The following is a 126,129-nucleotide window of genomic DNA, read 5'->3' as shown; positions in this document are numbered from 1 at the left end:
TTGTACCAAAGCGCTCTCTTATCTGCCGCTTGAGAATGCCCTGTTCCCTGCACCCTCACTCGGGGTGGGTATTAACCCTTATAAAATCTTCACCAATTTGATAGAAAAATAGTATGATGTCAATATTGTTTAAACTTGCATTTCTTTGGTTATTATTGATGGACATCTTCATATGCTTATTGATTCTTTGTGAAATTTCTATTCATTTGATATTGGTATGTTTACCTTTATTATCAACATGTCATTTTATTACGAATATTATTTTTGTCAAGAAACACTGCAAATGGGCTTTCCAAATGCTTTGCTTTCTAATTTTGTTTGTGGTGCTTTTTGACATACATAAATTCTTAATTCTGCTATCAATTTGTTCCTCTGTTGCCAGCTTCTTCTGCCTGTGGCTCACTCTCCCATTTCTGCCAGGTGGCCCTTCTAAAGCACACGGATGGTGTCGCTCTGCAGCTTGAGCATTTGTAGTGGCTCCTCATTCACTTTAAAAGCCAAACTCCTTAGCATAACACACAAAGGCTGTCATGTGATTTCCCCCACTGGCTCTTCTGGGCTCACCTGCTGGTCTTCTCAGGTGCCCTACATTCCATTGCCACACAGCTACTTGGCATTCCCTGAACCCATGTTCGGGGTCTCTGGGCCTCTCCATGCTGTTCCCTCTGCCTAGCTGCCCATGCCTTACCCCTCCAGCTCCCTCTTTGCCTTGCTAACTCCGTTTGGACCCTAAGCATCACTACTTGAAAACAGTCCCTGACCCCTTAGTCTGCGCTCCTAAAGCAACGTGAGCCTACCTCTGGCCAGCATTTGCTACAGCGAATTGGAATTTCCTGTTTATGTGTGTCTCCCCCGCTACCTGGATATTCAAGGCAGGCGCTGTGGTTTGTTCATTTTTGCAGCCAGAACGTCTAGCACGACGCCTTCACATAGCAAGTGCTCACTAAATGTTGAGCATTGAGCTCGGCACGGATGAATAATGGATTCAGTGGCAGATGTTACTTGAGGTAAATGCAGGGCCGGGTTGGATCTGTGCTTCTGAGAAGTGAAGAAATCCTAGGAGACTTGGGTTATAAGAGAAGCCAGGTGCTCCACTGCTGTGCTTTCCAAAACATCAGAATCACTTGAAGTAGCTTTTAAAAAATGCATCATCTCAGGCTCTGCCTTAGATCCATTGAATCAGACTCATGGGGATAATGCTCGGCATACGACTGTGTGTGTGTGTGTGTGTGTGTGTGTGTGTGTGTGAGAGAGAGAGAGAGAGAGAGAGAGAGAGAGAGTCCTAAAGTGTTTCTGATGACCAGCCAGGTTAAAAAGCTGCTGCTGAAGTAGTCCAGCAGATAAATCAGAGCCCCTATTTCAAATCATGTGACCTTTGCGGTAGATAGATGGAGCTTTATTCAAACACCAGCTTTGACATCTACTGGCCGTGTGACCTCAGGGCAGTTGCATGACTTTTCAGGCCCTCATTAGCCTCACTTAAACATGAGGACAATATTATATGCCCCTTACAAGGGTGTTGGGAGGATTAAGAACTGCCTGTCTCCTAGCTCCGTGCCTAGCACAGAGTAAGCATGAAATAGAACATTCATTTCCTTCCCCCCACCCTCAGCCTCAGTTTCTTCACCTATTGTTTGGCTGCTAATACCTGAATGTTTGCCTTCCACATTCCCGCACCGAACTCCAGAAGGTACAGGACCAGTACTTGGGCGATGCAGGGGGCAGAGGAAGCCCCTTCTCTCACCACATGCTCTCTCCCAGCACAGCAGAGAATGTATAGCAACCAACTGGAATGATTCTGATGCTTTTCAGACCCAGTTGTCTTTTAGTTGCATCCAAAGATCGACACAGTTTTCTTCCTGTGGTTCCACCCAAAGGCCAGTGGCTTTTCACCTCCAAGGTGAAGGCGATTGTCAGAAAAGAGAGTAGTCATTGCCTGCTCCCCTTCCCGCACCCTGGGTTCCTCATCCCATGCCTCAGGGTTGGAAAGACAAGACTGAATGTGAGGTCAAAATAGCTCATCTACAGCCACCTCGATTAAGATGCCCCTGGTTCCCACTCCCAATGCCTACACACTCTCTCCTCGCCAGCCCGGGGCCCGGCAGCCGAGGCAGAGAAAATGCCTTCAGTCCCTCAGGCCTGACAGAGTTCAAATTACCGAGTCAGCATGAAAAGTCCCACTCTAAATGGACTGAAATTGGATTCTATTAAAAACCGCACTCACTGAGGCCCTTGGCTATTAATATTTGCTCCAACATGGAGGAGCGGGAGGAGGCAGAGGTTCCTGCAAAAGGTTGGAGATTGCAGCTGTTCCGTGGAATTGCTTTTCTGGAAGCGAGCCTACATTTGAAAGCAAGATGTGCCCTGTTTTTAACAGTTCACAGAATATTAGGGCTGGAAGGAGTCCTGAAGCTCTCTCGTCTTATAGATGAGGGATCAAGTCCAGAGAAGGCAAGTGACTGATTCAAGGTCACACGGCTAGTCAGTAACAAAACCAGAACTGGAACGCATCTCAGTTTTCTGACAATGAGCTTAATACTCTTTCCACTGAACCTACTTACACTTATAAAACACCTCTTTCTCTCTCTCTCTTTTTTTAATGTAATGCTGTAAAATTATTCTCTTCTAAAGAAATGGTAACCTCAAAATAAAAGGCCAAAGTAAGAGGCAAAAAAGCATTTATTTGAGATTTTTTTAAAAAGGAAAAAAAAGAATAGCTACTCAAAAAGCACTGATTCAGGAAGAAACCCTAACTCAGATTTGGGCAGAAACCCAAATCCAAACTCCTCATCTTAGGAGACAAAAGCAAGAGGTATTTATGAAAAAGGAACAATTCTATCGCTTGAAGGAAGGCATTTCTACTGGTGCAGATAAGCTTACAGAGTGACGCTAATTCAAAACAATGTTTTAATTTTCAGTCCAGTAGTCATCAGCCCAGTAGTCATATCTGCTTCTTGTTATCCTTGCAAACAGTTCTTTGGGACACAATGTTGTCTTAGGCCCAGTGCAAAGGTTCCTTTGCTGCTTTAACATCCAAAGATTTGAGGCATAAGACGTGCAAGAAGGGTCCTCTGGGATGGCAGCTCCGACTCCATTTTAAAGTGGCTCCGTGTATCTAATAGAAAGAAGGGACATAGTGCTCATTCATTCATTCCTTCACTCCATCTTTATTATTCCAGTCACTTCGGTATGGGCGGTTCAGTGGTTAACAAGGTATTTTCTCTGCTTGACAAGCTGACAGTCTACATCAGGCATGTCAAACTCAAAGGCTTACACGGGCCAAATAAACAAGATTTAAGTTTCTGTGGGCCGCAAAAAAAACAAAAGCTTCAATTTTCATAGAAACGTAGCTTTATTTCAATAGAGACATGCTGAATACAAAGGGCTGAAATAAATGAGTAATCGTTAACATAAAATAATAGAACATTTTAATAAAAATTAATATTTTTTCTTGAACATTAACTTACCAGACACTGAATAACTGCACAAATTAATAAGCATAACGCAAATAAACCTATTTTTCTTGTTCTCCAAAGCAAAATATTTCCTGTTGCGGACAGCAACCAAGTCAGTCCAACACTAATGATGTGGCCATCGGCTGCTAGTAATAGTGGAGAGAAATGGTGCGCCTGCGTGTAAGGCGCGTAAGGGAAATGAATGCAACACGATTATAGTAATCAGTCATTAGCAAATGTTGTAGTTTGTTATTAATAATTATGTAGAACAGGATATTGTAAAAATTAAGTTACAAAATATTTATTAAAATGTTTCTTACATACCGTTATAATGGCTGGGCCGCAAAAATATTCGTTGTGGGCCGCATGCTGCCAGCGGGCGGTGAGTTTGACATGCTTGCTCTACAGGGAAGAAAGAATAGAAAATAGGCAACTTCAAATCTGTCTAATAAAAACACCAAGGGCACCATAAAAGTAGCATCTGCAGCCGTTCTGGAGGATCGGGGAAGACTTTCCCGAGAGAGTGCTGACTGGCGGAACAGAAGTGTGAGAGACGAGTCAACTTCAGTCCAGGGCCAATGGCTGGGGTCTGCCTCTCCTTTTCCAGGTTGTAATGTGAAAAGATTTGACAGCTTGAGATCAAGTGCTGTCTTTTCTTATCTTTTCCCTGGTTGTTCACGCCTGAGCTCAGCCAATGTCATTTGTACTACCCTGTGGACCCAAAGGCTGAGAAGTCACAGAAGACTCTGGAGGTTACATCTGATTAAATCCCCTCGGAATAGAACAGGGACAGTGGCTACATGCATTATCTCTGAGTGCGATCAGACTCTCCAAGACTTGTGATTTCCTTTATAAGCAAAAATTCCAGACCAGGTTTTACAAATATAGTCACAATGCCATAAGCAGCCCGAATATCCCCTATTGTTTTATGTTCCTTTGTTTTCTCTAATTTCAGCTTTTTTATTCTAAAACTAGTGCCACGGTACACAGATTCATGCACATTGAAAGGAAATTAATTAGAAGGAGGCCTGTGGGGGGGACTAGGCGAGAAGGGCCAGACACACCCTGGAGCCAACCTCACATGGTCCCAACCCAGCCGGCCACACCTGGGGCAGCGCCATGGCTCGAAGGGTGTCTGCGGAGTGAGCAGGGTCCCTCTAGCAGGTGGGGTCCCTCGGCCTGACCTGCGGGCATCAGGCCGAAACTGGCTCTCCAATATCCCCTGAGGGGTCCCGGATTGTGAGAGGGTGGTTCTTAGGTGACGCACGCACCCTGGAATCGGTGTCCCTCCTCTCTGGTTCTGGGGTGCATCATCCAAGAACCGCTGCTGCCAAGTCACCGCAGGTCGGCAGCTCCTGCGTTGAGCGTCTGCCCCCTAATAGTCAGTGCGCATCATACCTACCAGACGGTTAGACGGTTGGATGGTCCGATGCGGGTGCTGTCTTTTCAATAAACTGTGCTGGGACAACTGGATAGCCAGATGAGAAAAAATGAAGTTGAACCACTACTTCACACCATATACAAAAGTTTACTCAAAACGGATTAAAGACCTAAATGTAAGAGCTAGAACTGTAAGACTCTTAGAGTGTAGGTGTAAACCTTTGTGATCTTGGTAAGTGATGGTTACCTGGATATGTTACCAAAAGCATAAGCAACAAAAGAAAAAAAAATAGATAATCTGGACTTTTTCTCTATTAAAATGGAAAACTTTTGTATTTCAAAGGACACCAACAAACAAAAAAGCAAATGACAGCCCACAGAATGGGAGAAAATTTTGCAATCACATATCTGATAAGATATTTATATCGAGAACATATAAAGACCTATCATAACTCACTAATAAAAGACATATAAATTGACCACAAAATAAGAGCCGAAGCATGGAGGCATTGAACAGACTGACATACCTCAATGTGGGATTGGAGGGACGAGAAGAGATAAACCAAAGAACTCATATACTTATATGCATGGCCCATGGACACAGGCAATAGGATAGTGAAGACTTTGGGTGGGGGGGGGGGGGGGGTAAAAGGGCTGGGAGGGGGGGCAATATGGGAGACATATGTAATACTATCAACAATAAAAATATAAATATTAAAAATAAAATTTAAAAAGACAAATGACCCACTTTAGAAATGGACAGACTCTGAATAGACATTTTTCCAAAGAAGATATGCAAATGGTCACTAAACACATTAACAGATGCCCAACATCATTAGCCACTAAAGAAATGCAAATCAAAACCACAATGAGATGCTACTTCACACCCACTAAGGATGGCTGTCATCAAAAACACAAAAAATGCCTGACAGTTTTCATGACTCAGTGGTTGAACAATGACATATGAACCAGGAGGTCACAGTTTCATTCCTGGTCATGCCCAGGTTGCAGGCTCGATCCCCAATGTGTTTTTGTGGGGGTGCAGGAGGCAGCTGATCAGTGATTCTCTCTCATCATTGATGCTTCTGTTTCTCTCTCCCTCTCCCTTCCTCTCTGAAATCAATAAAAATATATTTTAAAAACAAAGCACAAATAACAAGTGTTGGTGATGATATAGAGAAATTGAAACCCTCATACACTCCTGGTGGTAGTGTTCATGCAATATGATGAAGCTGCTGTGCAGAGCAGTCTGGCAGTTCCTCAAATGGTTAGACATGCAGTTATCTTATGGCCCATCTGATTAAGAATGACACACTATAAAATGCACAGATCTCAAGTGTCCATTGGTAAGTCCTAAAAATGAACACATTCCTGCAACCAACATAACAATCATAACATAGAGCATCGCCCTCACCCTATAAAGTTCTCTCATGCCCTTTCCAGCCAATCTCCTCTGTGAAACTCTAGAGGTAACTATTATTCTGATTTCTAGCTCCATGGAATAGTATTGCAAAACCAAAATTCATATAAATGGGATAATCTAGTATTGTGACATTGTTTTTTTTTTTTTATCTCAATGCACAATTGTATCTCTATTAAATTTACTCCTACTGATTTCAGTCTTTCCATACAGCTTGTTGTGAGCGTTTTCATCTTGATTCCATATCCGCTAATTCCCCCACCTTCATGCCGTCTATACATTTGATAACTCTTTGTGTCCTTAATCCAACATAACACAAGAACAAAAATGGAGTCCAGCAGCGCTTAAGTAGAAACCTCCCTTCCAGGCTTAGGAGGTGAGAAACATGGTGGAAGCGCAGGTCAAAAGGAGGTGGGCGTGGGCATGGGGAGAAAACCCATGTTGCTGGAGAGGCCTGAGTTCTGCCTGGAGTGGTTGGAAGAGGGAGCTGGTGACAGGCTGTCCTAGTGGGATGTGTACTGGGGAGAAGGCAGGGCTGCAGGGGAAAGGCCAAGAGTCACATGCATAGGAATGAGCACCGAGGGAGAGGGAGGGGAAGAGCTCCCCTGGGAAGAACCAAGGGCCACTCAGTCACAAGCAGTAACATGAGGTAAGTAATATTATTCCCATTTTTACACGGGCAAACTGAAGCTCAGAGACTGCGTTGAACACCCAGTTGGATGATTCCCTACTTTTCTCTCTTCTCTGAGATCCTTCCACCCGCCCATCAAGGTGTGCTGTGGCTGGCATGGTGGTACCCAGCATACACCACCACTCCTTGGGCCAGGGTGGAAACCTGACCCTGTGCACAAGGCTGGTGTCCGTTTCTCAGGAAAGTAGATTTGGATCTAGAGACACTTGTCCTCACTGGTAGGCCCTTCCCCAAGGTGGGACTGTAATACGGAGTGCGGTCATGGGTGCCGGGAAGGCCAGCCGAGAAAAGGGAAAGGACAGATGTGCTGAGTGAAGCAGGAGCAGAGAACTTCGCAACTTCTGAGAAGAGGAAAAGAGGCCACACCTCGGTCCACCGAGGCTCCTGGGTCTTCTGAGAATGTCTCCTATTCCTCCACTTACATACTCGTACTCTATTTTGATTAAGATAAATCGAGTGGCTTCCAATGATTGGTAACCAAAGGGGTTTGACTCAGAGACGTTAAGTAACTTACCTGATGCCACGTGGCTCCAGAGGGTGGAGCTGGAGCGGCAAAGCCCACACATTATTTAACTGCCCAACTGCTCAGACTGTGTCTTCTTCCCTGGCCGGCAGGCAGATGTAAGGCAAGGCCTACCAGATCACTCCTCCTCAGAGTCCCTTCTTTCACACCCAATACACGTTCCCAAGGAAGCCCCAGGGCAGCCTCCATTGAAAAAATAAGTTACTTAATGATGAGAATGTCTAGGAAAGGCAGCACCATTTTGGTGGGTGGGAGGGGGCACCAGGGGGCAAGTTCTTATCTTTACCGAGTCCTGGGTCTTTGCAGGAGCAGGTGGAGCCATGGAGCCATCTCCTTTCTTTTTTTTTTTTTTTTTTTTTTTTTCCGCTTAAAGTATTACAAAGGGTATTACATAAGTGTCCTTCCCCCCCCCCCCCACCCCCTTGACAAGCCCCTGCCCTCCCTTAGCCATCTCCTTTCTTCCATGAGACCCGGCTAAGCAGATGGCTCAGGCGAGGAGGGGAGAGGCCAGGAAGGAATGGGGACAGGTCACCGTTTGGAGAGGGGACTTTGTCCAGGAGGCCTCGGGCCCATGTCCCTCAGGAGAACGGCATTTAGATTTGCCCCAAATGTGCAATCAAGCCAGGTGAAGCCCGAAGAAAAGTGGGTCAAGCCTTCTCCGGGCAGATACATTAGAGGTAGCTGCTCCCTCGGAGCCACTTGAAGTCTGCAGCTCCTGGAGCTCCGTTTATTGACTCTGTTTATTTTTCTAATTTGTCAAGTACTGTCTGCGAGCAGTGAGCTTGCCTCCTAAGTGCTCAGCTCCTACCCGGCCTTGCAGGCGTCGCCAATTTGATTAGCATACTCTGCACTCCATCTTTTGAGTCATTAATGAAAACCCTGATGAATACTGGGCATAAGTCAGATCCCTGGGAGACTTCTCCTCCGCTGCTACCTCTTCTTGCCAAGCTAACAACCTAGCAGGGATGACCTTTCTGTTCAGGCCATTTTGGCCCATTGTTCAAGAATGTCTGTCCCCTCTTTTCATCCATTTATTTATTCAATCACTCAGTCACTCATTGTGCTAGGGCTAGAGGTTTACCACAATTCCTGGCAAATGCAAAATCACGGAAAATGCTTTATGAATGCAAGTTATTATAACCGTGAGGTGTTGTGGGGAAGCAAAGATGCAGAGGACAGACCCCAGCCCTCAACAGTAAGTATAGGGATAAGAATAATAGCTTCGCCCAGCTGTTGTGGCTCAGTGGTTGAACATCGACCTATGAATCAGGTCACAGTTCAATTCCCTGTCAGGGCACATGCCCAGGTTGTAGGCTCTATCCCCAGTATATGTTTCTATATCTCTCTCCCTTTCCCTTCCTCTCTGAAATCAATAAAAAAAAATATTTTTTTAAAAAGATAATAGCTTCCATTTGCCAGGACTGGACTAAGTAGTATGCAGATATTGTTCAGCCTGTGGTGGAGATTAGCCACCCGAGGGAGGCAGCTCTTGCTAATGATTAAGAGTAAGAATTCTTATGTTTTTAGATTTGCCTTCTTGCAAACTGCTGGTGGGGATAAACTTACCTTCTAGGATTGTTATAAGGGTTTACATTATTAAATAAGTTGATATAGAAAAGGCACTTGGAGCATTTCTTAGCACATAATGAGCATTCAGTAAATGCTAGCTATTACTATTATTTCATGCAATAAATGCAACTACCCAATATGAGGTATTATTATCCATGTTTTCCAAGCAAGAAAGCAGAGGGTTAGGAGGGTAAGTAATTTGCCCAAAGTATGTCAGCCAATAATGGAACCAGGGTCCAAGACCAAGTCTGTTTGATACCAAATCCCATTTGCTTTATTATCATAACTTCAAAAGGAAGAAAACATGCATAAATACCATTTTATAAGATAGAAAAGCAAATGAGACTGTAAAGTGCAGTATATTTTCACCACACAGAGTAGATTCTCAACAAATTCTACCAAATGATGATGATGATGACAAAATTATAAGCACCATACTGAAGTTTTAGGGGGAAAAAAGTGTTTTAGGGTACCAGAGGAAAGAGAGATCATTTCTGAGCAGGGGACTAGTTGGAGACTTTCAAGGAGAAAGTACCATTTGAGTAGGCCTTAGTAGATGAGTGTGAGTTGGACTAAGGGAGAAAAGAATGTGAACCCTAAGAAGAAATCTGTCGAAATGGGCTTCCTGTGGCTAACTGGGCCCAAGTTCAAAACCAGAGTCTAGTGGCCATGCTGATAGAGGCTCTCACACACTCTGCATTTCAGGAAAAGCCATACACTGAGCTCTCAACCTCCTATAGTTTGCTCCTTCCATCTGAGTAAATTATAAGGGAGTTCCTGGTTTTGTCATTTCACCAGTGGACTGACACCTGCCCTGTCCAATCAGAATTCACAATTACATCTTCATTTGCATCTAAACTGACCAGTCAGAACTGCTGTATCAAGACCAATTAGAACGCACAATACTGACTAATCAGAACTGCACAATTCGAACCAATCAGAACGGTACAAACTTGGAAACCACAATTCCATAAAATTGAACCAAGCAGGAACCTGGGTGTGAAATTTCTCTATAAAAGGTGGCCTCCCCTTTGTCTCCGTGGAAGGCACTTTTTGTTTCCACCAAGGTTGCGTTTCCCTGGTTTGCACACTGCTGGTGGGGATGAAGTTTCTCCTTTTTCTGCATCTCTGGGAATTTTTGTCAACAAAAGAAAAAGACTCTCTTTATAGAGGAAACTGCATGAGCAAAGGCATGAAGATGGGAATGTTTAGGGTGTGTTTGAAAAAAAAAAAAAAGGCAACAAGAAGTTCCATTTAGATAGTATGTGATGAATTTAAGGAAATAGTTGGGAATGAATGAGAAAGTATTGGTAAATGAAGTCTTGCCCAAAGCACTGGCTGACATAGAGAGATTTCTCATACTCCAAGAGTCTCGTAAAAACACCAGGAAAACACCGTCGTAGGGCTTTGGGGCTGAGGACGGGGATTTCTTTAATATTCAGGCGAGAGTAATTGCCAGCACTGCGCAATGGGGCTTAAGTTTGAGGTAGGGGCAAAGCAGGGCTGACGTTCAACCGATACATGGGTGTAAATATGAGTTGTTAAAATACTAAAGTGTTTGAACCTTGAGGACATTATGCTAAGCTACATAAGCCAGTCACAAAAGGACAAATACTGTATGCTTCCATTCATATGAAGTATCTAAAGTAGTCAACATTACAGCAACAGAAAGTAGAAAGGTTGTTGCCAAAGACTGAAGGGAGAAAGAAGTGGGAATTATTGCTTAGTGGGTATAGAGTTTCAGTTTTGCAAGATGGAAAAGTCTGAGATCAATTGCACAACAATGCAAATATACTTCGCACTACTGAACTAAGCTCCTAGAAATTGTTAAGATGGTGAATTTAACATTATGTGCTTTTTACAATAAAGAAAAAGTAACACCCCCCCCCCCCCCCCAAAAAAAAAGAAACACATTAAAGTGCTTTCCATTCGCTGGCAAATGGCACTGCCCTGGGCCACCCGAGGCCCCTTCTCCTGGACCCTGGACTCCCTGACATCCTGCTATAAAAGGATTAAAGTCTGGCACTATTTTGAAAATCACCCCTGGGGCTTGGGGACTTGGCTGGAAGAAGCCTTTGCACAGCATTTTTCTTAAGATGGAAAAACACAACAATTGTATCAATGAAGGGGGGAGGCGGGCAGAGAGGTGGCTGAAGAGTGTTGGAAAAGCAAACAGACCCAACCACTGCACTCTGGCCTCATATTCCTCAGGCAGGATCCCTGCGAGAGAGGAAGCATTGCGGGAACTCTTTCTGCTGAGTCACTGGGCTCCATCCTGCCCCCCATGAGACTGCTATGTGGAGTCTGGAGGTACCGACCCTGAGAGTCCCTTTCTGGCCCCCGGGGACCACAAGAGTCCATCCATATCAGGACATCGGGCACTGCCACCACCTAGGCACACACTGGGCTGTCCACTGTGTGGACACCGGGTTTTCCTGCTGCCCTCAGCATCGGATTGCCCTAATCTCTCCACTAGCTTGGCAATGCTGTGGAAAGTGCCAGAAAAAACAACCCTAAAGAGTGGGTTCTTGGCAGCTTTGGCTCAGTCATTTCTCTTCCTACTGAGCCAGTGGAGAGCTGGATAGCTCCTTGCCCAGCGCCTGATTCACCGTCTGTGAGGCGGTCCGGCTCCCTCCAAGTGACAGGAGGGAAGGGGAGGCGGAAGCTTGGGGCCTGCTGTCCCTTCTGCTGCCACTTTCCTCCTCCTGCCCTGAGCAGTGGCCCCGCTCACCCCTGCATTTCTGCCTGATGATTCCACTCCCCATAATCACCTCCCTCCTACCCCCATCCAGCTGGTAATTGGCATGGCCCTGGGCCACCCAAGGCCCCTTCTCCTGGACCCTGGACTCCTTGAAGTCAGGGCCTCCCTTCCCTCCCACGTAGAGAAAACTTAGAAGACACCCGAAGCCTTTTCCAAGGGGTCTCCCCGGGCAGGGGAGAGGAGAGCCCAAGAAGGGCAGGGAGGGCCTGAACAAGAAGGGGGGTGGATGTAGGGGATGGGTTGTGACGATTAAAATGGTCTTTATTGGCATGTCAGCCCTCCACATGCAGCGAGCGGCCACCCGTCCCCAGCAGGTTCCTGAAGAAACATATGTGTCCATCTTGGCCATTTGAATGCCCCCCACAACAGCACGTGCTCTCTGTTCTGCCCTCGCTAGCCTGGTGCTCACCCTGGAGTCTGCCGAGGGCTGGAATGACGCCACACCTGTCTGTGTGGAACCCACTTTTCCTCCCCTACCTCGGTGCCTCTCTCCACAGCGCTCCCAGGTCTCAGGTTGCCTGTGTTCACTTGGGAATTTGTTTCAGCCTCTCTTGGGCATCACCAATGTTGGCCTGGCCACCCCGTAGCCTGGTGACGCTGTGATGGCCCTTTAGTCAGCTTGCCATGGCTGAAAGGGGCCTCCCCTCCATGCAGAGAACCCTTAGCCACACTTCATCAATTCATATTTACATGGATAACAACACCTACGTTTTATAAAACGTCTCAAGTGCCAGGCAGGTGTTTGTATGCGTTACTCACTTAATCCTCACAATTCATGAGGTCTAGGCTACTGCTCGCCCTGATCGACAGGCCCAGGAAACTGGAGCATAAACATCTGGTAACGTACCCAAAGCCACATATAAGGACCAGAGCCCAGATTCCCACCCAGGCCATGAAACGCCAGAGCGCGGGCATTTCCCAAAAAATCATGCCGGGAGGCCACCAGAGTACACAGGACTGGTACCCAGTCCTTACCTGGAACAGGCGGTGATGAGATGGACAGAGAAGCTCATGAGGAGGGAGATACATGAAAGAGGGAGGGGAAAGAACGCAGAAAGGGAACTGGAGCCAACGGCCACGGAGGGACTGGGACTCTCTCTCCGTGTTCTACAGGAGCCGGCTCTGACGAGTGGCATGGTGTGGGTGCGAGTGAGGAGAAGAGGAATCAAAGCAAGTGGAAAGAGAGTAAGTGAGCAGAGGCACCTAGAGGTGAGGAATGGGAGACAGATACAGAAGGTCAAGGAAGCACAATGGGCCCTGGCTGGGTAGCTCAGTTGATTAGAGCGTCATCCTGATAAGCCAAGGTAGTGGGTTGGATCCCTGGTCAGGGTAGATACAGCAAACAACCAATGAGTGCACGAGTGAGTGGGACAACCAATCAACCTTTCTCTCTCCCTCTTGCTGAAAAACAATTTTAGAATTAAAGAAGCACCATGGGTGGTGGAAGCAGAGAGCTGGCATCACCCTGGAGGTGCTGACCCATGTCTGGATCCCTGACTCAGTGCTGACCAGGCAGTCGCCAACTTTGGCTCTAAGACCTGAGAGCAATCAGTTCATCATGGCCGGCTTCTTCTTGACCAAGGTTCCCCAAGGCATGAGATGCCAGTCGCTTCTCAACAGGGTGCCCCAGCTTCTGGGGAAGAGAGGGCCGGGGAGGCCAGGAGGGAAACCAGACACTAGCTTCACCACCAGGGCCAGAGCATGCCTGGCAATGCCGTCCCCTGGCCCCGCAGGCTGCCAGGACAGGCCCAGGCCGGGCAAGGAAAGGGAGGGAGGCCACCCCAAGGCCCTGGGGACACCTTGTCAACAGGCCAGTGTTCTTTGGCAACACTCCAGACCCGACAGCAACAGTGAGACAAAGGATTTCCTTCCTCCTCTGGCGTGTCACCAACTCCCTCGGGCTCTTCCAGGAGCCACGGGTCTGTCGTCATAAAGATCCTCGTCAAACTTTTTCATCCACCCTGCCAGCAGGAAAGGGGGAAGGAAGCAAGATGGAAAAGACATGTCAGCGTCTGTCCTGTGGCTGTGGTCTTCCCAGCAGGCTAGACTTCCTTACTGAGCAGAGTGGGGTCAGGGCCACAGCCTGGGGCAAGGCCGTCCAAGACCCTTCCTGCCCTGTGGTGTTCTCCCACCGTCTGAGGGCTGGTAGAATGGGGAGAGACCTCGTTGCTCATTGTACCGGTAGAACCTGGGGCCCAGGGAGGGGAAGTGATTGCCCGAGATCACACAGTAAGTTACTGGCAGCAGAGGTGCCAGAGACTTCGGTCTCCAGTGAGCAAACCTACCATCTCATTGCTACATGCACCACGCTGACTCCTGAGGACGAGGACGCTTCCAGAATGGCAGTTTTCAGTGGAAGGGGCAGGTTCACAAGAGAGAAGGGGCAGACAGACCACAAGGGTCTTGCGCTGTGTGACTTAGTAGAGCTGTGGTTGCGGGCCCTGTGCCCTGTGCATGTTGTCGGGGTTAAGAGTGCCGGCTCTGGGCTCGAACAAATATGGACCTGGATTTTGTGTGACCCTGGATAGGTGACTAAATTCTCTAAGCCTCAGGTTCTTCTTGTGAAAAATGAAGATGAAAAGAATCCCTCCCAGGATTTGGGAGAGGATTAAGTAAAATAATCCATGTAAAGCACTTAGAACATTTGAAAACTGGCCCTGAGCGGGTCTGCCTAGGGTTCTTGACTTCGTGTAGAAAAGATTTCACAACCCGAGTCCAGGTGACTCTGAGGGAACATTTATTAAAGCTGGGGACAGTGAAACAAGGAAGAGCTTAGACCAGAAGAAGCAACAGCAGGGAGCCTAGGCTGAGCTGCCTTAGCTCCCTGGGAAGTCAGAGAAAAGGGGGCCTTGGAGACGGGTTAGCCCAGGTGAGTGGCTGCTGCCCATTGCTCACTGGTTGCACGTCTCATGGGGTCCCTTAGAGTTTAGGACAGTGATTCCCAAAGTGGGCGCTACCGCCCCCCGGTGGGCGCTGCAGCGATCCAGGGGGGGCGGTGATGGCCACAGGTGCATTTGGGGGCGATGAGTAACTGCTATTAAAATTTGAAAAAAATTAATTTCCAGGGGCTGAGTAATATTTTTTCTGGAAAGGGGGCGGTAGGCCAAATAAGTTTGGGAACCACTGGTTTAGGAGATGCATGCCCCTGGCGGGGGGGGGGGGGGGGGGGGGGGGGCGCGGAGTTGGGGAAGACGGAAGACGAAGGGAAAGGGAATGTGCAGGCTGCTCCCCAGAGGGAGAGCATGAGCTGGACTTTTTGCCTTGAGGCTTTTCTCTCTTGCAGGTGGGAATCTTCAGGGCCGCCACAGGAGGGTTTCAGCAGAATATTCATCAGTTTTCCAGGTGTGCTCTTCCATGGTTGTGGCCTCTACTGATTGGTCAGTGCCTGGGCAGAGGGTCATCAGTCACTGCAGCTGGTCCTGGCCTTGTCCACCTGGTTTTGCTGCTTTTCTGGGCCTGGAGCTGAAATACAACTGGGGCCTAGATGTCATCTCTATGGAGGTGACCTCTGCATCTGCGGTAAATGCCAGCGTGTAGAGCTACCTGTCTCAGTTCCCCTGTTCCCCTTGCCTTGGCTGACTGGCCTGTCTATGCCGGCTCTGGGCTCAAACAAGTGTGGACTGGAATTTTTCGTGACCCTGGATAGGTGAGTCAACTTCTCTAAGCCTCAGGTTCCTCTTCTGTAAAATGAAGATAAAAAGGATACCTCCTAGGGTTTGGGAGAGGATTAAGTAAAATAATCCACATAAAGCACTTACACATTTGAAAATTGGCACTGAATAAGCTCTTGATCTATGTTGGCTCTGGTTTTTATCTACAGCAGTTATCTGATTTAATTCTCACATCTTTCTTTTAAAAAAGGGAGGATGTAGGCTCAGAAAGGCAAGTTACTTGCTCAAATTTATCTATCCATTCAGATTCCTTAAGCTCATGCCAAGAGCCAGACACCGTTCTAGACGTGGGATACAGCAGTGAGCAACGCCAGCAAAAGTCCCTGCCTTCTTGGCGCAAAATGTGGCCGACAGCCACCATTTCCGGGCTGGGCAGGGCTGGGGGTCGCATTTTGTGCCATGGGGTCTTGGCAGTGTTGGCTGCAATTTGGTGGGGTGTCACTCTGGGACACTAGTGTCCCGGCGCACGGAAATTAATTAGAAGAAATATTTTAATATCGCTATTCCCCCTTTCTCTATAATAGAAGTGTCAACCAAATTCACGATCAACAATGACAGATAGAAACACACGCGTGCAATTGGCGCCGAGAGCTTTATATGTATCACGCATGCGAGAGTCAACTTAGCCTTTTATAGATATAGATAAACTTGCTTAATTAGACCTGCTTTCTGATGTAGCTAAACTTTTCCAGCCCAGTGAAGCACCTCAACTTTCAGGTAATTGACAGCAACACAGCAGTAAATATCAACATGAAGCACATTATTATAGATCATGCAAGGAGAAAAAAGGGTAAAATATTTAACTGCAGCAGTGTTTGACTATATTCTGCGCAGTGAGAAAACCTGAAGTCATTTTCAAGGTCCACCACTTCTTACTTCTTTTCAGTTGGATCAAGTTTCCAAGCTTTCTAAATCTCCATTTTCTGGCTAATGGAAAGAAAATAGGATTCCACCGAGTCTCCTATCTACCTACTCCAGGACTTCTGTGAGGATCCAATGAGATGAGGCACGGGGAAACGCTTCACAAATATTTGGTTGAACTATAAAATGTTTGCACCTGGCTATATAGCAAGTTGGGTTCCTGGGCTGAAGAAACTCCAAGGAGGCTAGTCGCTAGGGAGAGGAAGCTGGGCATTGCTACATGACGTCATTACCCGGTGCCCACAGCAACTATTTCCAGGCTGGGCTGGGCTGTGGGCCACATTTTGTGCCATGGGGTCTTGTCAGCATCGGCTGTGATTTGGTGGGGTGTTGCTCTGGGGTGTTGGCGGGGCCTGTGTCCCATGTGGGGGAAGCCAAGTGTTGGTTTGTTGGTGCCAGGTTCCTGGTGCCGTTTATTTTTAAATAGCCTGTGCGCATCATGGCAGCTCCTGCATTGAGTGTCTTGCCTGGTGGTCAGTATTCATCATAGCTACTGGTCAGAGGGAAGGATGGACACTTAGCCTTTTATGTATGTAGATAGCACAAAGACCCACAGCTATTTTACCTTTATCCACCTCTTCTAAGGAGCACCTGAGAAGCTCCTTCATTCCTGGCGAGGGGGAAACTGGGTCTCTTTAATATCCTCCATCTGCTGCAGTAGCAGCAAGGTCCAAATGGGCAGGTGCGGGAGTGGTGGGCCCAGAGGCCTGGAGATCTGGTCCTGACTTCGGGTCACTCTCGGGAACCTCCGAGGAGCTTCATGGGCTTCCACCCCAGCTCCCTACCTCTGAGGACATTGCTGGGAGGATCAAAGAGAACCGCTTGGAAGGGCTGGCTCCCATTGCAGGTAATTGCCAGGTAAACACACAGGCCCTGGGCCTTCAGCCTTCGTGATGTAATGGGCCTGCGCTGGCAGAGCGAGGAGATGGCTCACTGTGGGGCGGGGCAGGCACTCTTCCAGGCCATGATGGTCCGCAAAGTGAGTTGCCTTTGCCAAAGTGAAATGGCTCCCTCGTGACTTGAAAAGAGAACTGTCTTCTACTATTTCATAAAGCATTTCAGTTACCTGGGCTGACATTCCTCTTCTCTCTCCATGAAACCTCTGCGGCAGAGTTACCATACTTCTGGGAAAACAGCGCGTATTTCAAAGAGGATGGGAACTCATATGGAAGGCGCGGTGGGTGCAGAAGAGGCTGCTGCATAGCTACGTGGGGACTCAGGATTTTACCCGAGAGGACCCTGTGCCCAGGTTCCAGTCCTGGTCATTTCCTGATCTCACCCATCAGCTGAGCGACCTTGAGCAAGTCAGTGATGACTCTGGCCCTCACATTTAAAAAACTATTTTTTAATTGATTTTGAGAGAAAGGAAAGGAAAGGGTGGGGGGAGAGAGAGAGAGAGAGAGAGAGAGAGAGAGAGACATCAATGTGAGAGCAGAAACATCGATCACCTGCTACTTGCACGTCCCCTACCAGGGATCGAGCCTACAACCTGGGCACATGCCCTGAGCAGGAATCAAACCAGCAACCTTTTGGTGCCAGCCACACCGACCAGGGCTGGCCCTCAGATTTCTCACATATAAAATGGAGAGGTAATTGTAAAGTTCACTTTCAGCTCCAAAATTCTGTGACTCTAAGAGGAAGAGCTTGTAAATGATACAGCCAGAGGCTCAGAAAGACTGGGGGGATGCATTTGTAATGTCTGGGATGGCTCACAATTGGGCTCAATGATCCATCTTTGTTTTAGGCCCAGAAACCCCTTCTGAACATGATTGCTGCAGGCCAGACTGAGGCCTAGACAGGGATTTCACATAGAAAGCAAAATAGCCCTAACCAGTTTGGCTCAGTGGATGGAGCATCGGCCTGCGGACTGAGGGGTCCCAGGTTCAATTCCGGTCAAGGGCATGTACCTTGGTTTCGGGCACATCCCCAGTGGGGGGTGTGCAGGAGGCAGCTGGTCAATGTTTCTAACTCTCTATCCCTCTCCCTTTCTCTCTGTAAAAAATCAATAAAATATATTTTTTAAAAAATAAAGCAAAATAACAACAACAAAAAACCCCAAAACACCCCCCACACACACACACACATTAAGGGGGTGGGGGAGGGGGGGCTAGGGGTTGTCATTTTCGCTTGGAGCTTGGAGGCCCAGAAGAAAAACACACAAGGTTAAGGCTAAGGACACACACACACTCAGCCCCTGACTTTTAATATCAGAAGATCACTCTCATAAGCTCCATCAACAACTTAGTAACCCACTTGGTGCCAACTACGCCTTCTCACTTAATGGCATGCCTAGAGCACTGCAATTTAAAACCCTGGCAACCAGGTCCTATGCCATTAAAAACACACCAACACACAGGCCTTCCTTGAGCCCCTAATATTTTGTTAGCGTTTGCCCCTGCTGTTCTGCCACCCCCCAACCCCCAACACAAGGCTCTTCACCAAACAGCACAGTCCCCTGTTCCTGAATGCCTGCTCATCACTCTCCAGCCTCCGCCAAGAGGCCCAAGGTCAGGTTCCATTCACATCCACAGTCTTGCTGACTCCCACCCGAGTTTCCAGGTCACTGTGCTCCCACTGTTCCCCATCTAACCGCAGTGTGTGAATGTGTTTTTGTTCTTGATGGCATACTCTTATGCTCCACCAGCTTAGAGACCAAGTATGTCTGTTCAGCTTCGTTGCCTCCGCACCTGCCTCTTAGTGGGTGATTAATAAATATTCATGGCAATAAGAAGAGCAAGAAGGTAGGGAAGGAGGGGAGGAGAAAGGGCAGGCAGGAGGAAACAGCATCCCCACCCACTCTTTCTGAGCCTCTGGCTGTATCATTCCCGCCTTCATCTTCATATGGAAAACCTGTCATTCCACTTGGGCAATTGCACGAATAGTTTTACTTAGAGAATAAGCTCAGTGAACTTTGAAACATTTAAAAAAATCCGTGGTGAAGGGCGCAGGAAGATGTCTAGATATCTTCAGTATTGACTTTGCGTTTTTCAGACAAGTCCCACTGAGGGTAGGAAGCAGGTCTATTTCAGTCTCTACTGTAGACCCAGCCCCCAGGACAGTGCCCAGCACACAGATAGCAGGTTCCAAACAATGTCTGAGCGAATGAATGAGTAAATATCAGAGGGCGACAGGTGAACACCAGCCTCATTACACCCACTTCTCTAGCACCTCCTAAATCCATCCAGAGACCCAGCCCCCATTCCTACCCCCCCGCCCCCCCCCCCACCCCCCCCACCCCCCCCCCCCCGAACACACAACTTTTAGGCGCTAGCTCCTTTGATTCCTGGCCCAGTAAAGACTTCACTTCTGGCCGAAATTGGTTTGGCTCAGTGGATAGAGCATCGGCCTGCGGACTGAAAGGTCCCAGGTTCGATTCCGGTCAAGGGCATGTACCTGGGTTGCGGGCACATCCCCAGTAGGAGGTGTGCAGGAGGCAGCTGATCAATGTTTCTCTCTCATCGATGTTTCTAACTCTCTATCTCTATTTAAAAAAAAAAAAAAAAGACTTCACTTCTGGAAAAAGACTCCTCTCCTTTGTCAGCTGTTTCAGACGGCCCTTGAAGGAAAAATAAGTCTGGCTTCAAGTTTTCCCAACACCTACTTATAGTCCCTCACACATGTATACTATCTTGTCTTCCAATGGCCAGCTAATTCTCTCAAAGGTAACCTTCTCTCCACCCCACCCCGATGACCCCATCCCAACGACCTCCTCCCCCACTAAGCTTCCAGGGCCTATGGGAGCAAGCTGCTGACTGTGAGGTTTCCACAATGCACTCCTTAATGGAATAAATCTGCCTAAATTTCACTCTTAAACCCCAAAGATTAATGTTATCTTATTAGCAACACAAAATGGAAAAGACTGAGCTCTTTCAGTTTAATCTGCTTAGTTGCCGAGGCTGCAGGGAGCTTCTCCAAGGAATGTGCTTGGCTTTTGTTAGAGGAAGGGGGGAAAGTCCAACATATTATTTGGCATAAATCTGCCGATCTAATTTAGATTGTGAAAACCCAACTGATTAAGCCCTGGGCCTGACTGCCCCCCCCCCCCATGGAGTCTACAAATATCATTGTTATTAGGAAATCTCATACCATAAAACTCACTATTGAAAATTTTATTCTCTCTCTCTCTCTCTCTCTCTCTCTCTCTCTGACGTGCACACACACACACACACACACAGAGCTGCTCTTTATTCTCATCAGCACCATCTGGTGGTGATTCAAATCCTAGTACTTTAAAAATATTGATACCAGAGTGCCTGTGTATGTATGCATACAAGTTGTATCTATCTTGTTTATCTATTGTATTCAAAAATAAAACCCAGAAATTAAAAAAAAAACAGATTCATTAAAAATTACCATAATAAAACCATTAAATGTTTATTAAACATTTTAATGAAAAATAACTGTATGTTCCAAAACAAAAAATATATATGAAAAAAGAGTGTCATTATTTTACATTGCACATCCCTTTAATGTCTGGCTTAATAAAAGACAGCCAAATTCTCATATCTGTTTCTGACTCAGTCTGTTTCAATATCTTGTTTTTGGTTGAAACTTATGTAGAATATCTGGCCTCGAGGGGTCCCTCGAGCTATAAAAGAAGCTGCGTGGCCACCTCCTCTCCCAGTGCCCCCGGATCTGTCTCTTGCTTCTCTAGTGTTTGGACAACAGACCCAGGGAAATCCCTTCTTCCAGCCTCCTACCACCTTCCAACCTCTTTTCCAGTCACCACGTTGGGAACCACCTTAGTCATGCTCAGCATCTGAGACCAGCCAACACCATTTTTTAACTTAACTCATTGTTGAACAACCGTGAGCTCCCAAATTCATCAGGATTATTCCTCTGACGTGGAGGCTGCTGCCAAGCGCCTGGTGAACCTGCCTCTGCGGGCCTCCAATGGCGCCCTCTCGCTGGCTTCTGTTTCAACCACCCGGATGTGGCCCTGGAGGACCTGGGCCACCTCTTCCTCTAGTTGACAAAGAAGAAGCATTAAGGAGCCCAGGGTCTCTTAAAGATGCAAGCATCTCCCCTGTGCCACCCTGGCTTCGACTGCACATGTGCCTATATCTCCCCTTTCTCCCCCCAACAATCCATACCTGATGGGGGAGAGAGGGTGTTAACCCCCTAGAGAAACAACGCTGTGTGAAGCTCTAGCTGCCTGGTGACGTTTCCCAGGTGACCGTGCTTACAGTGTCTGACTTTCTTTTGCTCTTTCCTTTATTCATATTAACTAGCCAATCATGACGATAACAATATCATTTGCTCCGAGATGGGGGTCAAAAAATATCCCCATACCCAGAGCCCAACCCCTAAACCCTCACCCCACCTGTTATTTTCCATGGCTCAGTGTCCTTTCCTAGAAAGTCTCCCAAGAGACACTGGTTTCCTCACCACAGAGCACACTAGGCTAGCATTTATCTTTTCTCTTTCTGTCCCAGTTATCACCTAACCCTAACACTTATGAAAAAGAAAAGACTTCAGGAAAAAAGCATCCTATGAGGCGAGAAATGCAAGATAAGCAAACTGGCAGAGGGTAAAAATCCCCTTGCATGGGCTGCTTGCAATACTTGGAATTCCCATAACCATGACCGCCCAGTGACTGTTTCCATCTTAGTCATCTTTCAGGTCTCAACATAGACCCCTTCCTTTCTTCCTTCCTTCCTTCCTTCCTTCCTTCCTTCCTTCCTTCCTTCCTTCCTTCCTTCTTTCTTTCCCTCTTTTCTTTCTCTTTCTTCTTTCTTTCAATTTATCTTCATCTAGATCGATAGATAGAGATAGAGATAGAGATGGTGCTAGAAAGATGAGTCACCAGCAGAATATAGATATAGGTACATAGATACATACACATAGACAGTCTCTGGCGTCTTAATTGTCTGTTGCCTTACCTGATTTTCCCCCACTAGATGGTCAACTACAAAAAGGCAGTAATTTTCAATCTCAATCACTCTCGGGGGTTTTAAACATGGGGGGATGGTTTACGGATTCTGTGTGTGTGTGTGTGTGCATTCTTCTTTAAGCGGGTGCCTCTAAATGGGGCATGCCTCTCCATTCGCCACAGTCCCCTCCCCCGCCCCCCGTTGTTATAAGAATGCATCACCCATTGACCTGCCTGGCCCTGAATGAATTGGAATTTGTCAGCCACACTGCATTCCCAACCGGAGTAGGCCCTCCATAGGTAATTATCAGGGGAATGGTTCTGTTCCTTCAGGCTGGGTAAAGCTTCTTGAGCTGCATGGGAGTCCATGCTTCTTGAACTGGCCACCCTTCACTAACCAGGGCCCCAGGACTGCCTTTATTTGCAGGAATCCCTTTGTGCTTGGTCAACTGCTCCAGTGCATCCCGGCACAGGAGGTCTCACCAGGGAGTCTGTGACCTCGAGGGCAGAATTCAAGTCTCTCTTCCTTTCTTCTTTTTCCCTCTTTCTCTTGCCTAATTCTCCCTTGCCTTCTCCTACCTTAATTCAACTCCTTAATTAGGTTACACTCAGCTTAGACACCTGGGTAAGTAGCAGAGTGTCTGCTCATAATGAAGTTGTCTGGCTGGTGTGCTCAGGAGGTCACGGTTGATTCCCAGTCAGGGCACATGCCTGGGTTTCAGGCTCAATCCCCAGGAGGGGGCGTGCAGGAGGCAGCTGGTGGATGTTTCTCTCTCCCTCACCCTCTCCCTCTCCCTTCCTCTCTCTGAAATCAATTTTAAGAAGAGAGAGAGATCAGCTCTTTCAAGCCGGAGGCCTCTGCTCCTGGAAGATCAATTGGGTCTTATGGGAAATAAGAAAGTGCAGTCTAATGGAAGGGGAAGGGAAGGGGGCGGGGACATTGCAGTAGGAGTTTGGGAAGGGAGGCTGGGATCTGACCAGGTTGGGCCCTCCAGGCCAGGCTAAAGAATGTGTATCTGCCCTGACTGGTTTGGCTCAGTGGATAGAGCATCGGCCTGCAGACTGAAGGGTCCCCGGTTCGATTCCGGTCAAGGGCATGTACCTTGGTTGCGGGCACATCCCCAGTAGGGAGTGTGCAGGAGGCAGCTGATCGATGTTTCTCTCTCATCGATGTTTCTGACTCTCTATCCCTCTCCCTTACTCTCTGTAAAAAATCAATAAAATATATTTATAAAAAAAATAAAAAATAAAAAAAGAATGTGTATCTTTTCTACAGAAACTGGAGTGGCATGATCTGACCTGTGTTCCATGGGCCCATTTTCTAGGGCTAATCTATCCCAACCCTTCCCTTTCCCCCCTTATCACAGAGATGTCTCCAGTGCCTGCCACTGAGACTGCGTAAGGACCCCTCCTGATTGGCTGGCTGCAGTGTGACCATGTGTGGGGGGTGGGGGGGAGGGTAGAGCCACAGAGGCCCACCCTCACCACCACCCCACTTTCCTACGCCAAAACACATTCTCCAACTTGAGCTGGTCGGACTAGATTGGGTGGGGACCCGAGAGGATTAGCACATCAGTCCTAGTCTTAAAGAGGCACATTCCATAGTCTAGTAAACAGGGTGTGGGCACGTAGGCCCCGCCCCGCTCGGAGGAGAGTGAGCCTGTGTTGCCCTCTAGGAGACCTCCCTGGTACTTCCTCTCTTAGTACGTCCTCTGCCTGTGCCCTCACTAGATTCTGCTTGCATTCTGCAGGTGACTGCCCAGCACTGGCGAGGAAGAGATGAGGAAAGGGGGAAGGGGGAGAGCCCATTAGGACTGGAAGCTGGACTGGCCCGGGCCCCAGTTCTACCTTCTAAGAGCGGGGCTTCTGAACTCACTATATTGCTCAGGGCAGGGGCAGCCTCGAAGCCAGTGGCCTGGGCTTCTGGAACATCTGCAGAGGAACCTGGCATCATTGGAAAGTATCCAAACTACTGTATTCATCATTGTTTGGCTCAACTAACAGTAACATGCATTCATTCTTTCAAAAAAAAAAAAGCCTTAAGAATTCCAAAAGCAAAAAGCATTTTTAGATCATCCATCATACCTTTCCATAAAGATAGCAATGACGGGCTTTCTACCTTTTTCTTATGCCTATCAAGTGTATATTTTTTTAAAGGTGGAAAGAAAAGGAAATATGTTTTCTGCATATAATTAGGATAAAATTGTTTTTGAAATTTTTGTATCCTGCCTTTTAACTTATGAACATTTCCTTATTTCCTTAATTATTCTTGAACAATCTAATTCTTCAGTCTGCAGTCCAACGCTCTATCCACTGAGCCAAACCAGTTAGGGCTTGAACAATCTAATTCTAATGGCTACATAACACCATAGTAGATGGTTGTATCACAAAACCAGAAATAGGAACCCAGCATGAGGCATCACAGGCCGTCACCTTAAAAAAGGAGACAGATGTGTGGCTGGGTATGAGAGGGCATCATCTCCTGTCTTTGTGCCTTTGTGCCCCTCCATCCCTTAGGACTCAGCTCGGGTGCTGTAGCCTCCAGGCAGCCTGTGGGTCCCCAGCTCAGGCTGATGCCAGTCCATGACGTCCCCCCTAGATCCCCCATAGCACCAACCACATTATATTAAACAGATTTCTGTATATTTCAATCTCTCCCATCAGACCATGGGGTCTCTGAGACCTGGGCCCCATCTGAACAAGCTGTGAATCTCCAGTGTCCAGCGGGTGTGTGGCACATAGGAGACAATAAATGCCTTGCAGAGAAGTGAAGTGTAAACCTCCTGTGGGTAGGCATTTAGAAGGTTCCTAATTTGTGAAGAGCTTTCATGCTCTCACTTTCTCAGATTCTATGTTGACTGAGGGGAGAGGGTGGAAGAAGACCCCAAAATTTCGTTTGGTTCCTTGGTATTCACTTGAACCCTCCTGTAAGTAATGTTGGGATGGCCTGTAAATGAATCTTTGTTAGTATCTGACATCCTCATGACACAAGTGCAAATCCCAGCCCTGCTATTGGATAGTGTGGCCTTGGGCATGTTCCTTGACTCTGATCCTCGTTTTCCTCATATAACATGGAGATAATAATGAGATCTACTCTTAAGGATGCTGAGATGTTGTGAGATGATGTAGATCGAGTCCTAGTACATCAGAGCTAGTTTTTATTACTAAATGGCATTTCTGGGCTTATGTTATAAAATGAGTGCTGCATGGCCATACTGCTTTCCAGAAACATGGAACAACTTACACACAGGCATACGGCATGTGGCACGCTCCACGGCATCTTCTTCAGCAGGGAGTTTGGTCAATTTTTCATCTCTGCCCAATCTGCTTTACAAAGGTTACGTGGGCCCTGGACCTACCTTGAAATTCAGCAAAAGGTCCTCTTTCTCCTCATAGTCTAAGCATGCGGCACTGTCACCCCTCCCCGGGTGCAGAGGAAAGGTATGGAGTGAAATGAAAGGTCACGGCATGAGGGTGTCAATACTGAAGTTCAGAAGCCATTTTTCCACGTGCAGCTAAATGATGAAAAGGGGGACTAAAGAGGCGAAGAATGGCCCCAAACAAAATTCTTCCTGTCTGTTTTCACCCACATCCCACCCAACCCTCAGTCAAAGTTAGAGCACAACGGCTGTGCTATGATCAGCTTGCTGCAGAAGTGGCCCAGAGAGGTTAAGCATCTTGCCCAAGGTCACACAGCTCATAAGGGCCATTAAGACTATCAAGACCACAAGGAATCCATGACTCAGAGCCCACAGATCTTGTCTATAAGTGTCAAACTCCATCTGTGTTTGTCCTCTTAACCCCATTCACAACTTCACCAGCAATATCAGGGTGGAGAATGAGAGACAACACACACTTGCTAAGAGCTCTGAAAGCCAAAACCCATGACCTGTGCCAAAGTCAGTTACGAGAAGAGACTCAATCACCTGGACAGACGTCACTCAGGGCCATGCTTCAGAAAGGCCCCTGTGGTCCAGCTGGGGGTGCTAGGACCTTCGGGGGCAGGGAGGGGGGCTCTTCTTCCACCTCTTTCCTGCGCCATATCCATTTCTCTCTGGTTATTTTTTCCCTACATGTGGAAATTCCCAGAAACAGCCAGTTACTTGGACATCTTTTTTAATTACAAAGAAAAGAGGGGCAAGGACAAATTTATAAAGCACCACAGTAAACCAGAAGTCATTGCTATACCAGTTTTATTCAAGTTTGTGTGTGCTCTGGTGGTGAGACCAGGCTGAGACCAGCATTGCACTGTAATATGATAAGAGGTTTAGCCATTGAACCAAGCCTGCTTGGCATCCTTAGTCAACAATTTACAGTACCTGGAAAACAAACAGCCAAAGGAAAGAACCTGAAAAGTTCCCTTCAGGACTTTTCTATTTTTAATATTGTTGACGAATTAACAATAACTTAAATCCCAAAGCAAATGGGAACTCAAGGACACAGGGTCAGGACACATGGACAGGACACAGAGCAGAGAAGACCTAGGAACGAAAATTGGTAGCTAGTTACAAAGGAGCAAAAGGAACACATGTGCAACCTTTCACCTTACCCAGACTCAAAGGCTCGAACGGGGAGGCAAATCCCAAAGAAAGCGAGATAAAACCCATCTCCAGCTCCTTTCCTTCCTCCTCTGAAGACAGACACAGTGTCAACTAAAGGTTCGTGTAGGCAAGTGTGCATGTGTGTGCATGTGTGCAGGGTGGGTGATGAAAAAAATCAGAGAAAGTTGACAAGTTCATCAACTCCCTTCTTTGCAACAACTGGGTACCAAGGGCACATGGCTCTCAATGCAACAAAAGGCAAGAGCCTGACTTCAAGTTCCCAATGAGGAGCTGCCTTAAGGCTTCCACACTCAAAAGACTAGGAGGGAGGGGGGTGGAAGCTGTGGCTAAGAGCAGTCATGGGGCCACTGGGGCTGGCAACACAGGAGTGAGGCCCACAGGCCTTCGGTGGTGCGGGGAGAAGGGCTACGGGATTGATGTGTTCAACCCTTGCGTGGAACAAACCCCCGAAAAATGGTGGAGAGAGCAGCCAGGAGCAGAGAGGAAGTCGGCTGAGCTGGGAGGTTGCAGGTCCTGCTGGGTGAGCCCAGGGACGAAGGCAGATGGATTAGCCACAGGACATGCTCCCCCTTGGAAACAGAGCCATCTCAAGGCTTGGGGGACCTACACTAGGCCCACCTTATCCCAGGGCTTCTCAACAGTGGCCTAAAATGTGCTCAGAGGAAAATGAAGGACAACTTTGGAGCCAAGCGGTTCAGTAATGTTGCTTCCTAGCTGTGTGACCTTGTTGACATTATAGAGTTATCTGAGCCTCAGTTTCCACATCCTCAGATGGGGGTCATACCTTCCCTCCCAGGATTATTGTGAGTCAAAATAATAATAATGGTAATAATAATACCTCTAGGACACCGCCTCCCACATAGAGGAAACGTGTGGTTTCTGATTCCTTGTTAGCCATGCAGAGACCAGGCTAAGTCTATGCTTCACTCTGACAGTGACGGAGAAAAGAGCCGCAGCCAGCATGGCCCTGGCACTGGAGGTAGAGATAAATGATGAGAGTGAAACAAAGATGAGAGAACAATAACAGCAGTGAAAAGGAGGAAATGGCTGACATGAGGAAGGCTCGCGGGGACCCAGGCACAGTGCGCTGAACACGCTCCAGGCATGCAAGGGAGTGAGGACGCCTCCAGCCACCTCAGTCCTTTCTGAAATCTGGGAGAGAGAATGAGTCCGATTTATTCACATCTCCGGGAGTTCCGGGATGTCCCAAAGAGACGTTAGGTGAGAATCAAAACGGCCCTCTCTACTGTAATCGCCTACCTTGCCCCTAAAACACACACACATACCTCTAAGTGGCCTCAGGGTTTGGGGGAGGCTGAAAGGAAGCTGGAGAACTTCAAGGAAAAGTCACCCCCAATTGTAGGTCCAAAGATGAAATCTGCCCTAAGATGACAGTCAGCATATTCCTATTTAGACACAAACACTACCAGAAAACTCGTCACACGGGATGTAGAGCAAGGGCAACCAGGAAAAACAGAACAAATCCTAACACCAACTTCCCATTCTGCCCGAGTGGCTCCACAGACCCAGTGAGGTACTCCCGTTGGATGGAAAATTTAAGGGGGCACCCACGACTCAGTTATCAAGATAAATCGTATTTCAGTGCAGTATTTTAAAAAATTAAAATTAATGGGAAAAACAATCCACGTTGAGCACAATATCAGAATTTTAAATAAAGCCAGGATCTGTCCATGCAGGAGCATAGGGATGTGGGCAACATATTCCCTCTGAAACTGAAACTTGGTCTTACCCTCCAGCAAGTGCAGGCAAGTGACAATATCCCCCCCCCACACACACACACACGCGCACATACACACCCCGGACTCTCCATCAATCACAGCTGACCTCTGGGCTCAGAATTCCTGGATGTCAGCCTCATGTGTGATCGTAGAAAAGCGCTGGAATGTACTCCAGTGTCTTGTCCTCAAACACCTGTCTAGTTGTCAGGCCCATGCCTGCCAATCGGTCTCGTAAAACTAGGTTGTGGGTGTTCGCAGGGAGGGTCAGACCAGTCAGGAGGGAAGATGGGTCAGGAGAAAGGTGGGTGTTTCCAAGAGAAACAAAGAGAGACATGGAAAAGCTCCTGGCTCTGAGAACCCACTGGGCCCTTCTCTATTCATTCTCTCTCTCTCTCTCTTTTTAAGAGAGAGAGAGAGAGAGAGAGAGAGAGAAGAAACATTGATTGGTTGCCTCCTATAACGCACCCCATCCGATTGAACCCACAACCTGGGTATGTGCCCTGACCGGGAATCAAACCCTGCCACCTTTCGGTATTTGCAGCAATGCTCCAACCAACTGAACCACACCAGCCAGGGCTCATTCTCGGAGTTCTAGCTGCAGTTGTGAGCTCGAGACCTAAAGCAAGGCTCTGGGCAGGGAATGCAGGGAAGCACAGACAGTGAGAATCAGGGTGGACCAGTCCTACTGGCTCCAGATTAAGGAGGGAGCCCAGCCTTTGGAAGAACAAATGCCAGGGCTCCCTCAGAAGCCCAGAGGCCAGGCTGCTTCCAGGGCCCAAGCCTGGAAATGGACAAAGGCGGGTGTGCGGCCTGTCACATCTTCCTAGGACAAATGGAAAACACTCAGTCAACAGTCTGAGCAGTCTAGGCTAGGAGGGGCTCACCTGGCCCGCACAGCCAACCCGAGGCCCAGGGCTGGGTCAGGTTAATTAGGCACCGGAGCCCTGTTAATTAGCCTCCATCAGCCAGGACTCCAATTTCTGCCGCCCACCTTCCAACACAGGTGCCTGAGTTGGTGAGCTCCCAGGCAGCCAGGCCAGGAACAAGCCGGGGACTGAGGAAGCAGCAGTGGGTTGTCCTCTGGGACGTGGATTTTTATTCATTTGAATTGCTGATCTAAGAAAACAATGATTCGTCTGAAGGAAGAGCGGGGCATTTGGGAACGTGTGACTACAACTGTAGCTTCACAGGACATCATCCTCAGGCCTGAAGCCATGGAGCGAGGCTGGTGGTCTAGCAGGTGGAAGCATATGAAATTGCTTATTACCATATGTATATATATATATTTTTTACCTACAATCACTTCCCCTCTCCCCCAACACGTTTATAATTTTCTCCAAAGAGAAGCAATCCAGCAAGGTGAGACTTAGCGCTGGACTGGGGCTCCAGGACCACACATTTTAAAGTTAGAAGTGCTTGCCAGGACCGGTTTGGCTCAGTGGATAGAGCGTCGGCCTGCGGACTGAAAGGTCCCGGGTTCGATTCCGGTCAAGGGCATGTACCTGGGTTGCGGGCACATCCCCCGTGGGAGATGTGCAGGAGGCAGCTGGTCGATGTTTCTCTCCCATCGATGTTTCTAACTATCTATCTCTCTCCCTTCCTCTCTGTAAAAAATCAATAAAATATATTAAAAAAAAAAAAAAGTTAGAAGGGCTTCGTGCTTCGGTAGGGGCAGCACTGTCCTCAGCTCACGGCTGGGCTGAGGCCCACGGACAGGAAGAGACATCTGTAACCTCACGCACCTAGTGTATGGGCAGCTCAGATCTCCGCATTCCTGCAGCTCCCCTGGCCTCCCTCACTTCCCATCACAACCACCATGAGCTGCAGGCTGCACCCAGGGGTGCAGTCTCTGACAGAGGCCTCGGGAAAAGCCCGGCCTCCCCCGCCCCCCAAAAACTTGGCACCTGCTTCTTCCCTCAGTCCTTCAAGAGGCAATAATGCATAACCCATGGACACCGCCTGGGGGTGGGGGGGGCAGGGACGGGTACGGGGTGAAGGCAGTCAATGGGGAAAAAAGGGGACATCTGCATACTTTCAACAATAAAGATAATTTTTTAAAAAAATGGCAATGGAGTGTTTCTGACCTGCCTGAGGATGCTACACACCTGAGTCAAAGGCTTAATGAACGGAAAAGGTCCCGTTCTGCGCTGAGGGGCCTGCCAGAAGTGAACCATTCACAGCCATCCAGTCTTCAGTACCCACTGCCCTGTGCGTTAACAGCAAGCTTGAAGAGTTAGGGGTGCTCAGGAGGTGTCTCCCTCCTTGCAGGGGAGGGAGGGGGGCCCAATGTGGGGGCTGTGGAGCAAGAGTGTTGACAAGAAGTCAGGCCTTGCCCCGCTGGCCGGCCTAGCTCAGTGGTTGAGCATCAACTTATGAACCAGGAGGTCACGGTTCGATTCCCGATTGGGGCACATGCCCGGATTTTGAGCTCAATCCCCAGTGTGTGGTGTGCAGGGGGCAGCCAATCAATGATTCTCTCTCATCACTGATGTTTCTATCTCTCTTGCCCTCTCCCTTCCTCTCTGAAATCAATAAAAAAAAAAATCAGGCCTCGCTGCCCTCGGGTGCCCCACCACGTTCCTGAGCAATCGTGGTCTGAGGGAAAAGGGCTGTGTGAGGAAGCCCATACCATGACACATGCCCCACAGGCCAGCTGACCCTGTCCCGAAGGTTCTTCCAGGATTTGGCCTGATTCCAGTCTCTGAACAAATAAGACTCTGGGAGGGACATCAAGAAATCAGAGACCCCAAGCTGTCATTCCGATGCTGCCCCCAGCCACTTCCTCCTCTGGGAGACACTAGTGGTGGAGACGATCAGCCAGGCACGGTAAGTGGGGGAATTTGGAAGGAGGCTTGTAAACATCAGGTGCTACATAAATGCAGGAGAAGAGCACGGGCCTGACCATGGGCCCCGTTAGTCACACAAAGCCAACCTCCAATCACTCCTCTTCCAGAAGACAAAGGAGGAGATGGCAGGCGAGTCCCTAGAAGGAAAGGGTGAGAACCAACCACACTGCCAACCTCAGCAGTCCGTCCTCACTGACCTGCTGATACTGTGCTCACTGCCCTTGGGAGGGAAGCAGGGGACGGCGGCCTTTGCAGGAAGGAAATCTGAGAGTGAAGAGACAAGCCCGAGGTCAGACGGCAGAAGCAGAGTGAGGAACAGAGCCAACGTGTTCAGGTCTCAGAGCCTGGTGCCCGACTCAAAAATCCACCCAAGCAGCTTTTTTCATTTCTCTTCACTTGAACCTTTGTCTTCAAGCATTTCCCCTTCTCTACCAGCAAGGGCATCACATGTAGAAGGAAAGTGATGTCATTTTGTACTAGGTCAGGAGGAAAGGTTAGCATTATTCCGAGTCATGCAAATATAAGTTAGCACCATCATCATTGACAACCAAACCCTCAGGATACTAAAGGGTGGGAAGTTAAGAGCATACACCAACGTCTCTCAGAAATAAGATATGAGGATATCTAGGACATCTACTCAGCCCCAGCAGTGGCCTGGATGCCCCAGGCAGTACATGAAGGATAATCTGTTTAGCATCAGTGGAAGGAGCCAGCAGATCTAAGGATAAGGGGCAGAGAACAGGGTCTGCTTCCTATCAGCATCGTCCATGCAGTGAGCACCGGCCAAGAGTAAGGGGAAGTCTCCGAGGAGAGAGAAAAGGGGGAAGGGAGGCTATTGCTGTCGCAGAGGAAGCCTGGTCCCCAGGTTCAAGGCCTGAGCCTGACCATGACCACAGAGGCCAGGGAACCTGAACAGACAGAAAGGACCTCAAACCTGCTACCCTATAGGATCCTTATCCCAGGGGCCCATCAGAGAGAGACGGTAACTCCTTCATCATCATGGAAACTCACGGAAGCGTTTTCAGAATAACCCCGCTGCTGCCTCTGGCAGTTACAGTGTTTCCCTCAGCAGAGACCCAGCCTTCTGGCTCCCTCCTGGATGGAGGAGTAAGAGCGATGTTCAGCTGTCACTCAGTGGCAAGTGACCGTCACTCAGTTTATGCTATGTCGGTTACACTTCCAAGAAAGATGGCTACCACCTAACAAAATGGCAAAAGGTAGAACATGAGCAAAGGAAACATCCCTGCCTCACACCACAGAGCACCACCCAGAGTCAGCATGGTTTGGATCACGCTGCAGGCTGCACCCCCTCTCCCACCGAGAGCCGCTTAGTGGCTTACAGATGTGTTAGTGGCTGAGACTGGAGCTATGCAGAGTCCAGGGAAGTGCACAGAACAGACCACCTGTGTCCCTCTCCCACCAGGAATGAAGAGGAGTCCTGGCTGGACTCACAGTTTATCCCTCCTAGCTAAGGAGTGGGGAATCAGGCAAAAATAATCTCCTACATGTAGGCTTCACTAAACAAAGACAAAGAGAGGATGAGATGCAACAACAAACCCGGGCCACAAAACCAATAGTGCCTCCCCAGCCAAGACTAGGTGGGGCCCTTGAACCAAAGTGCCAGTGGGCTCATAAAACAAGGAACGATTTGAAAGCCATCCCCATGGCAGGATGTCTGTCACAGGTGCAGAGAGAGAGCAGTGACCATATCTATCACTTGGACCTGCTTCACCGCTCTCCCCGTTCTGACATTCAGGCAGCAAGAGCAAGGAGCCTGCAGGCTGGCCACCAACATCTCCAGAGGAACGTTCCACGATAAAAGGCGGTGGAGCAACACACAGAGTCTTGAGGGGGGAGGAGCAGGACCTAAGGACTCTACTCCCAATCACGCTGTTTTCCCCACTCAGAGACAACTGTTCCCACAGGCGCAGGAGGCCTCACTGATGCAGGAGGCCTCAGAGTGAGGGGAGTAGTGAAGATGCGCAAGAGAAAGCTCCAGAAGAAGCTCAACATTCAAGTCAAGGAATCAAATTCCAGAAAAGTCAGGGTTGGCCACTGTTGTCCTTCCTACCTGGCTCCAGAGTCCAGCATTGGGGCCATCTGTGCACAGAGACAAGAGCCTTGGCCAGTGGCCAGTGCCGGGACTTGGAGGTTACTGTACATCGGTGGCTCACGGAGCACCTTACAATTATCGCCGCCGCACTCATCCATTCACGGAAGGTACTACCAAGGGCTCTGTTTTACTTCACGGGCATTTCAGAATGGATGGCCTGGCTGAGAAGGAACACCCTTGCCCAGTTCCAACCCCCAGTGTCCAGGATTCCCCACCCCCACCCCATATGCTATTCTGGTGCAATGCAGAGACATCTACCAACCAAATACGGAACCCAAAGTCCACTATCTCCAGGGACTGGAGGAAAGCTCAGACAACAAAAGGGACAAACGGAGGAACTTGGTCTCTGGCATCCCAAGAAATTGGTCATGGGATGAGCTTATATTTGTATCGGAACCTGGCCTGACCATGTCTGGACCCCAGGGAGGAGATGGGTGCCAAAAGGAACAAGGGCGGACAGACTCCGTTACCCTCTTTACTGCAGCTAACTGTATTTTCCCTAACACCCTCCCCGCCCCCAGTTCTCACTGAGGCAGCTCCCCTACCACGGGCAGGCTCAAATAAATAGGTGGGCACCTGGAAGTGCAGGGAGGTAGTGCCGGGTCCATCCGTCCCCCAGCTGGCATGGAAGGGCTTAGGACACAGAAAAACTCACATCAAACAAGATTCTGATTCATGGGTGTTGGGGAAGAATGTGGAAGAGAAATAAAATCCATCACAGAACATCCAATACTGATGCTTGGGAAGGCTGAACTCAGGGCTAACAGAGGGCCCCCAGGACAGGCCCTGGGCATACCCAGGGGCCTGAGGAGAGGGAGCAGCAGACAGATTTGGCTGAGTGACGCCGCAGGGTCACCCTAAAGGTGAGGAAGACTGTGGAGGGTGGGGGACATGCATGTACCCCCCTCCCCTACAGCCAGAGCTGATAGCCACAGCCCCTCCAGTGGACACAGGTAAAAGGCCCTGCAGGGCCAGGGACCCTCTGAAGTGGCTCTGCTTCCATCCCTTCCGTCTTCAAAGTGCATTATCAGTGCAAGAAGTGGGACTGGATCTCAGGGGTCCAACTCTGAGAAAGGGCTGTGCCAGCCAGCTCCCCCATCTCCTCCTGCGTCCCCCTCGCCCACCCTGAGCCTTTCCATGCTAAGACCAGAACTCGTGCTGGATCTCATAAGGGGCAGGCCTGTGTGCGCTCAGTTCAGCTCTACACAGTGGCACAGTGCTGTCCTGACTCTGGCCCTCTGCGTCCAGGTCCAACAGCGTCCGCTCGGTGGGGGGCAGCGGCCCCGCCTGGAACGGGAGCAGGGCTGGGAGCCCAGGCCGCTCCTCCAAAGTGCTGCTGCTGCTAGCAAGGCAGGAGTCCAGGTTGCTGGGTGTCTCTGTGCTGGAGCTGTTGGCCGGGGAGGCGCTACGGGCGTGGCTGGGGGACACAAACCACCAGGGGTCCAGCCGTTGCCGGTTGGCAGAAGGACGCGGCCGAGGCAGGAACTCCAGGGTCTTGGGTCTCTCCAAGGTAGAGTCCTGCTGTGTGTTCCAGCGCCTCGGGGTTGGGGGGAAAACTACATTGGGGTCAGGGAGACGGGGGAATTCACCTGGGTCTCGGCTGGGGCTGGGGGTTTTCAACATTCCTGGTCAAAAAGACAAAGGGAGAGGCATCAGATGAGGGCCCCTTGTTTCTGGGCCAGGTACACTCTGCTCCATCCCCACCTTGCCAAGGCCCTACTCACATGGGATAACACAAACAACAAGTAGTTAATGAGCACCTACTATGTGCCATGCAGTGTGTTGGGAGGCACCGGAAAATACAACAGTGAACTAGAAGACCATGGTCACTATATCTGACAACAATAATGGGACATATGGGGGTTATATCTATAATAAAATGACTTAAGGCAGATACTGGCAAACTACAACTCACAGGCCAGCCATCTGTTTGTAAATACAGTGGGGCCTTGACTTACGAGTTTAATTCGTTCCATGACGGAGCTCGTGACTCAAATTACTCGTATGTCAAATCAACAGTGAACGAGTGAGACACGTGATGCTGGGCTGATGTTGTGGCGTTCACTGTGATGTTCGCTGCGCCAACTAGTGGTGGGGTATCTGAAGCTGGCTCGTAACCCGAATTTTAGCTCGCAATTCAAAGCAAAAAATCGGCCGAGAGACAGCTCGTATCTCGAAAAACTCGTTAGTCGGGACACTCGTAAGTCAAGGCCCCACTGTAAAGTTTTATTGGAACAGAGCCACACCTACTGCCTGCTCACCTACTGCCTGCTCTCCCACTGCAGCAGCAGAGGTGAGCAGTTACAACAGAAACTGTATGTCCCACCAAGCCTAAAATACTGACCATCTGGCCCTTTACCAAAAATGTTTGCTGACCCATGACTTAAGGAAATGTCTGTTCATTCCCAGTTCATCCATTTAATAAACATGTGATGAGGACAAAGCTAGGCATCAAAAATCTAAAAAAAGGGAGTAATATAGGGAGAGGTCACATATTTATGTTTAACAAAAAAATCTTACCCTAACCGGTTTGGCTCAGTAGATAGAGCGTCAGCCTGCGGACTCAAGGGTCCCAGGTTCGATTCCCGGTCAAGGGCATGTACCTTGGTTGCGGGCACATCCCCAGTGGGGAGTGTGCAGGAGGCAGCTGATGGATGTCTCTCTCTCATCGATGTTTCTAACTCTCTATCCCTCTCCCTTCCTCTCTGTAAATAATCAATAAAATATATTTTAAAACAATAATAAAAAAATAAAGGATGAGTTCCTTTATAAAAAAAAAATCTAAAGAGGGGAGAGACAGCTGAATGGGCAGATACAATGATCGTTTACAGGCAAATCCCCTTGAAAAGTACTGCATCGCGTCTCCTACTGGATTAGAGGCGGCTTCCACGTCAGACCCAGGTCTTCTAGGGAGGAAGGGCTAGTGATGGGAAAGACCCAGGAAGGGTGCAGGCATGCCCAGGTGTCACCGGTGTCAGATGGAGAAGGCAGGCCTCTGCGCAAGCACAGCAATTTACCTGGACACACCTCCACTTCCGAAGAGTCAGGCATGAGTCAGGGGTGAGTGGTGAAGGCAGGAGGCCTGGGCGGAGGCTTGCCTGATGAGTGTGCCTGTCCTAATGCTATAATGAGGCGAGAGCACAGCTACGCGGCAAGAAACACCCGTCCTAGGTCAGGGCAGGCTCCTGCCGGTAACTGCAATCTCTTCTGCAGGGAACAAGCAGAGCTAGACTCCCGCCCTCCTGTGCCCTGATGCTGGCCCTCTGCATCCAGGCCCAGAGCACTGCCCTGTGCTCTCCCAGGCCCAGGGCCCCAGCGTCCACAGGAGCCCAAATCCCGGCTCTGGTCCTTCCTAGAACCTGCCTCTCTTGCTCCTCAGGGAAGACCCCCTGCGGCACAGGACAGATCAGCCATCTGGATTGGCTGAGTCAGAGGAGGAATGGAGTTCACTCTAACATCCCTACCCTTGGGGAAGGCACAAAGGCAGGAAAGAGAGGAGAGGAGGGGGCAGGACTCACCTGCTCCAGGGCTGGGGCTCAGCCCGTTGCTGGAGGGGCTCCTGCTGGCCAGGAGAGCCGCTGGCTTGAGGGCCCCCTCAGAAGGGGTCCGACGGTGACCACTGGGCTGTGTGGGGGCTGTGAGGGTGACGTGGGTGGGAGTCAGAGATTGGTTAGGGTCCCGTTTGAAGCGCTCCACTCGGATGTTGACCAAGGGGTTGTGGGTGCAAGGGGTCGGGGGTGGGGCCTCCACTGGGCTGACAGGCATCTCATACACCACGATCTCATCGCTGTCCGAACGCAGCAGGGAGCGTGTGGAGTTGCACTCGGAGATGGAGGAGAGAGACAGCAGTGTGAGGGAGGCAGAGGAGTCTCCTAGCAACAGCACGGGCTCTTCCTTCTTGAAGAGCTTCCGGGATGGGGGGCTGGTGCTCCGTCGAGGACGACTGGCCCTCTGAAAAAGTCCCTCGCGCCTCTTCTTCTCCTCCCGGGCTGGTGGCTCAGGCTCCTCTGGGAGAGGCAGCTGGCACTTGCCAGCTTCCAGCAGGTCAAACCCTAGGCCTGTGGCTGCGAGAACAGCCCCACAGCCAAGCAGAGCCACCTCACAGCGGCGGTGGTGGGCGCCGCCCCTCTTGAGGCTGTTGGTTGGCGTCAGCTGAGGGGTACTGGTGGCTGAGTTGACTGGGGTGGGCTCCTCGTGAGCTGTGTCACTGGGGGGGCCATCCCCATCCTCTCCACGAGGGAATGGGATACAGAGGTAGGACTGGTTGGGTGAATGCTGTAGACGACTTTCCCCACTCCCTGGGCCTTCGCTGTCCTCATCCTCTGTGAAGTTGAGAGTAGACGGGAAATAGAAAATGCGTTATTACAAAGAGTTAAGATAAAATGCTTATGTAAATAAAGCAGTTTTAAATAGAAATTTTGGAGAAATGTTAATGAAAGTACGTAATGAAACGAGGGCCAGCTAAGTTAGTATGGCCAAGTAATTGGCCTGGGTTTAGGACCTATGTATAGAGGCCACCAATTTATTTAAATAGCTCTGGTTTATTATGTTATGTTTTTGAAGAAAACCAGAATTGCTTCACAAAATAAATGAATAGCCATGAATATAATATGCTGTTTACATAGAAGTCTTTACAAATTTTATACATCTATGAATGCTCATATTTGAGTTTGAGTTTGTCATCAATTAAATTGTAGTTATATTTGAGACACACTGTAACAGAATCTATAAATAAAAGGCATCAGAAAAAAAAAAAAAGAGAGAACCTGGCTGGAGAACCTGGACAGAACCTAGCTAGAGAGAACCTGGCTGTAGAACCTGGCAAGAGAACCCAACTATGCTGATCAACTGAAAAAAAAAAAATGGGAATGCAGCAGCAACAGTAAGATTCTGGTCCTTCTCCCCCACCCAGGCCTCCTGGCTCAGTGTCAGGGATGCAGAGGTCATATAGTCAGCTGGGCGAGATGGGGGACTGGGCATTGAACCAACAGGGCTTTAGCCCTCCACACTCAACTGTGACCAGCGAGAAATCACTCTCCATTCCAGAGCCTGTGTCCCTACTTGCAGAAGCAGATCTGCCAATTTCCTACTTCTTTCCTAGGGACCCTCAACACAAGAAGAGCAGCGAGTTTCCTAGAACAATGGATAGACAGAAACATCCCTAATTTTTTTGCACTTTGGAATTGCAAGGGACCTTGGGTTTCTAGAATGACAGCCTAGAGATTTGTCTTAAGACTGGACTCTTGCAAAGGATTAGAATCCCCTCCATGGGTGAAGGCCAACCTACTCTATAGACTGACCTATGACCTTGGGAATCTACAGAGATAAATAAGAGGATGACTCTCTGAGAGAGAGCCTGAAGAAGACCTTACCCATTCAGTAACCTCCCTTAAGAGGAAGACTGCGGCAGCCTCTACCACCATCTCTTGTTTTATGGACATCCTACACTGAAATATGAGGAAACAGACCCAGAAAAGGGAAATGCCTGATTTAAGGCCTCACCCTTCTGCACTGCCTTAAGGAGACCCTGACTGGCCCCTTGGGACAGAAGGCCAAGGGCAGCCTCCATGGCAGCAGTAGTGATTTGGGAAGATTCAATGAAAGGGAATAGGGCAAACGAAGAGGGACGAGGATGGGGGGCCATGATTTGAGTAAAAGAGGGGACGACCCCATAAAGTAATACTGAGGACCCTACACAGCCCTAGAAGCTTGGCAAGAATTCCCTGGGGGAACAGGGAGAGAGTCTAGACAAGGGCAATGCTTACCCATCTCCGTAAGGCTGGTGAACCCCGGCAGGGCCGGGCTGCTCCGAGGGCCCTTCCCCAGGTTGGGGGCACTGGACGACCACTGTTTGTATCCATCTACCAGGGACTTGAGGCTACAGAAGAGGAAAGGAGGAAACTATTAATACTGGTTACTGCCCTTACTCCACCCTCAGTTCCATGGGCCTGTGTAAATGTGTCTCCCTTCATGACACCAGAGCCCGATAGAGCCTTGGGGAACAGGCAACAAACCTTACTGAGCCCACCTGCTTCATTAACAAAAGCACACATGCTGCAGGGAGAGAAAAGCAGGGGCGTGACCCACCCCCTTCACATGCTGCTAAGGGCTGTGGGAGGATCTGATGGGCAGGCCGGGAAGAGCACAGAAGAAATAAGGACTGCCCAGCACCAGCCAGGATCTACCCTGAGCCCATCTTAAGGGAGAGGCCATCCATCCACAGACACTGAATACAACACACGGGTGACATCAGAAACACTGCAATGCCATGCCAGCCAGGCCCTGGGCAGAGGAGCGGGCAGAGACGGCCAGGTGGCTCCACTCACATCATTTCTCAATTCCTCCTTCCAAGCTTATGGCATGCTCAGGCAACTGTCAAAGCCATTCACTTCCCCAAATCAAAACCCAACCAACACAGCTGCACCAACCCAGTGCACTTTGGGACAGACCTATGTGGGGAGGACGTAACGCTGTATGCGAGCCCTCGGTTTGTCTGGGACTGGAGAGCAAAAGGACAGGAGCTCGCTTTCATCCCTGGAATCAGATCACACTAGCAAGCCAGCAACTCCAGACACAGACTGATAGGTGTGTGTGTGTGTGTGTGTGTGTGTGTGTGTCGGGGGTGGTGGAGGGGGGCGGGGGGAGGAGTCAGGGGCCCAGAAGCACTGGCCTTTCCCTTGAGGACAATGAGAGGAAGGATAGGAATCTGTGCTGTGGTTGCCCTAGAGATACCAGGATTAGAACCTGAGGTGGCTCTCATTTTGGGGCTAGAAAGCCATTCAATGGAAGCCCACTCTTCCCAGCTTCTCTTGAGGGACAGAGAAGAACCAAGTTTTTCCATGACTTCAGATCTGTTTCAAGTGCCATCACAAATACTAATGAACTAGAATACATTCTAGCCACCAGTGGTGTGAACCAAAATACACCACAAGAGATAAGCAAGCTGCTAGAACCGCTAGCCTGGGACTTCTGCCCGCTAACCTTAGAACAACACTGCCTCCAGCTCTGGGTCCAAGGAAATCCAGGTTAGCCTAGTCAGAGCCAGCGCTGAAGACCAAAGGGTACATACTACGGTCTCCCTAAAACTAAGGGTACCAGGAGAACCCCAATAACCAGAGTGATCAGGGAAGTGAAGAACAAGGTAAAGTCAGACCAACACAGGAATTTTCCCAAGGTGCACGATGGTACTGCTTAAAAAAATAAATAAATAAAAGGTCAGCACAGCTTGGCAATACGAGGCTGGATTCTATGAGGTGCACTGTGAGAACAAGGAAATGGAAGGAGGGTTATTGCTAATACATTTGAAAGGGTGACGATGAGACTCACCCCAAGTGGAAATGTGGAGATTCTGATGGGGTACTTAACCCGTTAGCTTTCTCACGTCTCTGAGGGGATCTTCAATGAACACAGAGAATCAGTAGTGGGTCGAGCAGGTATATCCAGCTCAGCCTCTCCCAGAGGAGACCCCTCAAGGCTGGACTCGAGCTACGTCACCAGCCACCCTCCCTTTGTCCGGTCAGCAAAGCCCACACCATAAAAGGATCTTATGAAGATGGTCCAGCTTGAGCTGCTACACATCAGGACCGCCCAGTCCCTGGGACAAAGGTCCCTGGGCAGCCACAGCATCATTCTACGGGGCCTGCAAACTCCCCTACAAATGTGGACTATTATATTTTTAAAATATAGAGATGCAGATTCACTTAACATTACTAAATTCAATAGAGCTTTATGTCTATATATTTTCTTTAGCTGACAGGGACCAAATTTAGAAATACTGTCATATAGAGGCTCTCAAAAGTTGCTGACATTAAAGAGGTTTTTTTTATTCGAGACTGGGTAGAATCTATTTTATTTCTTAAATAGGAATTGAGAATCATGAAAAATGAAGTCACATATTTTGAACTGCTTCAAAAGTCTTGAGAGCAGCCCTGGCCGGGTGGTTCAGCTGGTCAGATCATGCTCACCATACGCCAAGGTTACAGGTTCAACCTCCAGTCGGGGCATATATAGGAATCAACCACTGAATGCATAAGTAGAAAAACAAATCAATGCTTCTCTCTCTCTTTCTCTCCCCTCCCGCTCTAAAAAAAAAACAAAACCAAAAAACTATCCAGGTGGCTCAATTTGTTGGAGCATCATCCCATACACCAAAAAAGTTGCAGATTCGATTCCTGGTCAGGACACATACCTTGGTTGCAGGCTCGATCCCTAGTTGGGGCATGTAAGGGAGGCAACTGATCAATGTTTCTCTCTACATCAGTGGTTCTCAACCTGTGGTTCGCCTAAATACATCCTGCATATCATATTTACATTACGATTCATAACAGTAGCAAAATTACAGTTATGAAGTAGCAACAAAAATAATTTTATGGTTGCGGGTCACCACAACATGAGGAACTGTATTAAAGGGTTGCGGCATTAGGAAGGTTGAGAACCACTGCTCTACATCAATGTAACTCCCCACCCCCCCTTTCCTCTCTCTCAAAAATCAATGAAGGCATATCCTCGAATGAGGATTGGGAAAAAAAAATCTTTAAAAAGAAAGTTTTGTGGGCAAATGTATGTAAGGAGGAAGAAAATCCCAAAGTTAACATTTTATACTGCAAAGTAAACTTAATTTATTAGCAAGACAAAAAAAAAAATCTTTAAATGAAGCCAAACCACAGAAACAACTGGGATCCTTAGCCAACCTGGTAAGTCCTATCTGTAATCACACTGTCGGAAATATCATGGGATTCAGAGTGACTGAGTTTATTCTCTCCAGCCCAGGGCACAGAGGACAGACCAAGGGCTCCTGCTCCTGTAGAACTTAGTGCAGCAGAGCAACGTGTCATCCCTAGGGGGTCCACACAGCTTAGGTAGTTTGCCCTAAATTTTCTATCCCAGGGTAGCTAGCAATCTCCAAAGCCTGGCTTCAAATAGTCAATCAATTATGAACCAAAGTATTTTCACTTTCAGCTCAGATCTGACATAGCGAGCTAGATTTTGGACACGAAATCTTTGTGTTTAGAGGAACACGAAGGCCAATTATAGGTTGAGGGCACCTAGAAGTATGCTATTCAACCTTAGGAGCTCTCCGGAAAGCCACTAGAAAGGGTGAGGCAGGTTGCTGCTTATACTCACACTAGGAAAAGTAAAAACAAAACAAAACATGGTTCTAGATTCTAACACCAAGAATAAGAAGTATAAACCTTTGTGTTTGTTCTTCCCGTATGAAATAGAATTGCATTAAAGCATGGGAGAAGCATAGCAAATTTTACACCTGCTTACGATGAGCCAGATAATCTTCTCTGCACTTCACAAAGATCAGCTTATTTACTCCTCCATCAACTCCATGAGACGGGTATGGATAAAATCCCCATTTTATAGATAAGAAAACATAAGGTTCCACAGCTAGGCATGGCGGAGCCAGGATTCGAACCCAGGGAGCTCAGAGGCAGCATCCAAGCTCTTCACTAGTGTACTACAAATGCCTGGCCTCTGAAGGACAAGAACCGGGAGAATGTGAGTCCTAGGCCACAAGCCCACAGAGCACACACAAGCACATCTAAGGCACCAAGGCGTGCTTTGTGCTTTGTCCAGAGGGGGCGCTCACACCCATCAGAGTGGCTATGGGGTGGGGCCTAAAAGAAGTTCTAGTGGCCCTGAGTTCTACCTAACTGCTCTACCAGGACTGGATTATTCTGCCTGCCCCAGCTTCGGGATGAGTCTCCAGTCAAGAGGGGCCCCTAATCCATCTTCCTTCTTTCCTCTGAGCAGATGTGTTGGGGAAGAGCCAGGTTTAATTACAATATTCTAGCAGAACTCTGTCCACCTGGCTCAGCCTCAGGGTACTCACTACTCTGAGTAGCACTGCTCTGGCGGTCGATGAACTGTCACTCATGGTCTACCTCCTGCCCACTACCTCTTCTTCACTTACGTCTCGTCCATGCTCTGTGGCTGCTTCTGCACTACCACAATAAAACTGAGCCGTTACCATAGACATCACACGGCCCACAAAGCCTAAAATATTTATTATCTGGCCCTTTATGGAAAACATATGCCAGCCCCTATCATAGGTGGTTCCAGGGAAAAAGGAAATTGGCAAACTCTGTTGTAAAGATCAAGAAGCTCATAATTTCTGAGGAAGAAGTGAAACGCACAATAGAGAAAAAGGTACTTCCCACTGTAGTTTTTAAAGGTGCCCCGTCTTCAAATGAGAATCTCCCATCATCTGGCTCTTACCCTTCATCGCCCGAGGCAAGCTCCTTCTGACCCAGTGTCCCTGGCCCCCACGTCCGTCCCTTCTTCTTGGAAGCCCTCTTCTCCTCCTCCTCTCCTTCCTCCTTTGGGATGACTGAGCTCCGGCCCCAGGTTTTGCTGCTTTCACCTGGTGTCACTGTGAATAACAAAGGTTGGATGGGATCTGGAGACAGATGGACAGCGCTCCCCACCAGCCCCCTAAACCAGCCTCTACCCAACCACACACACACACACACACACACACACACACGCACGCACGCACACACATGCACGCACGCGTGCACACACACACACACACACACACACACACTTGGAGCTCCCGGGAAGAAGTCACACTTCTTTAAAAACTCCGTGCCCAAGTGGAGCCTTCCAGGAAAGTAATGGAGTTCTCAGCCCCCTCTCACTTAGCATTCTCAAAGTACCAGACGTGGGAACCCTTCCTAGCTTCTCATGAGTCCAACGAAAAGCTGGAGCGCAGGCCAGCCAGCCCTCAGCGCTCCAAACAGATCTGACAGAGGCATTTGTTTGGTTGGGTGGGACTAGAGTGTGGGGTGGGTGGGGATAAGGGGCAACGGAGGTGTGAAGTGCAGACATTTTTGTAAGGGAAGTGGTGGAAAGGAAGCAAATGAGGGTTTCGAGGCTCTGGAAAAGGGAGTCAGGAGGAGGAGGACAGGAGAAAGGAACAGGCCTAGAGAAATAGAAGAGATAACAGGAAGAATACTCTTCTGGGCATGGGCTGAAACCCACCTGCTTCAGAGACTTGGCTTATTCCACAAATGAGTGAAGTGAGCCAGTTGCCAAAAAATAAGCAGTTGAGGGAACTGAGGCAAAATACGGAGCATGTGGAAGCCTCCGTGGGTTCCAGCCAACTGTGGCCACTGCAAAAGGGAATCCACTGATGTGATCTGATTTTTCAAGGAAAGCCAGAAATTCGGGATTTTTTTTTTTAATGAAATCTCTTAAATCAGGGAAACTAGTTCATTCATATACATACACACACACATGCATGTGACATGTATATGCTTTAAAACTACAAGGAGTAGTTTTAAATGGGGATGCTGTCCATCTGTCTCCAGATCCCATCCAACCTTTTAGAACTACAAGGAGTGTATATATCAATTCTTTTTAATAAGCACCGCCATAGAAATGAAATCGGTCCAGATTTGGCCTATCATAAAATACTTGGCAAGTTTTCTTAGGACCTACACTTTGAAAACACCCTTCCCTGGGAAGCATGAACAAGAGAAAAACAAGGACGCCTCAAATACGGCAGAGCGCACAAGGTGCCCAGGCCACGGTACCAACCTGTGTCTACATCACACACCAAAACGCTCTGTACCCACAGAACCCACAGACCCCTTTGCTGGTATCTGACTACGAGGAAGAGGAAGAGGAGGCAGCAGTAAAGCTAATGGAGGGAGGCCAGGGGAGGCTGAGGTTTGCGTACATATGTGCATGTATATACACATTGTCGAGGAGAAGTGGCAGGAGCTATGGATGGTGCAAGCCTGGACCAGTCGGTGGCTGGACAGAGTTGGGGACAGGTGCCCCCGATGTTCTGGCCCCAACCAATTTGGGAAACAGTCTCACACTGGATGGCTCGAAGGCGAGGGATGATGGTGGGGCTTGCAGGAGGGCTGGAGCGGCTGCTGCTGAGGCTCTTCCTTTTATCCATGGTGGGGGAGGCCTGGACCGTGAACTTGTGCTGGAAATCTGCTTGGAGAAAGATAACACACGGGCATTAGAATATTCCCACAACCCAGTTCCTCCTAGAAAACACACACTTCCTGGCAGGCTTGAGGGACAGGCCCGTTTCCTAAGAAACTCCTTGTTCACCTGGGAAACGTTCTCTTTCAGAATCATCTCTTTTCCCCAAAAAAGATGGCAGGATGGCAGGATGGCAGGATGGACATACAAGGAGAAGGAAAATTCCTTATCCTAGTGGAAGTCATGAGACAGTTTTCATAAAAGGATACGGGTGTGGCAATTACATATTTAGAATAGTCCTTTTTAGATCCCGAGAGCTGGTGATTATCCTAGGAAGTCTAACTTTAAATTCTCGATTTCATATAATCTATTAGTGCACACCCATCTTCTCAGGGACCCCAGCAGGCAGACTAATGCTTCTCACCAAGTGCAGGCAGAGCAGGGGAATAAGAACGAACCCTAGGTGGGAACCTAGGGAAGTGAGGGCCATGGAGCTAATGGTCCGAATTCTGATGCATTTCAAAGTCAGTTACGGCTCGGCCTAAGCCATGGAAAGCGTACAGCTCTGAATTTCTGAGTGTTACTCTCCTCATCATCCAAAGAGGTATAATAATCCCAGCTGCACGCTGACACCTAAGTCTGCCCCCTGGACTGTGACCTCCCTGAGGTGGGAGCGATCGCAAGTCTCTGCTTCCCCGGCATGCAGCAGTCTGCGGGCACATGCAGAGGCTCAGAGGTGCTTAGGGACTGTGTTGCCTGAAGAGAAAACAAATGCATAACAAGGAAACCAGTAGGCAGGTCCCATGAACACATTCACTGGCTTTCAGTAAACGAACTCCCTTGTCTCTGCTTACGCCGCCATCCTTGTGCTCCAAACCACCCACTCCTGCTCCTACTGGGCTATATTCCCCGCGTTCCCTAACTTCTAATAAGCTTGCTTCCTGGGGCCGTAAGGACTCAGAATATAGTGAACCTTTTCATCTACATAAACACACACTTGAGCGTTCACCTCCCTCCATGGGTACAGCGCCCCCCACAAGATTCTAATGCCTAGTTTCGTATTTCTTTGCATTTTCCCGAGGTTGTGCATACCACAAAGGTACCTGTACTCAGCCAATGTGTTTCTGAAAGGATATGTGTAAATCAGATTCTTATATATTAGTCCTAATCGCAACTGCACGCAGTGAACTAATTATTTAAAGCAGTGGTTCTCAACCTTCCTAATGCCACGACCCTTTAATACAGTTCCTCATGTTGTGGTGACCCCCAACCATAAAATTATTTTCGTTGCTACTTCATAACTAATTTTGCTACTGTTATGAATCGTAATGTACATATCCGATATGCAGGATGTATTTTCATTGTTACAAACTGAACATAATTCAAGCATAGTGATTAATCACAAAAACAATATGTAATTATATATGTGTTTTCCGATGGTCTTAGGCGACCCCTGTGAAAGGGTCGTTCGACCCCCAAAGGGGTCGCGACCCACAGGTTGAGAACCGCTGATTTAAAGGAACCCTGAGATGAGACAAGAGTTCTTTTTCTCACACATACATGCTCTGGAGTCTCTGTTCCCCACAATGACACGCTTCCTTCGCCAGATGTGCCTAAGGTAGGATGTGCTTACATGAGTGACCATGCTTCTAGCAGCCGGGCTGGGCTTGCCCGTCAGGACCACCGCCAGTGTGTCTTCCCTTCATAGTCTGTGTTTAGTCACCCTCACAAAGTGCCCTGGGGTGGAGTCCCTTTTCAGCAGGCCAGTCCAACCAGTGAACGAACGGAATGGCCCATTCCAGGCCGGCTCCATGTTGAGACTCAGGTGCCATGTGTCCAGCTCAGCCCCTGGCTCCCGCCCATCCCTGGCCACCCCAGCCCCTCGCCCAAGTCCCAGTGGGTCCCCGGCCACTAACCCGAAGGGAGGCTGATGCGGTTCCCGTCCTTGAGCTTCAGCCGGCTCTTGCGGAACTTGCCCTTGCGTTTCTTCACCCGCGGCTTCTCCTGGCACAGCTGGTGGATGATGATGTTGAGCTCGCGTCCCAGGATGTCGATCTCCCGCTCGGCCAGCTCCTGCTCGCGGCGTCGCAGCAGCTCCTCCTGGTTCTTCTGCTGCAGCGCAGCCCGCGTCAGCTCCTCCTCCCAGGTGCGGAGCTCCTGGGGGCGGCAGGACCCAGAACCATGAGTGGGAGTGGGTGTCAGTGCAGAGAGGTGAGGCCTGAGGGCCCGGAGGCTGGTGCTCAGGGCCACCTGGAGAGCGCCCCTTTAACACCCCCACATCCAGTCCCCAGCAGAGACGGCAGCACCACAGTTAGCTGGTGAACGAACACCTGCCCACCTGGATGGTGGAGAAAGGCAGGCTCAGAACAGTCACGCTGAGGATACAGCTAGAGGAGCCAGAGGCCAAGCCCCAGGCTGAGAGTTCCCAGTGGTTCCTTGATTACTGATTAAAATTGCTTATGAGTTAGGAAAAAAAATGAAGGGTTGGGTAGAAAATATAATATGTACTTATATTTTGCAGATGTGATTCTACTTTAAATTTTCCCATCATGTAAAAATGTTAGTTTTTTTTTAAACCAGAGCCAACTTAACGTGATCTACCTTAAAATGTGCCCACTATAAATGAATCACCCTGCCGGCATCACCTAAAACATTCAAATAAAGAAAACAGCCCTAACCAGTTTGGCTCAGTGAATAGAGTGTTGGTCTGCGGACTGAAGGGTCCCAGGTTCGATTCCGGTCAGGGGCACATGTCTGGATTGTGGGCTCAATCTCTAGTGGGGCGGGGTGTGTGCAGGAGGCAGCCAATTAATGATTCTCTCTCATCATTGATGTTTCTCTCTCTCTCCCTTTTCCCTTCCTCTCGGAAATCAATTTTTTAAAAAATATTTTTAAAAAACACACAGATTTCCAGAGTGGCTGTTGCAGAGGTAGGGGAGGCATGCTTGCTTGGTGAGGGAGTCCGCTGAGGCATGTGGTCGGAACTCTCTTCTTATCTTTATTTTTTTTTAATGTATTTTATTGATTTTTTACAGAGAGGAAGGGAGAGGGATAGAGAGTTAGAAACATTGATCAGCTGCCTCCTGCACACCCCATATTGGGGATGTGCCCGCAACCAAGGTACAGGCCCTTGACCAGAATCGAACCTGGGACCCTTGAGTCCACAGGTCGACGCTCTATCCACTGAGCCAAACTGGTTAGGGCTTTTCTTATTTTAAAGGACAGCCATTTGCTCTGGAAGGATGGCAACGGTGCAGCCAAGAAAAGAGAGAACATTTCCTGACATCTTTGCCAGGCACTTGCTCTAGAACCACTGCCACATTAGGTGGGCAGAATCCCCTTTTCCTTCTGCATGAATTTATCAATGAACCCAGCACGGAGTCCTGGGAAGAGGTGGGAGACATGGAATCAGGAAATAGGAGAGAAAAATAGGAAAGAGAACAAAGCATGTGTATAAAATTTTTAAATATGGAACCTAAACTTTTAACACTGGATACTCCAGGCCTAGGACTGAAGGAGGTGGGGATAAGGGGAAATTTAAGAAAGCTCTCATGTCAACATTGCAAACCAATAAAAAGTGGAATGTTTCTTTAATAAAGAAGCCAGAGCAACACTTCTGTGGTCGAAACTTAAAATTCTCAATGACATGCTCCACTAGAAGGAGTCATTCTGGACAAAAACAAAATACTGTAGATAAGAAACTTAGAGCTTTTTTTAAAAACAAGTATGAGAGCGCATATTGGGGAAGCTGAGCAGCAGGTAGAAAGCAGAAGAGAGAACAGAGATGGGAATAAAATGTTCTGGTGGTAGGAGCTTTTTGTCTGACTAGTCTCCCATTCCCAAGAGAATATCAAAATAACCATAAAAGGAATAGAATGAGAAACGAGAAGAGGATTAGCACCTAGGAAATTGCCTGGTATATGGTAGGTGCTCAATAACTGCTGAGTCAATGAATAAATGAGTGAATGAGAAAGAAGGAGGTAGAAGACACTTTTATAAATGCAATCCTCCTTTATGGAACATAGATTCATCATAAGTATCTACGAGATGAGCTTGAACTTTTGAGCTTCTACTTTGATGAAATAAGCTCCGAAGAGATCAATGGTGCACCTTCCAAATCCTTGGCTTCCCTGTCCCATGACTTAGCTTTCACCATCAGGAAAACACAAACACATGGACGAATCAGAAAAATTGTTACTGGTTGGTTGTAATAATTTACCACTTGCTGCTAAGTGGGAGCGCTGAACAGTTCAAGCTAATACCAGCCTTTCTAAGTCCTCTCTCCTGCATACTCTTGTGTAAGGGATGGTTTGAGGCTAAGCTCCTTCCTTTTAGGGAACCCCAACCCCAGTCCAGAGACCAAGCCAGGTCACAATACCTAGACGCAGTAGGTTGAGCCAACCTGAAGAATAGGCTGAATCACATAGGAAACCAAGACATTCACAGAGTACTAGCCTAGGGCACTAGATACCCGGAAGAACCTCAAACATGGTAAGTCCCCTTCTTGTGAAACACCTATGAGGGGTCAACCTCATAGTGTGCCAATCATATTGTCTACCTTCAATAATGTAAGAGGCATCACTCCAGAGACAAAGCTCATTATTCATCTTACCCTCACTCGCCCAACTACAAGCCTTATGTGGAGAGGCATCACAGCGTGGTGGTTAAGAGCAAGGACTGAACAAACTGCCTGAATTGTGGCCTTGGGCAATTTGATAGGGGCCTCATCTGTGATAGGGAGTTAATAGCACCAACATCACAGGGTTGTATAACATAAGATAATTATTATCTCATTACGTATGATTATGTAAGAATTCAAATAAATAAATAACAGACCACAGCACATAGTACCTGCTCTATGAATGTTAGCTATTGTGAGAATGGGTTTGACTTTTCCTAGTAACTACTTATTGACAAAATCCAACTTTCATTTTTTCATTGGCTGGTACCCTTATAATTTCATTAATCAAAAGAAATAACTGAGAGTCAGCGATTAGCAATCTAGCAAAAGGCCAGCAACTCTGCAGTTTTTCTAGTTGGAACAGTTTTTTAATCATTCTGCTCAGTGGTCCGTGCAGGTCTCTCCCCTTCCCCCCTGAGATCCTTAAAGATTCGTCATCAGCTCACTCCATTCCCCTGCAGAATGCTCGCTGACTCATCAAACAGTACCAAGTTTAGGATTGCTCTGTTGAATTAAAAGAATTTAATCTTGTTACATCGGCTCCGGAAATGATGTTGAAGTCATTTGTTTAGGGAACAATAATGATACCGCAAAGAGGATGATTTGGGAATCCGAAGACCCAGGTTGAAGTTTCTGGTTCCCTGCTTACCTAGACAAGTCACTGACCCTCGGTTCTGAGAAGAAAAAGATAATGACACCTGCCCTACATGCTGGTGGCAGGGGCATAAGACTCCAGGATAAAAAGGATGAGAAGGTCTTAGCAGACCTTTCAAGTGAAAGAACTGGGAAGTCATAAAGATACGTGTAATTTTAGCTGCTATTATTATCATGTTGCTTCCCAAATTCCCATGGTGGGGAGTGAGAAGGGAAAGAGAAATTAACCAAGTCTATATATAGACCTCCCTCCGGGCCCTCGCTGTAGCCCTTAGATTTAGTTCTGCTCCTGCAGTATAAAGCAACCCAGCTGCTTTGACTAACTTTACCTGTGGGGACACTGACTGCACCAAGGGCACAGAGAGGGGACATTTACGGAACGGCCACAAAACAGGAAGATGGATCTCTACCTGGCTAAGTCTCTGAACTCCCTGGTTGGTTTGGACTGTCAGCCCTTTTCACAAAAACATGAAAAATGCCAAACGATTTCAGATTCATGGTATTTTTAGCCCACGTGCTATTTCTGATTCTGATACCAAAAGACACTGGCAAGGTGTTCTGATAACTGTTCTCCATGTTGAAGTATCCTTGGAATCAAGCTAACCCCTCGAAAAGTCCATTGCAGAGCCAAGAAACCTTTGGAGAACCCTTTTGCATTTTCAGCTGGCAGGTGAGACACCACGTTGGTACTTGCCCAGTGGTGTGCTCCCTCGGTTTGGACAATGAAGTAGATAGGCTCAAGGAGAGCATTGGCTCCGACACCCCCTGCTTATTCCTGCCATATTTCCAAAAGAAGAAGAAGTCTATACCATTTCAGGTCACACCTGAGGCCTGGAGAATTCTTTCCATGCAAAGCAGAGAAGGAAAGAGCTGCCCCGTTATTGCAAACCAAGCAGGAAGGCGGTCGTGTCAGGATCTGCCCAGAGGCCCCAGCAGAGAAGGCTCACTGATCCAAAGCACGACTTTATCTTTTTTCTCTTACCTTTTCTTTGGCCCTGAGTTGGTCAAACATCTCCTGAATCTCATGTTTCCAGTCATCCTGCAGGCAGTGGAAGGAGTCCTTGGGCATTTCAAAGAAACCAGACTCCTCTATGGTAGTTAGCTGGTCCAGGATATTTGTGAAGGGTGGTCGTGAATGGGGGTCGGGATTCCAGCAATCTTCACGGAGCCCATGAGCAGACAAAAAGCATGAATGGATAGAGGCAAATGTTAGACTTAGGATATGATGACCTCACTTACCAGACAACTACCTCTCATTTCTCCTTTCAGAAACAGAGACTGGGATTTAGGTCCACAAACAGGGCTTAGGAAGTAAAGCCAGGTGCCCAGCATCACAATCAAAGAGGGTGAACTTGGAAAGAAAATGCTGCACTTGTGCACCCATCCAATGGTGACTATTAATTCAGCACAAGAAAGGCAAGTCCAAAGAGTTCCCTTGTGTGAAGTACACTACCACACTTGATCCAGTTACTCACGATTCCAGTCCTACAGTGGGTAACTACACCTTGAGCCTCAATTTTCCAAAAACCAATGAGCTACCCTCCCCCACCTCAATGGGCAATTGAGAAGGCAAGGATCAACAGCACTGGAGTGGGAGTCAGGAAAAATGAATTCTTTCTACTTGCAGCTCAGCTCTTACTAATGGAGTGGCCACCCATCCACTTAGCTTTTCTCAGCTTTGGATTTCTCACAAAATTGTAGGATTTGACTAGATGACTTTGAGAGTTCCTTTCTTCTCAGGTGCTCTTTATTTCTACATGTAAGACACGAAGAGGTCCTAAAATAAAAGCTGCTATACCTTCTTCATTTGAGTTAATAATATAATGAAGAACTGGATAGGCTTTAGTTACTAAATTAAGATCTACAGCCCTAACCGGTTTGGCTCAGTGGATAGAGCGTCAGCCTGCGGACTGAAAGGTCCCAGGTTCGATTCTGGTCAAGGGCATGTACCTTGGTTGTGGGCACATCCCCAGTGGGTGGTGTGCAGGAGGCAGCTGATCGATGTTTCTCTCTCATCGATGTTTCTAACTCTCTATCCCTCTCCCTTCCTCTCTGTAAAAAATCAATAAAATATATTTAAAAAAAAAAAAAAAAAAAGATCTACAGTCACTGGAGAAGGACAGAAGGGACAGCTCTGACATCAACTATCAGGGTGCTAATATCATCTTGAAGTAGCTCTCCCAACCACCCATAGGATTCCTCCTTGAGTGACTAACACTTCATCTCCTCTTTCAGTAACTGATCCTGCAGAATTGGCCAAAATCTATCAAGTGCTGATAGGAAGGTGAACCGTCTCCAGTTTTGTCCTGGCCAGGGATCACTTACCTTCCATGAGTTTGGCAAAAGGTTCTGGGCATGTGGAAGGGATGGGGAGGGCGAGTTTGTTCATGGCCACTCCATAAGCGACTGCCAGGCCATCGATCCCTCGGAAGGGCACCTCACCAGTCAGTAGCTCCCAAAGCAGCACCCCGTAGCTAGGGAGGAGAAGGAGACGTGATGACCACAAGTACAAATGCACTGAAGTAGCTCATTCATGCATGCTTGCTGAGCATGCCACGTTCTCTCCAGCACGTAGGGAGACGAACAAAACGGACGTAGTAACGTAATATGAAAGGAGGACCATAAGGCCTTCTGGCGGGAAGCAAAAACTCTGGAGTCAAGCACCCTTGGTTTCAAAGTCTGCTCCTCAAATTCCTCACCTGTAAAGGGCAAATAACCCTAGCAGTCTCTCAAGACTCACGATATTAAATGAGCTCCTCAAGTGTTTAAATCAGTGCTCAAGGGCCACAGCTATTTTGTTGTTGTTATTGTTAGTGTAATAAACTGGGAGAAGGGGCAGCCGCCCCAAAATACCTGTTTTTCTGTTTTATAAAAATTTTGGCTTTAATCACAAATATAAATATATATAATATATATTTTTTAGCTTTGGAAACACAGAAAGCTGACCACTCCAAACAAACAGATTTTCCCCCCTAAAATCTTTAAAAAGGTTTCTTTAATGCCACCCACTAGGTTGAGTAGATTCCTGCCCCCATCAGTGTGAGCCCTTAATGGACACTGCTAATTCAAAGGGGACGTTTCGCCAGGGTGGCCTGCACCAGCGGAGCACAGCAGGTCACCAGCTGTGAGGACGTCAGAGCTCCCTCCCTACCTTGCAAGTCTACATGAAGAATTTCTTTTCACAGGTCCTGGAAGCCAGAGAATGAGGAGCACAGAGCTTAGCGGAATAACTATTCTACGAGTTCACAATCAGAACTAGACAAAATACAGCGTGTTTAATCCTTCCAGGAATGAGTCAGGACAAGAAAACGTAAGACCATGAACGGTTGGAACAGTGGCTCTTTTTATATTTTCAACACAAACCTCGAATTTTTTAATATTCATCAGTAGTTTACAAACAACAAAAAGTTGTACTAATTTTTTTAAAAAAAGAAAGAAAGAACAAACCCAGTATCTATTTTATCGTGGTACCTTGCATGTGCAGGGTGCTATGCCATTTACAAACACCATCTTGAATCCCTACAACAAACCTGCAAGGTAAGTTTCATCATCATTTTGCAGATGAGGAAAGCAAGCTCTAGAAAGGTTGAGCAGCATATATTAAGGGCATATAGGTACATGAAGTAAGTCATGGTGGACCCTGCACCACCTTTCCATTCTTTCTCTCTAGAATGCCCTTCTACCATCTCTCTGCCTGGTAAACTCTAATAGTCTTTCAAGATCCAATTCAAATGCACCACCATTTATTAATTCATTTTAAACATCTGTTAAATCTTTATTATGCATCAAGTTCAATGCCACACACTAGGATACAGGATAAAAGATACAGATCTTGCCCTGGCTGGTGTGGCTCAGTTGGTTAAGCTGAAAGGTCTTGGGTTTGATTCCCGGTCAGGGCACACACTCAGGTTGCAGGTTCAGATCCCCAGATAGGGTGAGTATGGGAGGCAACGGGTCAATGTTTCTTCTCTCTCACATCAATTTTTTTCTCTCTCTCCCTCTCCCTTCAATAAAAACATATCCCCGGGTAAGGATTTAAAAAAAAAAGATACAGATCTTATCCACGAAGAGATTAATGAGAGGGACAGAAAGAAGACCTTCAATTAGAATATGGGGAAATGAGTCACAACAGAGATACTATGAGAGCACAAAGGAGGGTCACCCAAACCAGACCAGGATGGGATGGGAGATTGCTAAACCTTGAGCTAAACCTTGAATGCTGAGTGAAGGAAGAGTTAGTGCTCCAGAGACAGGGATCAGCATGTACAAGCACATGAACTTGTCTTTAAAGAAGCCCAAGTGGCCTGGCATGGCCCCAAAGAGCAACAATGTGCCAACCCATGAGCCAGGGCAGCCAGGGGATCCCTACAGATGGACCCTCAGAGTGGCCTGACCAGTTTCCTAAGACAATGGCTTTACCCCAGTGACCCCTCCAAACACTTGATATATCTTGACAGGAAAAAGCCTGGTAGACAATTCCAAAGTCTTGTCTGGACAAGGTGCTGGATTTTAGACTGAGGCTGATGGGAACAATTGGACATGTTAGGAAGCCTTGCCTAACACCTCCAGGTGTTACGCAGCCTTTGTTTGGGCTGCCACATATTGTAGTTGTTTGTTCACCAGCCTATGGGCTCCTAGAGGGCAGGGATAGTAGTGTTTAATCTGCATTCTCAGGGCCTGGCTCAGGCTCTGGTACACAGTAAGCACTCATTTAGTGAGTGAGTTGGTGGAGAGGTGTGGGAGTGAGTGCCTGGTGAGATGGTCCTGCAGGGTGCACAGGGTAACCCTGAATAAGGCCTGAAAACCACCAAGAACTGCACTGTTATACTTCCTACCAGTCCTTTAATGTGGCCCCCAGACAGAGCTCATGCTGGGCAGCTTTTACCACATAAACTCTCAGCACTGCTGACTGTATTCCTAGGTTAGAGCGACTTTCCTCTTGCCTGCCCTTGGCATTACTGCCCACCTCCACCCCGAGGAAGGAACACCCACGGTCCCAAAGAACTTCTTTCTCCCATCCAGGCAAAGACAAATGGTGTCTGAACCCTAACCACCTGGAAAGACAGTAGAGTTTCAAAGATCCAAACATGCATCCCCTTTGTGTCCTAGCATCCCCCGTGTGACGGTTCTCCCGCGGAGCCCTAGGTGACCCATGGAGAAGTCTCAGGTCACCTGGAAAAGGGAGGAGCCAGGCACCTCTCGGCTGCAACAAGAGCAGCTCTGCTCATACCTGGCCGGCTTCTTTGGGCATCAGCATTCCATTCCATTTGAAGGGCTCTACAACTAAGTGAAATGGGAGGACTACTCCCCAAGAAAGATCGAGACAGACTTCAGTCAAATGCCTGCTTTACCACTTACCAGCCGTGTGACCTTGGAAAAGCAAGTTCATGGCTCCAGACCTGTTCCCTCATCTGTACAAAGACGGCCTCTCCTACACCTCGCAGAGCAGAATAACAACTGCTCCTCATCCAGAAGTTACCACCCGTGGCCAGCAAACATCGGTGCTGCCCTTGGAGAGGGCCTGACGTGACAGTGGCTGGTGGGAGCTGGGGAGAGCCCTCCGTGTGTGGGGAGGGCCTAGCTGGAGGACACCTGCCTTCTGGAAGAAGCCTTTCCGGGATGACTCAACCAGTCCGAGTTTCCCTCTGCCAATGTTCCTGTTTATTTTTGTAACAGAAGGTGGGTGATATAAACGAAGTCTTGGTGTTCCTTTCACAGCAATAGAGTCCAAGAAAGAAACTGGAGAAATACACGTTAGTTGGGTCTGAGCCCCAGAGAGAGGTGGGCAGAAGCCCACTGATTTACCTCAAGTTTAGTTTAATTTGTTGCCCTCCTGGGATTGACAGGGAAGGTCAAGAGATCCTTCCAAGACCATTTACAAGCAGCCTGGAAGCACCCACTGAAACACTGCCTGGGACTCCCTCCCCAACAGAGAACCGCCAGCTCCCACAGTGCGGCCCTCAGGGAACTCACCCGATGTCATTAATTAGCCACCTCCAGAGGTGTGGTAACCTTCCCCCCTTGGGTATGGTCAAAGGTGGGGGAGGGGTGTTTTATTTTTTTCAACTTGAAGGAAAGCATCGGAGTGGATAACAATCCTTCCTGACCAAAGGCACAGCAATTCCGCACCTGAACTGGACCAGGACTGTTTTTCTTCTTAACCTGTGTTATCTCTAAGTTAGAGCTAACCTGTTTATTAGGGATAACTGTCAACTCAGGGGTCCATGCCCTAAAGGGAGAGGTGCCCCCTGAATGGGCTCTTGCACTTGGTAATCAGCTGTGACCCCACATTCAGGAACCTCACTGACTGTTTACTAATCTTTGGCAAAAACAACTGAACTTAAAATATGTGAAAACACTTTGTAAATTGTAAAGTAGCATACAATTCTTCTTGTTGTTAGCTGGATCCTCATTCAAAATGATGACATATTTACTAACATATTTATGTAACATATACATTGATATTTTTATTGGCAATAAATACTTCTTGATATGCTCATGCAATATTATATTTAAAAAGTAGCTTAAAAAACAGAATGACCCTATTTTAAGGGATGGGTGGATGAGCATGTAAACAGGAATGAGTACACCAAAATATTAATATAGGTTATCTTTGGAAGTAAGTTGTGGGTGATTTTCTTTTTCTTTTTTCTTTGTTTATCCGTATTTTCTAATTTTTTTCTATAGTGAACACGTTTTACTACTGTAACTTTAGAAACTTACAATGATCAATAAAATACCTCCATTTCATCCCACACATGAGATAAACGATGTACGGCATTCAGTATAGAGCCTGGCCTGTAAGCATTCGTAGGCGGTAAATACTGCTACCAGTGTATGTGTGCTGTATGAATAGCAATGGGCACATGTTTTCTTCTGGTAAAGATGCAAGATCATTTGGAGCCACTTAGATGAGCAGGCTTGAAGAGAAAGAGATAAAAGGCTCATTTAATGGGTTCAATAGATGGTGTCCTAGAAAGAAATACTGAAGCATGGAAGCTAAGGAAGCTAGAAAGAAATAGGGTGAATTATGTTTTCAAACCACATTCATCAACCACGCTGAGTCAGGAGACTTGAGCCCCGGGAACAGTCCTAATCCAGAGAGCCACTGGCAGAGCAGACCATGAGACAAATTCCAAGACACCTCATCCAAAGTGCAGTTGATTTGAAGTTTACCTCCCAGCTACTCCCTTCAGGAAGTAGAATAACATCATCAGATGCCTCTCACCAGAGGCTCCTCAAGCCTGCTTTCAGGATGTGTGCTTTCAGGATGTGTGCTTTCAGGGCAAAACCTGGAGCTTAGTCTTGGAACAAGGACACTTTGGGTAAAAGCTAAAAGGTTCTGCCTTGTTCCTTCCCTGATGGACAGAGCCCTGCAAGGGCCTTGCCCTTCCTTGCCTGGATTTCTATCACTATGAGAAGATCTGACATTAGGCATTTGGGTTTGCTCTTCCCGCTAAGAATGTACCTGGTATCCAGAGGCAACTCTGCCCAAATCATTGCAGCAACAGAAATCCTGGGAATGTGACAATTAATCCTGAGTGATTTTGGGGCCAGGCTGGGAGAAGAGGCGAGCAGGAATGTAGAAAGTAGAAAACAATCATGCTACTGAGAAGTCCTGTTGTCCCATGAAGAACGTTAAGATGAAGTTGAGTGTGGCAAGTGGTTGATTGTCCCTCGGAATCCATTCACTCCTTCTTCCATAATAAGAGTTTTAGCTGGGCACATGGTTGTCCAGCCTACATCTGTCTGCCTCCCTTGGAGCCAGGTGTGCATACATAACCTAGAGCAGGCAATGAGGTGTGCACAGAGGAGATGTGCACAACTTCTGGGTCATCCCCAAATGAAAGACAAACTGCTTGCCATGGATAAGTTCTCGTTCCCCTTCTCTGCAGACTGTAATGCAGAAGCAACAGTCAACTCAGATGTAACCATTCAGGCAAGAACAATGCACTGAGAAACCCGAAAGAACCTGGGTTCCTGAACCATCTCATAGGGCACACCAGTCTGTACTAACTTGGACTACTCCTTAAAAGAAATACACTTCTAGCAGCACAATTTACAACAGCTAAGATTTGGAAACAGCCTAAGTGCCCATCAGCAGATGAATGGATTAAAAAACTGTGGTACATCTACACAATGGAATACTACGCTGCTGCATAAAAGAAAGAACTCTTACCATTTGCAACAGCATGGAGAGCATTATGCTAAGTGAAATAAGCCAGTCGGAGAAAGATAAATATCTTGGCGGTTCCTCAAAAAGTTAAACATAGAATTACCACATGACTCAGCAATTTTGCTCCTCAGTATATACCCAAGAGAACTGATAACATATATGTTCACACAAAAACTTGTACACAGATGTCCATAGCAGCACTGAGCCAAAAAGTGGAAACAACCCAAATGTCCATTGACTGATGAACAATGGATAAACAAATCGTGGTATATCCATAAATGGAATATTATTCAGCTATAAAAGGAATGAAGTTCTGACGCATGCTAATACATGGATACACCTTGAAAACATTAAGCTAAATGAAAGACGCCAGTCACAAAAGACCATATATGATATGATTCCATTTGTATGAAATGTCTGGAATAGCCCCCTAAAGACAGAAAGTAAGTTCGTGGTTGCCAGGGCAGATTAGGAAATGACTGCTAAGGGGTATCAGGTTTCTTTTTTGGGTAATAAAAATATTCTGAAAATAGATAGTGGTTATAGTAGGTTGAATGGTGGCCCTAAAAAGTTATGTCCATATCTTCATACCCAAAAGCCTTATTTGGAACAGAATCTCCCCTAGAGTGTCTGAAAGGGGTGTGGCCCTAGGGCCACTAACTGTAGACTTCTGGTCCCCAAACTACAAATTTCTATGGTTTTAAGACACCAGGTTTGTGGTAATTTGTTATAGCAGCCCTAGGAAACTAATAACAAGGGTGACTGGTATAACACTTTGTAAATTTACTAAAAACCACTGTCATACTTTTTAAAGGGTAAATGTGACTATCTCAATAACGCTGCTATTAAAAATGCACACACATACATACAAACACGTAAGCTCACTTTACAACACATCAGGAAGCAACGACTTCACAGACTGAGGCACAACGATAACCTATAGTCCTTCCTTTTGCGTACCAAGGTGATGCCCAGTCTCACGGCCACGGGCTGCATGCTCTGTAGATGCTCCTCCTCTTTTCCTCCCATCAGTGGGGACAAGAGTTTTAGATCCATATGTTCACACAAAAACTTGTATTCCTCTTAAAAGGAATACAGAAGTGACCTCGTGGGCTGATATTTATTAGGCAGATGGCTGGTCCAATCTGTGACTATGCATTTCTGGGCACATGCTTGGACTTCTTTTCCTACTCCTCTCTCCACATTCAACAGATAGACTAAAAAGGTTAACCGGATAACTGGAAAGGATAATTTCCAGCCACCAGAAAAAAGAGACGGCACAGTGAATACTTATCGTCCCAGGAGCTTATAGTGGGGACAAGTCCAGCAGTAAGAGCACTGTCGCTAAGCAAGCCAGGGGACCCTGGTGAAGGTCTCCAGGAGTGACGGAGTGCCCTCACCCCCTACAGTCAGATGGGAGTGCACACTGCCCCTGATCTTCCCTAGGGAGCACTCACCGACAGAGAGGGGCCTGCATAGATGTGCACTTGCCACAGCACTGGAGGGACTTCTGGCAGATGAAGGCACTGGAAACTGTCCCCTGGCAACTCGGGAATTAGTGTAGATTTCTCTGAAGGGGTCATTTATACCTACTTGGGGTTCCTGGGAGTCTATGCAACCTCAGTTCTCCAAGCCCCGAAGCGTGTGTGCAGCCAACACAGACCCGGGGGACACTGACCTTGCACCCTTGCGCCTTACCTCCACACATCGCTGCCTTTGGAAAACATGGAGGCACGAATGACTTCGGGGGCCATCCAAGCATATGTCCCTGCCGCGCTCATCTTGGTGGTCCGGTGCCATTCCCGAGCCAGGCCGAAGTCAGTGATCTTCAGAATCTTGTTGCTCAGGTCTCCATTCTCCACCTTCTGGAGGATCAATACTGGGCCAGGAAAGGAATACAAAGAAACCAGAGAGTCTGCATTAGTCACAGGACAACCACCAAGTGCAGAGCCCTCGGGGACCCACTGTCCCCTCCTGTGCAGGCTCCATCATGCAGCTACCATGGACTGACTGATGGTCGGAGCCGTCACTCCTATGAGGCACCATTTTTATGCCACGCCTTTTATCAGCATTATTTCCAAACCACACATGGCCTTATGAGGTGGGTACTACTGCCATCTCTGTTTCACAGAGGAAACTGAGGTGAGGAAACTGAACTATGGCACCATTAAATTTTCCAAAGCCACCCACCAAATAAGCTAGGACTGAAACTCAGGCAGCCTGACTCAAGAGCCTTCTCTCTTAATCTTATAACACACGCCCATTCACCCCCTAGGGAAGGAGCTGAGGCCACAGCTGACCCCTCTGAGGAGGGGATACTTGGGCTTTCTGTTGGCCAGAGCACCGCTGGGCTATAGCCTAAACTTCATGGAACATGAATAATATCTAAATAACACTATCATTGAAAGTACACACACATAGTAGTACATACAAACGCATAAGCTCACTTTACAACACATCAGGAAGCAACGGCTTCACAGACTGAGGTACAAGGATAACCCAGAGTCCTTTCTCAGCTCACAAGGAATGGAGGTGCATGTTGGATCTCCAAGGTTTCGTGTCTGGACAGTCTCCATGAACCAATTCAAGGTACTTTACTTAAGCTCATAAGGAAACACATTTTGGGACACAGAGATTTCCCCTTATTCCAGGAACTCACCCCCTCCCCATTGGGAAGTGGCTGACAGTGTCAGAGGGTACACACGCGTTCACACCCATGATGTTCTCCATGAACATGGCCAGGAAGGAAGAACTGGTGGCTGAACTGGTCATACTGGGCCGTCTCCCAAGCTCTAATGCCAAAGCATCACGGTGTGGGAGCCATCCTGGCGTTCCTCAGTAGCAGCTGAGGCAGCCACCTCACGCACAGGACGGCTCAGCGGTAAGTGTGCCCTTTGGGAGCCAATCTCCCCCAAAAGAGCAACAACGCTAATTGACTGCAGTGCTGTAAGCTAAGCCAAGGAACTCTGCCGGAGGGGGCAGCGAGTGAACGCCCTGGATCTGTGGAGGGCAAGCCTCCATTTTCCAAGTGGGATGGTCCCGCAGGCCCGGGGCAAACACAACCGCTCGGGGGCCTGACACTGACCACGTGGAATTGAGTTCTGAACACAGGATTCCAGGGAAGGAGGAAGGCTTCCCTGCCACTCAGGCTGGGGAGGTGTTAGGGCAAGGGCCTTAGGCAGGTCCTGCAGGCAAACAACTGTACTTTTCCTGCCATGCCACCCACCCCCAGCCAATGTCCAACTGTGACCACATGGAAAGGATGGGGGCCAACGATCTCCAAGCCCTATGTGGTTCTCAGAAAATCATCAGTAAAGAGGGTTTACAAGCAGCCACGGAGCTGGAGGCACAAAAGAAAACCGTGCCAGCCACTCCCTGAACCTAATGGACTAAGTCTCCTTCCTCCAAACCCTCTCCCCTGACATGGCCCTCCCCACTCCCTGCTTCCAGCAGCCTGAAAGGGTCCAGGCCTCTGAGTGCTGGGCAGATAAAAAACAGAAAACAAAAAAACCTTTCTTCATGTCATCTACTAAAAATCTTTCCTGGCCCTAGCCGGTTTGGCTCAGTGGATAGAGCGTCGGCCCGAGGACCGAAGGGTCCCAGGTTCGATTCCGGTCAAGGGCATGTACCTTGGTTGCGGGCACATCCCCGGTGGGGGGCGTGCAGGAGGCAGCTGATCGATGTTTCTCTCTCATCAATGTTTCTCACTCTCTATCCTTCTCCCTTCCTCTCTGTAAAAAATCAATAAAATATATTTAAAAAAAAAATCTTTCCAGGTTCTTCTATGCCTCTCTCTCTCTCTCCTTGGACAGAGATAGCAGAAGAATGTGCACTCAGGTTGCAGACACTAAAGGAAGTGACAGTACAGAAGCCCACTGAACCTCCAAAGAGGGGCCACCAGCTGTTGGCCATTTCTCCGTAGTCACCCTTAAATCAAAGGTTCAGAGAGAACCCCCCTTTTCATAGGAAACAGGGTTTAGTCCTGTTACCCCAAATCTCCAGGTGGCTGGCCTAAGGCACAGCGGGGAAGAGGGTAAGAGTTTCATGGTACATGCCCAGCCAGTGTGGCTCAGTGGTTGAACATCAACCTATGAAGCGGGAGGTCAAGGTTTGATTCCTGGTCAGGGCACATGCCAAGGTTGCAGGCTCCATCCCAACTGGGGGTGTGCAGGAGGCAGCTGATCAATGATTCTCTATCATGATTGATGTTTCTCTCTCTCTGCCCCTCTCCCTTCCTCTCTGAAATCAATAAAAATATTTTTTTTAAAAAGAGTTTCACGGTACATATGCACATGGAACCAGCTAAATTTCCTCATACTCTATGCTGGAAGGGGAAGCAGAGAAGTTTGGGTTCTGTTACAGGAAAAGGATTTTTAGCCACTGAATGGCATACTGAAGACGACGTTTAAAACAGACTAGTCTGTCAGTTGGTTTAAGAGGGATGGCAGAATGATGGAGATGAGCAAGAATCAGCCCGGAGATAGACGGTCTGCATCTGAATGCCTACAGATAGTGCAGGTCCAGCCCCATTCCACCTAATCCCATTGCTCCCTGCTGCCCCACACCCAGCTGACCTCAAATATTTATCCCAACAGGTTGGGCCCTGAAGGCATCTGAGTTAGAAATCCCTGGTGTCCTGCCCTCAGCCACAAGGAGAAGTGTAATTAGAAGCCAGTTAATAAACCTGGCAGATGGTTACAGGCAAGGATTCTCACAGTGTCCTGACATACTGGTATCAACAAGTCTCTATTACTAGTAATAATTATGGTTACAAAGTTTGTAAAAGCTTTACCTTTCTCTGGAGTTTTAAAAAAATTGAAATGAAATTCACATAACATAAAATTAAAACTTTTAACGTGAACAATGCAATGGTACTTAGTACATTCACAATGTTGTACAGCCACCACGTCTATCTAGTTTCAAAATATTTTCATCATTCTTCCAAGGAAACCCCATACTTATTAAGAAATTGTTTCCCATTCTCCCCTCCTCCTAGCCCAGTGATGGCGAACCTATGACACGCGTGTCAGAGGTGACACGCGAACTCATTTTTTTCATTGATTTTTCTTTGTTAAATGGCATTTAAATATATAAAATAAATATCAAAAATATAAGTCTTTGTTTTACTATGGTTGCAAATATCAAAAAATTTCTACATGTGACACGGCACCAGAGTTAAGTTAGGGTTTTTCAAAATGCTGACACACCAAGCTCAAAAGGTTCGCCATCACTGTCCTAGCCCCTGGCAACCACCAATCTGCTTTCTATCTCTGTGGATTTACCTATTCTGGATACTTCACATAAATGGAGTTCTATAATATGTGGCACATATGGTTACTGCACTTAGCATGTTTTCAAGGTTCATCCACATTACGGCTTGTGTCAGTGCTTCATTCCTTTTATGGCTGAATAATATTCCATCGTATGGATATACTACAATGGAATATTATCCATCTGTCCATTAATAGGCATTGGGGTTGTTTCTATCTTTTGATGATTGTGAATAGTGCTATGAACATGCGTGTACATATATTTTTTGAGTACCTGTTTTTAATACTTTGGGGTATATACCTAGGGGTAGAATTACTAGATTATATATAACTACAGGCCCGGTGCACAAAATTCTGCACTGGGGGGGGGGGAGGGGTCCCTCAGCCTGGATTGCGAGAGGGCACAGGCCAGGCTGAGGAACCCTGCCAGTTCACGATCGAGGCTGAGGAGGGACACAGGAGGTTGGCTACCTGGGAGGGATTGCAGGAGGGGTCCAGGGTGTATCCGGCCCATCTTGCTCAGTCCCGATCGGCCAGACCCCAGCAGCAAGCTAACCTACCAGTCGGAGCGTCTGCCCCCTGGTGGTCAGTGCATATCATAGCGAGCAGTTGAGCGGCCTTAGCATATAATTAGCATATTACACTTTGATTGGTTGAATGGCCAACCAGATGACTGGACACTTAGCATATTAGGCTTTTATTATATAGGATTCTATGTTAAACTTTTTGAGGAGTACCTGTGCATCATTCACAGACTCCCCACTGCCCCATCCTATTGTAGCTGGGTGCTGGGGGCGTCTTCCCAGTGTTACCTATCCCTGGGGAACTAAGGAGAGCCAAGTGTATAGCAGGGAGGATAATGACACTGGGGAAAGAGGAACACCTCAGCCAGGTTCACTAGTGACTAACATGTCCAGCTGGTGCTGGTGGGGGACACAGGAAAGATAAGCTAGTCTTCCTTATCTTTCAAGGGCCTCCCAAAAGCTGCAGGGAAAGATACATGAAAAAACTGAACATCAGGTCAGGACAAAGCGTACACCAATAAGGGCTCAGGTTTTGCTACAGTCTCTAAGATAATCATAGTTTTCCAAACCTCAGTAACTCAAGAACATTACCTATATACCATTTACTTAATATTTTTATTTTATCTTATTTTTTAAAATTGATTTCAGAGAGGAAGTGAGAAGGAGAGAGAGATAGAAACATCAATGATGAAAGAGAATCATTGATTGGTTGCCTTCTGCACGCCCCCTACTGAGGATCAAGCCCGCAATCCAGGCATGTGCCCTAGACCGAAATCAAACCTGGGACCCTTCAGTCCACAGACCGAGGCTCTATCCACTGAGCCAAACCAGCTAGAGCTTAATGTTTTTCTTTAATTACTTAAAGAAGAAATTTTGTATCATAACAAATGGAAAAAACATTCTAAATATTAGGTACAAATAAATAAAATTAAAATAACTTATTAGTTTCAGCAGATCCTGCTACTGGTCAAAGTTCTGAGCCTAAGGCCTGTTTCTTGGTTAGAAAGAAAAGATTAGACATGTTAGAGAGGAATAAAGGCCAACTAGCACTAGAATGAATGAATATTGAGTGGTTGAATGACTTTCTATGGGAGTCAACAGTATTTAATACAAACCATCTAAAAGGGCCTCAAGGCCATCCTCTGCTAGGATATCAGGGGGAGAAGTGAGCAGGGTAGGATGGGGACAAAGGCTTTGTGCAATGATCTCCTATCATTTAGCTGGAGGCCAGGCCCTCAAAACTCAGCAAAATTGAGGAGACTCCCCTATATGTCTGAATGGCAAATGATGACTTATCATTTTGAGATTTATTATTTATTATTCACCTTCATTAGCACAAGGAGCTCAGAGTTGCTAAATGCTCAGCTTGGCACCAAGGCTCCTATCCCCATTTGGTTCAAATGATTCCCCATCACCTCTCCCAGATTAAGCAATTGGTCTAACTGTTTAGAGTTAGGTTTTGCTTGGTTTAGTCTTTTTTATCTTAAGTTTATTGTCAAATATGTATACATATAGAAGAATGTATATAAAACATGTATTAGTATTATGGTTTTAAAAAATAAGATGAAACCCATCCATTCTCTTAGAAGCTCTATGTGTCACAACCCCTTCCCTCTCCCTAGATGTCACACAATCCTCTGTTATTCATTCCTTTACTTCTCTTTGTAATATTACATCCTATGTCTATATCCCTAAATAAGATATTGTTTAGCTTTGTAAAAAGTGAGACAAGCACAAATGTAGCTTTGTGTAGTAGTTTCCTAGGGCCATCATAAGAAATTAACACAAAATTGGTGGCTTAAACAAAGAAACTTATTCTTTCTCAGTCTGGAGGCTAGACTTCTAGTCCAAAATCAAGGTGTGGACAGGGCCACGCTCCCTCCAAGACTCCAGGGAAGATCCCTCCTTGCCTCTTCTAGCTTGTGGTAGCTGCCAGCAATTTTTGGCGTTCCTTGGCTTAGGGTAGCATGACTCCAATCTCCTCATGTGGCCCTCTGCCCTCTGTGTGTCTGTGTCTTCACATGGCATTCTCATCTCTGTGTGTCCATGTCCATGTCCCTCTTCTTATAAAGACACCAGTCATTGAGTGAGGCCATCCTCGCCCAGGATGACCTCATCTTCACCTGATGGCATCTACAAAGACCCTGTGTCCTATAAAGGTCACATTCACAGGACAGGCCACCAACATATCTTGTTTAGGGGGACACAATTCTATCCGCAATACTGTACAACAGGAAGAATACTGCCTTTGCTGGAGGAAGCCTCCCAGGAGGTAATTAGCTAAACAGACAGTTTGGTTGTGGTCCCAGAGAATTGCCAAGAGCCCTTCCTGGGAAAGCTGATGAGCAAGATCATAAGTGAGTCCCAACAATATTGGGTAGGTGGCCACAGCGGGGACAGCTGGCAGTGCGGTCATGGGGGAAGGTGCAAATACTGGACATCCCTCGGGACTAGGGTTGCAGGAGTGAGCTCCTCTGATGTTCTGTTTCTAAATTCACTGGGGCCTGCCTCTGGTTCTCAGGATCAGGGAAAGAATACACTCTGTCTCTCTGGTCAGCAGAGCAAGGAGAGGTGAGCAGGAGCTTACTCGGCACATGAGCAAGACAGCCAAGAGCAGATAGGAATCCGGACCAGGCTCCCCCAGGGAGTCGGCCTCAGGCTAAAGAGATGGGACACGGGCAGTAGGTAAGTAGGTAACGACAGCCCCTTGCCCCACTGTCCAGCCTCTTTGTCAAATGCACAACCGTTCTCCTGGGATCGCCCTTCCCAGTCCTCGGGGATTTCCCTGCGTCTCTCTCCGGTATTATTTCCTGTGCCCTACACTGCACTTTCTCCTTTGGCTGGTTTCTCCTCTTGCTTTGGTGGTGTGTGTTCTCCTTAGAAAGAGGAAAGTACTTTTTTTGTTAGAAAATTATCTATTCCGACAGAAGGAAAAATGGCGGAGGCTTAGACGGACGTGTTGGTGCTTTGTCCCGGACCAGATAGGGGCGAGCAGCTGAAACGGGTAACAATCAGCCCGATCAAGCTGGGGAGGTTCAGCTGAGAGACAGTCTGCAGCCAGGAAAGACAGAAAACTCCTAAAAAATGCGGATGGTTAGAGATTGAGGCTGAAACCTCCCTCTGGGCGCCAGCGCAGCGGCGAGACCGCGCCATCTCAGGCAGCGTTTACCGGCATCCAGAGATCGGCTACTAACCCGGAGGCAACGATTCGCAAACAGCGCGACTGCAAGAGCCAAGGGGAGACCTGCACCCCTCCACGGAAAGGTTAGACTTACCTCAAAGATTCAAGCAACAGCGGCCTCCTGATCACCACACGCTCTGCCTGGGGAACAGTTGCTGCGTCTGAAGCCTCCCTCCACCAGCCAGAAGAGCCACCACAACTGTGAACAGCACCCATCAGAGGCCCTGCTATCAACAGAGGAGCCGCTGCTACCACAACCGCCCAAGGAGCAACCACAGACCGAGGAGCCACTGCCACCCAGGGAGCAGCCACTGCCACCCAGGGTCCAGCCACTGAACGATTCAACAACTAGTAATGTCAGTGAGATCAAACATGGGTAGACAAAGAAACCCCCAAAGGAAAGAAAAGGAGGACTTGCCAGAAAAGCAGCTAAGTGAGACAGAGATATGCAACATGACGGAAAAAGAATTCAGAATAAGGTTCCTAGAGTACATGCACCGGATGTTCAAGAAGCAAGAAGAAACAGATGAAAAACTCAACTACGTATGCAAGAAGCTAGAAGAAACAGATGAAAAAATCAACAACTTAAGTAAGTCCCAAGAAGAAATGAAGAGCGACATAGCTGCAATAAAAAACACCATTGAAAGTATCAACAGTAGACTGGGAGAAGCGGAGGACCGAATCAGTGAATTAGAAGACAAGGAAGCAAAACACACTCAAACTGTACTGCAAATGGAGAAAAAAATTAAAAGACAGGAGGAGAGCCTAAGGGAACTTTGGGACAACATGAAACGAAGCAACATACGAATAATAGGGGTGCCAGAACAACAGAAAGAGGAACAAGGATTAGAAAACCTATTCGAAGAAATAATATCAGAAAACTTCCCTGAGGTGGGGAAGAAAAAAGTCACACAAGCCCAGAGAGTCCCAAACAAGGTGAACCCAAAAAGACCCACACCAAGACACATCATAATTACCATGGCAAATGTTCAGGATAAAGAGAGAATCTTACAGGCTGCAAGAGAGAGGCGGAAAGTAACATACAAGGGATCTCCCATTAGATTATCAAATGATTTCTCAACAGAAACACATCAGGCCAGAAAAGAATGGACGGAAATCTACAAAGTGATGCAAAGCAAAGGACTGAATCCAAGAATACTCTATCCAGCAAGGCTATCATTCAAAATTGAAGGGGAAATAAGAAGCTTCACAGACAAAAAAGGGCTAAGGGAGTTTATCACCACCAAACCAGCCATGCAAGAAATGCTAAAGGGACTGGTGTAAAAGAAGAAATATCAAGCTCAGAAAGAAAACAGCCACACACACACACAAAAAAGAAATGGCTACAAACAAGTACCTTTCAATAATAACTTTAAATGTAAATGGACTAAATGCTCCAAATAAAAGACATCGAGTGGCTGAATGGATAAAAAAACATGACCCATACATCTGCTGTCTACAAGAGACCCACCTCATTGGAAAGGACTCACACAGACTGAAAGTGAAGGGATGGAAAAATATCTTTCACGCAAATGGAAAGGAAAAGAAAGCTGGGGTAGCAATACTTGTATCTGACAAAATACATCTCAAAGTGAAGGCCATAACCAGAGATAAGGAAGGCCACTTCATAATACTAAAGGGATCAATACAACAAGAAGATATAACCCTGGTAAACATATATGCACCCAATGCAGGAGCACCCACATACATAAGAAAACTTCTGGAAGATATCAGGGGAGATATCGACAATAACACAATCATAGTAGGGGACTTTAATACACCACTGACATCACTGGATAAATCCGCTAGACAAACAATCAGCAAAGAAACAGCAATCCTAAATGACTCACTAGATCAGATGGACTTAATTGACATCTTCAGAACACTACACCCCACAGCTGCGGAATATACATTCCTCTCAGGTGCTCATGGGACATATTCAAAAATAGACCACATATTGGGTCACAAGCAAAGTCTCCACAAATTCAAGAAGATTGAGATCATAAAAAGCATCTTCTCAGACCACGATGGCATAATGTTAGAAATAAACTACAATAAAAACAACCCAAAATACTCAAACACTTGGAAGCTGAATAGCATGTTATTAAATATTGATTGGGTTACCGATGACATCAAAGAAGAAATTAAAAACATCCTGGACACTAATGACAATGAAAACACAACAATCCAAAACCTCTGGGACACAATGAAAGCAGTCCTGAAAGGGAAGTTTATAGCTCTACAGGCCTATCTCAAAAAACAAGAAAAAATGGTAGTTAATCATCTAACTCTACAACTCAAAGAATTAGAAAGAGAGCAACAAGAAAACCCCAGAGTGAGCAGAAGGAAGGAGATAATAAAGATTAGAGCAGAAATCAATGACATAGAGACCAAAAAAACAATACAGAAAATCAATGAAACCAAGAGCTGGTTCTTTGAAAGGATAAACAAGATTGACAAACCCCTCGCCAGGCTCACCAAGAAGCAAAGAGAAAGGTCCCAAATAAACCAAATCAGAAATGATAGAGGCGAAATAACAACAGACCCCACAGAAATACAAATGATTGTTAAACAATACTACGGGCAACTCTACTCCAACAAACTAGACAACCTGGAGGAAATGGACAAATTCCTAGAAAAATACAACATTCCAAAACTCAATCAGGAAGAATCTAAAAACCTCAATAGGCCAATAACTATGGAAGAAATTGAAGCAGTCATCAGAAAGCTTCCAGCAAACAAAAGCCCAGGGCCAGACGGCTTCACAGGGGAGTTCTACCAAACATTCAAGGAAGAACTAAAACCTACCCTCCTCAGACTACTACAAAAAATTCAAGAGGAAGGAACACTTCCAAGCTCATTCTATGAAGCCAGCATCACCCTAATACCAAAACCAGGTAAAGACATCACAATGAAAGAGAATTACAGGCCAATATCCCTCATGAACATAGATGCCAAAATCCTCAACAAAATCTTAGCAAATCAGATCCAGCAGTACATCAGAAGGATCATACACCATGACCAAGTAGGATTTATCCCAGAGATGCAAGGATGGTACAACATCCGTAAATCAATAAATGTGATACATCACATAAACAAATTGAAAGAAAAAAAACACATGGTCATATCAATTGATGCAGAAAAAGCATTCGACAAAATCCAACACCCATTTTTGATAAAAACTCTCAGAAAGGTGGGAATAGAAGGATCATACCTCAACATAATAAAAGCCATATATGACAGGCCCACAGCCAACATCATACTCAATGGACAAAAACTAACACCATTTCCCCTAAGAACAGGAACAAGACAGGGATGCCCACTCTCACCACTCCTGTTCAACATAGTACTGGAAGTATTAGCCATTGCAATTAGGCAAGAAGAAGAAATAAAAGGCATCCAAATTGGAAAAGAGGAAGTAAAACTGTCCTTATTTGCAGATGACATGATATTATACATACAAAACCCTAGAGACTCCATCAAAAAGCTACTAGACTTAATACATGAATTTGGCAATGTAGCAGGATACAAAATTAACCCCAAGAAATCTGAGGCATTTCTATACACCAATAGCGAACTTTCAGAAAGAGAGATTAGAAAAACAATCCCATTTACCATCGCACCAAAAAAATTAAGATACCTAGGAATAAACTTAACTAAAGAGGTTAAAGACCTCTACTCAGAAAACTACAGGACGTTGAAAAAAGAGATAGAGGAAGACATAAACAGATGGAAGAACATACCATGTTCTTGGATTGGTAGAATCAACATCATTAAAATGTCCATACTACCCAAAGCAATCTATAAATTCAACGCACTTCCCATTAAAATACCAATGGCCTTCTTCAAAGATCTAGAACAAACTCTCCAAAAATTCATCTGGAATAAAAAAAGACCCCGAATAGCTGCAGCGATCCTGAGAAAGAACAAAGTAGGTGGGATCTCAATGCCAGATATCAAGCTGTATTACAAAGCCACTGTTCTCAAAACTGCCTGGTACTGGCACAAGAACAGACATATAGACCAGTGGAATAGAATAGAGAGTCCAGAAATTAGCCCGAACCAATATGCTCAATTAATTTTTGACAAAGGAGGCATGAACATACAATGGAGCCAAGATAGTCTCTTCAATAAATGGTGTTGGGAAAATTGGACAGATATATGCAAGAAAATGAAACTAGACCACCAACTTACACCATACACAAGAATAAACTCAAAATGGATAAAGGACTTAAATGTACGACAGGAAACCATAAAAATTCTAGAAGAATACAAAGGCAACAAAATCTCAGACTTATGCCAAAACAATTTCTTCACTGATACAGCTCCTAGGGCAGTTGAAACTAAAGAGAAACTGAACAAATGGGACTACATCAAAATAAAAAGTTTCTGCACAGCAAAAGAAACCATCAACAAAACAACAAGAAAACCCACCTCTTGGGAAAACATATTTGCCAACGTCATATCTGATAAGGGCTTAATCTCCAAAATTTATAGGGAACTCATACAACTTAACAAAAAGAAGATAAACAATCCAATCAAAAAATGGGCAAAGGATCTAAATAGACACCTTTCAAAAGAGGACATTCAGAAAGCCAAGAGACATATGAAAACATGCTCAAAGTCACTAATCATCCGAGAGATGCAAATCAAAACAACAATGAGGTACCATCTCACACCTGTCAGAATGGCCATCATCAACAAATCAACAAACGACAAGTGCTGGAGAGGATGTGGAGAAAAAGGAACACTTGTGCACTGCTGGTGGGAATGCAGACTGGTGCAGCCACTATGGAAGGCAGTATGGAGGTTCCTCAAAAAATTGGAAATGGAACTCCCATTTGACCCTGTGATCCCACTACTAGGAATATATCCCAAGAAACCAGAAACACCTATCAGAAAGGATATATGTAACCAGATGTTCATAGCAGCACAATTCACCATAGCTAAGATCTGGAAACAGCCTAAGTGCCCATCAGTAGATGAATGGATTAGAAAACTGTGGTACATCTACATGATGGAATACTATGCTGCTGTTAAAAAGAAGGAACTCCTACCATTTGCAACATCATGGATGGAACTGGAGAGCATTATGCTAAGTGAAACAAGCCAGTCAATGAAGGAAAAATACCACATGATCTCACTCATTCATGGATAATAAAGACCATTACAAACTTTTGAACAATAATAGATACAGAGGCAGAGCTGCCTCAAACTGATTGTCAAACTGCAGTGGGAAGGCCAGAGAGAGTTGGGGGGCAGGAGGGAGGGGAGTAAGAGATCAACCGAAGGACTTGTATGCATGCATATAAGCATAACTAATGGACATAAGACACTGGGGGGTAAGGGAGGGTAGGGGTTTGTCAAGGGCGGGGGGGGAAAAAGGACACTTATGTAATACCCTTTGTAATACTTTAAGCGAAAAATAAAAAAAAATAAAAAAAAAAATAAAAGAAAATTATCTATTCCATCCCCATACTTGGTATAACAAGGACTGGAGACTTTCCTTCATAAATCTGAAGGCATCATGCATTATATTCTTGCTTCTAGCACTGCTGTTAAGAAGCCCGCAGCCACATTGCTTCCTGATGCTCTCTGTATGCGATGTGTCTTTTTCTTCCCGGAAATTGTTAGTCTCTTCTGATTCCCGCCCCCGCCCCTCCATTCTAAAATCTCAGAGGGTGGGAATCTAGTGAATACTTTCAAATCTGAACACTTGTGTCCTTCAGCTACAGGGAATTTTCTTGAAGTATTTTACTATTAATTTCCTCCCCTACTTATTTCCTCTTTCTCTACAGCCTCTAACCAGATAGTGGGCTTTTTAGGCTGCTCCTCCAATTTTCTTATCTTTCTCTTCTACTTTTTCCAGTTTTCTTTCTTTTTCCTCTTTTTTCTGAGGCATCGTCACTTTATCCTCTAACCCTTCCATTGGGTTTGTCGTTTCCCTATCATGGTTCTAATTTCTAAGAGAGAGCTTTTTGGTTCACTGAATTTTTAAAAAATTGAGTGGCAAGCACAAATGTAGCTGTGTGACAGCTGTTTAATATGGGCAGAATATCTTTTCTTTTACCTGCGTGTATTACTGATGGTTCTTTTTAATTTCTCTGTTTTCTCCCAATGTTGTTTGTTCCAGTTACTTTTTCTCCTTGTGCTTTGGTCTCTAATGTACTTTTGTTCAGAGCTGTAGTAACCTTTAGTTGTCTGTTCATGATTAAGAACCAAATTGTGCTTAGATTTTAAAGGTATATACTGAAATATTTACCAAATTTTTTTTTTCAGGATTTCCCTCAAAATAATCAAGGGTGGGGAATGAGTGGAGTGACAGAAGATCTAAGATTACCCACGAGTTGATCATTGCTGAAACTGTTTGAGTACATGGGAGTTCATTATGTCATTCCCCTTACTTGTGTATGTTGTCCATAATAATAAGGGGGGAGAGTTTCAAAAGCTGGGTAGAACCTCTAAGCACACAGGAGGAATCTGTCAGCCTTGAACTTCACTGTAGGGAGGTCCAGATGAGCCTAGACAAGAATATCTGAGGTCATTTCTCTTGAGCTGGTCAGCTCCCAGAGGGCAGTACTATTCCAAACTGCTAGGAAAACAAAGGTCTGGCTGCCAGTGAGCTGGGAATCAAGTCATGAGGAGGGTGAGGTGGTCTCAGAAGACAGGCTTCTGTACAGAAACAGTGACTTCATCTTCATCCCCTTTTTTTATTTTTTTAAAAAATATATATTTATGGATTTCAGAGAGGAAGGGAGAGGGAGAGAGGGAGAAACATCAATGATGAAAGTGAATCATTGATCAGCTGCCTCCTACACACCCCTTACTGGGGATCGAGTCAGCAACCCGGGCATGTGCCATGACCTCCTGGTTCATAGGTCTACACTCTCCACTTAGCCACATTGGCCGGCTCCTCTTTCCATTTTTTAGAATAAAGTATCCACACTCTCCATATACTTAGTGTCCCCCAGTCCAGAAACTGCTTCAACCCTACCAAAGAAAAGGCAGTCAGGTGGCTGAATGGGGTGCAAAAGGAAGTGGTCCATGGACCCAAATGCATTTCTTACCATGGATACCCAATCTTTTTTATTTTAGCAACCTCTCCTCCCCCAGTTCACCCCAGTTCCTGGGGTACCTGGTCCTGGTAGCTCCTAGACTTTTAAGGAATCTGTGATATAAACAGATTGGTCCTTTGCTTTCCTCACTGTCAGCTTAAAATTATCTCTCTCAAATGTGCTAAGTCAATTACCACTCATCTACCCGTTTCCCAGCTTTCAAAAGTTTACTGCTGTTATTTCCTCTCCTGTTTGCCTTGTGAGTTCCTGGAGTTTCAGCTGGGTTTCAAGAGAGCACAAACAGCTGTAGTATTTGTATGTATTCAACCTGCCTCCTTAGCCTGGAACCCGCCCTTGGTTGGTTTGTTTTCTTGGGTAGGGAGCAGGACCAAGTACAGTCTGTATCCAGAGGTGCCCTGCAAGGGCTTCCCACTTTCCTTGGCTGGGTTCTTCCATCCCCCAATACGCAAATTCTGTATTCCTGCTTGTTCCTGCCAAAGCTCAGATCAGCCTCTGTGTCACGGCATCCCCTCTCACCTCCATAAGAACAATTTCTGAGCTCCAGCAAAGAGGGAAGAAAAGAGCAACAGATGAAGACCCAGAATGTCTGGTTCTGGTTCCTCCACTGTGTGATCTCCACCAGAATCCCGTTCCCCCACCTCTGACCTTCTCAGTAATTCCCAGAAAGTAGTGTCAGTCTTTCCTGGGCCCAGCCAAGCTCCACCACCCATTTGAGTTGCAGAACAGCTCAACTCAAAGGCAAAGAGAAGTTAGGTAGAGGATTCTACCATCAGAGAAAAGCTCCGTAGACACAGCCAGGCCGTAGGAGCCTGAGTCAGCACTGGAGACTTTAGCCTCCTGCAGCTCGTCGAAGAAGAAAGACCTCAGGCTCCAGCCCCACAGGCCGGACTCCCCATTGTGCTGACTCAGCAAGAGCCACATGGAAGAGCCTGTCTCATGGACCACTACCATGCAGTGAAGACACGGCCAGAAGGCATCCCCCAGCCTCTCTTGGCCCCTGGCCCTCAGCTCACTCTGTCCCTCCCTGCAAGGCCAAGAGAGGCCAGACTTGCTTACAGAGGCAAATGATTCACCACCTAGACTCCCCGACTCTCTGCCTCAGCAAAGGTGTGGTGCTGCCTGGAGACAGCAGGGAGATGCCAGCAGCCACTAAGGCCCCAGCCGGGTTCAGCAATGTCAGCAGAGCTGCACCAAGTCCACGGGCACAGCCAGCGAGGCTGTGCTTCGCAACAAACACTTGGGCCCAGGCAGCTAGCAGGCCCTGTGGGAAGATCTACAGACGAGTAGAGAGAACTGGGTCTTTGAGGACTTTGGATCTACCTCCTCTTCTATAGAAGAGGAAACTATTGAATGTGTGCAATGCAGTCCTGGAAAAGCCAGAGGGCACTCAGCACAGTGACCTTGTCCTGTGACCAGAGCTAGAACAAAGCTGAATTACAATGGCCTCCCTTCCTATACCTATAACCTGAAGAGGCATATAGGTGCTCAATAAAGATGTCTTGAAGGAATGAATGAATGAATGAGTGAATGAATACATATCATCCCAAAGGTTTCTGATTGAATCAGCTAAGGCAGTGGTCCCCAAATACCTATCTGAGGGCTGGCTACATCAGAATCACCAAAGAAACTATAGCAATGATGCCTGACCTTTTAAAATATGTCCTTTCATCCTTAAACAATGTTATTATGATGGCAAATGTACTTTAGTGTGTGTCAATTAAGAAGAAAACAATAACCAGAGCTAATGTCTATAAGGGCCTTAATGTGTGCTGTGCTCTGGACTAAGTGATTCACCCATAATCTTACTTCTCTCCACAATTCTGGAAAGCACTTTCAGATGAGGAAACTGCAGTCCAGAGAGGCTGGTCCACAAGTGGGAGGAGACAGTGCCAGGACATAACCCAGGTCTGAATGGAATCACAGTTGGGGCCACAGGTCACCAGATCAAATTAAACCCCAATAAGAAAAGCACTTTTAAATGTATTTGTATATTTGTATTTTATGAACACAGCAGCACCTACACACGTGTGAAAAACAGAAATATGAATACTTGCACTTTCTACGAACATGTTTAGATTTAAAGACACCTTGCAGTAATCCCCTCCTCAGGGGTCGATAGCCCATCACTGGGAACCACTGAGCTCAGTGCCTAGAAGCCCATTAGGCAGAAAGCAGCAGGATACTGCCTCCAGGAGAGGATCTACCTGTCTACCCTCATCTCACATCCAAGCAGGTGTCACCAAGCCTCCAACTCCAGAGGAGTGGATGGGAGAGAATCTCCAAGGAAGGGTTAAAACAGAAGGACAGAGTCAGCAAGTTCATGAGAAAGACAAAACAAGTTGAAAACACAGCAGAAATGAACTGCTACATTAGCAATCCTGGCAACATGTTGTGGAAGGACTAACGGGATTAATGATAGGAAGAGGCCTGGAATCTGTGACCCAGACTGCTAGTCGCCCTTCAATGGCTATTCTCCCCTCCTCCCATAGTAACAGAACCCACAATTTCAAGATGGGCATCTGAAACACCCATTACATTTCCCTTGTCCCTAGTATATCCAGGTGACTAAGATGTATCCTGTGGCTGCTTTCTGTAACATTGTCTTAAAAGTGCCAGCTCCAGGCCTTTGGCCCTGTTCTTCATCCCTTCTTACCTTGTGCTGCCTGGAACATGAATGTGATAGATGGAGGACTAGCTACCAGTTGGGACCATGAGGGTGAGATCATGCCCAAAAGTTGGCATAGCTGTGAACGAGAAGTTTAGGGCTTGTAGAACAGAGATGCCATGCCAACCATGGACTGTTCTTGCCAGACTTTTATGTACCGAAGGACCAGACTTCTTATTTCAGCCACTAGAGACTGTGAGTGTCCACTCCTGGTAGCTAACTTATACAAAGTCAAATTCCACTCCTACAAAATCTCTATAGCCCTGGCTGGTGTGGCTCAGTTGGTTAAGCATCATCCCATGAAGCAAAGGTTGCCAGTTCAATTCCAGGTCTGGGCTCGTGCCCAGGTTGGGGGCTTGATCCCAGAATGGAGTGTGCAGGAGGCAAGTGATTGATGTTTCTATCTCATTGATGTTTCTCTCTCTCTCTCTCTCTCTCTCTCTCTCTCTCTCTCTCCCCCTTCCTTTCTCTCTAAAATCAATAAAAACATATTTTCTTTAAAAAATCTCTTTACAGCAAAACAGCAATCCAAAATTAAAAATATAAACCAAAAGCAACATTCCAGCCAATAAAATCTCCAAGCAATAGAGCCAAAGATTTGGATGGCCTCTCCAAGCTGTTATAAAATGAATCAACTTGAAACATGTTTCAACTGCATATTTTTAAAGTAGTATGTCATGTTTTATAATAAGTGTTGGCTTAAATATTTCAAAAACAAAAGGCCACATGTATGGAGGGCCTACAGGCAGTGCGCTAAGTACAGGGTGTTCAAATATAAACTAAACCTGTACCTCCCCTCAAGAAGATCACTAGCTAGGAGGAAGGCTCAGGGAGTAAGAAAGGATAGAGCAGGAGACCTTTGATTTTTGTTATAAACCCTGTGATATAACTTGGCTTCTAGACTAAATATTATACATGTGTGACTTTAAAAATACATATCAAAAAGATGTAGCAGGCAATTTAATAATATATGTGACTATATTAAAATAAAACATTAGTATAAAAAAAGACATAGCTTGATCATATTTCTTTTTGTTGAGAATATGCTGTCTGTCCATCTATCTATCTGTCATATAGGAAACACCTGAGAGGTATATACCTACACCTAATTGCTAACAGCAGTTATCTCTGGCTACCAGGATTTGAGGTGACAAATTTTTTATACTCATCTACATTGTTGAAATCATCTGAAATAAACGTGTATTTTTGTTAATATAAATAATAGGCCCCCTTTTCCCCCCTATTGACCTCTTCTAGCCCAAGCTCCTTCCACTATACCACACTGTCCCCTCTACTTGGGGTTCAAATGTTTAGCAATTACATCTCTACAAGACCTTGCACATCTCTACAATACACCTCTCCTAGGCCACAGTCCACATCTTCATGTTTTTTGTTATCTTGGGATGGTTCATACCATAAGTTAACTGGGCAGGCACCTCACTTAATCCTATACCTTGTATGGACAGAGCCGCCGCTGAGAATGGTTTCCTCAGAGCACTGTCAAGTTGGTGATGGCTACTTCTCACTGGCCAGGACAAGCAGGGATGGCTGTCTAGAACAAAAGGGAACTGAAGAGAAGCCACCAAAGCTCAGAGTAAAACCTAATTCTCCCTGAGCCCACTGTCCTTCCCACTAGAACTCTGGGGGCCTCTGAAACCAAACCACTAGAGGATTGCTCTGTATCTTTCTAGGGAAGGGAACCAACCTTTTATAATTAAACTAGAGGCCCGATGCACAAAATTCGTGCAAGAGTAGGCCTTCCTTCCCCTGGCTGCCGGCACCAGCTTCTCTCCGGCACCCAGGACCCGGGCTTCCCTCGCAGAGGGAGGCCCCACCCACCCGCAGCAGCCCGCTGGTCGGTGGCCTGGGCCTCCCTCTTTGGGGCAATCATGGAGCCCCCCGATTGATCACCCCGCTGGCCTATGGCCTGGGCCTCCCTCTGCGGGCCTATGGCCTGGGCCTCCCTGCGGGTGATCATGGGGTGATGGCCGGGCCCCCAACCAATTACATCGCACCGGCCTTGGCAGGCCTGGCACCAGTGGGTGTCATAGCATGGTCCCGGATGGTCATCCAAGTGGTCATTCCGCTGTTCAGCCGTTCGGTCGATTTGCATATTACACTTTTATTATATAGGACAGGAGTGCTTTAGAAGTGAAGATTGTAACTATCTGGGAAGATCAGACACTGAAACTAGGGCATCTCTGGCAAGGTGTGATGGGCAAGAGCTTGCTGGTAGGCAGTGTCTCACTGGGTGTAATTTAGAGCAAATGTGTGCCATAAGCACCATGGCTGAGATAGTACATTAGCTTGGGGGTTGGGGAGAGAAAGTGTTTATGGACAGGCAACCCTGCTACAATCTAGTCTGACATCATTGTAGGAGTTTTGAGTCATACATGCTAGACCCTGTAAACTCAATACCACCAATCGTCTTTAAGTTACACCCCTCCAGATGGTATATCTAGACCATCAGTAAGGTCAGTGGAGAGCTGAGAAGAGAAAACTTACATGTTCAAAAGTGCGAGGATAAAAACTAAGAAAGCTGAGGAATCCTGGGATCTTGAAATTCTGATATCACCATTAGACCACCATCCTTAAGATAAGTATGTATTTGGTGCTGAGCAGTAGCAGGTAGGCCCAATACAGATGCTTAGCAAAACCCAAAACAAAATGTTCTCAATCCAGGATCTCTGCTTGGATTTAGGGAATCCTCTTCCATCGTCCCTTCAGTCACCAGGCTGTAAGAACTATGAACAGTCTTTGACTGGCTGATCTCTACCTTTCCACCCATCTCTAGGGCCCTGTTGCTTGGTCCAATGCCTAGCTCACTATCCTTTTCACCGGGAATCTTCATTCCTGTCCCACCCCTACCAAGTCACCATCCATGTCTCTTTGTCCTTTCCTATAATGTGTGCCCTACCCAGGGATTCATCCCCAGACCAGCAGAAAGGGCCTTCAGAGAGTGACAAGAAAGGCAAAGAATAAGTGTAAATATCGAAACAGGCACAGTCGACCATGGGAGAAACATTACACACTGTTCATTCACCTAAGAAAGAATCATTGTCCAGCCCTAGCCAGTTTGGTTCAGTGGATAGAGCGTTGGCCTGGGAACTGAAGGGTCCTGGGTTCAATTCTAGTCAAGGGCACGTACCCTGGTTGCAGGCTCCTCCCCAGCCCGGGCCCTGGTCAAGGTGCGTGCAGGAGGCAACCAATCGATGTGTTTCTCTCACATCGATATTTCTCTGTCTTTTCCTATCTCTTCCACTCTCTAAAAATCAATGGGAAAATATCCTTGGGTGAAGATTAAAAAAAAAAAAAAGAATCATTGTCCATATTCAAAAATGGAAGGGAAAGTTATTTTAGAAAGGAGCCTTCTCCTTGCTCCATCAGTAAGTCTCTGGGGTCAGTAAGTCTCCCCTACAAGACCAGGCTGGTGCTACTACAAGTGGTCAGGGTACACTGGGTGGAGTTTGAAACACAAGGGTCAGGACCTCACCAGAGAGTCACATGCCCCAGCAAGTCAACTCTTGAGATGCCAGTTTTGTCCTCGAACCACAAGGTCAAACCCTGACAAACTGCAGCAACCACCCTCCTCTCTGGGAAGAGGCACCACCACCATGGTGGATGGAAAGGGAGCTGGAGTTAGCTAAAGCCTCTAAAATACAACCGACATCCAGGATCAGACCTATAGCCAGGAGAGAATCCAGGTTGTTACTCCAAGAGATCAAGAGTCCTCCTTGCTAATATTCCTGCCTGAGAATCTACTGACTTTGGCCAATAAGAGATATCAACTGCTTTGGTTATTGGACAAGGTCAGCAATCACCTACATTCGCAAAAGGAAGAGAAAGAGAGAGGAATCAAGAGTTGATTCTATAAAGAAAAATAGGATGGAACTTCCCTCATTCTCACATCTCTACTTCCATTCATTCTGGCCATAAGTCAGCACCTATAACCATTACCATCACCATTGCAAGTGCTTACGGAGCACTTACTATATGCCAGGCACTGGGCTAAGCATTTTACATGCACTATCTCACTTTAAAACCTCATGAGATGGGTACTGTTTTCATCTCTGTTTACAGATGAAGATGCTGTGGCTGAGTGAAGGGAGAATACTCCTCAAAGTTACATAGCCAGTCAGTGGCACAGCTGGGACTGGCTTCAAGCTCCCAAGCTCTTAATGATGACCTTATTCTACCCCATCTTACTTGAACACCTACTGCGGAGCACTCTGAAAGTAACAGATGTAGAGAGAAGGGAACGTCTCAGACGGGGTCACAGAATATACAGCTGCTCTTAGAGTTGTAAAGAAGGGACAGGGCTTAGTCCAGGGACAGACTCAGGAGGAGGCCACTCTTTGTAGGGGGAATAAGGTTATTTCAGGCCAAAGGGAATAAAAACCCTGACACACCTTAGCAAACTAGTCCCTGGTAGCTGGAGCAGAACCTTCGTGAAGGGAAAGGGGAGAAGGTGGAGCTGGAGCAAAGGGTTGGGGCAGGACTGAAAGACTACAGGCCACTCGGAGGAGCTGGGAATCCACCCTGGAGTCAATAAGTTTTTTAGTTTTGTTATTTTTAAATCCTACGTCAAGGATGTGCTTATTGATTTGAGAGAGAGAGAGAGAGAGATAGAGAGAGAGAGAGAGAGAGATATCAGTTGCCTCCCATACGTGCCCCGACCAGGAATCGAACCTGCTGCCTAGGTATGTGCCCTGACTGAATCGAACCCACAACCTTTCAGTGCACGGGACAACACTCCAACCAACTGAGTCACTGGGTCAGGGCTCGCAGGCAGTTTTTAAGCAAGGGAGTGGTATGGTCAGATTTGTGTTTTAGCAGAACATCGTGGTTGCAGTGAGATTGACAGCAAGAACAAACGGGCGACAAGGACACAATCACCTATTACCATTATCCAGGGGAAGGTGGTACAGAACCAACTAAGGTACCGGAGATGGGGATGCATGATCAAGAGATGAAGTCATTAATTACATGTACAGGGAGCAGGAGTGGCCAATGAACCCTAGGAAATCTCCTGGCTTCACATCCCTCATCTTCTCCTGTTGGCACCTGTATGTCACCAATCTTAGGGGAAGGTATGAGGGTTCAGTGACTACAGGGGCTTTTAGAGGGCCCATCCTCACCCTCCCACACCGCCTCTGCACCAACATCCACCCACCCACTCTTCCCTTCCAACAGGGGCTGAAGCTTCCCATCCCCCTCTACGTGCTCACAACCACCTAGGCACACGGTTCCTCTGTTGCCAGTTGTGACCACCAACTCTCCCGTTACTAACTGCTGCCCTCTGGACCATGTGCGGTCCCATAGTCCTGCCGCGCTGACACTATTTGCCAAAGCAGCTCAGTCCTGCGTTCATCAGGAACAATGGACTGAGCTTCACAATGTCAGCCAAGGGCATGCAATGGAGAGCTCAGGGAACAGCACAACCGAGCATGAGGCCAGAGGGGACGGAACTGAAACATGAGCCAGTGCTCAGACTGGCACCTGGGCCCTAAGCACAGCGTTCAGACATGGCGGTTAGTTAACAGGACTGTGCAACTGTTCAAACCCAGAGCGTGGCCAGGGTTTCAGGTCACTCACTCCCAACGCTGGCTGGCCAAGGGGAACAAGGGAGGGTCAGATGCATTTAAATGGAGCAGCCTTCATTATGTGCCCACATCTGTGTCTGCAACATGATTCGACAGCATGAGGGTGGTTTTCTACTGCTTGTTGGGCTGGAGCCTAGAAGGGGGCACGGTAGGGAAATACAGTGTTGACAGAGTAACAGCGGCTGGTCTCACGCTGGCATAGCACAAGTTACCAGACTTTTTCAAGCTATTTTCAATGACCCTTTTAACCAGCCCCAGCTTTCCACGGGGCCTTCACTTTCATCTCTACCCTGGATGCTATAACTCCTTTTCCATCTCTCTCATGCTGTGCATAAAAGTTTTCTTACAGCCGAAACCGGTTTGGCTCAGTGGATAGAGCGTCGGCCTGCGGACTGAAAGGTCCCAGGTTCGATTCCGGTCAAGGGCATGTACCTGGGTTGCAGGCACATCCCCAGTGGGAGATGTGCAGGAGGCAGCTGGTCGATGTTTCTCTCTCATCGATGTTTCTAACTGTCTATCTCTCTCCCTTCCTCTCTGCAAAAAATCAATAAAATATATTAAAAAAAAAAAAAAGTTTTCTTACAGACAAGCGTATTGTGATTAAAACAGAAATCTCAGTGCCATCTCCCCGGCCAAGCCTCCCAGCATGCGTCTGCAGGACACCTTGCTCTCTCCAACATCCTAAAATATGACTATTTCAAAAGGTGTCAACGTGGGTACCCACGGCTACTGCCATCTTGTGCAAATTAAACCCAGATAACATAGCGGGCACCCTCCCCTGTGCTGGCCCAGACACAGAGGTCACCGGCGGGCAACAGAAAGGCAGGGCAGAGCTTTTGTGCAGCCAGTTTCCTCATGAGAGAACATCTCCTCAAACAACTGTTTGCCCTGAATATCCCCACCTTCCCGGCTCAGACGGGCTGAGCAGAGATGCCAGGTCCCTGTCGTGCCTTGGAAGCCCGCAGCTACCAGCTGGATAGAAATAATAAAAACAGGGGTGGCACAGCAGACCTTTGACAATGCTGTCAACAAAAAGTCACGCTTCTTTCTTGGCATGTGGGCATGGGGTGCTGCTGAAGCACAGGCTCTCAGGGCCTCTAGCCCAAGCCTGCCCACTAGAGCTCCCTTAGCAGGCATGGCAGGTGGCCTTTTCCTAAGGGCACAGCATCTCCTGTCTTCTATGCTTTTCTCCAATGTGACTGGACACTCCTCCCTCTGAGAGGCGGGTCTCTGTCCCCTCTGCTTGAGTCTGCATGGGCCGGGACTCACTTTGACGACTACTGCCTGACCTCTAAGCCAGATCAGAAAATATATTGCAGTGTCTGCCCTGTTCGCTTGTGCTTAAAGCCTTGAGCCGCCACGTGAGAAGGCCAAGAGCCCTGAGATAGCGGCGCCCATGGAGGGGTTAGAGGTGGACACCCCCATCAGCAGTCCCAGCCTTCTAGTCCTCCCAGCCCAGGCAGCAGAGGTGCGTGTGAACGAGCCTTTCCGATGATTCCTCCCTCCATCTCTGGCCTCATCCTGAGCCTTCAAATCTTCTCAGCTGAGGCCCTGGAAACTGAGGAGCAAGAACAGCCACTCCTGCGAAGCCCTTTCCAAATTCCTGACCCAAAGTCTCCATGAGATAATGAAACGGTTCTCGTTCCGAAGCAACAGTAATGGAAACAGTTGGTGACTCATTTGTCGGTCGATTCTCACATCTGCTGCTACCAGAGAAGCAAACAGTATTTTTTTTTAAAAGCTCCCTTTTATTGAGCACTTACTTTGTGCAAGGATTTATGCTAAGGGCTTACACACATAATTGCACTCAATGCTCATTACAATGCTATACGTAAATACGAAGATTACCCCCATTTTACAAAATGGAGATGGGCTCGGAGGTTGAGGACCTTGCCCAGATGTGCCTGGCAGCCCATAACCCTGACCCACGTTCTGCTCTCCAGCCACTTGGACACGAGCTACTTCTGTATGGAAGACTCAGCTACTTGGGAGCACGGGCTTCCTGTCCAATAGCCCAGGTCTGGGAATCTCCTAAAGAACCCAGCAGACAGGGGCACAGCAGCAACAAACACTTGGCCTAGACCAGTGGTCGGCAAACTGCGGCTCTTTGGCCCCTTGAGTGTGGCTCTTCCACAAAATACCACGTGCGGGCGCACATGTACAGTGTGATTGAAACTTCGTGGCCCATGCGCAGAAGTCAGTATTTTGTGGAAGAGCCACACTCAGGGGGCCAAAGAGCCGCATGTGGCTCGCGAGCCTCAGTTTGCCGACCACTGGCCTAGTCTAAGCTGGGGCAGAACCCCCTGCCTAGAAAGTCCCTGCTATGGCCCATCACTCTATTTTCAACTCCCCTTGAATCCCACTCCTTCTTTAAGGCCTAACTCCTCCACCCAGGCCTTCCACAGAATTCTGCCTTCTCAGGACACCCTCTCACATAGGTTGGGCACACCATTCCATACTGCCTCCTGATGCTCCGGTTGCCTGGCTCCCGAGGATGGAAGGAATGTGGTGGAAGTGACGTCTAAGGTATGCATGTGATAAAGTGACCTAACCTGCAGCACCTATACAACAGCAGGCACATCAGCTTCTCACAAGGAGCTGGTAGGCTGCGAACCACACCCCACACACAACACAAACATCCCAGGCTCTGTGGCCTGCACTTCACCACGGGCATCACAGAGGAGAAAGGACTTGAGGGCGGCAGAGGAAGCGGCTTGACCCACCACAGACACCCATCACCATCACCTGGCAGGCAAGGAAGCCCCGACCACGGAGGCTCGACACAAAGGTTCAGAAGTTGCCATTTTGAACCTCAAGTCCTTAATAGTCCTGGAAAGCTGAGAAACACTGACTGAAGTTTCCTGTGAGTCACTCCTTCACTTCCCCACTAAGAGCAAGGAGGGACCAGCCCCGAGTACCTCCTCAGGCTACGACTAACTTTGTTCTGACTCACTGTCCTCCTGTCTATGCTGTGGACGCCTTTCCTACTACCTTCCTTCCACCTCCACGCCCACTGGGATGGGCAAGACAAGGTTTGTGCCTATACCTTCCCAGTCTACCTCCAAAAATTACTCCACATGGCCCATCCCCATGGGGTGGAGCTGAGGATCTTACTATGCTTGGGCAACTAAAACCACACGGACTCTCAAGGTGGTACATCTCAGTTTCCAGGGCGAAGCCAATCTGTTCCTTCCTTCCTTGCTACCTGGAAATGTAGGCATAATGAGCACACCCAGAAACTGCCGGGAAAATATTCCAATGCCTGATTTCCTCCCTCGGGGAACTTCCCTTTGAGGAAAGATCTTAGAATATATCCTTTTTCCTCAACAGGGACTTCTTTTAAAAAATATTTTTTTATTGATTTCAGAGAGGAAGGGAGAGGGAGAGAGGGATAGAAAGATCAATGATGAGAATCATTGATTGTTTGCCTCCTGCATGCCCCCCACTGGGGATCGAGCCCACAACCCAGGCATGTGCCCTTGACTGGAATCGAATCTGGGACCCTTCAGTCCGCAGGCCAACGCTCTATCCACTGAGCCAAACCAGCTAGGGCAACAGGGACATTCTTATTCTTTCCAGTGACCTTGCCATTCCCAGCCTCTCCTCCAATATACTACATATCAAATCAGGCACCAAAAAGCTTAAAGGAGCCGAAACCGGTTTGGCTCAGTGGATAGAGCGTCGGCCTGCGGACTGAAGGGTCCCAGGTTCGATTCCGGTTGGGGGCATGTACCTGGGTTGCGGGCACATCCCCAGTGGGAGATGTGCAGGAGGCAGCTGATCGATATTTCTCTCCCATCGATGTTTCTAACTATCTATCTCTCTCCCTTCCTCTCTGTAAAAAATCAATAAAATATATTTAAAAAAAAAAAAAAAGCTTAAAGGAGCCTGAAACTGGCCAGATTCATGGTCCATGCCACCCAGAGCCATGCATGTAAAACCAGGCTCATAGGTTATAATCACAGGGCAAGATGTACCCAGTGGGGGGAGGGGGCAGCATCCTAAAGGAAATTAGAAGTTAGTTGGACCGTTTCCTTATTTTGTCAGGTATCAGGGGGTTCATATGGTCCACAGAAATGCTCTTCAAATCCCCCCCTTTCCTCTTTCTCATTGCCCTTATACAAAGAAGCTCACAAATTTCCTGCTTAAAATTCCTTTTTAAGTAATGTTTCTGTCCTGCTGAACTGAAGGATTCTAGTCCTCATCCCCTTCCCCTCCCTCACATCACACCAGCTCAAAAGTACTAGTAGCAACAAAGTCAAATTCTCTACAGTGAGGTGGGAGAAGGAACAGTGGGGAAGCTTCACTTATAACAGTTTGGGGCTCTTCCACCAGCAATGGACCCAAATTGAAGCATTAAAGAATGAATGGTGGAAAATCAACTTTCTCATTCACAATATTAGTCTGAAACTGTAAGTGGCACCACAAAGCATGCCTCGTTCTCCTCCATGGGGTGCAGAATTGCCATGCTGGTCCAACATGGTTCTTCTGGTTGCAAGCTCAACTGCAAAGGCAATACGTGGGGGAGGGAGCCAGCTCACCGTCAAGAAGACACAGAGCTAAAAACCACGGCATCTGAATAGCCACATGGGGCTCTGTCATCAACAGATGTGTCCATACATTTTTGAATGTTTACATTACTTTTCTGGTTAAAAATGTTTAAATGCCATAAAGGAGCACCAGTGAATTTATCTGAAATTTATACATACTTCCCTGGTTTATACAAAAACAAAACCACAACATGAACATAAACAAAAACAAGAGTCCTATAGAGGGGAAACTTCCGGTATGGCCCAACTTTTGGGCAGCTGTATGCAAGCATCACTGTGGTTCAGGACCAACACTAACAAAAAGCAAAGTGGAGGCCACAGAATGAAAGCTGAGGTGCATATTGTGCTTTTGGAGGGGCCCTGGGGAAGGGGAAAATGAGAAACTAACTTGCAGCAACTTGCATTTTAGAACCATCAGGTCCAGAGGTGTCAGAGGCCCCTGGGTTGGAGTGAAGGATCTGCTCCCTGAAATTCCAGATGTGGGATGATCTGCTCCACAAGACCAGGTTTAAAGTCGGGGACTAGCCTCATCACACCCAGACTCTGGTGGGTCACACGGGCCATCCCACAGAACAAGTTGCTACAAGAGGGTCTCCTAAGGCAGTCTGTTTCCAAGGAACAGAGCAGAAAGAACAGCACACGAGCACTCAAGAGCCTGGGGTTCAAGCTCGGGCTCCATCATTCTCTAGCTATGTGTTTTAGGCAAGACATTAAATCTCTCTGAGCCTCCGTTTTCTCTACTGTAAAATGGGGCTAGCATCACCTCCGCCTGAAATACATTAGATAGATATTCTTTCAAATGAAATTCTACAGCACCAAATACAAATATGATAATTCTTCATCCCATCTCTAGAAATATGAGGTGGGGGTAAGGGGAATGAAGGTTCATTTATTGCTGTCACCATGAATAACAGGCTAAGGAAAAAAATCAGATAAGGTCACGTTGACACTAATAATCTTAAATCATCTGAAAAAAAGCTTGTGGGAAAATTTTTTAGAAGGTTTTTCCATTGTCATCCATGGAACTTGATGGTGCATCTTTCCTTATCACCAGCTGCCACACACTAGAGATAGACAAGCTAATTTTATTATTAATTTGATCCAAATAATTAGAGTGGGTAGCTCTCCTACGGAAGGAGAAGGGAGAACTACCAATAGCAGAGAGATTGCTACTGACTCACCCCAGGATTCCTATCCCTAAGCACAGGTACCAGGACTCGACTGCTTAAGAAATAAAAATGTTTTCGATTCGAATGAAAAATGGGCAGAAGACCAGAACAGACATTTTTCTAAAGAAGACTTACATAAAAAGATACTCAACACCCCTAATCATGAGGGAAATGCAAATGAAAACCACAATGAGCTATCACTTCATACCTGTCAGAATGGCTACTGTCAACAAGACAAGTGGTAACAAGGTTGGTGAGGATATGGAGAAAAAGACAACCCTTGAATACCATTGGCGGGAATGTAAATTGGTGTAGTCACTCTGGAAAACAAGTAGAACTACCACATGACGCAGCAATCCCACTTCTGGGTACATAGCCAAAGGAAATAAAATCACTATCTAAAAGTGGTATCTGCACTCCCGTCTTCATTGCAGCATTATTCACGTAGTTAAGATAAAGAAATAATCTAAATGTCATCTACAGATGAGTGGCTAAGGAAGATGTGGTATATGTATACAATGCAATATCCTGCCACTAGTGACAACATGGATGTACCTTGAGGGCATTATGCTAAGAGATAAGTCAGACAGAGAAAGACAAATACCCTATGATATCACTTATATGTGGAATCTAAAAAAGCCCAATTTGCAGAATAAAGAGTAGAATGGTGGTTGCCAAGGGCTTGGGGGGGGGGGGGGGGGCGATGGGAGAAATGGAGAGATATTGGTCAAAGGTTACAACTTTCCAGTTATAAGATGAATAAGTTCTGAGGATCTGATGTACAACAGGATGACTATAGTTAACGAAACTGTACTGTATACTTGAAAGTTGCTAAGAGAATAGACGTTAAATGGTCTCACCACAAAGAAGGTAATAGTGTGAGTTGATGGCGGTGTTCGCCCCACTGTGGTGATCATTTTGCAATACATATGTGTATCAAATCATCATCTGTATACCTTAAATTTATACTGTGTTATGTGTCAATTACATCTCAACAAAGCTGGGGGCGGGGGGGAATAAACATGTTTTTACTGTTTTTTTCTTCCTGAAAATTAAACCAACTAGAAGAGCCATGAACATTCTTATCCTTCTACCTAACAGAGAAGAAAATGATCGAGCTCGTGTTGGTGAGCAGCTTTGAACCAGGGTCTTATCAGCAAGTCATCCCCATTCCTCGGATGATGTATAGAGCCTCATTCCACCACTGTCCACAGCACTTTGACCTGACTGGAAAGCCTGGCAGAAGAACAGGCCCTGCTGTTAGGGGCTGGGGGAGGCTGGGAGAAAAAATACTGTCTTGAGACTCAGGAATGTCAACAGCACGACTTTCGGCAAGTCACCCAGCTTCTAAGAGTCAGAACCCTAAGGTTCCTTTAAGCTCTGACCTTATGGATAAACACAAAAGAAAGTTGAGCCTTGGCCAGTGTGGCTCAGTTGGTCAGGTACCATCCCGTGCACCGAAAGGTTGCCAGTTAGATTCCTGGTCAGGGCACATGCCCGGGTTGTGGGTTCGATCCCCCAGTAGAGGGCGTGCAGGAGGCAGCTGATCCATGTTTTCCTCTCACATTGATGTTTTTTTCTCTTTCTCCTTCCTCTTTCTCTAAAAGTCAATAAAAAATCTTTTTAAAAAAAAGAATGTTAAGGATGACTGGAAACTGCGACGACCACTGTTTTCCCCAACCACAGTGCTTTTTTCATTCCTCTTGTGTCTTGAAGGTTAACAGAATGCAGAAACCAAATCCTATATAATAAAAGGCTAATATGCAAATTGTCCCCTCGACCGAGAGTTCGACCAGAGGGCGGGGCCGGCCAGGGGGAGGTCCATGGGCGGTTGAGGGGGCGGGGCTGGCCGGCCAACCACCCATGGACCGCCCCTGGCCAGCCCCCCCTCAATCAGCCAACCACCCATGGCCCCTCCCCCTAGCTGCCCAGCCTGATCGGCAGGATTGGAGCGGGCCGGCTGGACCCCACCTGTGCATAAATTTGTGCACCAGGCCTCTAGTAATTTAATAAGTATCTGGACAGTAGGTACACTATGACTAAAATGGCAGAAGATAAGCTAAGTAGACAAAAATAGGCAAATCATATATCATAATAAAAACAGTCACATTTACACAGTGAAATATGGGATAATTTTTCCTTTTTCAATGATGTTTTTTTCCTGTTACACTGCCTTATCAGGTACACCAAGCTGCAGTCACACGAATTTGCAGGGAAAGGTCTTAGTTACAATACCCATCATTGCCAGGACCCTGTAGCTGCACTGCTGTGGCCACAGCCCCCACCCCTACCCACCCCCAACCCATGGGGATGGGAAGAGCCTTCCCAGGTGGGCAACTCCAGAGGCAAACATTAGGCTTCTGACTCTCTGCATAACTTCAGGGAACACCTTCCCTTAGGATTCCAAGCTCCTAAAGTTTATGAAATGGATACATAAAAGCAAGGACTTGACGGAAGCAAATGCAGTTCACTCAGTAAAGGAGTTTGAGTCCATCCAGAGAGGAACTAGGCACAGGAAAGGCAAGACTTCGTAGCAAAATTGGAATGGCTGCTCAGCATCTGGACTGCTATATGCAAAATCCTATGTTGGCATCATTCGAGGGAGGGGGGCAGGGAGGACGGGAAGATGGAAGAAGGAGCACAACACCTCTGCTGTCAGGAATCCTATTGGGGTTCCTGTTTTCATAGGAAAAAATTATCAAAGAAAACCCAAAGAATCTTAATTCCATTTGTTTCTAAGAAGTAAACTTTAGGGGAGGAAGGAGACTCACTGTTCTTTGTATTTCAATTGTGCACTATTTTGACATTTTGAATTTTAAAAACCCATTGTGCAATTGGAGCGAATATGACTAAAATACTGAAAATGCAGGTACAAGACAAATTGTACTCCAAAGTACAAGATCCCAAATTGTGGACCTAAATACTGAGGGAATAAATGTAGTTGCTGGATTTACAACAATAATGTCAGTATATAGAGTTCTTACCGCGTACCAGGCACTGCTAAGAGCGCCACCTAGGTTATTTTATATACACATCTACCCTGTAAAATGAGATTGGTGGGGTTATAACTATCCCCATTTCACATTTATAGAAGCTACGGCACAGAGATTCTCAAGGTCCCAGCTCACAAGCAATAGAGCCAGGGCTCACACCAAGTCTCACCCAGAGCTCACGCGGGCTCATCTCCAATGGAAAGGGGGTTACATCCTAAATGTGGGCTCTATAGGAGGGGGTTCTGGCACTGTTTGGAGAATGTCTTGAGGCGGGTAGTTAGTACATGGAAAAAGGCACAGCACCGGAACCTGTGATGATCAAAAGCACAAACATTTCTTGAGGACCTCCTACGTGCTATAGTCCTCTTACCCAGATGCTCAATTAAAGCAGTTCTCTGTAACAGTGTTGATTCATAACGTTATCTGAGTCTTGGATCGGTAAAAGCTATAACCCTTTCCCCCCAAATGGAGATTCCCCACCAGGAGATTGGCACAACCGGATTTGGAAAAGCAGTAGGAAGTCAGAGCTGCTATACAGAGATGGAAAAGGAGTAATCACGCTCCATTCTCCTTCCGAAAGAAGACCACAATACTCAAAATAAAATCTCTCCCGCCCACCCTGAACATTCCAGTCTTAAAGGAGACTATGCGACAAGAATGCTAAAGTTGATTTGGGAAGGCTGGTAGGAGGGTTTGAAAAAGGCATCTATTCCCTCTGACCTCAGCCGCAGAGTGGGGCAGCAGAGAAGGGAGAGGGAGAGAAATATATGGCCTTCCTCCGAGGGCAAAAGCATTTTAATGATCAGCCGAGAGGCCAGCTGAGCCATAAAACTGGCCGGCTGTCCCTTTCAATCAGGCCAAAGGCCATAACGAGGCGAGGCAGCATTTCTCAGGGGGCCTAGCACTGCGAGTTAAGCTGGGTCCACAGAGGCTCAGGCAGTTGGAAGGGGCTGGCAGGGATCAATCTCTGCAGCTTCAGCGGAAATAAATCTGCCCATTTCAGTGGCAGCGGTAAAACTACACCTGGCTGGCTTGAGAGACGGCAGCTTAGGGCTGCTGAAAGTCCTCATAATAAAAAGGAAAACCCGATTCTATCCTGTGCACACCAAACAGCCAGGAACAGAAAGAAGGTTCTCCTACTCCTTGGGAAGAGGGAAGAAAGTGCAGGGCCACTGCTGACTGTGGTTTGTGCGTGACACGCCGTCTTGGGACAACCCTGCTCCTTTCTGTACTGTCCACATCGTACAGACGAGAATCCTAGCCACAGGCCGGCCCAGGGTCAGGGGCTTAAGAAATAGCTTGAATCCAAGTTGCTCTGACGCCCAAGCCAGTGCCCCTTCCATTAGAGCACAGTGGTTCCAAAAAGCAAGCTTAAGGGGGAAATGCTTTCTTCTCATATGAAAACCTTCAAATTTCCTACAGAGAATAAAAACCCCAGGGAAGACCGGAAGGGAAGGGCTGTGTAATCCACAGCTTTCATATGTCTCATTTCTGTAGCTCACTGTCACGGCCTAATGGCCTGCAGAGCAAAGTGTTCCTGCAGTTGTATTGGTGAGTGGAGCACAGAAGCACACAATTAAAATCATCTAAATGGTCTTGAGCCCCATCTGAAAAAGCCTTATGTCTGTTCAGAAAAGTGGATGGGAAGCCAGTAAGCAAAGCCCCGAGACACTAGGATGCCCGTCACCCAGCTCCAAGGACAGGAGAGTGGACTGTGTCCTGGTTGTGGATGCAGGCTGCCCTTGGTTTACTGTAAATCCCAATTATGATTCATGTGACCAGAGCATCTTCTCTCTGCAAGGCCATCTGTCATGCCCTGGGCAGCAACGGGGGAAGGGAGCACCTGTGGGCTCCTGTCAGCTGTCTTCTCGCTTGGCGAAGATTCCCCACCAGGAGCCTGGCCTCTGCAAAAAGAAGCTGGAAAGAGGGGGAACATGGGCATGGAGGAGCCTCACACAGATTCAGACAGACCATGTAGTCCTCACCTACTCCCAAAACACACACGTTCACACTTACGTCACATGTCAGTCCTGTGGGGGGACCTCAGAGACCATCTCATCCAAACCTCTCATTTCACAAACGAGGACCCTGAGGCCCAGAGAAAGCACAAGATGTACCCAGGGCCACCCAGCCAGTCAGCGCCACTGGGCAGGTGTCCCTTCCACTGCACCAGTCCTCTTACCCAGATGCTCACAGAAATTCTCTGTAACAGAGCTGATTCATAACTTTCTCTCAGTCTTGGACAGGTGAAAGCTATAAAACCCTTTCCCCAAATGAACCCGCACACATTTTGCATAGATCCAGGGGTTCAAGGTTAACAGCCCTTTCTAGTTAAGAACAAGTGTGGTTCTACAAGAAGCTGACAGGGCATTGAAAGAGACTCCAAGGGCGACCTGGGGGAGAAGCTACATTTTTCTCTTGACTCAGACCACTGACGTCACCACTTTATGTCTCAGTGTCCATATCCATTCCGATCCTGAGCTACCTCATGGGAATGAGGCGAAGCACCAAGTCAGGAATGGAAAACTTCCCACCACGGAGGAAAAGAGAGACCGGCTATGAAGCACAAATCTTAACCCTGAGCGATGGCAGCACCACAGGCCACCTGTGAAACGGGGTGGGGGGTGGGCGGGGGGTCACTACTTAGCTGTTACCAGGTTCGCTTGGGGTTGAGAACTAAGGAAGAGAAGACATGATAGTTTATTTGACTTTCAAGGCAACAGTGGCTCAAACCAGCAGAAACAGAAACAGGGGTAAAGGAGACAAGACAAAAGAAATACAGGATGGGGCAAAAGTAGGTTTACCGTTGTTTATAAGTATGTGAAACAGAGTTTATTCTTGCATTATTATTTATCAGTTATTGCGTTATTTTCCATATGAACACTGGTGCCCCACCCTATATTTAGAAACCAGAGCCCATACACCTTTCAAAACCCTTCTTGCTCTGAGCCCACCCAACCCTTCCTTCAACCGAGGCTATTTCCCCCACGATCACAGCTCAATCATAGTCCAGAAATATCTACCAAAACCCTGCACACAACACAATTTTCTGCTCCAACTCCAGTGCAGGCTTTCTTAGTGCCTGAATATTACCCAGGGCCCCAAGCCACTCCAGCCCCACTGAGTAAGCTACAGAGAAGCCCTCAGGGTCAGCAAAGAGCAAGGGAAAGAGGGTGGCTTCCAGAGCAAACTTGGGGGGGAGAAGGGGAAACAATCCACAAAGAAGCCCCTCCAACCACAGGAAAAGACTGAGGCTAGAAAATCCACAGGGAATGTCAAGGGCACCATCTGCCACCCCACTCCCCACAGGAGGCCATGCTCTCACTGGGCGTTTGTGTCTGCCGGTCTCCCAGCCTGGAACCTCCCAGCCCCACCTACCCTCCACACTTTGTCCATTAACTCCTCTTCTCTCTTCAGACCACATCCTCGGCAAACCCTCGGGTATGTCCCCGTGTTCGTCACTCTCATGTCACCTGCACCTTCCCTCTACTGTGCTCACCAGTCATGACAGCATCTGTTTCTGCTTACTGATACGTTCCCGGCACCACACGCTCAAACTCACACACCACCAGAACCACTTTTGTGCGGAAGCAGCGAGGTTCCCAGACAAAGTTAAAGAACTGAAGACACAATGCGACCCGCAGGTCAGACCTCTTGGCCTCGCTGGGGGCTTCTGCTGAGGCGTGTCACCTGGCTGGTGGCTTGCTTCATTTCAGCTTTATTCACTTATGTATTCATTTTAACTTGCAGAACAGGTCTCTGAATTCATGGAAAATGCGACCCATTAACTGACCACAAGGCTCTGGGAGATGCCTGAGGGCTGCCAGCTGACTGCAGGTACAGTCTCCTGCACTCAAAGGAGAAATCCAATTCGTTGAGCACTTGTACACTTTTGCCTGGAAAAGTCCCTTAAGACATATCTGTCATCCTCCAACTCTCTGTAAAAGGGAACTTGTAGCAAAGCACCCCGAAGACTAGAAATGAGGAGAATAACAGGGAAAAAGATTCAGAAATACCAGAGCCAGGTACTGCTGGAGATGCGTTCATGAGTCATAGAAATAGCCATTTATGAACCTCTCAAAAAGACTAAGAATTGGGTTCTCTATAGCTGGTATTTGACTGCCTCCCAGATCCACCCTGAGAATGTTCTAGTTTACTCTCCTATAGCGGGGGTGGGGAACATTTTTTTCTGACAAGGGCCATTTGGATATTTATAATATCATTCGCAGGCCCTACAAAATTATCAACTCAAAAAATTAGCTTGCTCTATTTGGTTAAACATTTAATTAACTCACCCCTTATGCCTTGGCAGGGCCAGACCAAATTATTTCACAGGCCTTCTGGAAAGCTACGTTTATGGCTACTCCTCATCCTTTTCTAGGCAGGTCCTTTCTGCCGCATTGCTGCTGGCCAGGAGGCCACTGCCTCAATGGCTTCGTCCCTAAGGCAGGAATGTGCTCCACCTCAGGAGGAATGTGTGCAGGAACAAGGACACTAGAGAGTGGAATCCAGTGGGTCACGGGGTTCCACAAGCCTCGAGGCCAGCAAGCTCACAGCCTGGGGAAAGCCTACACAGGGAGCGCAGTCAGGAGCTGAGGCCAGGGTCCAGTCCAGGTGTGCACCAGGACTTAGATTTAGAGCCAGCCTGAGGCGAAGGGCAAGATGGAAGCTCCTCCCACTGTAAAAAAGCAGGTCTTCCTCTTTCTTGCCTTGTGAACTCCGAGAGAAGGCTGGAGACAGGCACAAAGCATTGTGAGCACAGAACTGGGAGGGAGGGCCTCCAGTTGCAAAGGAGCAGCCAATCAAACAACTCAACAAAACTGGACTAGGCACCCTGAGAAGCACGACAGGGCTTCACAAGCTGGGACTAAAGGAACGCTGAGGGTGGATGAGACAGGCTGGCAGTGGACCCAGCAGCACCTGGCAGCTGCAACTGGCTGCTATGGAGACACTGGCCAGTGAGTCACTGGGAGCGAGCACCTGGGAAGAGTGCAGAGAAAGAAGAGGTCAAAGCGCTAGAGGTTACTAATGAATATGTTGTAAAAATGCCACATGCGGCACCCAGAACAGGTCAATGAACTCAGATGTTAGCAAGGATCAAGGGCCCGGAGATTACAATGAGGACACAAAGCAACTTCCATGCAAATAAGGCATGAGGGACCTCCGACAAGAAAATGGGAATTTTTACATTTTGAGATCCTGCAAGTAGACCAGTTCAAGTGCTCCTTTATTCACTCATTCATTCATTCATTCATTCAAGTGCCTGAAAACTAAAGACAAAATCTATTTAGAGACATAGGGGATGCTCCTGAGATCAGAGCCAACGAAAACAGGAGGCCAGGGATGCAGTTTCGCAGCCAGCTGCATGCCAGCACAGTGTTTTTGCTTTGTTTTCCAATGGCCTGCAATGGGTGGAGCAGACATGCACTTCGCCATCATTCCCACCAAGCCCTACACCATCACACCAGCCGACTGGGAAGCATCTGAGTTTGCAACCACTGGCCTAGCAGATCGAGTCCCTTGTTCCTTCATATTCTTCTACATGCCATCGGGTTAACATGTTTAGCATCAAACAACTATTCAGCATTGACTACAGTGATGGGCTGTGGGGCAGGAGAAGCAGCCAACTTTGAGCTGAGCACAGGAAACTGGGTGGGGTTTGTCTAGGCAGAGAGATGAGGCGAGAGCACCCTGAAAGCAAGATTATTCCCACAGCAAGGGTCAGTGTGATGAGGGTGCAGTGGTTGAAAAGTACAGGATGTGTCCCGGGGGAAAGAGGAAACCAGCTTGGCTTAAGGGGCAAGTACCTTTGAGGAAAAGAGGGAAATAAGGCAGCAAAAAACCTCATGAGAAGAATAAGTTGACATCCAAAAACAGGAAGGCAGGTGTGGCTAGTCCCAAACCAAATACTGTTCACCACTCACCTGTTCTTTCAACTAGGAAATCAAGAATAAGGTGATGGGTCGTACATTAATGAAATATGGATGTCATGGCTCTGAGCAGAGTAACATCACTTCTAATTACACAAAACTGAAGTACTAGAGGGCCACAGAAATAATGCAGCGAAACACCCCCACTGCCCAACAGCAGTGTGCCAAAGATGGCAGATGATTAGGAACACGAGCTGAGGAGTCAGACCTGAGCTCAAAGCCTAGTCTAAGGACTGGCAGTGAGATGCTAGAGAAGTGGCTGACCCCTTCCGAGCCTCAGTTTGCTCATCTGCAAAGACACTCATAGCCTTTACCCGGTAGGATCCTGAGAGAATTAAGAGAGAATCTACATAAAATGCTTAGACAGTGCCTGACTTAAAGGGAGCACTCAATAAGCATTAGTCATTGTTATTAATATTATTATTAGATAGGGGTTTGACTGTTAATACAGGATGGTATATCTAAATAGTAAAATACTGCGCAACCTTTAAATATCTGGTAGTAAAAGAATATTTACTTATATGAGAAAGTAGCTACAATACACTGACAAGTGTTGGGGGGGGCGGTGCATGCTACAAGCAATGTTTATTAAGATTTTCTGTGCATGACTTGGGAGTGAGAACAAATATGCACAAATGCAAAATTTGGAAAAACACATATGGCTTTTGCCTATATGCTTCTTCCATGTGTCCTAAGAGAAGGAAATAAGTTATCCTATATCAGGGGTCCTCAAACTTTTTAAACAGGGGGCCAGTTCACTGTCCCTCAGACCGTTGGAGGGCCAGACTATAGTTTAAAAAAAAACTATGAACAAATTCCTATGCACACAGCGGCGGCAAAAACACCCAGCGGGCCGGATAAATGTTTTCAGGGGGCCGCATGTGGCCCGCGGGCCGTAGTTTGAGGACCCCTGTCTTATATAATAAAATCCTATATAATAAAAGGCTAATATGCAAATGGTCATGATGCCCTCACGCTGTAACGACCGATTAGCAGGAGGCAGCATGCGCAGCAGATGCAGGTGGGCAGGGCTGTGTGCTCGGTGAGGCCGGGGGACATGAGGTTGTGTCCCCCGCCTGGCGCCAGTTGGGAGACATGACACTGTTATTGTTTAATAAGTTGATATATTATTTTCATATACATTTTACTAATTTTCATCTCTGACACTTCTATTATAGAGAAAGGGCAAATAGCAATATAAAATATTTGCTCTAATTAATTCCCTTTTAATGTGCATGAATTTTGTGCACCAGGCCACTAGTTTAATAATAAAAGAACACTGTATTAAAAAAAAGAAAAGAAAAGAAAAGAAAAGAAAACCCAAAAGAATCTATAAAAAAAAAAAAAAAAAAAGAACACTGTCTTTACTTTGGGTGAGGCTTTCCATTTTCCAAAGCTTTTTCATATGGTCTCATTTTTATACTAATTTAACTTTTATGGCTACTGTTAAACTGCAATTCTGCCAAATGCCTGTAAGTCAAAACCCTGAAATCCATCTACCTACCCCCAAAAGGACAATCTTTCCTCTGAAAGACCACCGATCACTAACACTGTTGCTAACAATGAGGTTTTTCCCTGTCTGATGGAGCAGAGCCACATAAATCCATTTTTATAGCCAGCACTTTTACAAGCAGTTTCAAGAAGTGATGTTTAAGTTAACGATGCAATGTGGTAAAGTAATATAAACCATTAGCTAAATCAGGGGTCTGAGCCACACAGCCCAGGGCCTGTCTAGCCTTGTTTGGCTGTATGCTAAGTATCTGAGATAACGGTTCTTCCCAATGTATGTCCCACATTGAGATTCCATGGTAAGACTGCCAGCTGCTTTCCCACCAGCATGCTCTCCCTGTTCCTTGGTGATACACCCTGATTATTAGCTGCACCCACTGCACCCCAAACAAAATCCTCAATCTCCCAGCCTCTCCTTTACTAGCCATGGCTATGTGATTTCATTGTGACCAAATAATGCAAGCAGATGTGTTATGCTGAACTTCTGAGAGATTCATGGGAGACAACTTCTGTGCTTCTGCTTCCCTCCTCCTCCAGGCTTGTGACTTAGACCAAATAATAGCATCCTGAACTATAAGGCGACCCCTGAGGATACTAGCCATGTGCTGGGATAATGGAGTGAAAAATAGGAGCCTGGGTCCCTGAGGACACTGTGCAGATGCCCTAAAACCCCCCAGACTTCCTTTCAAAAACAAATGAAGGCATACCTTGTTTTGGCTAATGTTACCTTGTTTTGTTCTTTTTAGGTTATGTACAGTCAAGCCTAAGCTTACTGAAGATTATATATCAACATAGGATGCTGCCCTGACTGGTTTGGCTCAGTGGATAGAGCGTCGGCCTGCGGACTGAAGGGTCCCGGGTTCGATTCCAGTCAAAGGCATGTACCTTGGTTGTGGGCACATCCCCAGTGGGGGGTGTGCAGGAAGCAGCTGATCAATGTTTCTCTCTCATCGATGTTTCTGACTCTCTATCCCTCTCCCTTCCTCTCTGTAAAAAAATCAATAAAATATATTTTTTAAAAACAACAACACATAGGATGCTATATGCTATTCACATTTCACTGCCACTAAACAGCTTATACTTTTTAAAGTAGGTGATCAGGATAATATAACATTTTAATAAATCACTTTTTTGCCCAGTGGTGTGGTTCAGTGGTTGAGAGTTGACCCATGAGCCAGGAGGTCACTGTTTGTTTCCTGGTCGGGGCACATGCCCCTGTTGCAGGCTTGAGCTCCAGTTGGGAGCATGCAGGAAGCAGCCCATCGATCATTCTCTCTGACCACTGATGTTTCTATCTTTCTCCATTTCCCTTCCTCTCTCTGAAATCAATAAAAATATATTTTAAAAAATCACTTTTTTGCTGAACCTTTTGTAATAGATGTTTATCATCAATTACTTTTTTTTTCCAACAAGGACATTCTCAATATATACATATTCTTTTCTCTAGAGGTTCAAAGTCAACTAATACATATAATTTGCAGAATTCTGCCCCCAGGTGACAGTGACCCAAATCTAACTCTCTGGAACCCCTAATGAAAACCAAGGAAGACAGGCCAATATCCCCAGGTCTGCAAAGTACAAAGAAGTTGTGTCTCTCCAACTGAAGACAAAGAAGTGGCATAACATTTTAAAAACGATTTCTAAGTCAGGTACACACAGCAATGAAATAAGAACAGTGTCCTGAAGCCTCCTGTTGGATATGCTGTATACGATCACAGGCAAACAGCCAAGGAGGTAAATGCCAAGGAGGTGCCCCACCTCACCTGTGAGATTTATGGGGGCATCAACATCAACACCAACCACACAGAACAATGAACCTTACACACTTCTGGACATCAATTATCTCCTGCCACAATACACTGCACCGAAGGCCCCCCCTTGGCAATCTTTGTGGCGAGCCGGCACAGCCATGGCATACTCAGCCCCACACTGGGCACCTTATTTGCCGTGCCAGCTCAGCCAGGTTCAGTGACCCTGAGAGGGGGTGGTGAAGGATGGAGAAAAGACAGACAAGAGAATGAAGCTGAGTATGGGTGGGACGCTCTCCTCTCTGGTGGAGAGCTAGCAACAGCACCACGGACTACAAGCCGTGTATTTTATAGCCAGATTCCACAAGGCAAAGTAAGGACGTGGTCAAGATGTTTACAACATTCTCGTGGGTTTTGATCCTACTCAATTACATGCACCTGAACTCTATTAAGCCCACATCACTCAGACATGTGGGGCCACGTGTTCGGACCATAGGTTCAAGCTTACAGCTATAGCTGCTGGCTATAATTGTGCTGGGAGGGCTCTGCCCTCCAAGCTGGGACTTGCATGTGGCCACGAGAGGACTGTGCCCTCTCATTAGTCCGAGGCTTGAACCTGTCCAAACACTGTAGCCGCTCTCCACAAATCCTAAAATTCACTTAAGGACAAAGAAAGGACAGGGCTTTGTCTCCTGGATGATAGAATGACATTCAGGTCTCTTGCCATCTCCTGCAAACACAGCAGAACCTTGACAATTTAGCTTTTCCTTCACAAGAACCTAAACTTACAAACACAAATCTCATAAGGTAAAACCTTGTATTTACAGCTTGAAATTATACCCAAATTTAAAACTTCATAGGAGAAATTATTAACTTTCACAATTCCATCATCTTAGCCCAAATTTTTAAATGGGCTCAATTATGTAAGGTTAAAGCACTTTGCTTAATTCTCCCAGCATGATCCTATCTAATATAGAGGGAATATGCTAATTGACCATCACACCGTCACAAAGATGGAGGCGCCCACAGCCAATAAGGAGGGGATATGCTAATTGACTGCCCGCCCTCAAAGATGGCAGCGACCACAGCCAATAAGGAGAGAATATGCTAATTGACTGCCCCATCCTCAAAGATGGCAGCGCCCACAGCCACAAGATGGCTGGCAGGGGAGGGCAGTTGTGGGCAATCAGGCCAGCAGGGGAGGGCAATTGGGGGGGCTCCAGGCCTGCAGGGGAGGGCAGTTAGGGGCAACCAGGCTGGCAGGGGAGTGCAGTTAGGGTTGATCGGGCCAGCAGGAAAGGGCAGTTGGGGGGACCAGGCCGGCAGGGGAGGGCAGTTGTGGGCAATCAGGCCAGCAGGGGAGGGCAGTTGGGGGGACCGGGCCGGCAGGAGAGGGCAGTTGGGAGCAATTGGGCTGGCAGGGGAGCAGTTAGGTGTTGATCAGGATGGCAGGGGAGTGGTTAGGGGTGATCAGGCTGGCAGGCAGAAGCAGTTAGGGGCAATCAGGCAGGCAGGCAAGCAGTTGGGAGCCAGTAGTCTTGGATTGTGAGAGGGACGTCCGACTGCTGGTTTAGGCCCAATCCCTGTAGGATTGGGCCTAAACCGGCAGTCAGACATCCCCCGAGGGGTCCAAGATTGGAGGGGATGCAGGCTGGGCTGAGGGACAACCTCCCCCCCACCATGCACAAATTTCATGCACCGGGCCTCTAGTAAGGATATAAGAAAAAATAAAATAAAGAAAATTCAGCTTCTTTATCATTTGTTTGTACCAACACATCTTCTTATTCTTATCCCATCATCCAAAGCAATCTCTAGGTAGAAATCACTTTGAAAAAGGGTCACCAAAAGTTTTAATTTCTTTAATACATTTAACGAACAGAATTTTGAAAGCCCATGTGAGAATAATCATATGGTAAAGAGAAAGAATAAAGGCAGAAGGAAAAGAGAAATCAGGTTTTATTTTATGGAACTTAAATCCTTCACATGCATTATATCTAAAATACATACCCAATGTTTCATACTCTCACAAGAATGAATTTTCTATTATTAAAGGGGAAGAGGGTGCAGGTGGAAGAGATAAGTAAGGGTAATAAAGGCTATTTACCGGGGGTTAGGGGGGTCAATCGGGAAAAAAGGAAGCATGTAATACTTTAAACAAAAAAAAAAACAAAAAAATAGTCAGTTTGGCTCAGTGGATAGAGCACCAACCTGTGGACTGAGGGGTCCCAGGTTCGATTCCGGTCAAGGGCACATGCCCAGGTTGCGGGCTCGATCCCCAGTTGGGTGTGTGCAGGAGGCAGCCAAGCAATGATTCTTTCTCTTCATTGATGTTTCTATCTCTCTCTCCCTTTCCCTTTTTCTCTGAAATCAATAAAAATATATTAAAATAAATAAATAAAGGCTACTTAATGTAAATTGGAAAGTATATAAATCATATATGCTCTGGAAATGTCTGCAAGAAATGCCAAATGTAATAGTTATATTCCCTGAAAGAAACCATTATGGGTTTCTTTCAGTACAAGGGCCGACACACTATCCACCCTCTATCCACCAAGTCAAACCGGCCCAGGCTAAAATGCATTACCTTAAACAGATTCACAAAAGCATCAACAGAAAAGTAAGCTACCTCTGGAACAGCCCAGAACAAAACAAAGCCTGAAGGCTTTCTGGGCTCAAAGCTGAGGGATACAGAGAGCGTGAAGTTCCTGGGCCCACCTCACCCCCAAAGTCCTAAGACCCTCCTCCCTGGACAGGGTGCTCACAGTGACCATTTAGCACACGGGATCCTCTTTCCCTCACAGTTTAGGCAACAGAGAACACACATGACCACACAGAAGAAGCATATTCCCAGTACCTGTGGATTCAGCCAAGGAAAGAGACTCAAGTGTCTACGGACTCACCATTTTATTATGTCTAACACTTGCTTTATGATCCAGTTTATGGATTCTGGGTGGTTAATAAAGTTGCCTCTCAGTTCCCTGCTATTAAACACTAGGAAGTTATAACAATTAATTAACACTGCCCCCTAGGCTATCAGGAGGTCTGGAAGCCGACCAGCCAGGTCCTGCTCTCCAAGTTGACACTGAACCTGAATGGGCCTCACAGCTTACACCACATGCCTCCTCTTCCTCAGAGCCCCTTCTCTAGTGGGTGCCTCAAGCTGGCTGTCTAGACAGAAATGCAAACAGGTGGTATAGGTTTGCTTTACCTGATGTTCCACGAAAGAGGAAAAGCCCTTTTGTGGTTACAGACACACTTCCCTCAAGCAGAAAAGTAAATCTATGTCATCGTTGTTTTTTGCCCGGTACATCAGAATTACACATTGCCAAACTTACCTGCTAATGGGAGCTCAGAAGTGTCCCAACCCCTCAGGCACCTTATTCTTCTCGTCCTAAACCAATTTTCCTGGCACTCATTGCAGCCCGACATCTCAACTCCAGGATGGAATGGTTTTAAGCAAGCAGTTTTCACTGCCCACTAAGGTTCCTTTAGGAATCTACGTCAACTGATGCCCTGGACCGAGTCTGAACGTGCTCTCAAGCCCTCCAGCCCCATCCCTTCATACTCACTGTTGCTGGACTTAAGGTCGCGGTGGATGATGGGGACAATCGCCTCATCGTGTAAGTAGTTCATCCCTCTGGCAATCTGCACAGCCCAGTTAACCAGGATGTCGGGGGGAATCCTCTTCCCAGATAGCACTCTGTTCAAAGGTCCTCCACGAGCGAACTCCATGACCAAGCAGAGGTTGGGTTCCTTCAGACACACCCCCCTGAGAGCAATGATGTTGGGGTGCTTCAGCATGGCGAAGAGCTTGGCCTCCTGGCGAACATTCTCTATGGTCTGGCTGATGTCCTCATCGGGGTCGTGGCGAGCTGCTTTCACAGCAACCTCATCCCCTATCCAGAAAGCACGATAGACCTTCCCAAAGCCCCCGATGCCAATAATCTCTTCCAGGGTTAGCTCCGCAAAATCAATCTCTAACACTGGGAAAGAGGAGGGAGAGAGAGGCAAATCAAAAACATTCCGAAAACACCATTTAATCACCCATTTACCCAGATGCGTGAACGCTGCAAGTTGTCTCCTCATGCGGCTTTTCTGTCTTCCTAGTATAAAGTCAACTGCATAAGGGCAGGAAATGTGATTAACTTACGCTCTGCGGCCTTATGCTTTGTAACTGGCACACAAATCTTGGGCTGGACATGGTGCTGCTATATGAGCAAAGAGCTATTGTATGTTGTTGTTGTGTTTTTTCACGAAAACCTATTATATCTTCTCAGTCTCATCATCTTTACCTGGCTTACTCATACTCATCTCTCAGCTTAGTAGTTTGGCTAAAAAATAAAAACACCCCAACAGACACACACACACACACACACACACACACACACACACAAACTTTGCTAAAAAACTAAGAAAACAAAAATGTATTTCTGAACTTTTGGCAAGACCAAAAGAGGAACTGCCCACTGCTTCCTTCCACAGCCAGCCCCATGATGCCGCCATTCTCCACTCAGATGCTGGTGATGCTCCAAACTCTGTTCTTGCTTAATTATGGTGTTTCTATTCCATGTGGGGCTGATATTCACTTGTATTTTGTAATGCAAGTGGCAGTCTGCACAAAGGAAACTCTTAGGAAAAGTTAGCTGTTTTTTGGTATACAAAAAGTATGGCCCATCTTGACTCCAAATGTTCCAAGTGTTCAGGCTTATTTATCCCCTCATCGGGCACTCTCCCCAAAGAATATATGGTGCGGCAGGTCCTGCCAACTAGCAATCAGCATCCATTCTAAAATCCTTCCAGCAGGCCTTTCAGTTCTACAAAAGCCAGAAAGCTGAAAACTACATTTCCCAGACTCCCTGACAGCTAGAGTTCTGGATGCAGATCAGGTTCTGCGTTAGATGCAGAAGATTTGGAAGGCAGAAATGAAATGGAGACCATCTTCTTGCTGCGTCTCCTGGCAAGCAAGGCTGTGGAGAGGTGGCGTTTTTCTGCAACAGCGAGTCAGCGTCCAATCATTCGCTCTGTGGATGAGGAGAGGCATGTTGCAAGGCCAAGTGGTTGCCTAATCCTGGACTGCAACAACAACCGGGCGTTCTTGAACTCCAACGCTTCAATGACAGCTCCTGATTCTGTGCCTTCCCACTGAGAGAAGTAGCAGCCGACCTGGTGGACCGGGTCTGCAATGTTCTTGGAGTTTTTCCGACAGGTCCACCTGAGAGTCCCTTCTCCCTACCCTCCCAATCGTTCTGTAAGCACCTAATTTCCTGTGCTAGAGCACTTTCTACTTTAAATAGCTTGAGTGTTTCTAGGTCCTAAAATGAAACCTGCCATTACTAATGTTTGCGTTATCTCGTCTATATGAATGGAGGGAAAAATGCCTATGTTAATGAGAGACTGGAAACCCTTTTGGAGAAACATATAAGTTATGTTAGGAGTCTCCTGGGTCATGGAGGGAAGGAAAGTTCATTGTTTTCTACCAGTTTTTATGCTGATGAAAAGATATGGGCCTATTTAACAAATTCGTATTTACACATCTTATTTCTTTAGCTGAGTACGTATCTGAATTCTCCTTAAGGGAATGAACTGTTGTATTTTCTCTTCTATCCTGCCTTCTTCCCTGGGACTGAAGCATAGTTGTGAACACACAGGAGGTGTTAAATATTTATTTAAATGTATGAGGGTTTTAAAGATGTGATTCTGAACTAGGGTGCTGAAAGGACAGCTCCACGGGTGGCGATTTGCGGAAGACAGAAAACCTCTGTGGGGAAGGCAAAGCAATAAATAGTCTTGCTCTGGGTAGGACATAAACTCTCAGGTTCTTGCTATTTAGTTAAGAAAATATTACGACCAAACTTAAAGAAAAGTATAGAACACAGCTTACAAGCAGATAAAAGAAAGAACAGAGGGGGATGGGGGCAAGGGAGGAAGATACTTCTTTTCCCTTCCCTTGGAAGTAAGAAGTTTCTTGGAGTAAGAACTAGACCAGCGGTTCTCAACCTGTAGGTAGCGACCCCTTTGGGGGTCGAATGACCCTTTCACAGGGGTCGCCTAAGACCATCGGAAAACACATATAATTACATATTGTTTTTGTGATTAATCACTATGCTTTAATTATGTTCAATTTATAACAATGAAAATACATCCTGCATATCAGATATTTACATTACGATTCATAACAGCAGCAAAATTACAGTTATGAAGTAGCAACGAAAATAATAACATGAGGAACTGTATTAAACGGTCTCGGCAGTAGGAAAGTTGAGAACCACTGAACTAGACCTTCAGTTGCACTGAGAGAATGTGGGGCTCTCCTTCCGTTCCCTGCTCCAGTCAAGACCTGGTTTTAAGTAAGAATCAGGTCAAGTCGCACCCAACACATTTTTCAGCTTCTTTGGAAGGACATATCCAGGAATATCAGGAACAAAACCTTATTTCTTTCATTTTCGGAGTCAAGATGTTCTTCGCTCTCAATTGTATCCTTGAAAATGAAATGTATAGGCACATTCTGGTGGGTTTTGGCAAGTGAATGGTACGTATCTCACTCATTTAAAAATCTTAAGTACATATGAAAATGCATCCTTATAAGAAAAATAAAGTAAATTAGTCAGACAGAACCTTAATTTATGCCCTACTTGAAAACAGACACAACCTCCTGTAGGAGAAACGTTTTTAAATGCCTACCTATCTCCCAAGATAAAACATATGGAACTACATCTTTTCATCTTTTACTAAAATAAGAAAGATGAGAGACCTCCTTGGTGATTTTTGTTTCTCAGCTCCATGAAGAGCTATACGCTAATATCTACATTGGAGGGGATAGAAGAACTATTACATTTTTCTTTGTCATAAGATTTAGTAATTTCCACTTTTTTTTAAGTCTTTTGTTTTGAGTAAAGTTTGAAACAGAATTTTCCCTCTGAAGCAATATTTAAAACTAAAACAGATCATTATTGGTGTCTTCTATTCGCAGTCTAACATCACAATTCATGCCCCAGATGGGAAGTTCAAAAGGGTAACAGGGAAAAGTTGTCAGTGGCTCAACTTCACTGCAAATCTTTGAAGAAAGGCTGTCAATCACCTTTTATTTCTGAGTGACACTACCTGAACTGGTGGACATTAGCCTACAGGTAGGAAGCACACCTGTCAGCAACTTGCCCTGTTCATCTTTACCAAAACGCTGTAGTGAAATTATTTACATCACTGATCTCCCTCATGTGTGACTTACAAGCACCTCTTGATCATTTCTTTATCCCTGGATATTTAACACAGTAGCCATTCTCCACGGGGCCCTCTAATTGCTTTTTGAGTGGAATTACATTTTCTGAATTATCAAGAATTAATTCCAGGCAAGATCAGAACTCCTGATGACACTAAATAAAATAACTTATCAGGACCTTCAAATACCATGTTCTTCAAGTCAATTCTTTCAATAAGCACAAGGTACTGCCTACTTTCTCACCATCTGGGTTCTAGATATAAGAATCTAGTCTACGCAAGGTTACTTTTGTTACAATAAGATTAAGTCCTGGGCACCTAATGGAGAAGGAGTTTCTACAGTGGCACAGTGGACATGTGTGGCTTTCTGGGGATGGGTGCTTCCAGCCTAAGTCTCATTCACTCCTGACTGCTCTGACAGCGGGGAGCACAAGACAGTAAAGAAACTGAGTTCCAGCTCATGAGCCTCACACAACCCTTCGGCTCTGACCAAACTTAAAGAAAAGTATAGAACACAGCTTACATAATTAGCTGTTGCTGAAAAAAAAATCACAAACTTCACCCACAAAGAATCTCGAAATCTGACTTACGTTTAAAACCACAGCTTTCTAATACACCAGACCATTCATCCAATATTTCTCCCAATGTGTGACCAAGTTCATCTTCAACACTATTTCAGACACTAGCCTTCATCTTCCCAATACTAGTGCCAAAAAGATATAATGCCTAGAAACAGCATAGAGTAATTCGTTGCCACTAAGTACTATCAGATGCAGAAACAGGAACTTTTTAATTGAATGAGAGGGAGAGGGAAACAAAGGTAACTAAAGATTTGAACATCAATTGATAGTCAAACCACCGATACAAAAAGAGAAAGGAGAAAAACAGGGTAAGAGATTATGACTTTGATATTAAGTGGTGGTATTTAACAAATATCTTAAGATAATAACACAGTTGTTCAGGCAAAAATAAGTTACAGGGCCAGAAAATAACTTGTCATGAATGACATTTTAAAACTGTTTAACATATTTAAAAATGTTTAAAGTTGGAGATTGGTGATGATCTTTTTAAAATCAGCGCTAAGATGCAAAGTGTACGAAATATGGAATGAGGAATGCTAAATATGCATCAACAATATTTTTCTTACAGGAAGGAAATTATGGAATCCCTCAAATACAAATATAGTGTAAACGGTACCTAGAGATATCTACATCTTTCTACTAAAACCACCTAGCATCATTGGTTGAGGGATTTCCATGGCAGCTTAAATCCTTTGAAAAAAAAAAAAAAAACAAAGGAAATTTCATTACAGGGTGTGGAACAGGGGACTCCTGGGAAACTGGTAAAAACCAGGACACTGGAAGGAAGCAAGGCCCTGGGAGGGACCTATGGGCATGGTCCCCCTGAGATTTAGCAAATACCAAATATAGGCAAGGATCTAGGATGAGAAGAAAGAAGAAAATGTATTGTCATAGCATCCTAGGTGTCAAGGGACTGGGATTTAGCCACTGTGCCCTGACCTCCTGACCTCTCACGGGAGAATGACTTACTTTTGTCTCTCTCATCATTTCCCCATCCATCACCTGCCCCTCCACACAACACACACCCTTCTCAGCACATTAGTATTCAGTGAGACTCCTGAAGGTACAACTTCTGAGTTACAAGATTAGCATCCAAGAAATCAACACGACATTTCAAAGACACTTCAGCCCTGAGTTCACACAGGCTTCCGGGACGTGTGAGCCAGCCCAGCCCTGCGGGAGACAACCCCCAACTCCTTCAAAGAAAATGCCTTTAAGGGGCGGGGACAGAGGATACCAGGGGCCGGGAAGTCCTAGACGTGGGACTAGGGTTACGACAGGAACCACCAGCTAGCTTGCCTGAAATCCTTCCAGATATTTTCTTAGGGGAGGGGGGATTGGAGGAGGGGGGGAGAGATTGGGGGTCGGGGGGCGGGAGGGGAGTGGGAAATGGGGAGATTCTCATGCTGAGGCTTCAGGAAGTGCAATCAGGGGTTGCTGCTGAGGTGGTCAGATGAAGGTTGAGAAGCCCAAGCGCCGGAGGTTCCAGGCAAGGCCTGCGGCGTCTCCATGGTACACACAGCACCCACCAAAGCCCTGCGGCCCGAGCGCGCGCGCCCACACCCAGCCCCGGGTCAGCCATCCCCCCACACTCAACCTAACCCTCGAGAGGGGCTCCCGTCTCTCCGCGATCACCCCCAGGCTCCAACGCCCCCCCCCCCCCCCGCCCCACCTCCCCGCCAGGGTCCCGGGCCCCGCCTTCGCCTTACACTGAATGGGCGGGTAGCAACTGGGGTCCTCGCCGCCGGGCTGGCAGCGGCTGGAGAAGGCGCTGCGCGGGGTCACGTAGTTGCTGGGGAAGATGCCCACCCGCTGGTTCAGCTGCCCGGTCCACCAGCCCTCGTCGCCGGACACCTGCGAGTCCTTGGACAGCACCTCCACCACGTCGCCCAGCCGCAGGGTCAGTTCGTCCTCGCCCGCCGCCTCGTACTCGAACACGGCGGTCCAGTAGGGCAGCGGCGCGTCCGAGCCCAGCTCCCCGGGGGCCGCCGCCGCCTCCTCCTCCTCTTCCTCCTCCTCCTCTGCCCCGGCCCCCGCTCCATCCTCCCCCGGCGGGGCTGCAGCGGCGGCGCTCGCCAGGCAGCCGAGAAGCGCTCTGGAGGGCTCCATGGAGCGGCCGATCCATAGGGTGCGGGGCCGCCGCCACCCGCAGGAGCCGCCGCCGCCTATTGTTCATGCGGCTCCGCAGAGCTGGGGGGACCCCCTCCCCCGACAGTGGCCGCAGGTAGGGCCCGGGCTGGCGGGGCGGAGAGAGCTGGCTGCTTGCTGCTGGCGCGGCGAGTGCCAGGAGCTCGAGTGCTCACCGCAGCCTGGGGGCGCGGCGGGCAGGAGCCCCCGCCTGTGCGCTCGCCCCCTGGGGGCGACCCGGCCACCTCCGCCGCGCTACCTGCTCACTCAGCCGGTGCCCGCCGCCGCCCGCCTGCGGCCGCTCCCCTCTCGGCGCCGGCCCCGCCCCAGCCCCGCCAGCCCGCCCGGGACCACCTGACGCGGCCTGGCTCCGCCCCAGCCCTGCGGACCCGAGGGGGCGGGCTCCCCGGCACCCGGCCCGCCCCTGCGCCAACCCGCCTTCCTATTGGATGCTGCCGACCGGCCCGCAGGTTCCCCCCGCCGCGGTTGGAGCACCCCGCCAAGGACCCGGCCCGCCTCTCTCCACCCGCGGCGCCCCGGTCACAGGCCCCCTGGTTCCCGCCCTCTTTTGCGGGCTCCCACATTCTCCAACCCCAGGTCACGCCGTTCTCTCTCCCATTGGCCCGCCGCAGCTCCAACCATTGGCCCGAGGTACCTGTCCATTTCCTGGGAGAGTTCCACACCTCCGGGCTGGAGGAGGCCGCGGCCTCATTGGGTATGCGGGGAGGGGTGGGTGGATCCTAAAAGGTAAAGCCCAGACTTCATTCAGTGCAAAAAGGCTGGAGGAGGCCCTTCCCTTTGTTTGCGGTGGGTGGGTAGGGGTTCTGTTGGGCAGTACCGGGGTTTCTCATCCTACAGGGAGCTTTTGAAAATGAGCAGAGGAGAAGGGAGCTGGGTTGCGCCCCCTGGGAGAGCGTTTTCCCCTCCATCTACCTCTGACATTTGGATTTTCCCCTCTTGGATCTGCCTTTGCCGTGGTCCAACCAGTTGGATTGGCTCCACCCCACCTCCATCACCTTTCATTTCCAATTTAAGGCCTGCAGGCCCATTGAAATCGTCTTTAGAAAAACTCTTACTACGACAGTGCCCGCCTTTACAAAGAGTGCACACAGCTTTCCTTTTCCTGGGTTCCTGTAAGAAGAGATTCCAATACAGTGGTTTTTAGAATTCAGAAAGAGAGACCACGTTACAGGGGCTTCCAACTGAGGCTGGGAAAACTGTGGCGAAGTGGGCTTGGTCTCTCTGAAGAGACAACTTTCTTACAGTCGTGCATTTCTTTCACCTGGGTGAACTGCACCTCTGGTCACAGTGACATATATAAAAATTAGGTTAAGAACCAAAGTAGAGCCCAGCCGGCATGGCTCCGTGGTTGAGCCTTGACCTATGAACCAGGAGGACACAGTTCGATTCCTGATCAGGGCACATGCTCAGGTTGCCGGCTGGATTCCCAGTGTGGGGCATGCAGAAGGCAGTTAATCAATGCCTCTCTGTCATCATTGATGTTTCTATCTCTCTCTCCCTTCCTCTCTGAAAGGAGGAGGAGGAGGAGGAAGAGGAGGAGGAAGAGGAGGAGGAGGAAGGAGGAGGAAGGAGGAGGAGGAGAAGAAGAAATATATACATGATGCTGCAGTTCATGATCAAGGGCTGGCCATTTTCTACATCCTTTTGTTATCCTCCGTTTCTCAAGCATTAAGAAAGAATGAGATAGGTCAGTGGTCGGCAAACCGCGGCTCGCGAGCCACATGCGGCTCTTTGGCCCCTTGAGTGTGGCTCTTCCACAAAATACCACGTGCAGGCGCGTACGTACAGGGAACATTGTGGAGTGAAAGAAGATGTAGTGTCGAGGACTGAGAAAGGTATATTGAGATGGTTTGGACATATAGAGAGGATGAACGAAAGGAGATAGATGAAACAAGTATACAAGACGAGAGTGGATGGGAGAGTTGGAAGGGGTCGACCTCAGCAAACGTACCTCAATCAGATTGAGGACGTTTTTAGCAAAGGCCAGCTTAGGAGTACCCTAATTAAGTTAATAACAATGTACCTGCCTATATAGTTTAAGTTTAAAAAATTTGGCTCTCAAAAGAAATTTCAATCGTTGTACTGTTGATATTTGGCTCTGTTGACTAATGAGTTTGGCGACCACTGAGATAGGTGGTCCCTACTATTTCTTCTGTGCTTTAATCCCATCAGAGCAATGAAAATTTCCGATGAGGTTTTCTGGCGTTTCAAAACAACCAAATGCTGAAAGATCTAGCCCAGTCTTTACCAAACTGCCTTACCTTTTCCCCTTTAGTGGTAAGAATAGATACAATTTATTTAGCAAGAGTTAGTGCTTCACTGAGTATTTCTTGTTTTATGTTAGTTTGGGGTTCATTGTTGGACAAACTGGAGACAGTGGGGTAATTGGGAAAGATAAGCAGCAACTGCATGACCTTGGGGAAGTACTTAACATTGCAGTGCAGTGTGTTCATCCATACAGTGAGGGGGTGGACTGGAAGATCTCCTGTGTTCTTGTAGGCCCGGCATCCTGTGGTTTGCACACGAGTATGGCTACACAGTATACCCACACAACCAAGGTCTTGAAGAAGAGATATTTGAGTGCTGTCCTGAAGAGCATCCAGAGGTCTTGAGAAAGGACTTCTGAGTAGATGCCCTAAAACAATGTTCAGATTCTTCTTGTACATAGGATCAGTGAACTGAAAAAGATATGGAGAAGTCTTGGAGTCAATTCTTTAGGTTTTGTTTAAGATAAACTATCCGATCCCCAAGCAAAAGAGAGCAGGATAATGGAGTTAGAGAGGTCCTTTGTGTTTTTTAAAAAACCATAAGGAAAAAAAGGTTTTCTTGAGAAAAATTTATTTTGGAGGAAAATGGCATAGACATACACAGAGAGACACAGAAAAAGAAAACCACTAGAAAGATACAGAGAAAACCATCTATGGTGGGTCTTTCAAGTAGCAGGATTATGAGTTATTGGACAATTTTGTCATTTTGCTTCTCAGTAATTTTTTGTATGTGCTACTATATCTCTTTGTGACTCTTCACTTCTCCCCCACCCAGAGGAGAAGGGGAGAATATTCCAGATCCCTCTAACTCCCTATATAATTTAAATATGTAATACCATAGCATGTGTTTAGCACCTCCTGAAGAGTCATTCACCAAACATTCCAAGAAGTCATTCTGTAAATGTTTGTTGAATGGGTAAGTGACAGGAATTCAAATGAGGAAAGATCCTTCGGGCTAAGTTTGCCTAGCAGGGTGTCATGGGAGAGGCAGAACCAAAGCTGGTCCTGGATGGGTACGGGGTGGAGCCAGGAAGAACCTGCGTTCAGGATGGGTACGGGGTGGAGCCAGGAAGAACCTGCGTTCAGGAAAGGAAGGAGGATATGGGCACAGCCACGGAGGTGGGAAAGCTTGAGTAAGCCCATCTGGATGGGATAAAAGGATGAGAAAGAACTCTGAAAAACAGGTTGAGACCAGATTGTATAGGGCCTTGTAATCACTTGATTCACACTAATAATTAATTATTTGTAATGATTTAATGTCCAGTTTGTTTACCGCACAGGCAGGGACCTGGTTCTTTACAGGCCTCCGAGCACCTAGAGAGCACATCAGTCACTCTTGGTATGTATTTGTGACTGAATGGCTGGCATGAGTACCCAGCTAAGAAGCATGGGCTTTGTTTAGCAGATAAACGGTTATCATTGAAGGCTTTAGAGCAGGGCTGTGAGGGGATCAAATGTTACTGTCACTGTGGACTGGGGTAGATGAGAAATGCTTAAGTTGGGCATTGAAGGATGTGCACAACTTGATTAGTAGAGAACAGAAAGGTGGAGCTGGAAATTAATGTAATGGGTAGCAATAATAGGAATACCTGCCTGAGAAGAGGAGATAGTACAAAATGGGAGTGATGGGGAATAAAATGGACTAAATAAAAGAAGGGCAGATTGCAAAAGACTTTGAAAGCCAGGTAGAATTACCAAGATTTCACCACTATTAATTTCTTGAGCTGACACATGTCACCCCAAAAAAGGACCATTTTCTCTACCCCACTGAAAAGTATAGCATAAGGCAGGGAGAGTATAATAGCAGTCAGCGATGCAGCTTGGCACTACTAGGCTCACTTCAGAAGATCATGATTTCTTGTGGGTCTGTCCATTAAAAACCATGCGGTTTTGAGGAGGGCACCTGGTTGAACCTGTTTCCTCATGTTTTTTTTAAGAAGTTTTTTTGTTTTGTTTAGTTTTTGTTTTTTTTACAGAGAGGAAGAGAGAGGGATAGAGAGTTAGAAACATCAATGAGAGAGAAACATCAATCAGCTGCCTCCTGCCCACCCCCTCCTGGAGATGTGCCCACAACCAAGGTACATGCCCTTGACCGGAATCGAACCTGGGACCTTTCATTCCCCAGGCTGACGCTCTATCCACTGAGCCAAATCGGTTAGGGCTCATTTTTTAAAATTTTAAACTAGAGGCCCGGTGCACAAAATTTATGCACAGGTAGGGTCCCTAGGCCTGGCCAGCAATCAGGGCCAATCAGCCTTCCAGCTGCCAGCCAGGGCCTTCCTTCATTCCACGCCGCCCCCTGGTGGTCAGCACATGTCATAGTGAGCAATTGAACTCCTGGTCAAACTTCCAAGGGGACACTTTGCACATTAGCCTTTTATATATATAGATAGGTATAAAATAGAAACTGCTTCTTCTAGAGGTTTATAGATTAAATGATACAAAATCTCTTAGCGTGCTGCTTAGCATCTACTGACAATTCAACATATTTACTTCCTTCTTTCCTCTGCCCATCACCTTCAGAGACATGCTTTACTTGCACCCAAGAAAACTGCAAAGGCTTCTTGACTGGAAGTTGAACTAGGTCCCCTCCCCCCACCCCCTTTTTTTAAAGAAGGGATGGGAAAGGGTGAAAAAAAGAGAGAAAGAAGAAAAAAATGAAGAAATGGAGGAAGGATGATGGGATTAGGAGTGACTTTTTTTTTTTTAATCTTATACTGTTCAGTATTTTCTACCATCAAAATATACTGATTTTCTAATCAGGAAGTAAGTTATGGTTAATGATGATCATGAAAAATTTTATTGAGCCCTAGCAGGTTTGGCTCAGTGGATAGAGCATCGACCTATGGACTAAAGGGGCCTAGGTTGATTCTGGTCAAGGGCATGTGCCTTGGTTGCAGGCTTAATCCCTGGCCTTGGTTGGTTGTGTGCAAGAGGTAACCAATCCATGTGTCTCTCTCACATCAATGTTTCCCTCTCTCTGCCTCTCCCTGTCCCTTCCACTCTCTCTAAAAATCAATGGAAATATATCCTCTGGTATAAGTGCAAACAAACAACAATTTTAATTATATGGAAATGTGCATAATATGATTAATGAAAAAATAGTGGGAAAAAAACCTTTATAGAGGCCTGGTGCACGAATTTGTGCACAGGTGGGGTCTGTCCGCCTGGTTAGCGATTGGGTCATCTTGCCCATTCCTGATCAGGGCTGATCAGGGCCAGCCAACCAGGGGGAGGGACCTCGGGAGGTTGGCTGTGGGAGCGCACTGACCACCAGGAGGCAGCTCCTGCCTTGAGCATCATAGCAACCTGTTGTAATGGTCACTTGGGCTTTTGTGTATATAGATGATCAGAAATTGAGGGCTTACTGGATGCCATGATCCAGATATGTGTGAGTGCATGTTTGTACAGTATCAAAATCTTTTTTTAATGTTTTTATTGATTTTATAGAGAGAGGTAAGGAGAGAGAAAGATAGAAACATCGATGAGAACATCAATTGGCTGCCTCCTGCATGCTCCCTGCTGGGGATTGAGCCCAAAACCTGGGTGTGTGTCCTGACCAGAAATGGAACCAAACTGGCAACCTTTTGGTACGTGGGACTACGCCCAATCCACTGAGTCACACTGGCCAGAGCTCAAAATCTTTTTATTTCATTAGTTATTTCTGAGCTGAGTGGTGGAATATGGATAATTTGTATTGCCTTCATTTTACTTTTTAAAAAATTTCCATGTAGCTAAAATAACCATTGTAATTAAAATAAATAGCCACAAATCATTTTTATTTTGTATAATTATAAAATAAATTTCAAGCAGAAAGCCTTATTGTTAGCTGGGAAGATGATAGAGGAGGGGAAAAAATTAGAACGGAAGTATGACAATAATAATATTAATAACAATAATGATAATGGCTGCTATGAATTAAAGGCTTACTGGATGCCATGTACTGTCCACAATATTTTCTCTTTATTAGAGTCTTCAACAGCCTAAAAGCAAATAAAAAGGTCCTGGAATTTAAACAGTTCATTCCGCCCCTATCCTTCCTGCCTCTTAGAGGTAACATTCATGGTTATGTGCAGACAGATATGTGGCTTCATACGTTAGAACTAATGTAATGTAGCTGTGGCCTCACTCACTTAACGCTAGCACAAACTTGTCTTATTCTTTAGCTTTTCAAAGCTTGATCTTTAAACCATGTTGTGACAAAGATTTAGTTAAAATTTCAGCTCAGTTTTGCTTTTGAGATTTATGACTTCTAATAGAAAAAATACATTTAAAGACTCTTGTTGTCTTATTTAAACAAACCAGTAATATCTGATGAGAGCAACTCACAGTGAAAAATCCTTTCCAAGAGCCAAAGCTGTTTGGGTAAGGACTTGACACAGCAATGTCCAGAGACAATAGTAGACAACTATGCCACCCTGCGGTATTGAGGGGGTATAGCGACTTTTTTTTTTTTTTTTTTTTTTTAAATTAAATCTTTATTGTTCAGATTATTACATTTGTTCCTCTTTTTTCCCCCCATAACTCCCCTCCTTCCAGCTCCCACCCCACCCTCCACCCTCACTCCCCACCCACTGTGTTCATCCATAGGTGCATGATTTTTGTCCAGTCACTTCCCGCATCTCCCACACCCCTTTTTCCCCCAAGAATAGTCAGTCTATTCCCTTTCTATGTCCCTGATTCTATTATAATCACCAGTTCATTCTGTACATCAGGTTATTTATTCACTTGATTCTTAGATTCATTTGTTGATAGATGCATGTTTGTTGTTCATAATTTGTATCTTTACCTTTTTCTTCTTCTTCCTCTTCTTAAAGGATACCTTTCAGCATTTCATATAATACTGGTTTGGCGGTGATGAACTCCTTTAGCTTTTCCTTATCTGTGAAGCTCTTTATCTGACCTTCAATTCTGAATGATAGCTTTGCTGGATAAAGTAATCTTGGTTGTAGGTTCTTGGTATTCAGCACTTTGAATATTTCTTGCCATTCCCTTCTGGCCTGCAAAGTTTCTGTTGAGAAATCAGCTGACAGTCGTATGGGTATTCCCTTGTAGGTAATTGAGCCTCTTTCTCTTGCTGCTTTTAAGATTTTCTCTTTGTCTTTTGCTCTTGGCATTTTAATGATGATGTGTCTTGGTGTGGTCCTCTTTGGATTCCTTTTGTTTGGGGTTCTCTGCGCTTCTTGGACCTGTAAGTCCATTTCTTTCACCAGGTGGGGGAAGTTTTCTGCCATTATTTCTTGAAATAGGTTTTCAATATCTTGCTGTCTCTCATCTTCTGGCACTCCAATGACTCTGATATTAGACCGCTTAAAGCTGTCCCAGAGGCTCCTTACACTATCTTCACACTTTCGGATTCTTTTTTCATTTTGCTTTTCCAATTGGGTGTTTTTTGTCGAATCTTTGGTTTGATTATTGTACTCCTCTGGTCTGCTATTGGGTATAATATTCTTTATTTCAGTCCGTGTATGCTTACTTTCTAATTTCTTTATCGTAGCATCGAGGGTCTCATTAGTTTTCGTGAGGCTCTGCACAAATTTATGGCAAGCCCTCAAAATTGCGATTCTTAGCTCCATATCCTCCATTTCTGTCATGTTTTTTTGTCTCCGCATCTTTTATGCTTTCTTGGTGCACCCCCTTGTGGTCTCTGTGCGCAGTCTTGTTCTAGCCAAGCCTTAATTGTTGTAGTTAACACTAGAGGGGTTTGACCACCAGGCCGGCTGGCTGTGGAAATCAGCTGTGTGGAAAACGTCTGCCTTCTGGGGAGGTGCTAATCCAGCCTTTGCCTGAGGCGATCGGCAAATGGCTGTGCGCAGGTTTTGGGCGGGGCGGGATCAACAGGGCGGGCGGAGGGAGCAGTTATGGCCACGCTCAGTCCCGTTCCCAGAGGCTCTGCTTCTCAGAACCCCGCAGCCGCTGCAAACCTCGGAGAGAAAGCTGCCCTCAGGTCCCAACTGATGCCGGATAATCCCGCTTCTCCCGTTTGAGTCTGGGTCCCTAGAGACTCGCCCAGATCTGGAGCCCAGAGTCTGAGACTCACTCCCGGCAGAAAACGACAACCGCGCCCTCAGCCACCAGCCCGCTTTGCGCGCGCACCTCGGTACCTTTGTATTTTCCACACTGCGCCGCCTCTGAGCCTCGATTTGCTGTTCTCTTTCCTTCTAGTTGTAGAGTCTCTCTTCAGCCAGCCTTCCTGTGGTTCTGGGTGATGTCCGTTCAGTCTTTTAGTTGTATTTTTGAAATGGTTGTTTGCGGCAGCGGTCTCCGGTGTTTACCTACGCCGCCATCTTGGTCTCTGATAGCGACCTTTTTTAATTATTTTTTTTTTTAGTTTTACTCTTTTAGTGCTGAAAGAAACCATAGTAGTCACTGGGTGGAGCTCTTTCAATTTGTTGTGGAAACCAAGATCCAGACAAGTGATATAGAGCTTGAACCCAAATCTTCAGATGGACCCTCTTCAGACCCTTTCTAGCCACACACCTGCTTCCAATTCTTCAACTTAAATCAAGGCTATCTGCCTGTCAGCTGCAGGGAACCTAAGAACTATCTAATGCAAAAAGTCAATTTTACATCCAAGAGAACCGAGTCTTAGAGAAGATACATGATTTGCTGAAGTGTCCACAGCTCACTTTGAATCCCCTTTTCTTGCCTTTATTCATTTACTCACTAAGTGTTCATACATGTGTGTACTATGTCAGGTGCTGTTCAAGGCAATGAACATACAAAAGTAACAAAATAGACAAAAATTCCTTCATAAATCTCATCTTCTAATGGGGGAGACAGAGCAATAAGATAAGCACGTAAAATACATAATATAATATCGTATCATATAATAATATAATACTAAAGAGATAAGTGCTAAAAAGAAAAAAAGGTGGGATGAGGGAGATGAATGCTAGGAGGGGTTATGTTTCAGCGTGGCCAGAGGCCTCCTTAACAAGGTGACTTTTGAAATAAAGATCTGGAGGAATTGAGGAAACTAGCCACACAGAAATGGGGGAAGAGCATGCAGGCAGAGGAAACAACAGCGCAAAGGCCCCGAGGCAGAGAATTGCCTGTGTATTCAAGAAAAGAGCAAGGAGTCCAATCCAGTAGGAATGAGAGTTCCAGGGCAGTAAGAGGTAGGAGAGGTAATGGGGCCCAGATCATGTGGGACTTTCAGGTCAAAGGAGGGCTGTGGCTTTTACTTTGAATGAGATGGGAGTCATTTAGGAGTTTTCTGTCGAGGAGTGGTGTGGTCTGACTGACTTCATAAAACTCAGGCCAGTGTGGCTCCATGCTTGAGTCTTAACCCATGAACCAGGAGGCCACGGTTCGATTCCCCGTCAGGGCACATGCCCCGGTTGTGGACTCAGTAGGGCACGGGCAGGAGGCAGCCTATCAGTGATTCTCTCTCATCATTGATGTTTCTATCTCTCCCTCTGCCTTTCTCTCTTGGAGGAGAAAAAAGGTGGTCTTAAGGAGTAGGTGAGGCAATACACTAAGAACAGTGTCTGCAACATAGCGAGCCCTCAGTCAGGCAGAAGTGATTATATTACTCTGGGCCCTCAGGAAACTGAGGCTCCTAGAGGCTGTCAGTGGGACGACACAGGCACTAGACCCAGTCACTAGGGCTGCCTTCAATTCCCAATCCCTGGAGTCCTTTTCGGCCAGGAGTGTTGGTTTTGTGTTAAACACACCGAACTTTCTCACCTGGTCTCCTGGTGTCTGCTGGCTTTGTCTTTAAAATTAGATTACATGCTTAAGTTGCCTTAAGTGACACGCAGGGATTGCGGGGGAATCACCGCCAAAATAAGCGATCCTTCTTGGTCACATCGGGGTGTCAGGACTGGGCCAACGAGGCACCGCTGGCGCTACTCCCATTTCGTCTTCACCGAAACCCTAGGTGCGAGGTCCTTTTAATAAGCCCTTTGCGAGAAAACGGGGGCCCGGAGCCGCGAAGTTACAGGGGTGGTGTGAGTTGGCGCAGAATCCCGGGGTCCGCCCCGTTCCTGGCCCAGCAGCTATGTATGTGCCAAATGCACTGCGCCCTGGCGGCTCCCCTTCTGGGCTGCAATAGGACTGGGGGAGGCAGATTGTCCTTCTCCCCACCCCACTCCCACCTCCTGGACAACCCACCCTGGGCCTAGCCGGCGGCTGCCAACCTGTGACACCTGGGGCAGCCCCGCCCAGCGTTCGACCGCCCTTCCCTTCCTCCTCCTAAACCCAGACGGGCTGCGAGAGCTGGGAGCCCTCAAGCCCCGGCCCGCTCCAGCTCGGAGACTCTCTAGGCCAGAGGCTCTCTCCCAGCACGGAGGACGGACTGGGGGCGTCTGTTTGGGCCTAAGGAGAGAGCAGAGGAAGTCTGAGGTAGGGACTCAACGCCACACCCATGCGTCACTATTCCTGACCAGGAACTCGCACCCCTCCGAGCCACCCTCTGCAGCAAGGTCGGGAGTCTGCATTCCTTCCTTGCTTCCTTGCCTCTTGGTGTTCAGGTTGCCCTGCTCCACTGCTGGGCCTCCAGCACGTCCTAACTGGAACTCCTTTCGGGGTTGAAGGGAACCATTTCCCCACTCAGACCTGAGGCTGGATGTGGGAGATTGCAAAACCTCTGAGGGGCTTGGCCTGAGCTGAGCATCCCGCTTTCTCTCTCTCTCTCTCTCTCCCTTCCTCCCTCTCCCTCTCCCTCTCCCTCTATCTCTCCCTCTATCTCTATCTCTATCTCTATCTCTATCTCTATCTCTATCTCTATCTCTATCTCTATCTCTCTCACCTCTCTCTCTCTCTCTCTCTCTCTCTCTCATCTATTTTTTCCTTCCTTCTTTTCAAAGAGAATGGTGCACCAAAGGGCAGAATTGCAGCATACACTTGAGCAAGCACCAAAGATCTCCCTCTGAAGGCAACCTGCACACTAACCTGGACTAACTGGGTGGGCTGGGTTCATATCAGCCACTGTGCATGCTTCAGGTGTCTTTGGTTTGGGGGTGAGGATTTGGCTAGGTGTGACTGTTCTAATTTAAGCCACTGGTTGTAAATATATGTCCTGGTGCCTATTAATAACCCACAGTCAGCACATTTGTCCCCTGTCACTCCAGTCACTCCAACAGTGACCCCTCTCTTCCCTGCCCTCCTCCCCACAGCTCTACGTGCACTACCCAAGCCATCTGTGGACCCTGAGTGCTACAGGATCTGCATATGCATTGCAGTTTCTCCCCCTTCCTCCCCACCCACATTCCCCCTCACTTGCCCGCTCTTTTCTCCAGGCTGTTACTCTCTTTAATGGCCCTGATACTAGGTCATTAATAGGGGTAGGTGAGGAGGAAGGACAGAAGAAAATAAAACAGTAACAATTTATTCGGATAAACCCTTAACATTACATGTCTGGGTTCCTTCTGGTCCTTGGCTATGAAAATGTTGGTTCTGCTTCTCAGAGCTCTCAAGGTCTGTGGTTTGGACAAGGAGCCTTTCCACTGGTTATATTGCTGCAGATGTTGAGTCCACGAACAGCCAAGGAAGTTTCTCTTCTTGTCGATGAAGCCTTCAGCCTCCCTATTCTGTTTGCTTCCTCCCTGTCTCAACTGCTCTCCTTTTATAACCTTCTTCCAAGAAAAGACTTGAAACTTGAAGTATAAGTGAGCAATACCTCAAGTATTACCTGAAATGGGGATTTCAAACTTAAAAGGGACCAAAGAAGCAGCTTGATAGAGGAGAACAAGAACTCTAGGAATCCCCTGTTAACAATGGGGCTCTCACCCGCAGTTGCCTCTATGAAATGGGGATACCCATCCATACGTACCTTGGTGCAGAGGATGGCACCAGGTTTCTCAAGATCCCTTCTAGCTTGAAGAAATGGAGCTGAAGAGAGGAATGGATGCTCCCCACAAGTCAGGAAGAAGGAATCTTAAGATATCAAAGAGCCTTCTTGATTGGTCCCCTGAAATCAGATGGCCACGTGTGGCCTATCCAGCATAAATATGAAGGCGCTGCCCTAGCTGGTTTGGCTTAGTGGATAGAACACTGGCCTGCGCGAACTGAAGCATCCTGGGTTTGATTCCAGTCACCGGCACATGCCCAGGTTTCGGGCTCGATCCCCAGTAGGGGGCGTGCAGAAGGCAGCCAATCAATGATTCTCTCTCATCATTGATGTTTCTATCTCTCTCTCCCTCTCCCTTCCTCTCTGAAATCAATAATAAAAAAATTTAAAAATAAATAAATAAGTAAATAAATATGAAGGCTCTGACAATAGCTGACAGCAGGCCCCTTTGTAATTCCATCCCTTCATCACCCTGTTATAACTCTACCATTTCTTACAAATATAACTTCTCTGATCAGTGAATTCTTACCCACCCTGTAAGACTGTACTCTCTGGGACAGTTCTGCACCCTTGACCCTTTCCTGACAATCCTAAAGATTTCCTCTCTGGGTCACACGGGCCTGACCCACACGTAGAGCCCTCCCCACTTTACGCGGCCACCTGCTCCCCTCCCTTAGCCATGAGATCTTTGAGGAAAGGGACTTGGCCTTCCTCATCTATACCTGGCACAATTCCTGTTGGTCCTACTTTGAATGGAGTGAGATAACAGTACTTATAGAATGATCCACCATCTATAAAGGTCTCTCCCTTACATTCTCTCATTTAGCCCTCACATAGCCCTAGGACAGTGATGGCGAACCTATGACACGCGTGTCAGAGGTGACACGCAAACTCATTTTTTGGGTTGATTTTTCTTTGTTAAATGGCATTTAAATATATAAAATAAATATAAAAAATATAAGTCTTTGTTTTACTATGGTTGCAAATATCAAAAAATTTCTACATGTGACACGGCACCAGAGTTAAGTTAGGGTTTTTCAAAATGCTGACACGCCGAGCTCAAAAGGTTCGCCATCACTGCGCTAGGATGATGGACACAAAGAGGTGAAATGACTTGCCCAGGTCATTGGGTAAGGGGCAGAACTGGAAGATGTAACCCAGTTCCGAGACCACACACCCCAGCTCTCAAGTGTCCCTGACTGCCTTCTGCCGTGTAATAGAAAGCTTCTCCAAAAGGCAGTGTCCCCCTTCATTCCTTTCTCTCCCACCAAGTTCAAATGTCAGGCAACCAAGATAAACTGAGTCAACTCTCAAGGAAATGGAAGTCCAGTCTAAGAAAAAGTCTTATAAGATTTTATTTGAGTCAAACTGACAATTGCTAGGAAGCAAAATCTCAACAGGTTGAGAATATACTCCAGAGAATGGCAGTTTGGCAGCGTATTGTATACATTAGGATCAAAGGAGGAGATGTAAAGAGGGTTACATGAAATTTATTGGTGGTAGATTAGGGAGCTGGGAGAAAGCAAAATAGGGAAATCTCTGAGATTGGATAAAAAGTAAAACAGAGAGACACATCTTTTCATTGGTGGGTACAGAATGGTTAACATTTACAGCACATAGAGATGGTAGGCAGGGAGGGTGCCCTGAGGGGTCTGACATACCAAGGGTATGTTATTTTAGGTGCAAAAAGACAATGGACAGGCTCACTTAAGGCAAAGATTGAGTTTGTCAAGGACTTGACTACCTGCCATGACCCACTTTTAAAATATATATTTTTTTATTTCAGAGAGGAAGGGAGAGGGAGAGTATATAGAAACATCAAAGATGAAAGAAAATCATTAATCGGCTGCCTCCTGCATGCTCTACACTGAGGATCAAGTTTGCAACCCAGGCATGTGCCCCGACTGGGAATTGAATCGTGACCTCCTGGTTCATAGGTCGAAGCCCAACCACTGAGCCAAGCTGGCTGGGCCATGACCCACTTTTTTTTTTTAAACATTGCTTCCTCATTCCATAATGGAAAGTGATAGTGATTAGAGTTGTAGTTAATGATGATTTTTTAAAATATATTTTATTGATTTTTTTACAGAGAGGAAGGGAGAGGGATAGAGAGTTAGAAACATCGATGAGAGAGAAACATCGATCAGCTGCCTCCTGCACACACCCTACTGGGGATGTGCCCGCAACCAAGGTACATGCCCTTGACCGGAATCGAACCTGGGACCCTTGAGTCCAGAGGCTGACGCTCTATCCACTGAGCCAAACCGGTTAGGGCCATGACCCACTTTTAATTGGGAATTTTTATGTTCAGACCATCCTATGTGGTTACTTTTGGTCTTTGAGTTTGTAAGGCTCACCATGCAGGCCTCCCCTGAGCTTGCCAGGGTCAGTGTGTGGCCCCTTTTGTCCACATCATCTGCGTCCTCTAGCAAAGACCTTGGACAGCGGAGACTGTCCTCTTGGAGGCCACCAGACTTCAGGCTTCTAACATTCTGTGTGTCCTGGAGCAAGCCATTCAATACTCTGGACCTCAGTTTTCTCATCTGTAAAATAGAAATTCAGTGTTATAAATAACCATTAGATGCCACCGCATATACAGCCCAGAGCTAGGTACTTGGGATATAGATGCAAAAATAAACAGGACCTAATATCTACTCACAATAAATGTAGTCAAACAGGAGAGACAGGAATGAAAACATAAACCTCATGGCAAAATGAAATAACATAGGTATGGAAGAAAGACTATTAATACCTAATTTGCTTATCTCATGGGGTTGTGCCAAGAATCAAATGGGCTCATAAATATCAAGTATTCTTAAAGCACTATGCACATATTGTTATTTGGCTTCTGTAGGAGATATCAATTGGGCTGTCTGCTTAAATCTCCCTTCTTTCCCAAGAACTGCTCCGGTAGTCAAATC

At 46.9% G+C, this 126,129-nt stretch overlaps 1 protein-coding gene across 2 annotated transcripts; it reads right to left on the bottom strand.

Moving 5' to 3' along the window:
* Positions 1 to 26,449: 26,449 nt before the first annotated feature.
* MAP3K9 (mitogen-activated protein kinase kinase kinase 9) lies at positions 26,450 to 111,110 on the bottom strand. Of its 2 annotated transcripts, XM_070417287.1 has the most exons (12): positions 110,707 to 111,110; positions 104,771 to 105,184; positions 60,682 to 60,862; positions 53,133 to 53,281; positions 51,790 to 51,965; positions 47,389 to 47,629; positions 45,356 to 45,478; positions 43,748 to 43,901; positions 40,850 to 40,918; positions 39,289 to 39,401; positions 37,042 to 37,845; positions 26,450 to 35,148 (listed from the first exon to the last, which is right to left on the bottom strand). In XM_070417287.1, exons 1-12 carry the CDS (start codon positions 111,104 to 111,106, stop codon positions 34,664 to 34,666), a joined length of 3,309 nt encoding a protein of 1,102 aa, XP_070273388.1. In that variant the 5' UTR covers positions 111,107 to 111,110; the 3' UTR covers positions 26,450 to 34,663. The 2 variants fall into 2 exon arrangements, with proteins under 2 accessions (XP_070273388.1, XP_070273389.1); XM_070417288.1 differs by lacking the exon at positions 40,850 to 40,918.
* Positions 111,111 to 126,129: the final 15,019 nt, after the last annotated feature.

This window comes from Myotis yumanensis, unplaced genomic scaffold (genome assembly GCF_028538775.1).
Source record: "Myotis yumanensis isolate MYYU_CA2020_CCGP unplaced genomic scaffold, mMyoYum1.0.hap1 SCAF_1, whole genome shotgun sequence".
Lineage (NCBI taxonomy): Eukaryota > Metazoa > Chordata > Mammalia > Chiroptera > Vespertilionidae > Myotis > Myotis yumanensis.
The sequence above is the reverse complement of the archived record's forward strand: the minus strand, read 5'-3'. Positions and strand labels throughout refer to the sequence as shown.

Bases quoted from the DNA above. Each gene is read 5' to 3' on its own strand.
- MAP3K9 (XM_070417287.1), bottom strand. From the start codon at position 111,106: ATGGAGCCCTCCAGAGCGCTTCTCGGCTGCCTGGCGAGCGCCGCCGCT. The intron at 47,630-51,789 runs GTAAGAGAAAAA...TGCCGCCCCCAG, and splicing joins AACTCAGGGCCAAAGAAAAG to GAGCTCCGCACCTGGGAGGA. The intron at 35,149-37,041 runs GTGAGTCCTGCC...CTTTTTGACCAG, and splicing joins GAGCCCCAGCCCTGGAGCAG to GAATGTTGAAAACCCCCAGC.